Source organism: Oncorhynchus keta, chromosome 14 (genome assembly GCF_023373465.1).
Source record: "Oncorhynchus keta strain PuntledgeMale-10-30-2019 chromosome 14, Oket_V2, whole genome shotgun sequence".
Classification (NCBI taxonomy): Eukaryota; Metazoa; Chordata; class Actinopteri; order Salmoniformes; family Salmonidae; genus Oncorhynchus; species Oncorhynchus keta.
Window position 1 is genome coordinate 18223465 of NC_068434.1, and position 144179 is coordinate 18367643.

Genomic DNA, 144179 nt, shown 5'->3' on the forward strand with positions numbered 1-144179 from the left:
CAGCCGCACCAATGTGTCAGAGGAAACACTGTGCACCTGGCAACCTTGGTTAGCGCGCACTGCGCCCGGCACACCACAGGAGTCGCTGGTGCGCGATTTTATTTATTTATTTTATTTTAATTAATTTTTTACCTTTATTTAACCAGGCAAGTCAGGGCAGAACGACAGATTTGTACCTTGTCAGCTCGGGGGTTTGAATTTGCAACCTTCCAGTTACTAGTCCAACCTTCTAACCACTAGGCTACCCTGCCGCGATGAGACAATTGGCCTAGCGTCGTCCTAACCCGGACGACGCTAGGCCAATTGTGCCGCCCCACGGACCTCCCGGTTACGGCCGATTACGGCCGATTACGACAGAGCCTGGGCACAAACCTAGAGTCTCTGGTGGCATTGCAGTACAGCGCCCTTAACCACTGCGCCACCCGGGAGGCCCTCTTTGAGTCTTAACTCCTACCCTACCATAACGATGTTATAACCGGTTAAATTGCCCAGTGAGGGAATTTCATAGTTATTACAGGCCTACCTGAAAACTACAGATGTTTTTGAGCCAGTCTCCTACAGCAGGAAAATAATCCTGCAGCAACAGGAAGTGTGAATCATTATGTGGATTATAATGAATTTACATTTTTGTAGGTGTTGACAAAAAGTTTCGTAAGGGAAAATAAAGTCTGAAATTTAAAAGTAGAAATTAAAAACTTTAGAAGCCTTTTTAAACCTCAAATATACTGCAAGTTTTAAATTCCCTTTGTTGCAGTAACGTTCTCCTGCTACAGGGTGATCAAATGAAGATACATCTGTTGTGCACTGACATGAACTTTGTGGGTTCAATGTAAGGCAGACTGTACTGTGTTTGTTTCTGTTTCCTGCTGGGAGACCCCCTGAGTCTTACTGTATAACGCCAGGGACACTGCAGCTGGGCTGCTTTCACGTCCTCAGACATGCCACGGGGAGCGTGCAGTGTGTGTGTGTATACTGTGTGTGTATATGGTTGGATAGGAGGAGCTCACTGAGTTGTTTTTCTTAAACCATATAAACAACTACAGTACATACATATACAGTATATATAATGACATAGTATGCACTTGGCCTATATATCAATACCTTTAAATCATCAGGTAAAGTAGGCCTATATCATAATATATCTAAATCATTAGTACCTCTAATAAAGCTGATTCTAACTATTATTACCCCACACAGCTTCAACATATCCTCCCGGAATCACCATCGGCAATTTGCTTTCAAATTCAGTCCAAACCTGACAGAGGAAAGACTTAGTGAGTTCTGTGTGGGTTTTCCCTGCTAATTTGCATGTGTGTGTATTTGTATGTGTATGTGTGTGTGAGCAGCTGTGTGCCTCTGGTAGCAACTGCCTACGGCGAGAGCACGGGATGCTAATCTTGTATCTGCCTCCCGGTGTCTTGGCAGATGTGGGGGAACCTTTCAACCCTTGTAGTGTGCCGTGGGGCACAAACACTTGCCCGCCCGCACTGCTACCGTGGTCATGTTCTACAGTTCCTCCATACTATAACCTATTAGCTTTCATCTGTGTCAGTCTTACTGTAGAGGGTGTCCATGAGGTAGCTTTCAATTGGCAGCAATGAGAGGTGGCGTAAGGGGAGAAAATAGCCTTTGACTGCCATTAGGGTTGAGCATGCATACGTCTACAAATGTACATCAATGTCTAGGTTGAAGATAATTCTTTCTCTATTATCTGCTTCATGTATTTGTTCATCATGACAGGCACTTGGTTATAGAATGGATTAAGCAAAACAAAACAGACACTACATTTCCAAAAGTATGTGGACACCCCTTCAAATGAGTGGATAAACATTTCATTTCAACAGTCTGGTCCCATTCATCTGAGGTCGGTGTCTGGCAAAGACAAGGTCTTAAGCCTTTGGTTTCATGACCACCAGCCCTGGGCCTCTGAAGTGTTTATTAAGGGGTCTGCTGAGGGGGAGTGGTGGGGTGACAGGTGGTCAATAAATACTCCTATCCACCTCAACAACAGAGGGGTGGCCATAGAGCAAACAGCTGACCAGTCACTACCACAATCCATCTGTGAGTACAGGAGGTCTTTACACTGTATGGTCTGTAACAATTGACTGGTATAACATTTGGACTTCTTCTGGCTACGCCTCTTTCCTTTGACTGCATCACAGCTGTGGCAATAATCCTATTAACACACCCCCTCTTCTGCTTTATTAGATGTAGGACATTCACCATGGAACCAGCGGGCCACCAAGACTCCCTCTCCTCAGTGGTTTCTGTAGCATCAGCTAATCACAGTTATTAGCTCATTTGGAGGGCTAGAATGAGGAACGTCTCTCTTGCTGTGGTGTTGTTTGACCTCCCTGGCCCTCCCACCTCTGACCACCCTCTCTCTGAGAATGTGCTCGTTAGGAGAGACCCAGTTCCCCCCTGCCGTATTACAGCACAGTCGTCCGCATCATTAGAGACAGGTAGAGACAGAGGTAAAGGACTGCCATGGCTACAATGCCACTGCTCATGGCTAGGAGATGTGCTGGAGAGTTTCAGACCAGCAGTCTTGAAGACAATTATGAACCGGACAGGTCCTAACCTACCCACCCGCCCATAGACAAGGTTGTTCCAAAGCAAACGCCAATCAGCTCAGAGCTATGGTGCCACTATGGCACTGAGCTAGTATCAAGTATGTCTGGGCACAGTACTCTGTGGGGGCTGGGGGAAGGTTGAGTGGGTAAAGGCGATTCCACTATCCTGCTTGTGAAAACAGGGCAGAGAGGTATATGGCTGTGATGGTGTTTTGACCAGCTAGAGAGCGGGGTAGTACCATGGGTCCCAGACACAGCCCTCGTACATTGATCAATGAAGCATTGATCTGCAGCTTCTCTGCTACAGGAAGGGTGAATAGAACAAGGAGGGATTATTATACTGTCAGACCAATAACTGTTTGTTCATAGTCTTCTGCTTTGCTCTTTGAGCGTAGAGATGATAGAAAGTTTAGCTGAAAACGTCACCCTTCCAATTCACACACAATTAAAGCCATTACAGACAATTGCTTAAAATTATAGTGGATTCAATACACTCAATCCATAACATTCACCACATATTACAATTTCTCACTATGCTTAGACCTTTCAATTTCAAGTAGAAATACTATGTGGCATGGGAAGCCTACCACATTTTCATCTCTCAAAAGCTTTATTGTACAGGAGCTCCTCACAGAAACCCCATTAGAATGTCTCCTGCCCAAGGTAACTATGATGGCATGAAATTACTGTAGTCTCAGAAGACTCTCTCTCTCTTTCTCTGCGTCGCGTCCATCTCTCTCTTCCCCCTCTCTTTCTCTCTGCCGTTCTCCTTTACCCCCCATTCAAACAGAATGTGTAACTGAATTTGAAATGCAGTGCCACGTCTTTCAAGGGCACCAGCTAATGAGAAGTTTTGCTCTGAATGGGGCGACCCTGTTGGGAAGAGCCTGAAGATGGAATCTGGGACAGGTACACCTGTCCAAATCCCCATGAGAGAGAGAGAGAGAGAGAGAGAGAGAGAGAGAGAGAGAGAGAGAGAGAGAGAGAGAGAGAGAGAGAGAGAGTCAGCCAGCCGATCCTTGGTATGATCATCTTAAAGCAATTCCATTGAGCTTCGTAGAACCCCCCCCCCCCCCTCATCCCCTCCCCAGCAGAGACAGGTCTTAGACAGTTTAGTGCCCACAAAAAAGGGAGTTAAATACACTTGAAGTCGGAAGCATACATGTACTTAGGCTGGAGTCATTAAAACTCGTTTTCCAACCACTCCACAAATTTCTTGTTAACAAACTATGGTTTTGGCAAGTCGGTTAGGACATCTACTTTGTGCATGACACAAGTCATTTTTCCAAGAGTTGTTACAGACAGATTATTTCACTTATAATTCACTGTATCACAATTCCAGTGGGTCAGAAGTTTACATACACTAAGTTGACTGTGCCTTTAAACAGCTTGGAAAATTCCAGAAAATTATGTCATGGCTTTAGAAGCTTCTGATAGGCTAATTGACATAATGTGAGTCATTTGGAGGTGTAACTGTGGATGTATTTCAAGGCCTACCTTCAAACTCAGTGCCTCTTTGCTTGACATCATGGGAAAATCAAAAAAACAAAAATTGTAGACCTGCACAAGTCTGGTTCATCCTTGGGAGCAATTTCCAAATGCCTGGAGGTACCACGTTCATCTGTACAAGCAATAGTACGCAAGTATAAACACCATGGGACCACGCAGTCGTCATAGCGCTCAGAAAAGAGCGGAAAAAGGGTGCGAAAAGTGTAAATCCATCCCAGAATAACAGCAAAGGACCTTGTGAAGATGTTGGAGGAAACAGGTACAAAATAATCTATATCCACAGTAAAGCAAGTCCTATATTGACATATCCTGAACGATAAACAATTCATGAACATGCACCTGTGGAACAGTCGTTAAGACACCAACAGCTTACAGACGGTAGGCAATTAAGGTCACAGTTATGGAAACTTAGGACACTAAAGAGGCCTTTCTACTAACTCTGAAATACACAAAAAGAAAGATGCCCAGGGTCCCTGCTCATCTGCGTGAATGTGCCTTAGGCATGCTGCAAGGAGGCATGAGGACTGCGGATGTGGCTAGGGCAATAAATTGCAATGTCCGTACTGTGAGATGCTTAAGACAGCTCTACAGGGAGACAGGACGAAGAGCTGATCGTCCTCGTAGTGGCAGACCACGTGTAACAACACCTGCACAGGATCGGTACCTCTGAACATCACACCTGCGGGCCAGGTACAGGATGGCAACAACAACTGCCCGAGTTACACCAGGAACGCACAATCCCTCCATCAGTGCTCAGACTGTCCACAATAGGCTGAGAGAGGCTGGACTGAGGGCTTGTAGGCCTGTTGTAAGGCAGGTCCTCACCAGACATCACTGGCAACAATGTCGCCTATGGGCACAAACCCATCGTTGCTGGACCAGACAGGACTGGCAAAAAGAGCTCTTCACTGACGAGTCACAGTTTTGTCTCACCAGTGGTGATGGTTGGATTCGCGTTTATCGTCGAAGGAATGAGCATTACACCGAGGCCTGTACTCTGGAGTGGGATCGATTTGGAGGTGGAGGGTCTATCATGGTCTGGGGCTGTGTGTCACAGCATCATCGGACTGAGCTTGTTGTCATTGCAGGCAATCTCAACGCTGTGCATTACAGGGAAGACATCCTCCTCCCTCATGTGGTACCCTTCCTGCAGGCTCCTCCTGACTCCAGCATGACAATGCCACCAGCCATACTGCTCATTCTGTGCATGATTTCCTGCAAGACAGGAATGTCAGTGTTCTGCCATGGCCAGAGTAGAGCCCGGATCTCAATCCCAGTGAGGGCTAGGGCCATTCCCCCCAGAAATGTCTGGGAACTTGCAGGTGCCTTGGTGGAAGAGTGGGGTAACATCTCACAGCAAGAACAGGCAAATCTGGTGCAGTCCATGAGGAGGAGATGCACTGCAGTACTTAAGGCAGCTGATGGCCACACCAGATACTGACTGTTGCTTTTGATTTTGACTTTGTTTGCTGAAAATAAACGCAGTTGACAGTGAGAGGACGTCTTAAAGGGGTCGTAAAATTCCAAATAAAATAGCTAAGTGATCCGTATTATGAACTTCTTAAAACAATTAAAACATTTCTTAAAACAATTATTGGTAGACCTCCCCCCACACCCCCCCCACGTGTAATCACGCAGGCCCAGGACCTCCACATCCAGCTTCTTCACCTGTGGGATTGTCTGACACCCGGACAGCTAATGAAACTTTGGATTTGCACAACCAAAGAATTTCTGCAGAAAATGTCAGAAACCATCTCAGGGAAGCTCACCTGCTTGCTCATCATCCTCAACAGGGTCTTGGCCTGACTGCAGTTCAGCATTGTGACTGACTGTGATTGACTTCAGTGGGCAAATATTCCCCTTTCGATGGCCACTGGCACGCTGGAGAAGTGTGCTCTTCATGGATGAACCCCGGTTTAAACTGTACTGGGCAGATGGCAGACAGTGTGCAACGGGGTTATGGTATGGGCAGGCAGAAGCTACAGACAACGAACACATTTTCATTTTATCAATGGCAATTTCAATGCACAGAGATACTGTGACAAGATACTGAGGCCCATTGTCGTTCCATTCATCTTCTGCCATCACCTCATTTTTCAGCATGATATTGTCGCAAGGATCTGTACACAATTCCTGAAAGCTGAAAATGTCCCAGTTCTTCCATGGACTGCATAATCATCAGACATGTCACCTATTGAGCATGTTTGGGATGCTCTGAATTGATGTGTACAACAGCGTGTTCCAGTTTTCGCCAATATCCAGCAACTTTGCACAGCCATTGAAGAGGATCGGACAACATTCCACAGGCCACAATCAATAGCTGAGCCTAATAGTGGCCACACCAGATACTGACTGGTTTTCTGATCAATGCCCCTACCTTAAAAAAAAAACGTATCTCTTACCAACAGATGCATATCTATATTCCCAGTCATGTAAAATCTGTAGATTAGGGCCTAATTTATTTATTTCAATGTACTGATTTCCTTATATGAAATGTAACTCAGTAAAATCTTTGAAATTGTTGGATATTGCATTTATATTTTTGTTCGGTGTACATTAGGGTTTAAGTTGAAAATAAAAACCACAAGGGTCTAGTGGGGAATATAAAGTGCCAATTATATTGAGCAGGAGGTGGTGGGCTGGATTAGACTGGCGTGAGGTGAGAGGCATGGAGACTGGAGAGGACAGAGATGGGATGGGGGTGGAGCCCGTGGAAACAGGTACACTTGACAGTTGGCGGTCCGGTCAAGGGATCATCTGAGGGTCAGAGATGTTGAAAGGAGTCGAACGGTTTGTGTCCGAGGGGTTCTCCTTTTAATCAGGGGCACTGAGGAGAGAGCACTGCAGCCTGTGGGCCTTCAGCCGCTGTTAACCACTGTCAGACGAATGGTAAGGGGCTCTGGGTTTGAATAAATGGAGCTAGCTTGTTACCAGAGTGCTAATTAATGTATGCGGCAGGGGTGTGAGGGGTTCTGCATTTTAATGAGGGATATGAGAGTGTGTGTGTATGTGGGAGGTGAAAGGGTTTTGAAGCATGGGGCTGAGTGGGATGAGAGGATTGGGTAGGGAATAGAGGCCCAAGTGCACAGGGTGATAAACCAATATTTCTGTCTGATGTGACAGTTGTTTGTGTAATTGTTGACAAGCCGAGACACAACTTGCCACCAAAAACAGAACTTTTGACCATCTCTCCTTTCTTCTCTTCTCCTCTCCTTTTTTTCTCCTCACCAGGCTGTTATGTCTGGGTCTCTGAAAGATTCCCCCTTGAGCTCTGAGCTAGGCCTCACCCTACACGACCTGGTCTGGCTGCTCCCTGTTCCCACTGACCTTTGGGCAGAGGACACATCTCTGGCTGCAAGCACAGCATATGGTCCGTAGGCCACAACATTGTCTGAGCCAGTCGTGTTAGGTTTGTGGAGTGGAGAGACAGCATTGTTGCATGTGTCTTCAAGACTAGACGTGTGTCAAAGTAAAGAGATGACCAATGGGGGGCGGGACCTTCCAAACTTCTGTAGCTCAGTTGGTAGAGCATGGCGCTTGTAACCCCCAGGGTAGTGGGTTCGATCCCCGGGACCACCCATACGTAGAATGTATGCACACATGACTGTAAGTCGCTTTGGATAAAAGCGTCTGCTATAAATGGCATATATTATTATTATTATTAAACTGCCCAAGCTCTCTCCCACATACCTCTGTGTCACCTGTAAATGCCCACTCCACAAATACATGAGTGTTTTTATCTATAGAATTTACAGGTATTATTGTTTCATATATATTTTTTACAAAGCTTGATATTGATCTCATTATCATGGTTATCAAGTAAGTGTAAATAGTGTCCATAAACATTGTTCAAATATAGGTAGAATTACTTGGGCTAAATGCTTTGGTTCTTTGGTCTGTCATGGGACATTTTGTTTGAAATTTCAAATTGCTGACTTTGATCAATGGAAATTATTTTTAAAGGTTGAAACTCTTCCATATCAAAATTATTATCTCTCAGAGACTTACCCAGTGTACTGATGTTCTGTGCTAACTAATTATGTTCCTCTTCTGCAGTCCATACCTGGGAACTGTTGCAATCTATTTAGAAAAACTGACTTGTGCCTATTGTGTCACGAATTTAGACTGAACAACCATACCATAAAAATATACCTGGTAGAGCTCTCTGCATAATTAACTAAACACTACTTCTAGTTTTGACATCACCTACAGTAACAGTCAAAAGTTTGGACACACCTACTGTACTCTTTCAAGGGTTATTCTTTATTTTTACTATCTTCTACATTGTAGAATAATAATATTTCAAAACTATGAAATAACACATACATTCATGTAGTACGGTAATCAAAAAAGTGTTAAACAAACCTAAATATTTGTATATTTGAGATTCCTCAAAGTAGTCACCCTTTGCCTTGATGACAGATTTGCACACTATTGGTATACTCTCAACCAGCTTCATGAGGTAGTCACCTGGAATGCATTTCAATTAACAGGTGTGTCACGACTTCTGCCGAAGTCGATGCCTTTCCTTGTTCGGGTGGTGCTCGGCGGTCGACGTCACCGGTCTTCTAGCCATCATTGATCCATTTTTCATTTTCCATTGGTTTTGTCTTTTCTTCCTACACACCTGGTTTCAATCCCATTCATTACCTGTTGTGTATTTTACCCTCTGTTTCCCATCATGTCTTTGTCAGAGATTGTTTTATGTTCAGTTTCGTGTTGTTTGTATTTGGTGCGTGACGGGTCCTTGTACCCAATTTGTTTCTTTTGTATTTATGGTTTTGGAGTTATGTTTTTTTGTATTTTTAATTACTCCATTTTACCAAGTTTAATTCTCCTGCGCCTGACTTCCCTGCCATATATACACACGATTGTGACAAGGTGTGCCTTGTTAAAAGTTACATTTCTGGAATTTCTTTCCTTCTTAATACGTTTGATCCAATCAGTTGTGTTGTGACAAGGTAGAGGTGGTATACAGAAGATATCCCTATTTGGTAAAAGACCAAGTCCATATTATGTCAAGAACAGCTCAAATAAACAAAGAGAAACGACAGTCCATCATTACTTTAAGACATGAAGGTCAATCAATCTGGAAAATTTCAAGAACTATGAACATTTATTCAAGTGCAGTCACAAAAACCATCAAGTGCTATGATGAAACTGGCTCTCATGAGGACCACAACAGGAAAGGAAGACCCAGAGTTACCTCTACTACAGAGGATAAGTTCATTAGAGTTACTATCCTCAGAAATTGCAGCCCAAATAAATGCTTCACAGAGTTCAAGTAACAGACACAACTCAACATCAACTTTTCAGAGGAGAGTGCGTGAATCAGGCCTTCATAGTCAAATTGCTGCAAAGCAGCCAACAAATGCTCAGCATATATTCTTCAAGAATGTTGGATAAGTATTCCAGGTAGAGTTGGTTGAGGGAATGCCTAAAGTCTGCAAAGCTGTCAATATCTCTCATCATTACTCAATGCCTAGGTTTACCTCCAATGTACTCACATCCTACCATACCCCTGTCTGTACATTATGCCTTGAATCTATTCTCTCACACCCAGACCTGCTCCTTTTACTCTCTGCTCTGAACGCACTAAACGACCAGTCCTGATAGCCTTTAGCCGTACCCTCATCCTACTCCTCCTCTGTTCCTCTGGTGATGTAGAGGTTAATCCAGGCCCTGCAGTGCCTAGCTCCACCCCTACTCCCCAGGTGCTCTCATTTGTTGACTTCTGTAACCATAAAAGCCTTGCTTTCATGCATGTTAACATCAGAAGCCTCCTCCCTAAGCTTGTTTTAGTCACTGCATTAGCACACTCTGCCAACCCGGATGTCCTAGCCGTGTCTGAATCCTGGCTTAGGAAGTCCACCAAAAACCCTGATATTTCCATCCCTAACTATAACATTTTCCGACAAGATAGAACTGCCAAATGGGGCGGTGTTGCAATCTACTGCAGAGATAGCCTGCAGAGTTCTGTCTTACAATCAAGGTCTGTACCCAAACAATTTGAACTTCTACTTTTAAAAATCCATCTTTCCAGAAACAAGTCTCTCACTGTTGCCGCTTGCTATAGACCACCCTCTGCCCCAAGCTGTGCCCTGGACACCATATGTGAATTGATTGCCCCCCATCTATCTTCAGAGGTCGTGCTGCTAGGTGACCAAAACTGTGACATGCTTAACACCCCGGCCATCCTACAATCTAAGCTTGATGCCCTCAATCTCACACAAATTATCAATGAACCCACCAGGTACAACCCCAAATCCGTAAACACGGGCACCCTCATAGATATCATCCTGACCAACTTGCCCTCCAAATACACCTCTGCTGTTTTCAACGAAGATCTCAGCGATCACTGCCACATTGCCTGCATCCGTAATGGGTCTGCAGTCAAATGACCTCCACTCATCACTGTCAAACGCTCCATAAAACACTTCAGCGAGCAGGCCTTTCTTATCGACCTGGCCCGGGTATCCTGGAAGGACATTGACCTCATCCCGTCAGTAGAGGATGCCTGGTTATTCTTTAAAAGTGCCTTCCTCACCATCTTAAATAAGCATTCCTCATTCAAAAAATGTAGAACCAGGAACAGATATAGCCCTTGGTTCTTTCCAGACCTGACTGCCCTTGACCAGCGGCCCTTGACCTGTGGCGTTTTGCAATAGCATTGAACAGCCCCCGCGATATGCAACTTTTCAGGGAAGTTAGGACGTTAGGAAATATACACAGACAGTTAGGAAAGCTAAGGCTAGCTTTTTTCAAACAGAAATTTGAATCCTGTAGCACAAACTCAATAAAGTTCTGGGACACTGTAAAGTCCATGGAGAATAAGAGCAGCTGCCCTCTCAGCTGCCCACTGCACTGAGGCTAGGAAACACTGTCACCACCGATAAATCCACTATAATTGAGAATTTCAATAAAACATTTCTACGGCTGGCCATGCTTTCCACCTGGCTACCCATACCCCAGTCAACAGCCCTGCGCTCCCCACAGCCACACGCCCAAACCTCCCCCACTTTTCCTTCACCCAAATCCAGATAGCTGATGTTCTGAAAAGCTGCAAAATCTGGATCCCTACAAATCAGCCGGGCTAGAAAATCTGGACCCTCTCTTTCTAAAATCATCTGCCAAAATTGTTGCAATATTACTAGCCTGTTCAACCTCTCTTTCGTATCGTCTGAGATTCCCATAGATTGGAAAGCTGCCGTGGTCATCCCCCTCTTCAAAGGGGGAGACACTCTAGAACCAAACTGCTACAGACCTATATCTATTCTACCCTGCCTTTGTAAGGTCTTCGAAAGCCAAGTTAACAAACAGATCTCTGACCATTTCGAACCCCACTGTACCTTCTCCGCTATGCAATCTGGTTTCAGAGCTGGTCATGGGTGCACCTCAGCCACGCTCAAGGTCCTAAACGACATCATAACTTCCATCGATAAGAGACATTACTGTGCAGCCGTATTCTTCGACCTGGCTAAGGCTTTCAACTCTGTCAATCACCGCCTGTTCGCCTGGTGTCGCCTGGTCTACCAACTACTTCTCTGATAGAGTTCAGTATGTCAAATCGGAGGGCCTGTTGTCTGGACAGTCTCTATGGGTGTGCCACAGGGTTCAATTCTTGGGCCGACTCTCTTCTCTGTATACATCAATGATGTCGCTCTGGCTGTGGGTGATTCTTTGATCCACCTCTATGCAGACGACACCATTCTGTATACCTCTGGTCATTCTTTGGACACTGTGTTAACTAACCTCCAGATGAGCTTCAATGCCATACAACTCTCCTTCCGTGGCCTCCAACTGCTCTTAAATGCAAATAAAACTAAATGCATGCTCTTCAACCGATCGATCACCTGCCCGCTCGTCCAGCATCACTACTCTGGAAGGTTCTGACCTAGGTGTCTGGTTAGACTGTAAACTCTCCTTCCAGACTCACATTAAACATCTCCAATTCAAGATTAAATCTAGATTATGCTTCCTATTTCGCACAAAGCATCTTTCACTCATGCTGCCAAACATACCTTCGTAAAACTGACCATCCTACCGATCCTCAACTTCGGTGATGTCATTTACAAAATAGCCCCCAACACTCGACTCAACAAATTGGATGCAGTCTATCACAGTGCCATCCGTTTTGTCACCAAAGCCCCATACCTGCATACTACCCACCACTGCGACCTGTACGTTCTCGTTGGCTGGCCCTCACTTTATACTCATCGCCAAACCCACTGGCTCCAGGTCATCTACAAGTCTCTGCTAGGTAAAGCCCCACCTTATCTCAGCTCACTGGTCACCATAGCAGCACCCACCCATAGCACACTCTCCAGCAGGTATAGCTCACTGGTCACTCCCAATGCCAATTCTTCCTTTGGCCGCCTCTCCTTCCAGTTCTCTGCTGCCAATGACTGTAACGAACTGCAAAAATCACTAAAGCTGGAGACTCTTACCTCCCTCACTAGCTTTAAGCACCAGCTGTCAGAGCAGCTCACAGATCACTGCACCTGTACATAGCTCATCTGTAAATAGCCCATCCAATCTACCTCATCCCCTTACTGTATTTATTTATTTATTTATCTTGCTCCTTTGCACCCCAGTAACGCTACTTGAACATTCATCTTCTGCACATTCTACCATTCCAGTGTTTAATTGCTATATTGTAATTACTTCTCCACTACGGCCTATTTATTGCCTTATCTCTCTTATCTCACCTCATTTGCACATGTTCTACATATATTTTTCGACTGTATTATTGATTGTATGTTTGTTTATTCCATGTGTAACTCTGTGTTGTTGTATGTGTCGAACTGCTTTGCTTTATCTCGGCCAGGTCGCAGTTGCAAATGAGAACTTGTTTTCAACTAGCCTACCTGGTTAAATAAAGGTGAAATCAAATCTAATAAAAAAGTATCCCGAGTGGCGCAGCAGTCTATGGCTCTGCATCTCAGTGTTTGAGGCATCACTACATACACCCTGGTTTGAATCCAGGCTGTATCACAACCGGCTGTGATTGGTGGTACTATAGGGCGGCACACAATTGGCCCAGCGTCGTCCGGGTTTGGCCGGTGTAGGACGTCATCGTAAATAAGAATTTGTTCTTAACTGACTTGCCTAGTTAAATAAAGTTTACATAAAAAAAAAACATTTACAAAAATGTAATGACTTATTTTATAGTTTTGATGTCTTCACTATCATTCTACAATGTAGAAAATAGTCAAAATAAAGAAAAACCCTGGAATGAGTGAGTGTGCCCAAACTTTTGACTGGTACTGTAATCATCCACCCCCTTCTCCCTTCTTGGACCACAGAGATTTTTATGTCAATGTTTTATTTGCCATTCAATACAGACACACATCAGATGTATCACAAATACATTTCCCCATAGTCTTAAATGGTCTAAGTATTACCCATGTAGTTGTGTCCATGGTCATACAGGCTAGGGGTAGCTTTTTCCACCTACTGTACATGTTGTCCATGTACCTTAAGGGCAAGTCAGTGCCCCCTGTATTCCCAACAACAAAAATACAAAATAGCAAGGGTAAAATGCAAAATAGCAAGTATAAAATACAAAATAGCATAACCTATCACAGGTGTCTGTTCTGGACCCATTTTGAGGAACTTAAATGTTGTTCTTGCTCGTCCTCCAATATAAAGTGCCATTATAAAATGTTAAGGGCTTTTCCCTCTTTCATGTCAAAACCACATGCCGTTATGCCAAATGGTTTTGTGAACATAAACTCTGGTGAAGGATTAACATATTTAACCGGTGATGACATGCATTGTGGCCATGGTGATACAATGATACTAACCAGACATGCGTATAGCAAATACAGCCGTCCATACATGTATGAAATACAGTGAGTGCTGTGCATTTGCTTTCAAAGCTCAAAACACTCAATTCACATCAAATTTGGTCATCATCAATGTTCAATATGTATTGTAGTATTTGGGGGAAAATAAGACACACATCCTCAATATATATAAAATCGTAATATGTGACGTTACATTATCATGACCTACTATAATTATTTACACTGTGACACAACAAAGGACAAATGCCAAAAACATTTCACATGACATTTGCCTTGATGTTGCGTATTTTAATGCATTTATTTTTCAAATCAATTGAATTGTGTATTTGTAATGTGTGTCAAAATAGCAATAGTATATTGGTGTGTAATTCTAATGACAAAGGTCAACAATAATAATCTATGATACTATTTTGATATTTTCAAATCAATTGAAAGCCTACATGTATTATGATGCTCTGAGGGAAAGAACTCAAATGTTACCTCAGAACAGATTTTCTACACATCTGTAATGAGTGTTTTATTGCGTAATTAATGAATGTGTGTGTGTGTGTGATTGTGTTTGTCTGTGCTCGCTTATGTGTTTGTGTGTGCGTGATTGTGTGTGTGTACGTGATTGCGTGTGTATGTGTGCAGAATGTGTGTGTGTGTGTGTGTGTGTGTGTGTGTGTGTGTGTGTGTGTGTGTGTGTGTGTGTGTGTGTGTGTGTGTGTGTGTGTGTGTGTGTGTGTGTGTGTGTGTGTGTGTGTGTGTGTGTGTGTGAATCAGAGAGAGTGAGAATGTCAATGGTAATCAATAAACAAAAATCGCTACACAATTACAAAGCATGTTCATTGTCCTTACTGTACAATTATACAAGCAACCAGAGACAAGCAGTATATATGTCATACACAAGTCAGAGCCATGTCTTCCCTGCTTTTTGAATATGCTTCACTTTAACAGGATGTTCATCCATTGATACCAGCTCTCGGAAATATCACACTAAATAGACGTGTCCTTGCATGGACTCAACCTCTGAATTTGGTTTTTAAAAGATTTCCACAGAGCATACTAGATATAAAAGTATTACGTAGCTTTATCCCTTACAATTCTTAAACTCTCTCCGTTTTCATTGGCCTGAAGTGTCTGTGTTTGAATCAAAATGTCTGAATAGGTTTTGAGGTAAAATAGGAAGCAGGGTGAGTGTGGGAGGAGGTGAGAGTGGGAAACACAGTAAGAGGGAAGATTAGACTGTGGAGAAGGTAGAAGGTAGGCGTGAACCTGGAGAGCAGGTCAACCCCATAATATACCAATTTGGAGGGAGCATCATTAGAGCCATTTACCATGACTTTTCCCTACACCCTAGTAATCACACTGTAGGTTCCTCTCAAGTGCTTCGAAGAAAATGGTGGAAATCCTACAAAAGCACACTTACAATACAGTACTTTCAGAGAGAAAGCCTGGGCTGTTATTACATCACTATGGAATGCATAGGCGTCTCCATTATATCAGTAGGCTCTATGGGCTCTGTAGAGAAGAAGGGAAAAGATGGAGATGTTCACATTGGCAGCCCTGAGCCACATTTTGCCCCATTGTTTTATTTCTCTGAATAGAAGTGGTGGATGCTGTTTGAATGACATCACGGGCGATGAACGGCGATGTGAGGACCTGCTTTACATTTCTACTTTTTGCTCCGCCTTACTCGAGCCTGGGACATTTGTAGAAGGTGGTGAATGGCCTTTTTTTAGGGTCAAGTGAGACGGCACAGCGAGAGAGAGAAAGAGAGATAGAGGTAAAAGAGGATGGGTAGGTGCCTCATTGCTCTTGATATACGCAAGTAAAGGAAAGAGAGGTGAAGGCCTTGTTTGTAGTTCTCTGTGGCTCAAAGTCCTACACACACCTTTAAAGCCTCCTGCACCACTAATGTGCTGTTGGTGTGGGTATGACATCATCTGCATTCAATCAGATAGGCCTGTCAATGACGCAAGTATAGAGAGATGGTGGAAGAAGACGAACTGTGGCCATGTTAGAATGGCAAAGGTAAAACAAAGCAACAAAGAAGGCAGGGAATATGAACGGCATTATACAGTTGCAGACGTGTCACGATTTTGATTCACGTTGTGATGAAAAGCCCTGAGATTGGAGGAAATCCTGGGCTTGGAAGAAAAAAAAGCCCTATCCTTGCTGATGCTATTTTAATTAAATAGTTGCTAGGTTACACAGAGCAAGACGGCAGGGGTGTGTGGTGGCAGAGGCACATGGCGAGGGGGGTGGTAGTGGTGGGGGATGGGGAGGGGTTTGTTTGAGGAGGGGACTTGTCCCCAAACAATGAACGCACATCCCTTTTTACAAACCCAATCTATAATAATAATTTCAAATGAGACGTATTGACATGTAATACAGTGCTCTCTTTCTCTCCCTCCTTCCACCCTTTCTCTCTTTCCCCATCTCACTCATTCCCATATCTCTCTCTCTCTCTCCCACTCTCACCCTCTTTCCCATCTCTCTCTCTCTCACCCTCCATCTCTCTCTCTCTTTCATTTCTCTCAGAGATCAGAGGGTGGGCAAGTCCCCTTTTATCTTGGTGACACCGCTTTTCACCTCCATTGGTGACTTACTAGGGGCCGGTGCTCCTGTTGCACCCTGGGATACCAGACGATGGAGGATGCCTCTAGCCCAGGTACCCTGGCAACCGTTCATGGAGCCTACAGCTCCACTCTCCAAACCTCCACCCCCTAACCCCTTCACTCCCCCAGCCCTCAACCCTCCATCCCTTCACCCAGCGTCCCCAGTCCAGGGCTCTGGCCACACATAAACCCCAGAAAGACCTCTGATGGATGGGGCTGGAGAGAGAAGAGAAGCCCTTGATGTTGGAAATAAATCTGACAGGCCCTACTGGAAGGGGCCTAATCTTTCCCAGACTAAGGATTTTTCCTTTTCTTATTTTTTTTTATATCCTTCTCTCTTTATTTCCACCCCCACTCTCTTCTCTTCATCCATGTCTACAGAGATAATGCTGTAATTTACAGCCAAGCATTATGGAAGATGAATGATAGTTGCATTTAGACTTAATACACATTAGTCTTTAACAGATAATAGCCTACTGGTAAGAGGAAAACAAAGAAATACCTTCAAAAGGAATTTGTTATTTGGTCATATTCTTCCCCTAATGTTCTAGTTATATAATTCCTGTTATTTCATAAGATTCAAAGTTGCTACTGATCAAAGTACACTGATCAATCTTCTTTTCAAAGGTACCTTGCTTTTATTTTTCATATTCATGGATAAAGTATGGTTAAGAATAGAGTAATGCTTTTCCCATTTTTGTGACTGTTTGTGTTTCTCCTGAGTGTATACATGTGTGAAACTGGCTGTAAGGACACACTGTGGATATAATTTGAAACACACACACACACACACACACACACACACACACACACACACACACACACACACACACACACACACACACACACACACACACACACACACACACACACACACACACACACACACACACACACACACAGGTCAACAGCAGATCCACAGTCACTCAATTAGCTAACCATTTTTAGATTGGTAAGTTAGTCTAGCCAGTTATCTAAACTTGTAATAGTCATGGCCAAATAGGGACCGGGCACGCAAGGCACGTGCTCAGGGACCCTGACCTCCAAGGGGCCACCACTGATTTTGTTAGTCACTCTCACTCAGGTATAATTAACATGGCAAAATGTGTAGAATTGTAGGAAATTTGCTTTAAATCTGCTAAGATTTCTCTTCACCCCATGGCAAAATGGGTATAACTGCAACAAAAACTTTTCTCTAACCCATGGCAAAATGTGTGGAATTGGAAATGAACTTTAAACGTACATTCTTATCTCCCCAGTCAAAACGTGGGCCACTAAAAATGTTTGCTCGCTTATTTAGGGCCTCCAAAATGCAAGAGTGGTTTGGTTCTGCATGCATCCGCCAGCTCCGCGCTATAGCAGGGGATCAGCCTTGCGGACAGTGGAGTGTGCAGTGCAGGAATGGCCAGTCTCCACAGTCTCCCCTGTGAACCTCCATTGACTCTTCTGAATGGCCCTAATGACCTGAGCTGCTCCCAGGCCGCCGGCCAACGCTCTAACAGGTGGCATGGCATGCAGGGGTGAAAGATCAAGTCAATGTGTGTGTCAATATGTTACCAAACACAATCAAAGCAGTAAATGGACTCTAAAACACAACCTTATTCATTTTTGTCAAACAGGCTAATTTCAAGTTGTATTTTCAATTACATGAATTACCTCTGCAGAAATTACATTCATATGTGTTTATTTTGGTTGGTTAGGTCAAGTCAACCTTATTGAAAATGAATGGATAAAACCAAACAAATACAGAAATCAGAATAAGAGCTCAACCATGCTGTACACGGAGATGAGATTTGGACCCCACATGTTTTTTTACACTATGGTGAAAGCCTAGATTTAATCAGATCAGGCGGTAGCTGAAGATACCCGACACCCGCATAGCTGATGTTTAGGTGGTGTCGGAGGTGGAAATGCATTGGAGTTGAGCAGCTGCTCTTGGGATCATTGTCATGCAGCCACACCCGTCTCACTCGCGTTAGAAGTTCAGAACGAGAAAGTGTATCCTATATAGAAATAATGACGCTCAAATTTAAAATCCTTAAACAAAAGAATGATGATTTCGATCAGCCTAATGGAGGTGTAGATTACATCTATCAGCCTAATGGAAGTGTAGATTACATCTATCAGCCTAATGGAGGTGTAGATTACATCTATCAGCCAAATGGAGGTGTAGATTACATCTATCAGCCTAATGGAGGTGTAGATTACATCTATCAGCCTAATGGAGGTGTAGATTACATCTATCAGCCTAATGGAGGTGTAGATTACATCTATCAGCCTAATGGAGGTGTAGATTACATCTATCAGCCTAATGGAGGTGTAGATTACATCTATCAGCCTAATGGAGGTGTAGATTACATCTATCAGCCTAATGGAGGTGTAGATTACATCTATCAGCCTAATGGAGGTGTAGATTACATCTATCAGCCTAATGGAGGTGTAGATTACATATATCAGCCTAATGGAGGTGTAGATTACATCTATCAGCCTAATGGAGGTGTAGATTACATCTCACATCCCAGTGTTCCAATTTGTAAACAAGGCTGCATTGGATTTCTCTTTTTGTGAATCCGTGCAACCAATGGCAATACTCGCTTTAGGTATAATGCCAGGAGCCGTTTGTGCATTTGACAGCTCTAACACAGTTCCCCCTCCGACACTGTCAAAACAACCGCTATGTGGATGTCGGCTAAAGCGGATCTGCTTGAATAGATCTATAAATATGGACACATACTGTAATAATTCTGTGTGTTCAGCATATTTGCCCAGATTAATAACGAAACATGAAAGAGTTGATGTGTGTATACTATCCTCTGTATGATGACATTCTATTGATCTCACTCTAATCAGAATTGAAATGACATTTCCTGAATGTATAGTAGAGTGTTAAATTGCCGTCACGAGGAACATAGGTTGATCTTCAGGAACGGTGTGAAAGGACTGGACATGTAGCACTCCAGGTATGTATTGTTCATTGTGATGAAATACAGTGCTGCAAATTAACTCTTATTAGAATTAAGGCATGCAGGAAACATACTCTGTAGCACAATATTGCAGGCATCGGTCGGCTGTGTGTGTGTGTGTGTGTGTGTGTGTGTGTGTGTGTGTGTGTGTGTGTGTGTGTGTGTGTGTGTGTGTGTGTGTGTGTGTGTGGAGGAGGAGGGAATGCACAGGGTTCTGGATGTTCAAGTATTGGTGTTACACACTATATCAATTTATGACAGTCTAAATCCTATCCAACCAAAATGCAATCCACAAACCGATATTTAATTGAAGGACAGATTACTCATTGGGTAGACTTTTTTCCCCCCACTCTCTTCGATGCAATGTAATGATAGCACACAATAGGCTTATGGATGAGGACAACACCACTATTTCCGTGATCACAATAACAATCTGTCAATCATCCTGCTGTTCCATGTGGGACACTAATATCTCATGACAAATACACCCTCATTGCCCATCCTTAAATAGCTGAATTTCAGGGTATTCAAAACGTTCTTGTTATTATCATGACTGGATCTTGAAAGAAATAGAAGTGCCCTACCATTGCCAAGGAGAAACCTTGATCTTATTCTTAGGCTGAAAAAAATATGTATTTCCATTCTTCACCTGGTTCCATTGGATATGCACACTTTAATAAGATACTTTCTCATTGGACATTCTGAAGGTTGAGGATTCTGCTGCTGATTTTCAGGCTTACAGTGCAGTTCTGCCCAAAGACCACTAGGGGGAAGTCAACCCTGTTTATTCACCTCAGTGAGCCGATCCCTAGAAGTGATCAAATCTAAATGTATATAAAAAAAACATCTATTTAAAATGATCAGTTGATTGGCATTTACTTTGATGGTGTTTTCCGACATGTTGTAACAATTCAAATACATTTCACGATTTGTTCCTTTTCAGTGTAGAAGTCTCATGAAAGCCCTATTTTTGCCCTTCTGTGCTTCAATTATTTTTAGAATATGTCCTACAGGTCAACTACCAAATCTAACAGCTATTGTGTTTTCACTTAAAATCACATTTACTGTAGTTCTGTTTTATAAACTACTATGAATGATCATTATATTACTTACACACACACGGGCGTGCACACACACACACACACACACACACACACACACACACACACACACACACACACACACACACACACACACACACACACACACACACACACACACACACACACACACACACACACACACACACACACACAGCTCAGACTATCAGAAAGCTTCTAATTAAAGGCCACGCTAGAATGCACCGTAGAGATCCCAGAGGAGCCATGTTCATCTCAATGTGAATGAATGTAAGAGTACTGGTGATTACGAGGAGGGCAGCAAGACATTTCATATGGCTATGAGGAGCAAGCACACCCCAATTTGTCCATGAATAGATGTTACTATGAGCACTGTTCAAGATCATGTTTGGGCTCCCTAGTGGTGCAGCGGTCCAAGGCACTGCATCTCTGTGTTAGAGGTGTCACTACAGACACCCTGGTTTGAGTCCAGGCTGTATCACAACTGGCTGTGATTGGGAGGCCCATAGAGCAGTGCACAATTGGCCCAGTGTCGTCTGGATTTGGCCGGTGTAGGCCGTCATTGTAAATAAGAATTTGTTCTTAAAACTGACTTGCCTAAGTTTAAAAAAAAATGTTTATCATGACTTGTTGTAAGTACTGATGTTGCCATAGCTGCAGACTGTAGTATTCATATTTCCATATTTAATCATACAACATTTTTTAGGAATCTTTTCTGAAGCACTGTAAATATTCTGGCCAAAATATTTTGTCTATATTTATTAAAATGTGATTGACTGAAATATTAAAGGTTGTACAAATACAATGTGGGTCCCTTTGCTGTACAGAACTTAGGTAAGATGAGATGGTGCGGTACATTTATGTCGACCAATGATATCATGAACATTTGGTAGAGAAACACTGGCACTAACTAAAACTTCGTTTTCTTGTTCATTCATAACAATAAAATGCTTAAATGTCTCCGTTGTCATAATCAATGAAATGTCTCAATATTCAGCCACAATGGGGGGTTCTTGACTGGAGATGTTCATAAACCAGGTAAAAACTTCTGACATGTTCTGACAGTGATGATGAAGGAACGGCAAATGGTGGCATAGCTGGAAGGTTGGGATAGCCAGAACGTTGGAATGCTGTGAACTGTGAGGTTGTGAGTTCAAATCCCAGGTGCAGACATGTTGAATACTAATAACTGTGGAAATGAACATGCCCAATGTCATCAAGTATGTTAGTGTGTGAAAAGGTTGAAAACATAGTATGATAAAAGCACTGTGTGTGAAAAGGTTGAAAACATAGTATGATAAAAGCACTGTGTGTGAAAAGGTTGAAAACATAGTATGATAAAAGCACTGTGTGTGAAAAGGTTGAAAACATAGTATGATAAAAGGTTGAAAACATAGTATGATAAAAGCACTGTGAGTGAAAAGGTTGAAAACATAGTATGATAAAAGGTTGAAAACATAGTATGATAAAAGCACTGTGTGTGAAAAGGTTGAAAACATAGTATGATAAAAGCACTGTGTGTGAAAAGGTTGAAAACATAATATGATAAAAGCACTGTGTGTGAAAAGGTTGAAAACATAGTATGATAAAAGCACTGTGTGTGAAAAGGTTGAAAACATAGTATGATAAAAGGTTGAAAACATAGTATGATAAAAGCACTGTGTGTGAAAAGGTTGAAAACATAGTATGATAAAAGGTTGAAAACATAGTATGATAAAAGCACTGTGTGTGAAAAGGTTGAAAACATAGTATGATAAAAGCACTGTGTGTGAAAAGGTTGAAAACATAATATGATAAAAGCACTGTGTGTGAAAAGGTTGAAAACATAGTATGATAAAAGCACTGTGTGTGAAAAGGTTGAAAACATAATATGATAAAAGCACTGTGTGTGAAAAGGTTGAAAACATAATATGATAAAAGCACTGTGTGTGAAAAGGTTGAAAACATAGTATGATAAAAGCACTGTGTGTGAAAAGGTTGAAAACATAATATGATAAAAGCACTGTGTGTGAAAAGGTTGAAAACATAGTATGATAAAAGCACTGTGTGTGAAAAGGTTGAAAACATAATATGATAAAAGCACTGTGTGTGAAAAGGTTGAAAACATAGTATGATAAAAGCACTGTGTGTGAAAAGGTTGAAAACATAGTATGATAAAAGCACTGTGTGTGAAAAGGTTGAAAACATAATATGATAAAAGCACTGTGTGTGAAAAGGTTGAAAACATAGTATGATAAAAGCACTGTGTGTGAAAAGGTTGAAAACATAGTATGATAAAAGGTTGAAAACATAGTATGATAAAAGGTTGAAAACATAGTATGATAAAAGCACTGTGTGTGAAAAGGTTGAAAACATAGTATGATAAAAGCACTGTGTGTGAAAAGGTTGAAAACATAGTATGATAAAAGCACTGTGTGTGAAAAGGTTGAAAACATAGTATGATAAAAGCACTGTGTGTGAAAAGGTTGAAAACATAGTATGATAAAAGCACTGTGTGTGAAAAGGTTGAAAACATAATATGATAAAAGCACTGTGTGTGAAAAGGTTGAAAACATAGTATGATAAAAGCACTGTGTGTGAAAAGGTTGAAAACATAGTATGATAAAAGGTTGAAAACATAGTATGATAAAAGGTTGAAAACATAGTATGATAAAAGCACTGTGTGTGAAAAGGTTGAAAACATAGTATGATAAAAGGTTGAAAACATAGTATGATAAAAGGTTGAAAACATAGTATGATAAAAGCACTGTGTGTGAAAAGGTTGAAAACATAGTATGATAAAAGCACTGTGTGTGAAAAGGTTGAAAACATAGTATGATAAAAGCACTGTGTGTGAAAAGGTTGAAAACATAGTATGATAAAAGCACTGTGTGTGAAAAGGTTGAAAACATAGTATGATAAAAGCACTGTGTGTGAAAAGGTTGAAAACATAGTATGATAAAAGCACTGTGTGTGAAAAGGTTGAAAACATAGTATGATAAAAGCACTGTGTGAGAAAAGGTTGAAAACATAGTATGATAAAAGCACTGTGTGTGAAAAGGTTGAAAACATAGTATGATAAAAGCACTGTGTGTGAAAAGGTTGAAAACATAATATGATAAAAGCACTGTGTGTGAAAAGGTTGAAAACATAATATGATAAAAGCACTGTGTGTGAAAAGGTTGAAAACATAGTATGATAAAAGGTTGAAAACATAGTATGATAAAAGCACTGTGTGTGAAAAGGTTGAAAACATAGTATGATAAAAGCACTGTGTGTGAAAAGGTTGAAAACATAGTATGATAAAAGCACTGTGAGTGAAAAGGTTGAAAACATAGTATGATAAAAGCACTGTGAGTGAAAAGGTTGAAAACATAGTATGATAAAAGCACTGTGTGTGAAAAGGTTGAAAACATAGTATGATAAAAGGTTGAAAACATAGTATGATAAAAGCACTGTGAGTGAAAAGGTTGAAAACATAGTATGATAAAAGCACTGTGTGTGAAAAGGTTGAAAACATAGTATGATAAAAGGTTGAAAACATAGTATGATAAAAGCACTGTGTGTGAAAAGGTTGAAAACATAGTATGATAAAAGGTTGAAAACATAGTATGATAAAAGCACTGTGAGTGAAAAGGTTGAAAACATAGTATGATAAAAGCACTGTGTGTGAAAAGGTTGAAAACATAGTATGATAAAAGGTTGAAAACATAGTATGATAAAAGCACTGTGAGTGAAAAGGTTGAAAACATAGTATGATAAAAGGTTGAAAACATAGTATGATAAAAGGTTGAAAACATAGTATGATAAAAGGTTGAAAACATAGTATGATAAAAGCACTGTGTGTGAAAAGGTTGAAAACATAGTATGATAAAAGGTTGAAAACATAGTATGATAAAAGCACTGTGAGTGAAAAGGTTGAAAACATAGTATGATAAAAGCACTGTGTGTGAAAAGGTTGAAAACATAGTATGATAAAAGGTTGAAAACATAGTATGATAAAAGGTTGAAAACATAGTATGATAAAAGCACTGTGTGTGAAAAGGTTGAAAACATAGTATGATAAAAGCACTGTGTGTGAAAAGGTTGAAAACATAGTATGATAAAAGCACTGTGTGTGAAAAGGTTGAAAACATAGTATGATAAAAGCACTGTGAGTGAAAAGGTTGAAAACATAGTATGATAAAAGCACTGTGTGTGAAAAGGTTGAAAACATAGTATGATAAAAGGTTGAAAACATAGTATGATAAAAGGTTGAAAACATAGTATGATAAAAGCACTGTGTGTGAAAAGGTTGAAAACATAGTATGATAAAAGGTTGAAAACATAGTATGATAAAAGCACTGTGTGTGAAAAGGTTGAAAACATAGTATGATAAAAGCACTGTGTGTGAAAAGGTTGAAAACATAGTATGATAAAAGGTTGAAAACATAGTATGATAAAAGGTTGAAAACATAGTATGATAAAAGGTTGAAAACATAGTATGATAAAAGGTTGAAAACATAGTATGATAAAAGGTTGAAAACATAGTATGATAAAAGGTTGAAAACATAGTATGATAAAAGGTTGAAAACATAGTATGATAAAAGGTTGAAAACATAGTATGATAAAAGCACTGTGAGTGAAAAGGTTGAAAACATAGTATGATAAAAGCACTGTGTGTGAAAAGGTTGAAAACATAGTATGATAAAAGGTTGAAAACATAGTATGATAAAAGGTTGAAAACATAGTATGATAAAAGCACTGTGTGTGAAAAGGTTGAAAACATAGTATGATAAAAGGTTGAAAACATAGTATGATAAAAGCACTGTGTGTGAAAAGGTTGAAAACATAGTATGATAAAAGGTTGAAAACATAGTATGATAAAAGGTTGAAAACATAGTATGATAAAAGGTTGAAAACATAGTATGATAAAAGGTTGAAAACATAGTATGATAAAAGGTTGAAAACATAGTATGATAAAAGGTTGAAAACATAGTATGATAAAAGGTTGAAAACATAGTATGATAAAAGGTTGAAAACATAGTATGATAAAAGGTTGAAAACATAGTATGATAAAAGGTTGAAAACATAGTATGATAAAAGCACTGTGTGTGAAAAGGTTGAAAACATAGTATGATAAAAGGTTGAAAACATAGTATGATAAAAGCACTGTGAGTGAAAAGGTTGAAAACATAGTATGATAAAAGGTTGAAAACATAGTATGATAAAAGCACTGTGAGTGAAAAGGTTGAAAACATAGTATGATAAAAGGTTGAAAACATAGTATGATAAAAGCACTGTGTGTGAAAAGGTTGAAAACATAGTATGATAAAAGGTTGAAAACATAGTATGATAAAAGCACTGTGTGTGAAAAGGTTGAAAACATAGTATGATAAAAGCACTGTGTGATAAAAGGTTGAAAACATAGTATGATAAAAGCACTGTGTGTGAAAAGGTTGAAAACATAGTATGATAAAAGCACTGTGTGTGAAAAGGTTGAAAACATAGTATGATAAAAGCACTGTGTGTGAAAAGGTTGAAAACATAGTATGATAAAAGGTTGAAAACATAGTATGATAAAAGCACTGTGAGTGAAAAGGTTGAAAACATAGTATGATAAAAGCACTGTGTGTGAAAAGGTTGAAAACATAGTATGATAAAAGCACTGTGTGTGCGAATAACTAGTTCCGTAGACTTGTTTTGCTGTCAAATTGAGCAAATACATCATTTTACGTTGATTTAATTTTTGCCAACGTTTTCTCGTGTTGGAGCTAAGTTTTGTGACCAACAAAAAATGTAAACTTCAGGTAGCACTTTGATCGAAAAGTTGAGTAACACAAAAAAAGGCTGTGGAACCAGTTACGTAATTATATTTAGTTGAAAAAAAAAAAAAAAAGTAATTTTTTTACAGTTTACCCTTGTTCAACTGATAAAGATTTTGAAAATAGATTTCATGTTTGAGGAAAAAACCTATTACTGGACTACAGCTATTGGAATGGTGCATACGATTTACTGTTTTTTTCTCTCAAAAGTACACTACCAGTCAAAAGTTTTTAGAACATCTACTCATTCAATGTTTTTTCTTTCTTTTTAATATTTTCTACATTGTAGAATAATAGTGAAGACATCAACACTATGAAATAACACATGTAGTAACCAAAGAAGTGACAAATCTAAATATATTTATATTTGAGATGATTGAAATAGTCACCCTTAGCCTTGATGACAGCTTTGCACACTCTTGGCATTCTCTCAACAGGTGTGCCTTCTTAAAAGTTCATCTGTGGAATTTCTTTCCTTCTTAATTAATGTGTTTGAGCCAATCAGTTGTGCTGTGACAAGGTAGGGGTGGTATACCGAAGATGGTAAAATATTTGGTTAAAGACCAAGACAATATTATAGCAATAACAGCTCAAATAAGCAAAGAGAAACGAGAGTCCATCATTACTTTAAGCTCATTCAATACGGAAAAATTCAAGAAATTTTAGAGTTTCTTTAAGTGCAGTCGCAAAAACCATCAAGTGCTATGATACAACTGTCTCTCATGAGGACCGCCACAGGAAAAGAAGACCCAGAGTTACCACTGCTGCAGAGGGTAAGTTCATTAGAGTTAACTGCAACTCAGATTGCAGCCCAAATAAATGCTTCACAGAGTTCAAATAACAGACACATCTCAACATCAACTTATCATAGGACTCTGCGTGAATCAAGCCTTCATGGTCGAATTGCTGAAAAGAAACCACTACTAAAGGGCACCAATAATAATGAGAGACTTGCTGGGGCCAAGAAACACGACCAATGGACATTAGGATATGGATATATGCAATGGATATTTCATAGTTTTGATGTCTTCACTATTATTGTACAATGTGGAAAATAGTCCAAATAGAGATAAACCCTTGAATGAGTAGGTGTGTCAAAACTTTTACATTTACATTACATTTAAGTCATTTAGCAGACGCTCTTATCCAGAGCGACTTACAAATTGGTGCATTCACCTTATGACATCCAGTGGAACAGTCACTTTACAATAGTGCATCTAAATCTTAAAAGGGGGGTGAGAAGGATTACTTATCCTATCCTAGGTATTCCTTAAAGAGGTGGGGTTTCAGGTGTCTCCGGAAGGTGGTGATTGACTCCGCTGTCCTGGCGTCGTGAGGGAGTTTGTTCCACCATTGGGGGCCAGAGCAGCGAACAGTTTTGACTGGGCTGAGCGGGAACTGTACTTCCTCAGTGGTAGGGAGGCGAGCAGGCCAGAGGTGGATGAACGCAGTGCCCTTGTTTGGGTGTAGGGCCTGATCAGAGCCTGGAGGTACTGAGGTGCCGTTCCCCTCACAGCTCCGTAGGCAAGCACCATGGTCTTGTAGCGGATGCGAGCTTCAACTGGAAGCCAGTGGAGAGAGCGGAGGAGCGGGGTGACGTGAGAGAACTTGGGAAGGTTGAACACCAGACGGGCTGCGGCGTTCTGGATGAGTTGTAGGGGTTTAATGGCACAGGCAGGGAGCCCAGCCAACAGCGAGTTGCAGTAATCCAGACGGGAGATGACAAGTGCCTGGATTAGGACCTGCGCCGCTTCCTGTGTGAGGCAGGGTCGTACTCTGCGGATGTTGTAGAGCATGAACCTACAGGAACGGGCCACCGCCTTGATGTTAGTTGAGAACGACAGGGTGTTGTCCAGGATCACGCCAAGGTTCTTAGCGCTCTGGGAGGAGGACACAATGGAGTTGTCAACCGTGATGGCGAGATCATGGAACGGGCAGTCCTTCCCCTGGAGGAAGAGCAGCTCCGTCTTGCCGAGGTTCAGCTTGAGGTGGTGATCCGTCATCCACACTGATATGTCTGCCAGACATGCAGAGATGCGATTCGCCACCTGGTCATCAGAAGGGGGAAAGGAGAAGATTAATTGTGTGTCGTCTGCATAGCAATGATAGGAGAGACCATGTGAGGTTATGACAGAGCCAAGTGACTTGGTGTATAGCGAGAATAGGATAGGGCCTAGAACAGAGCCCTGGGGGACACCAGTGGTGAGAGCGCGTGGTGAGGAGACAGATTCTCGCCACGCCACCTGGTAGGAGCGACCTGTCAGGTAGGACGCAATCCAAGCGTGGGCCGCGCCGGAGATGCCCAACTCGGAGAGGGTGGAGAGGAGGATCTGATGGTTCACAGTATCGAAGGCAGCCGCTAGGTCTAGAAGGATGAGAGCAGAGGAGAGAGAGTTAGCTTTAGCGGTGCGGAGCGCCTCCGTGATACAGAGAAGAGCAGTCTCAGTTGAATGACTAGTCTTGAAACCTGACTGATTTGGATCAAGAAGGTCATTCTGAGAGAGATAGCGGGAGAGCTGGCCAAGGACGGCACGTTCAAGAGTTTTGGAGAGAAAAGAAAGAAGGGATACTGTAGTTGTTGACATCGGAGGGATCGAGTGTAGGTTTTTCCAGAAGGGGTGCAACTCTCGCTCTCTTGAAGATGGAAGGGACGTAGCCAGCGGTCAGGGATGCGTTGATGAGCGAGGTGAGGTAAGGGAGAAGGTCTCCGGAAATGGTCTGGAGAAGAGAGGAGGGGATAGGGTCAAGCGGGCAGGTTGTTGGGCGGCCGGCCGTCACAAGACGCGAGATTTCATCAGGAGAGAGAGGGGAGAAAGAGGTCAGAGCACAGGGTAGGGCAGTGTGAGCAGAACCAGCGGTGCCGTTTGACTTAGCAAACGAGGATCGGATGTCGTCGACCTTCTTTTCAAAATGGTTGACGAAGTCATCTGCAGAGAGGGAGGGGGGAGGAGGATTCAGGAGGGAGGAGAAGGTGGCAAAGAGCTTCCTAGGGTTAGAGGCAGAAGCTTGGAATTTAGAGTCGTAGAAAGTGGCTTCAGCAGCAGAGACAGAAGAGGAAAATGTAGAGAGGAGGGAGCGAAAGGATGCCAGGTCCGCAGGGAGGCGAGTTTTCCTCCATTTCCGCTCGGCTGCCCGGAGCCCTGTTCTGTGAGCTCGCAATGAGTCGTCGAGCCACGGAGCGGGAGGTTTGGACCGAGCCGGCCTGGAGGATAGGGGGCATAGAGAGTCAAAGGATGCAGAAAGGGAGGAGAGGAGGGTTGAGGAGGCAGAATCAGGAGATAGGTTGGAGAAGGTTTGAGCAGAGGGAAGAGATGATAGGATGGAAGAGGAGAGAGTAGCGGGGGAGAGAGAGCGAAGGTTGGGACGGCGCGATACCATCCGAGTAGGGGCAGTGTGGGAAGTGTTGGATGAGAGCGAGAGGGAAAAGGATACAAGATAGTGGTCGGAGACTTGGAGGGGAGTTGCAATGAGGTTAGTGGAAGAACAGCATCTAGTAAAGATGAGGTCGAACGTATTGCCTGCCTTGTGAGTAGGGGGGGAGGGTGAGGTCAAAAGAGGAGAGGAGTGGAAAGAAGGAGGCAGAGAGGAATGAGTCAAAGGTAGACGTGGGGAGGTTAAAGTCGCCCAGAACTGTGAGAGGTGAGCCGTCCTCAGGAAAGGAGCTTATCAAGGCATCAAGCTCATTGATGAACTCTCCGAGGGAACCTGGAGGGCGATAAATGATAAGGATGTTAAGCTTGAAAGGGCTGGTAACTGTGACAGCATGGAATTCAAAGGAGGCAATAGACAGATGGGTAAGGGGAGAAAGAGAGAATGACCACTTGGGAGAGATGAGGATCCCGGTGCCACCACCCCGCTGACCAGAAGCTCTCGGGGTGTGCGAGAACACGTGGGCGGACGAAGAGAGAGTAGGAGTGGCAGTGTTATCTGTGGTGATCCATGTTTCCGTCAGTGCCAAGAAGTCGAGGGACTGGAGGGAGGCATAGGCTGAGATGAACTCTGCCTTGTTGGCCGCAGATCGGCAGTTCCAGAGGCTACCGGAGACCTGGAACTCCACGTGGGTCGTGCGCGCTGGGACCACCAGATTAGGGTGGTCGCGGCCACGCGGTGTGGAGCGTTTGTATGGTCTGTGCAGAGAGGAGAGAACAGGGATAGACAGACACATAGTTGACAGGCTACAGAAGAGGCTACGCTAATGCAAAGGAGATTGAATGACAAGTGGACTACACGTCTCGAATGTTCAGAAAGTTAAGCTTACGTAGCAAGAATCTTATTGACTAAAATTATTAAAATGATACAGTACTGCTGAAGTAGGCTAGCTGGCAGTGGCTGCGTTGTTGACTTTGTAGGCTAGCTGGCAGTGGCTGCGTTGTTGACACTACACTAATCAAGTCGTTCCGTTGAGTGTAATAGTTTCTACAGTGCTGCTATTCGGGGCTAGCTGGCTAGCTAGCAGTGTTGATTACGTTACGTTGCGTTAAAAGAACGACAATAGCTGGCTAGCTAACCTAGAAAATCGCTCTAGACTACACAATTATCTTTGATACAAAGACGGCTATGTAGCTAGCTACGATCAAACAGATCAAACCGTTGTACTTTAATGAAATTAAATGAAAATGTGATACTACCTGTGGAGCGAAGCGGAATGCGACCGGGTTGTTGAGTTCTATTCGGAAGACGTTGGCTAGCTGTTGGCTAGCTAGCAGTGTCTCCTAGGTTAAGGACGACAAATAGCTGGCTAGCTAACCTCGGTAAATTAAGATAATCACTCTAAGACTACACAATTATCTTGGATACGAAGACAGCAAAGACAGCTATGTAGCTAGCTAACACTACACTAATCAAGTCGTTCAGTTGAGTGTAATAGTTTCTACAGTGCTGCTAATCGGTGGATGTTTGCTAGCTGGCTAGCTGCTGGGCAGAGCAGTTAAGACTACGTTAGGACGACGAAATACGATAATTACGCAATTATCTTTGATACAAAGACGGCTATGTAGCTAGCTAAGAAGAAATTGCTAAGATTAGACAAATCAAACCGTTGTACTATAATGAAATGTAATGAAAAAGTTATACTACCTGCGGAGCGAAATGCGGATGCGACCGCTCGCTCCAACCCGGAAGTACAATTTTGACTGGTATTGTATATATTTGGCATTAATGATTGTAGAGGATGTCTTCATTAATCACAGCTTTCATTACGCATTGGATATATATTATGGAAATGATAGATTTTCTGTATATTTTGTTGGGTAATGTCACATTTTTCTGCCTAATGTGAAAACTGAGTAATGTACTGTAATTTACAGTACTGTAGCATATTACTTTTAGCACTTCTAAAGGAGATTTGAAACACACATCTTGCATTGTTTACTATTTGCTTGACTGGTAGTTAAAATGACTTAATTAAAAACATGTATGTTGTGCTTTGGTGATTAAACCAATGTTCTCATTACATTTCACAAACTTAGATCATGAATAAATGGTTGTGTGGTGAAACACACAACAATGAATACACAGTGACAGGTTTTGAATGAAAGGCATTACAAGTGTGACCAGTTTGTAGTTTTGTACTAAGAGTTGTGAAAATGTACCACATACTTGCAGTATGTGAGTAAAATCACTTGGGAAGCAAAGCCCCCCAAAAAAAAAAAAATCCATATTACAACATACTGCGTTGTTTGCTCGATAACCTGTTAGTTCATATGCCTTGTCACCGTGATATATAGACTGAAGGCAGAGACAATAAGAAGACACAGTGGCAGAATAAATTCAACGACACCTTGTTTTTATCACCAAACCGGATAGCAACCTCTGTCCAGTGAATTCCACAAAGCATATTGCATGTACAGTTACATGACCTACAGCATGGTAAAAGCAAGTTAATGTTTCCGACATTTTCAGATCACTAAACATTATTCATTTAGAAGTTGCCAAGACAACAGAAGCTGCCTCCGCTATTCCACCACCTTTTCAACTTCAACATCATCAAATCACCTCTACTTAGTCTAATACAGTTCAAACTAAAAGATACCAAAAACAATTTAGTCCAATCAACATAAGCTAAATATGATGTGGCTGTCCATGGTTCTGATTTCTGTGTGTGTGCGCATTCGTGCAAGTAGAAAAACGTGTTGGCTCACACTACTTGTAGAGAAATGTCAGTGCCATCCTCCCCTCTTTCATGTTGACGAATCAGTCTATGACTCTGTCATACAGTACAAGCTTTAAGTTTTTGTTGTCATAGGCTACCTTGCTAAAATGCTTGCGCACAATCCTAACTTCCATTCATGGGCCACGTTAGCTAGTTAATATTAGACTTTTACATATAGCTACATATTGGACTTCCATCCTCTCAGGCCTGGGGTACAAAAATGTATGAATTAATGGTTGGATTAGAATTGCCGTTACAATCATTGGCCAGTACAGAGAATTAAGTAAAACCACAAGTCCATCCATGGCTGATTTAGGAAAGGGCCACTTTTAGCTAGCTGGCTAGCTAGCCACCTGAAGACAACAACAATTCCAAGATGCAACACTTCAAGTTTTTCTGTCAACGACTATATGCTCTCAATGGGATTTGATAGGAGTGACTCCAAATCCAAGCTGGCTTCCCTTGACACTTTTTTTTGGTGCGCCAGGACCATTCACAGTTGAGCTCGCAAAGTATAGCTCAACACGGATTGGCTAATACATGTTTTTGTCAAGGAAGGCCAAATATTGCTGGCTTCCCTTGCCTTCAATGCTACGGGCGGCAACCATGTCATACTCATTTGGACCAGACAGCATCAGATAGATGGCCTACACAGAGACAGAGGGGCGCTGTTTCACTCGCTCGGATGCTTTCTCCTGTGAGATACATTTATCCTCTTGTGAATTTAAGGAAAATTATGAAACTCAGAGAGATGAAAGAAAAAATGTATGTTTTTCAAATGTTTTATTGGTCCATTTTTGGGGGAAGCCTGGCTTCCCTTGGCATCCACGAATACACGGCACCGCATACTTGAGAAAATAATACCAAAGCAGGCCACGTTTTTCCTTTTTTCAAATCTGAAGTAGAATTGCAAAAATGATCTACATGTATAAAAACAGGTCAGAGGTGTCCAGGAGAACCGAAGTGTCCTCTTTTGAGCCATTCATTCTACAAGGTCAGGTCATTCAGGGAGCAGCTCCTCTTTATTGCTACTTCTCCCAGTTCCAATAACACAATGGTTGAATTCCTATTCTCCCTCAGAGACCTCGTGATTAAAGGGACACCTCTCCAGAAGATTCCATCATTCTTAATGTGAGATGGGGGTCTGGAGGGGTACGCCAACCCCCCAAAGGGGTGCTCTGTTGCCCTCTGTGGTGAACAGACTGATCTGAATGGGCCCCTTTCAAGGGAAAGAAAAGAGCCTCACCAGAGGTTGGTTTTGGGATCTGTCTCATTGATCCAGCTGCCTTTGAAATGAATGTATTGGCCCAGTTTCCCCTGTTCATATGGAGTATGGACAATGGCACTCAGCCTTTATTATAGCGCTGTACTATTCAAGGAATGCCTCATAATGCCTGAGTTTGAGTATGACTCCCCTGTCGTACAACTCATCACCTCACTCCAACATACAAGGACATCAGAGGACAGGCAAAGCAAATCAATAGAGAATGGCTAAATTAATTTCAGTTGGTACAAGGACTTCCATTTAGTCTAAAGTGTCACTCGAGGCTAAATGAAAAGATATGACGACCAAACAATATTGAACGCTATCTTGAGACTGGTTTACAATGAATCCGAAAATGTGTCCTCAAAAGTAACTCGATGGAGGCCTTGGAAAGCCAAAATGAACACAAGTAATTTACAGTGAAGGGCTTATCAGAGCATTTTCATTATCAGTCTAGTTGACAGGCTGATGCTAAGCCTCACCCTGTTAGGAGCACAACCAGGACAGAGCCAAATGTGAGGAAGACATCAGGGATGAAAAGGCCAGTTACTAAAGTTCATTTCTTTATTTGTTTCTGTTTAACTTTGGAACTGTAAAATGCTGTTGCCTGCAGCCAGTTTACACATGCTACTGTAACTCCTGAAATCAATCAAAGCAGTGGTGTAGTGTCATAATGTAAACAAACAACAATGCTATGTATAACATTCAAGCAGCACTTTTCACTGAGGTCTTAACACTCATAATTGCATGGGGTTAATTCATCCCATCCACTGACAATATGTAACATCCACCTGGGTGATGCACGGCAGCCATTTTGGATTGTAAATAACATGGTGGGCTTTTCAACACATGGGTCGTGTTCCCCTGCTCAGACGTTACATGCGTCAACCAATGATTGCGTGCCACATCATCAACTGTGCCGTCGGGGACCAGATTGCTATAACACGATGTGGTTAGCTGATACGTAAAATACCTATCCAGGTGTTGTAAGATCTGGCATGCATCAGTATGACTGACTGACTGTCATCAGATTCCTGCTTACCATATCAGAGGGAGTCTAACTTTCCTCCACATTAAACCAAATAAGTTAAACATAGGTCATAATAAGACATGAAAGAAAATTACAAAACAAATGCCACTTTATTTAAATGCAAGACTCAAATTCAGACAATTTGAGTCTTGAATTTAAATGTAAATTCAGACAATGTATAAAATCAGTCAGTTTTTCCACTGAGTAAAAATAAGTAATTACTTGCCTGTTATAGTCTACAGAGAACTGTTAAATCATTGGGAATAATTTCACTATACACACACAGTGTGCCAAACAGTATAAACATGATGAAGTGACACTTGGTTTCTTACAAGTCGAAAATCTTGAAAACTTTACTGCTGACATGCAAAACACTTTGGGACTGTATCAACAGTAGAGTAAGGAAAAAAAGAGCAAATGATAGTTTTTGAGTGTAGTTTTCCTTTAACCCATGCAACATCTGAGCAGGGTAACTCAGCCCTTTACACAGGGAGTCTTTGGCAAGGCATCACTTCTGTCCATTTGTTTTGTAATGAACACACGTATCAGACAATACTGAAACACTAGGAAATAATTCAAATTGAAGCTAATGTTTTTCACTGGTAACATATGGATTAATATGAGTCTGGACACTATTGTCACGTGGCCTAACTCTTTCTAATCATCCTCCAACAGCTGCCTGAAGGTATGATCAATTTAGTTCTAAAGTCAAATACTACAACAGATGCCATCATAATAATAATGCTGATAATGGATTGGATTTATATAGAGCCTTTCTACCGAGGTACTGAAAGCACTTTACATAGTAAGTGGGAAACTCACCTCATCCACAACCAATGATGACTCACAGAAACTGGCAACATTTTCAGAGCTTTCAAGAAGAGGTACATTCATGTATGCCATGCCTCTAGTGGCACTCTTCATTCCGTCCTACAGTGGGTCATTCCTGCAGCGGGTCATCCCTGCAGTGGTTCCCTCCTACAGTGGGTCCCTCCCACAGTGGGTCATCCCTACAGTGGGTCCTTCCTGCAGTGTCCACGACTCTGGCGCATAGAGCTCAAGTGATCAGTGGTCTAAAGGTCCTCGATAATATTTCAGAGCAAACCGGTTAAAAAATACAAATGTTTTAGATAATATAGTCTTGAATGTAACCTCTCATGCAGTTTAAGTGTAATGGTTACTCAATCATGCCACTGCTGGCCTAGCCTGGCCACTGGGATAGGAACCCTCTGAGACAAAACATTTGCTTTTCCTTGTGCTTTGCTTCAACTTGGTCAATTAGCATCCAGTTAGTCAGTAAATGGAAATGATTGAGATTGAAAACAACTTAAAAAAAAAAAAATAATATATATTTTAATTTAAAGACAAACTAAACCAGAAGTAATAAACACATTGAGATGTAGAAATACTGTTGAACCCAAATAAAGAAATAAAAAAAATATTTAAAAAATCGCAAATGGTGACAGACGAGACAAACCATTCCTTTTTGACCAATGCATTGTAAACGTATCTCAGCTTCTCCTCGATTGACAAATTAAAGATACAATTTGCAATTGATTTGTCTTGAACACATTTCTGAACTGAAACATTGTACAGTGCAATAACACATTGTTTGGTGTTAAGATTAGACATGATTAGATACAGGCCCTCAAATACTGTATATACTGAACAGAAATATAAACACAACATGCAACAATTTCAGTGAGTTTACAGAGTTACAGTTCATATGAGGAAATCAGTCAATTGAAATAAATGAATTAGGCCCAGCCATTGGGGGAGACAGCTTTTCCCCACAAAAGGGCTTTATTACAGACAGGCATACACCTCAGTTTTATCAGCTGTCTGGGTGGCTGGCCTCAGACGATCCCACAGGTGAAAATGCCAGACGTGGAGGTCCTGGGCTGGTGTGGTTAAAAGTGGTCTGCGGTCGTGAGGCCGGTTGGACGTACTGCCAAATTCTCTAAAACGTCATTGGAGGCGGTTTATGGTATAGAAATTGACTTTAAATTCTCTGGCAACAGCTTTGGTGGACATTCCTGCAGTCTACATGCCAATTGCATGCTCCCTCAAAACTTGAGACATCTGTGGAATTGTGTTTTGTGACAAAACCGCACATTTTAGAGTGGCCTTTTATTATCCCCAGCACAAGGTGCACCTGTGTAATGATCATGCTGTTTAATCAGCTTCTTGTTATGGCAGACCTGTCTGGTGGATGGATTATCTTGGCAAAGGAGAAATGCTCACTAACATGGATGTAAACAAATGTGTGCATATGGAACATTCCTGGGATTTGTTTTATTTCAGCTCATGAAACATGGGATCAACGCTTCACATGTTGCATTTATATTTTTGTTCAGTACACAATAAATAAAAAATGATTTAACTTAAAACGTGGTGTTCGTAGAGGTTCAATAAATCTTCTGTTGAACTAGTCACGAGGCATATGGCTGGTAATAAGAGCCATGTGCAGCCCTTAACCGTTGATGGTAACAATTTAAATCACAGACGCCAAACACTTTCATCATAAGAACAAGCTGAAATTAGGCAGGATGGATACATTCAGTGTGCACACTCCCCACCTTTCAAGAGAGGAACAAGTTAAGGTAAGACTGACAGAAAGCCTTCACAGGAAACAAAACAATGATTTTGTCATCCGATATAATGCTGTGTGAACATGTTATAGGTTGACTCAGTGAAATGACGTTGCCACGAGCAGCACAGCATATATTGAGACGAGCGAGATGCAAGACTTCACTCTCACACAGTATCTGTGCATGTGCACGGGTTCGCTTCACGCTGTTCACAGCTTGGTAGCCAGGGCACCAAAACAGCGGAGAAGTTGAGCTTCGCGCTTCAATGCTCTTAGTTGTTGTGGAAATTGACCAACTATGCGGTTTACTTTCTGCATCTACGTCACATCGCTGAATCTACATATCAATACGGAGTTAGTGTTACGATAACCATTGACCAAAACAAAGCTCTCTCTGAACTCTGATGAGTATACTGCAATGATCAAGGGGGCTCCCGAGTGGTGCAGCAGTCTAAGGCACTGCATCTCAGTGCTAGAGGCGTCACTACAGACACCCTGGTTCGAATCCAGGCTGTATCATAACCAGCCGTAATTGGGAGTCCCATAGGGCGTCGCACAATTGGCCCAGCGACGTCTGGGTTTGGCCGGCGTAGGCAAAACCCGTCAAGTAGACATAGGCCTACAATCAGAGTAGTGTCCAGACACAACTGTCTTTTATTCCTGAACGGGCTGGACAATCATCCCTGTGTTTAAGCACATGACTGTGTGTGTGTGTGTGTGTGTGTGTGTGTGTGTGCGCGCGCATGCATGTCAGTAAGCCTGTGAAAGTTGCTGCACATAAGAGATATGCACAAGCGTATGAGTACACACTTGTGCTCTATTGATTCCTCATTAGGACTCTGAAGACAGAAGGCCGCAGAGTTGCTGTATGTTCAAAACTAGCAGACATCAAATCCAAAGCCCACTGGAAGGGTCAGTCTAACTTGGCATCTCTTTCAAAAAAATATTCCTACATTCACAGAAAATCATAGTTTCTCTACTGGCTCTACAATGGGTGGAGGAGGGGAGAAGAGAGTGGAGGAGGGGAGAAGAGAGTTGAGGAGGGTGGAGGAGGGGAGATTGGAGGAGGGGAGAGTGCAAGATGGCCGAGGAGAGTAGAGGGTCGAGGGTGGAGGATGGGAGGGGAGGGTGGAGGAAAAGAGTCTGTGGCTTATAAGTGGTAGTTGACTTAACTCTTCTCCTCTTGATCAAAATGCCCTTTTAGTTTTTAACCGCTAGGCTACCTGCTGCCCACGGGCATAATGTATGCCAACATGACAGCAGGGATCTTACTCACATTCACATAGATACATACACATGACACATACACACATGCCAATCTTAGTTAACCCAGAACTAAAGTATTGTATAATTGGTAAAATGCTCATTTAAAGTTCTGGTTCCACACGTTAAGAGAAGATATCGAAAAAGGATCAGACCCGGAACGAAGACCTCCACCTTCTCTCTCTCTGCAGGTTACGGCATGTCTATGGGTCAAATGTCCCCTCTCCTTCCGAAACACCTGCGAAATCGTGATTTGTCCAAAGTACCGGAACTAATACCGCTCGTTATCTCACGCATCCCATTGCATCATTACAGATCTACAATACAATTTCTGTTTACTTTAGTCTGCACACACAAGTATTAATCTACAGGGCACACCTGTAAAAGAGACATTGGTGTGATTTCCCTGTCAAACTAAAAGATTAAATAAAACATCTACAGATGCTATTCCCTTGAACATGCCCTGTGTGCTGCCCTACCTGACTGCTGTCACAGCTTGTCAGAAGGGGCACAAGTTTCTCTCAGCTCTTTCAGTATGGCACAGTTTGTACCAGGGTCAGGTAATATATACACCACAAACCATAAGAACACATTGCACAGTTTCAAGTGATGGGATCTCAGCAAGGAATGTCCCAGTGAGGTTCCTCTCCTCCTCATCCAGCAGGAATAGCATCACTTCCAGCTGTCCCTTCTCAAACCGTGACTTGCGAGCAGTGGTTTAGCTCTCATGTCCCATCACACCATCCACAGGTCCCAAGCCCCCACCACAGCATGCAGAGACAAGGTCGTTTCTGCTGCTCTGTTTAAGACTGTACGCACATTGAGTGTACAAAATATTATGAACACCTGCTCTTTCCATGACAGACTGACCAAGGAAATCCAGGTGAAAGCTACTGAATGATCCCTTATTGATGACACTTGTTCAATCCACTTCAAATTCTGTGTAGATGAAGGAGGGACAACAGGGTAAAGGACTTGTAAGCTTTCAGACATGGTGTGTGTGTGTGTGCCATTCAGAGGGTGGATGGGCAAGACAAATATTTAAGTGCCTTTGAAAGGGGTATGGTAGTAGGTGCCAGGCGCACTGGTTTGAGTGTCAAGAACTGCAACACTGCTGGGTTTTTCATGCGCAACAGTTTTCCGTCTGTATCAAGAATGGTCCACCCCCCAAAGGACATCCAGCCAACTTGATATAACTTTGGGAAGCACTGGACTCAACATGGGCCAGCATCCCTGTGGAACACTATCGACACCATGCCCCGACGAATTGAGGCAACTCAATATTAGGAAGGTGTAGGGCTGTGGTGGTCATGAAATTTTGTCAGCCGGTGAAAATAACTGCCGGTGTCACTGTAATTGACCGTCAATTAATATAAACATATTTAGCATCTCCTGGCTTCCACGCAGCCTACAAGCCACTGATGTAGAACTTTGGAACATCTACATTTTAAAAAGTCTAATAAATCAATGTAATATAGCCTACACCATCACGATAAATCAATGTAATATAGCCTACACCATCACGATAAATCAATGTAATATAGCCTACACCATCACGATAAATCCATTACAGGTCTAAAGAAACATGATATGAAGAATAGGTAGCCTATTTCAGAAGAGCAGAATCTGGCTATGCCATATGGCTCTGGGCGCAGACAAAATTTGCTTAGAATTCCGGGGTATTATTTTACACTATAAAGAAAATATTTTTGAACATATAGTGGGGCAAAAAAGTATTTAGTCAGTCACCAATTGTGCAGGTTCTCCCACTTAAAAAGATGAGAGGCCTGTAATTTTCATCATGACAGACAATTAGATAAAAAAATTACAGAAAATCACATTGTAGGATTTCTTATGAATTTATTTGCAAATTATGGCGGAAAATAAGTATTTGGTCAATAACAAAAGTTTCTCAATACTTTGTTATATACCCTTTGTTGGCAATGACAGAGGTCAAACACTTTTGGTCTCAGCTCTCTGCAGGTCATTCACTAGGTCCCCCCGTGTGGTTCTGGGATTTTTGCTCACCGTTCTTGTGATCATTTTGACCTCACGGGGTGAGATCTTGCGTGGAGCCCCAGACCGAGGGAGATTATCAGTGGTCTTGTATGTCTTCCATTTCCTAATAATTTCTCCCACAGTTGATTTCTTCAAACCAAGCTGCTTACCTATTGCAGATTCAGTCTTCCCAGCCTGGTGCAGGTCTACAATTTTGTTTCTGGTGTCCTTTGACAGCTCTTTGGGTCTTGGCCATAGCGGAGTTTGGAGTGTGACTGTTTGAGGTTGTGGACAGGTGTCTTTTATACTGATAACAAGTTCAAACAGGTGCCATTAATACAGGTAACGAGTGGAGGACAGAGGAGCCTCTTAAAGAAGAAGTTACAGGTCTGTGAGAGCCAGAAATCTTGCTTGTTTGTAGGTGACCAAATACTTATTTTCCACCATAATTTGCAAATAAATTCATGAAAAATCCTACAATGTGATTTTCTGGATTTTTCCCCCTCATTTTGTCTGTCATAGTTGAAGTGTACCTATGATGAAAATTACAGGCCTCTTTCATTTTTAAGTGAGGGGGCATGCACAATTGGTGGCTGATGAAATACTTTTTTGCCCCACTATAGCTGAATAAAACACAAAGGTCTTTTTTCAAACGATTTCTGTGGAAGAGCGCACACATAGCTATTCTGTGTTAGGTTAACAAAGAAACAAGTTCTCCTATATGCTTAATTTAGAGTTATTTCTGCAACATTAGTTGTGATAAACGTTGGGCTATATGTTTAGATTTTTAATACATTCTAAGCCTGCATAATGCGACTGAGGATTTGAAAAAAATTGCATGAAAGGCATGACCTCTGCTTTGTTTCTTGTGCAGGCTGCACACACTTCATCAGTAACGCCCCCTAAAAAACCCATGCCTTTTGCAGCCAAAGTGGACATTATGCCCTTGGGCTGAACATAATCATTATAATTCCCTTCTCCCGGCTGCCAATCGCCTTGCTCCAAAGCACCTCTCACTCACATGGCTCTCTCAGATATCTCAATTATTTTTAACCAATGCCCGTCATGTGATCGTGTCCTTCTTACAGGCATCTCAGCTAAGTAGGCTACAAGTGAAGACAGACACACGCAACTGCGCTTGTCCCTCTTATCGAATTCCGAGGCGCATACTGAAGATGTTAGAAGAACAGTCCACATTTACATTGTCAGCCAACAAGATGAGTGAAGGGCAAACGAAGGGCAAAAACACTAGCCTATGTCAAGCTGCTATCCACCGTACCACAAAAGTTTACCTATTACCTATGGTCAACTTGCCCTTCTGTGCAAGAAATAAATATTCTAAACATAGTCTGAGACAGTTATGAGATGCGATAGATCCCAAATGAATACAACCACTCACATCAAAATTAATTTTAAAAGCAATGAGGCTGATGCAACAGATCAGCACGTTTAACTTAAATCCTAATTTATCAAGATTTTTTCTTTATATTATAAGCTGAGGAATGTGCATACGGCAGTAGGGAAAACACTAATTTTAATGGTAGGTTTATTTGAACAGTGAGAGACAGAATAACAACAAAAAAATGCAGAAACCGCATGTCAAAAATGTTATAAATTGATTTGCATTTTAATGAGGGTAATAAGTATTTGACCCCCTCTCAATCAGAAAGATTTCTGGCTTCCAGGTGTCTTTTATACAGGTAACGAGCTGAGATTAGGAGCACCCTCTTAAAGGGAGTGCTCCTAATCTCAGCTTGTTACCTGTATAAAAGACACAGAAGCAATCCATCAATCAGATTCCAAACTCTCCACCATGGCCAAGACCAAAGAGCTCTCCAAGGATGTCAGGGACAAGATTGTAGACCTACACAAGGCTGGAATGGGCTATAAGACCATCGCCAAGCAGCTTGGTGAGAAGGTGACAACAAATTCGCAAATGGAAGAAACATAAAAGAACTGCCAATCTCCCTCAGCCTGGGGCTCCATGCAAGATCTCACATCGTGGAGTTGCAATGATCATGAGAACGGTGAGGAATCAGCCCAGAACTACACGGGAGGATCTTGTCAATGATCTCAAGGCAGCTGGGACCATAGTCACCAAGAAAACAATTGGTAACACACTTCGCTGTGAAGAACTGAAATCCTGAAGACCCCACAAGGTCTCTCTGCTCAAGAAAACACATATACATCCCCGTCTGAAGTTTGCAAATGAACATCTGAATGATTCAGAGGACAACTGGGTAAAAGTGTTGTGGTCAGATGAGACCAAAATGAAGCTCTTTCGGCATCAACTCAACTCACCGTGTTTGGAGGAGGAGGAATGCTGCCTATGGCCCCAAGAACACCATCCCCACAGTCAAACATGGAGGTGGAAACATTATGCTTTGGGGGTGTTTTTCTGCTAAGGGGACAGGACAACTTCACCGCATCAAAGGGATGATGAACGGGGCCATGTACTGTCAAATCTTGGGTGAGAACCTCCTTCCCTCAGCCAGGGCATTGAAAATGGGTCGTGGATGGATATTCCAGCATGAATATGACCCAAAACACACGGCCAAGGCAACAAAGGAGTGGCTCAAGAAGAAGCACAATAAGGTCCTGGAGTGGCCTAGCCAGTCTCCAGACCTTAATCCCATAGAAAATCTGTGGGGGGAGCTGAAGGTTCGAGTTGCCAAACGTCAGCCTCGAAACCTTAATGACTTGGAGAAGATCTGCAAAGAGGCGTGGGACAAAATCCCTTCTGAGATGTGTGCAAACCTGGTGGCCAATTACAAGAAACGTCTGACCTCTGATTGCCAACAAGGGTTTTGCCACCAAGTACTAAGTCATGTTTTGCAGAGGGGTCAAATACTTCCCTCATTAAAATGCAAATCAATTTATAACATTTTTGTGGATTTTGTTGTTGTTATTCTCTCTCACTGTTCAAATAAACCGACCATTAAAATTATAGACTGATAATTTCTTTGTCAGTGGGCAAACGTACAAAATCAGCAGGGGATCATACTTCTTCCCCTCAATGTACATAGCTGATGACCCCTGGACTGTTTCAATAACACGGTACCTCATTTTGTTTACCTGTCGGCCCCAGCCTCAAACTCAGGTCCTGTATGTACCTAACTGACCTGCTCTGCCAATTCATCGTCATTTACCGGTTGTTGTCTTAGCTCTCCTGATCAACACCTGTGTTTGCTTTATGCATCTCTCTAAAGTCAGTATGGCTTGTCTACTGCTGTATTGGCTAGTTTTTATATCACTGGAGAGCCCTCAGTCCCGCTCAAAATGCCTTAGATAGCTCTTTTGTTCCACCCCACACACATGCAGCGACCTCACCTGGCTTAACTGGTGCCTCCAGAGACGAAACCTCTCATCACTCAACGCCTAGGTTTACCTCCACGGTACTCACATCCTACCATAGTCTGTACATTATGCCCTGAATCTATTCTACTATGCCCGAAAATCTGCTCCTTCTATTCTCTGTCCCCAAAGCACTAGACTACCAGTTCTTATAGCCTTTAGCAATGCCCTTATCCTACTCCTCCTCTTCTTCTGGTGATGTTGAGGTTAACCCAGGCCATGTAGCCCTCAGTTCCATTCCTTTTCCCCAGGCGCTATCATTTGTTGACTTTTGTAACCGTAAAAGCCATGGTTTCATGCATGTTAACATCAGAAGCCTCCTCCCTAAGTGTGTTTTATTCATTGCTTTAGCGCAGTCCTCCAACCCTGATGTCCTAGCCGTGTCTGAATCCTGGCTTAGGAAAGCAACCAAAAATTTCCATCCCCAACTACAACATTTTCCACCAAGATAGAACTGCCAAAGGGGGTGGAGTTGCAATCTACTGCAGAGATAGCCTGCAGAGGTCTGTCATGCTATCCAGGTCTGTGCCCAAACAGTTCGAGCTTCTACTTTTAAAAATCCACCTTTCCAGAAATAAGTCTCTCACTGTTGTTATTCACCCCCCTCAGCCCCCAGCGGTGCCCTGGACACCATATGTGAATTAACTGCCCCCCATTTATCTTCAGAGTTTGTACTGTTAGGTGACCTAAACTGGGATATGCTTAACACCCCAGCTGTCCTACAATCTAAGCTAGATGCCCTCAATCTCACACAAATTAGCAAGGAACCTATCAGGTACAACCCCAAATCCGTAAACACGGGCACCTTCATAGATATCATCCTGACCAACCTGCCCTCTAAATACACCTCTGCTATCTTCAACTAGGATCTCAGCGATCACTGCCTGCATCCATAATGGGTCCGCGGTCAAACGACCACCCCTCATCACTGTCAAACGCTCCCTAAAACACTTCAGCGAGCAGGCCTTTCTTCTATCGACCTGGCCCGGGTATCCTGGAAGGATATTGACCTCATTCTGTCAGTTGAGGATGCCTGGTTATTCTTTAAAAGTGCCTTCCTCACCATCTTAAATAAGCATGCCCTATTCAGAAAAAAATTAGAACTAAGAACAGATAAAGCCCCTGGTTCACTCCAGACTTGACTGCCCTTGAGCAGCACAAAAACATCCTGTGGCGTACTGCATTAGCATCGAATAGCCAAAATCTAACATGTACAAATCAGCTGGGCTAGACAATCTAGACACTCTTTCTAAAATTATCCGCTACAAACAGTTGCAACCCCTATTACTAGCCTGTTCAACCTCTTTCATATTGTCTGAGATCCCTAAATATTGGAAAACTTCCGCGTTCATCCCCCTCTTCAAATGGGGAGACACTCTAGACCCAAACAGTTAAGGGCCTATATCTATTCTACCCTGCCTTTCTAGAGTCTTCGAAAGCCAAGTTAACAAACAGATCACCAACCATTTTGAATCCCACCGTACCTACTCCGCTCTGCAATCTGGTTTCCGAGCTGGTCATGGGTGCACCTCAGCCCCGCTCAAGGTCCTAAACAATATCATAACCGCCATCAATAAAAGACAGTACTGTGCAGCCGTCTTCATCAACCTGGCCAAGGCTTTCGACTCTGTCAATCACCACATACTTATCGGGAGAATCCACAGCCTTGGTTTCTCAAATGACTGCTTCGCTGGTTCACCAACTACTTCTCAGATATACATTACTGTTTCAAATCGGAGGGCCTGTTGTCCGGACCTCTGGCAGTCTCTACGGGGGTGCCACAAGGTTCAATTCTCGGGCCGACTCTTTTCTCTGTATACATCAATGATGTCGCTATTGCTGCTGTTATTTCTCTGATCCACCTCTACGCCAGACGACACCATTCTGGATACTTCTGGCCCTTCTTTGGACCCTGTGTTAACAAATATCCAGACAAGCTTCAATGCCATGCAACACTCCTTCCGTGGCCTCAGACTGCTCTTAAATGCAAGTAAAACTAAATGCATGCTCTTCAACCGATTGCTGCCCGCAACCGCCCACCTGTATAGCATCACGACACTGGACAGTTCTGACTTAGAATATGTGGACAACTACAAATACCTAGGTGTCTGGTTATACTGCAAACTCTCCCTCCAGACTCACATTAAGCATCTCCAATCCAAAATTACATCTAGAATCGGCATCCTATTTCACAACAAAGCATCCTTCCCTCATGCTATCCTACCGATCCATGACTTCGGCGATGTCATTTACAAAATAGCCCCCGACACTACTCAGCAAACTGGATGTAGTCTATCACAGTGCCATTCGTCTTGTCACCAAAGCCCCATATACTACCCACCACTGCAACTTGTATGCGCTCATTGGCTGGCCCTGGCTTCATATTTGTCGCCAAACCCACTGGTTCCAGGTCATCTATAAGTCTTGCTAGGTAAAGCCCCACCTTATCTCAGCTCACTGGTCACCACAGCAGCACCCACCCGTAGCACATGCTCCACCAAGTATATTTCACTGGTCATCCCCAAAGCCAACTCCTCCTTTGGCCACCTTTCCTTCCAGTTCTCTGCTGCCAATGACTGGAATTAATTGCAAAAATCTCTACTTGCACATTTCATCTTCTGCACATCTATCAGTCCAGTGTTAATGCTAAATTGTAATTACTTCACCGCTATGGTCTACTTATTGCCTTATACCTCCCTAATCTTACTACATTTGCACACACTGTATATTGATTTTTCTATTGTGCTTTTGACTGTATGTTTGTTAATCCCATGTTGTTTGTGTCGCACTGCTTTGCTCCATCTTGGCCTGCTCGCATTTGTAAATGAGAAGTTGTTCTCAACTGGCCTACCTGGTTAAATAAAGGTGAAATAAAACATAAAAATAGAGGCCATCAAAACACTTTTCTCACGCAATTGCATAGCCTATAGAAATGTTGCACATGAGCTCATGGGCTCACATGGAGTGTTTGATTTTAAATTTCTTTGCATTGATGTCAGAGTGACAATAGTGTGCTGGGTACCAGGCAGTAAGCAGGTTTGGTAGTCTACTAATGACCATCAGCAGCAGAGCTTGGAGAAGCCAAGTTACCGTAACTAAATGGTCACATGGAATTTGACTGCTGTCATGAACGCCAGTGTGGCGGTAATACGGTCACCATAACAGCCCCTAGGAAGGTGTTCTTAATGTTTTGTACACTCAGTGTATATTATCACTACCCTCATTTAAATTAGTCTCATGGTAAGGATTTGTGAATCCTGCTCTCAAAAATAAGGTTGTAAAAAAAAAGGTTTAGAGTCATCCATGGAGGAAGCATTAGGGCACCTAATGACAACTCAGTCACTTCTGAACGGGCCTGGAACAGAGCCTTGTGGGACACCACACTGACCCTGGGGCAATGCTGCTATGCCGCCATAAGATACTGATGATAGAAGAGGCCGAATATTGATGTGGAGAAGAGGCAGGCAGCGATCCACCAGGTGAAGAAGGAGAGGAGGCCGCGGAAAAGCAGGGGGGTGAACACTGTCCGCAAGCCCCCGAGAGCCACTGACAGGTGGGCCTCCACCTCCGGCCCTGGAGCTGCAGTTGGTGCGCCCACCATGGCAGGGTCAGAGTCCAGCAGACAGGGGAAGTCTTCCTCAGGGTATACACCCCAGGAGTGTCCACCTATAACACAGAGAGTAGGGGGGTACGTTAGCAGAGTGGTGGCTAAAGACTGCTGTTAAAACGTTCAATATACTGTACAGACAATAATTTCTGATGATGGTACCAAACTCACCTAAGGTTTTTAGCAGCAAGGTTGTATGCAGCAACATCACCAAGGGTGCCACATACTGCAGTGCGATTACACATAGGTAGTAGAAAATACGGGCCACCTGGAAAGCACAAGAAAAGAGTAAAGACAGTCTTCAAACCCAGCGATTTTGTGCCATTGAAATCCTTGGGCGGGACTCTTAAGCTCTCTAGGGTAGGTGAGACGCTAACGTCCCACCAGGCCAACATCCGGTGAAACTGCAGAGAGCTAACATTCTAAATACACCATTTGTTATATTAAACATTCTTGTAAATGCATGTATCTTACATAATTTAAAAAATGAACGTCTTATTAATCCAGGCGCTGTGTCAGATTTCAAAAAGGTTTACTGCGAAAGCAAACATGCGATTTTCTGAGGACGGCGCCCCACACACACAATTATTACTTGCATGTTCCAACCAAGCATTAGGGTCACGAAAGTCGGAAATAACAATAAAATAAATTGCTTACCATTGAAGATCTTCCTCTGGTGGCAATGCCAAGTGTCCTAACTATACAGTGAATGTTAGTTTTGTTTGATAAAATCTATTTTTATATAAACATTTGTAAACCGCTTGCGTCGTGATTTCCGTCTCATTCAACTTTGGACGAAGCGTTCGTGGTAATTACACACACTAAACAAATGTTTATCCAGACATGGTTGGTTTCGTTGCAATCCTCTGGTTGTTACTAACATAACCATAGTTGATTGTTCTTTTACCGGGACGTATTGACCGAAACAAACCGATTTGAAGACACCAATCAATGACCTCATTGCGCACCAATGGTAGGACCGGTCTATCGTTGATTGACTGTATTTTGGCCCAATGACCACTGATCATCTTGAAATCTAGCTTGGAAGATAGTCAATGAGCTGAGGTAAACAGCAATATCTAATGGTTATACGTTCGAAGACCAGCCTTTGTCATAAACTCGGGCGTAAAAGAGGTTCATTCGCCATTGCAAATCCTACTTGACCGAGCCACGAGTGTTACGCATAGCAGTACATATTAAATAGCATTTTCAACAAGTTTAAATATTTAAATTATGGCGAATAAATCAGGAAGAGCTAAAACAAAGTCTAGGTATACAGATTTAACCCAAATTATAGAGGAAAAAGCTAGAGACAGCGAGACCGAGTTGCTTCAGGAAGATTAATCTTTCAGCAAAGCTAGTTTTGACTCCCAGGCGGAAGACATGTTTCTGCAATCCATGCTGGATTGGTCAATTCTAATAATGTCATTGTTTGAAATAAATAATATCAAATATTATTAATTTGAGATTTTTTGTTGTTGATTTGAAAAACTGAGTTTAAATGTATTTGGCTAAGGTGTATGAAAACCTCCGACTTCAACTGTACACTACCGTTCAAACGTTTGGGGTCAATTAGAAATGTAATTGTTTATGAAAGCATTTTTTTTGTCCATTAAAATAACATCAAATTGATCAGGAAAAAAACTGCAGTTTCCAGCTACAATAGTCATTTACAACATTAACAATGTATTTCAGATCAATTTGATGTTATTTTAATGGACAAAAAAATGTGATTTTCTTTAAAAAAACAAGGACATTTTTAAGTGACCTCAAACCTTTGAATGGTACTGTATATAAAATCGCAGGAAATTGGCTTAAAAATTCAAAAAACATTTTTTTTTTACAGAAATTCAACTGCGCCCATTACCACACCACTTAAGCCCCTTTTAGATCCAGAAAAACAATGGGGTTTTAGAGTTCTCATACTCTGCCCATCTGTCAAGGCCAAATTATTGTCAGATTCAAGGCGCTAGGCTTGGGACGATAAACCGTAAATTACAGACAGACATTGCCTCCCTTGTTACCGAAGCATTTTTCTTACACCTGTAATTTTGCTACATAACATTCCTGTAGATTGTTCTACAACCATTATTTGGTCAACATTAATAGCCTATGCACAAAGATGTCGGCATTTCTCTGAAGAGCCAAAAATAAATCTGATCATTCTGGATCCTGTTTTGACAGGTTGCACATTGAAATCATACATTTCCTGGATATGTTAGATGAAATAGTCTATGAGTCAAAAAGTAAACTACCATCTCAGTTGTCTTACTTGGCACTGGGAAAAAATTGTCTAGAGCCCTGCCGCTAATGTAAAGTAACTGTCCATAAAATGTTGTGTGTTATTGGGCCAAATAGTTACATTTATCATGATATAACTTTTTGTCGATATTGCCCAAATGTAACAATTTCCCCCCAAAAAACGTTAGTATAATGTATCGCTGATTTATTGTTTCCGAAAAACATTGGCCAATTTATTGCGATATGGATTTTTTTTTCTCCATATTGCTCAGATCTCCAACGTGTCACTCACCATCTTCTGCAGGTCGACGGTGCTGATGCGTCCCGCCTCCTTCTTCATCTGCTCCACGCCCTTCTGGGCCAGGCTGAGGTAGGCCTGGAGGTGGTGCCTCATCATAGCCAGGCGCAGCACACACAGCAGCAGGATGGTCCATAAACGCAACGTATCGTACGTCTCCTCAGTCATCCTGGTGGAGAGACAGAGAGAGTCAATGTGTGAGAGAGAAAGAAAGAGTGTGCGAGTCAGTGTGAGGAAAAATGATTGGCCAACCCAAGTCAATAGCGTGAGAGAAGGTGAGGGCAGGAAAGAAGAGAAGTTGGATGACAGGGAGAGGTGGAAAGAGAGGAGATGGGAAGCTGTTTTACATGATGCAACTTACTACAAATATTTCAAACATTGGAAAGGCCTGGCTCTTTGACCTTGGGTGTGCCGTGTCATCACCATACATGTGGTTGAAAAGCACTGGGAAAACATGAAATGACAAATGAAACAACTCAGAAGTGAACTTACAAAGGCACACTCTCCTTCCCCAGGGTAGGGTTCAGGATGTAGTCCTTGGTTATGGGCTTGACCCACAACAATACCATAATAAGAGGGGCCAGGAAGTTGATATGAAGCAAGGTCCTGGGAGACAGGAATAACATAAATAGGTCACACATTTTAGTCAGCAAAAGCCTTGGCCTATCCAAGAGTCCTTGAGAAAAGTGAATGAGTCCTCATAGGATGTCTCCCCACTCCAATGTGTGTTAACTGCACAGATCTGAAAACAACATAACACTCACACAACTACCACAGCAAACTCATAGAGGAATGGAAAAACAGCAGCTGTTGAACTGTGGTCTGGTTGAGGAAGGAAGGAAGACTGAAAGGAAGAGAGGAACTCACTGTGTGACTTTAGCTGTAGTCAGGTTGAGGGCGTCCAGGTGCATTTGGGCCAATCGTAGGCCGGGGAAGGTGAGAAATGCACCAATCAGAGAGCAGAGCAGGGCCAGGATCAGCTTAAAGGTGAGTTTAGATATGGGACCCCTACAGAAAAGAACAGAGACACAGTCATACTGGTTTAAAGTCTACTTTACATTCATGTGTCAAAACACACAGTCCAGGAGTCATTTAGATTAATGACACCATGCATACTGATAGAATAAGCTCGTACTTACTGGGAATCCAACCCCTGGTTCTCTAAAAAATGTGTGGCACTTTCGGAGAAATTTGCAAAACCTAGGAGGAAATTTAAAACATCTCTATATTTTAATTTGTCCTACAAATACCAGAAAAACAACAATTACAGTATATTAGAAAAATGGATTCAACTATGGTCCTGGGGAACCACAGGGTTTGCATGCTATTCTATCCTATCACTAACACACCTAGCTTGGGGAGTTGAATTGTATGTGTTAGCACTGGGCTGGAACAACAGCCAGACCAGCCTGTGAATCCTAAGGGTTATATTCATATGGAAGCAAAGTTTTGCACTAATGAATAGGTTCCAGGCGCAGGACTGAAGAAGTGCTATCTAGCCGTAATGACAGATGGTTCCACTCACCTGTCTCCAGGCCGAACTCCAGGTAGTTCTCGGTGACGATGAGGATGGCCATGGCTTTGACGAAGAAGAAGAAAGCGAAGGTGATGCAGAGCGAGCGCTCACCGCCCTCCTCCAGCTTGAAGTAGAAGGCCGTCAGGGAGAACAGAGTCTTACTGTGGGGCACGGGAATTAAGGAACACACCAGCAGAAACACACAACTCATGAAATATAGCCTACAAATCATACTGCTGAGCGCCAAGGCTGTGGAGAGATCAAAAATCAATCAAATTGTCACATGTGCTGAATACAACATGTGTAAACCTTACTGTGATATGCTCACTTACAAGCCCTTAACCAACAGTGCAGTTCAAGAAAGAGTTAAGAAAATATTTACCAAATAAAAGCAAGTAAACAATTATAAAAAGTAACAAAATAAAACAACAACGAGGCTAAATACAGGGGGTACTGGAACCGAGTCAGTGTGCGGGGATACAGGTTAGTCGATGTCATTTGTATGTGTAGGTAGGGGTGAAGTGACTACGCATCTGGAGTAATGGTGTAATATACCAGATGTATCAGAAGCACTACTGCATTGTGACCGGCAACAAACACACACAGTCTAGCATCTGTCTCCCTCCTCAACAGTAGCTGTCATACATTACCCTGGGGTTCAATGTGCCAGGCTTCCTCAGACCTAGAATGGTATTTTTTTGACCATGTCTCTCGAGCTGGCCTGGCTCTCCACGGAGAGGGAGCTCAGCCTTTAATTCACAAACCAATGTCTCAGTGCATTCTGAATGGGGGAATCCAATGGACTTTTTCTGTGGGGTCACAAACGGGATACTAAAGGCTGCATTTTAAAAAGTTACTTGACAACTTCGAGCTAGCCTCTCAAAAGAGCAATGCAGATTGACAGAACTGTCAGTGAGGCTGCTGCTAACGTACCCCTAAACACTATCTGGGAAGCAGCCACAGAAAGTAAGGTGCAAATATTGCAGCAGCATTTCTGTAAGAGTATCTTTTGCCCATTCCAGTTATACCATCACTGATTGTCTTGATAAGTCTAGGCTAACCGACGTCTAATTGATGTGTATTAGTTTGGGTATTCAACGTCATCAACATTTATAGAAACTCAGAGCTCAGGAACAATCATGAGTTCTAATACTGAGCCACTGCAACCTGTGTTTTTCCTAACTTGCACGAAAACATTTTTATCTGCTAAATACATTCAAACTTAGCAGTTTTAAGATTCCATTCCATGGCTTAGATGCGTCAAGTCGAGGTTAACACAGCAGGTGCCTGGCTGCAGCCTCTGGCTCTTTACCACCCCGAGAGGGTTGCTGGAGATGGGAATCTGAAATCAAGTGTGGCATTAACACACAGACCATCGCATGCCCATCATCATCATCTTCATCATCCATCCAGCCGTGCTCCCCCCTCCTCCTCCTCCCACCACCTCAAAGTCTCTTCTTTTCCCAGGCAAATCAGTCTGGTGGGCTGTGAAAATTGAGCATCCAATCTTCCTCAGCAGGTAGGCAGGAAATGACATGCCTTCCGACCGCACTCAGCCAGTTCCCGACAGGGAGTGTGGGAAAGATTGACTGTGGCGAAGGATAACGCGTTGAATATAGTGACGTGTCGGTGGAAGAAAGTAACAGGTAGGGGGAGACAGGTGGTGGCAGGCAGTGGTTGGAGCCATGTCTGTCAGTTTATGGCCACTAACTGCCTGCTCTCCTGATGATCTCCTGATGCTCCCTGACTACTGAAATGGAGCCTGGAAACAATCAAGGCTCTCGCTCAGGTTTTTTTCTGTTAACCAGCAACAGAAGGGATGATTCTCAGTGTGTGTGTGTGGGATACTGCTGAAACTCTTTTACTAGGTCTTTAACCCAACATTTTGGGATTTGGCTTGACGGTGCTACTAGGTGAGATCAAATTGAACCTTCAACATCCTCTCGACAAATGTCAGATTGATTTGATATAAAAAAAGAGTGATTGAAAGAGAGAAGGATGTATTGACTGAAGGATACATGACAAAGGCAAGGACCAGCAGGCACCACACCACGCTGATGTTCATCTCTCCTGAGGGCTGGGCCACAGTGTAGTATAGCTCTGTGATCAGATACACCACTGTGGCTGCCACCGTGAAGTCCACCAGCCACTGGAACTCTGGGAAGTAGTGCAATGCTGCAGAGACCAGGAGAGGTGGGAAGAGGAGGAGCAACGGGAAGAGGAGGGGCAGCGGGGAGAGGAAGGGCAGCGGGGAGAGGAAGGGCAGCGGGAAGAGGAAGGGCAGCGGGAAGAGGAAGGGCAGCGGGAAGAGGAGGGGCAGCGGGAAGAGGAGGGGCAGCGGGGAGAGGAGGGGCAGCGGGGAGAGGAGGGGCAGCGGGGAGAGGAAGGGCAGCGGGGAGAGGAAGGGCAGCGGGGAGAGGAGGGGCAGCGGGAAGAGGAGGGGCAGCGGGAAGAGGAGGGGCAGCGGGGAGAGGAAGGGCAGCGGGGAGAGGAAGGGCAGCGGGGAGAGGAAGGGCAGCGGGGAGAGGAAGGGCAGCGGGGAGAGGAGGGGCAGCGGGGAGAGGAGGGGCAGCGGGAAGAGGAGGGGCAGCGGGGAGAGGAGGGGCAGCGGGGAGAGGAAGGGCAGCGGGAAGAGGAGGGGCAGCGGGAAGAGGAGGGGCAGCGGGAAGAGGAGGGGCAGCGGGAAGAGGAGGGGCAGCGGGGAGAGGAGGGGCAGCGGGAAGAGGAGGGGCAGCGGGAAGAGGAGGGGCAGCAGGGAGAGGAGGGGCAGCGGGAAGGAAGAGGAGGGGCAGCGGGGAGAGGAGGGGCAGCGGGGAGAGGAGGGGCAGCGGGGAGAGGAGGGGCAGCGGGGAGAGGAGGGGCAGCGGGAAGAGGAGGGGCAGCGGGGAGAGGAGGGGCAGCGGGAAGAGGAGGGGCAGCGGGAAGAGGAGGGGCAGCGGGAAAAGGAGGGGCAGCGGGGAGAGGAGGGGCAGCGGGGAGAGGAGGGGCAGCGGGGAGAGGAGGGGCAGCGGGGAGAGGAGGGGCAGCGGGGAGAGGAGGGGCAGCGGGGAGAGGAGGGGCAGCGGGGAGAGGAGGGGCAGCGGGGAGAGGAAGGTCAGCGGGGAGAGGAAGGTCAGCGGGGAGAGGAGGAGCAGCGGGGAGAGGAAGGGCAGCGGGAAGAGGAGGGGCAGCGGGGAGAGGAGGGGCAGCGGGGGAGAGGAGGGGCAGCGGGGAGAGGAGGGGCAGCGGGGAGAGGAAGGGCAGCGGGGAGAGGAGGGGCAGCGGGGAGAGGAAGGGCAGCGGGGAGAGGAAGGGCAGCGGGGAGAGGAAGGGCAGCGGGGAGAGGAAGGGCAGCGGGGAGAGGAGGGGCAGCGGGGAGAGGAGGGGCAGCGGGGAGAGGAAGGGCAGCGGGGAGAGGAAGGGCAGCGGGGAGAGGAGGGGCAGCGGGGAGAGGAGGGGCAGCGGGAAGAGGAAGGGCAGCGGGAAGAGGAGGGGCAGCGGGGAGAGGAGGGGCAGCGGGAAGAGGAGGGGCAGCGGGGAGAGGAGGGGCAGCGGGGAGAGGAGGGGCAGCGGGAAGAGGAGGGGCAGCGGGGAGAGGAGGGGCAGCGGGAAGAGGAGGGGCAGCGGGAAGAGGAGGGGCAGCGGAAGGGCAGCGGGAAGAGGAGGAGCAGAGGGTAGAGGAGGAGCAGCGGGTAGAGGAGGAGCAGCGGGTAGAGGAGGGGCAGCGGGGAGAGGAGGGGCAGCGGGAAGAGGAGGGGCAGCGGGGAGAGGAAGGGCAGCGGGGAGAGGAGGGGCAGCGGGAAGAGGAAGGGCAGCGGGGAGAGGAGGGGCAGCGGGGAGAGGAAGGGCAGCGGGGAGAGGAAGGGCAGCGGGGAGAGGAGGGGCAGCGGGGAGAGGAAGGGCAGCGGGGAGAGGAAGGGCAGCGGGGAGAGGAGGGGCAGCGGGGAGAGGAGGGGCAGCGGGGAGAGGAGGGGCAGCGGGAAGAGGAGGAGCAGCGGGTAGAGGAGGGGCAGCGGGGAGAGGGGCAGCGGGAAGAGGAGGGGCAGCGGGGAGAGGAGGGGCAGCGGGAAGAGGAGGAGCAGCGGGTAGAGGAGGAGCAGCGGGTAGAGGAGGAGCAGCGGGTAGAGGAGGAGCAGCGGGTAGAGGAGGAGCAGCGGGTAGAGGAGGGGCAGCGGGGAGAGGAAGGGCAGCGGTAAGAGGAGGAGCAGAGGGTAGAGGAGGATCAGCGGGTAGAGGAGGATCAGCGGGTAGAGGAGGAGCAGCGGGTAGAGGAGGAGCAGCGGGTAGAGGGGCAGCGGGAAGAGGATTAGTTTGTTAATTTATGACAGTAGTTCTGGATGGGGATGTTGATATTTCGGGGAAAATGTAGATGTGCACAAATACTGAATTATGACGATTTGTTGAGGTTCAAGGGACAAAACAAAGGTCATAAAGATAAGATGATAATTGAATAGTGTTTGTAGATATGGCCTCATACCTAACGTATCCACTTCTGTGATGCACTTGGTCTCCAGCTGCAGGTCTATGTCCTTGGGAATGGTCAGAGGCTTGTAATCTATGTGGCCATTGTTCCTCCTGGGACAAAAGACAGTGCCAAATCATTACCAGACAGACATGTCCCATGTTGCAGGCAGGTGTACTCATGTTTTTCGCGGTCATTGTTCCACCTCTAATCAAGTGCACAGCAAAGATTGCTTAATACAAATATACTGCTATCATGTCCAATTACTTGCTGCCCTAAAGAACAATACATTAAACCCTGGACTAAATCAAACTTGATTTGTGTACAAGGTAGTGATGGGGTTTGAAATAATTCCACTATTCAAATAGTATAATTTTGCCAGATATCGGGATATTCGAAATACATGTATTTAACCTGAGCACTGCTGCATGATATCATCTAGCGACTTCCAGCGACAAATGGATCAACCAACAGATAACGGTACTTTCCTTGAAAAATAGTTGGGCAACACTGAGCAGATGGAGGGAGAGAGATGCCAAGGCAACTCGGCTACAGCCAAGACTAGATAACTTGTAACAGCCACGTTATTTATCATCCCATAACGTTAACAGTGCTTGTCTTGACTGGAGTAGCCTAGTAGTAGAGAAGATAGCTATAATAGTTAGCTAAGCTAGCCAGCTATAGCTATTTGAGTCCACATGCTGTGTGCTTTCTGCCTAACCCCATTCAAATAAAAAAACAGCCTACCTGTTGGTTGCTCGTTGTAGCCTACTCCTCAATTCACACTTTTAATTACGTAATTTATTCCATCTGGCATTGCATTAGTGAACTCTCACTCCACTTGCAATACATTGAGCCTCTTTGCACGTGAATGTCATTAAAAAAAATACATTGACAATTTTGTTTTATTAAATTAATCATTTGAAATGTCATGGTATATTCTTGTATGTAACAATGTCACATGGATATTTTAATTTAGAAAAAGCCTTTTCAACGTTATAATAGGCCTATATACATTTTAACTCATTAACGAATACTCACAAGTATTGAAATACTAATGTCCGTTCAGATAATCAAATAACTGCACATCCCAAGTACAAGTTCATTTGGGCATCTGCTAGCATCAAACTGGCTAGCGTCATCAAACTGGCTAGTCTTCCTTAACTTAGTCTCTATTGTCAACCTAACCAAGGGGTGCTGAGCACTGATGCTTTCTCTTTTGTAGTGCGGATTAGGGCCCATATAATTCATAAATCCAATATTTTGTCATAGGGCTAAAGGGGGCGAAGTGCAGGACAGGCTGCAAGAGCAGCACACGGCAGAGATTGGGCCAGCTGTTCCTGGGACCAACTGACCTTTCTAGTGGGCCTTCGGGACACAGGGCAGTGTTTGCTCAGCTCTGTGTGTGCTGGATTCAGAAGACAATACCTCGGCAAGACACTGGAGCCAAACATGCCCTGGACACATTTCAATTCTGTGGCACCTGACTGGAGAAAAGGGCTTCACAACAAAAGGAATGGACATGTGTGGCACAAGCAGGCAAAAGGACAGTGATCAGTCTTTTGAAGCATGAGCAAATGTGTGGCGTTGAGCTACGACCTGCCTCATGGAAGCTTAAGGAATGGTCTACGACTAACTCATGGCTCCCAGCGTGAATCAAGATAGCGTCAACTTCATACACTTCAACTCTCAAATGTTCCAGAACATTTCACATTGCCACACCTTGCTTTCTGTGAGGCTAAAGGCAGTAACACAGAATGTAGATATGGAATATGATCATTTATCACTGACGGCCATACAGATTAGAAATAAAGACATTACATGGCAGGCCTACTTTCAGAACTCGTCATAGCATCGCCATGACCCCTGACGTGTGGGGTTACAGCTTGTTTTGTTGGAGTCTGAAAAAACTTCTGTTCATATACTACTGAGTTGATTGGTGAATTCAGGAAGCAGAGGAGGCAACATGCCCCAATCCACATTTGTAGTAGAGAGTCACAAGTTAAGTTCCTCTGTGTCCATGCTAGTAGATAACCATAGACTTCCTGTCAACACTAGTTAGCATTGGCTCGCAAAAATACCTCTAAAAATGTGTATTTTTCCATATATAGACATATCATATGTGTTTAAATCAAATCAACTATATGCACTGAGCTTGTCTGATGCTTTAAGCGAACTGTTGGATTAAATAATTAAGACAAATGACTAGGAATCCGACACAATTGATTTCATTGTGCTGGGCCTGGCTCAGATTTGATGCGCTGTGTTAAAAAAATAAAACAGAGGGACTGTGTGACTAGCACCAGTTGTCTCTCTCCTCCCTCCTGCAGCGGCCACCACAGAACATCAACAGTGTACATCGCGCTGTCCGTGTTGCTGAAGCGGCAACATACAGTGTAATTCAAAAGTTTGGACACACCTACTCATTCAAGAATTTTTCTTTATTTTTTACATTGTAGAATAATAGTGAAGACATCAAAACAATGGAAGAACACATATGGAATCAGGTAGTAAGCAAAACATCTATTTTATATCTGAGATTCTTCAAAGTAGCCACCCTTTGCCTTGATGACAGCTTTGCACACTCTTGGCATTCTCTCAACCAGCTTTATGAGGTAGTCACCTCGAATGCATTTCAATTTCAAGTGTGCCTTGTTAAAAGTTAATTTGTGTAATTTCTGTCCATCTTAATCTGTTTGAGCCAATCAGTTATGTTGTGACGAGGTAGGGGTGGTAAACAGAAGAAATCCCTATTTGGTAAAAGACCAAGTCCATAATATGGGAAAAACAGCTCAAATAAGCAAAGAGAAATGACAGTCCATCCTTAATTTAAGGTTAGTCAATCCGGAACATTTCAAGAACTTTGAATGTTTCTTCAAGTGCAGTCGCAAAAACCATCAAGCACTATGATGAAACTGGCTCTCATGAGGACCGCCACAGGAAAGGAAGACCCAGAGTTACCTCTGCAGCAGAGGATAAGTTCATTAGAGTCAGTAGCCTAAGAAATTGCAGTCCAAATAAATGCTTCACAGAGTTCAAGTAACAGACACAGCTCAACATCAACTGTTCAGAGACTGTGTAAATCAGGCTTTAAAATGGTTGAATTGCTGCAAAGAAACCACTACTGAAGGACACCAACAAGAAGAAGAGACTTACTTGGGCCAAGAAACACGAGCAATTGACATTAGACTGGTGGAAATCTGTCCTTTGGTCTGATGAGTCCAAATTTGAGATTTTTGGTTTCAACCGCCATGTCTTTGTGAGATTCCCACCGTGAAAGATGGAGGAGGAGGTGTGATGATATGGGGATGCATTGCTGAATTTAAATACCTTAACCAACATGGCTACCACAGCATTCTGCAATGACAAGCCATCCCATCTGGTTTGCACTTAGTGGGACTATCATTTGTTTTTCAACAGGACAATGACCCAACACACCTCCAGGTTGAAGGAGGAGAGTAATGGAGTGCTGCATCAGATGACCTGGCCTCCACAATCACCCGACCTCAACCCAATTGAGATAGTTTGGGATGACTTGGACCGCAGAGTGAAGGAAAAGCAGCCAACAAGTGCTCAGCATATGTGGGAACTCCTTCAAGACTGTTGCATTCCAGGTGAAGTTGGTTGAGAGAATTCCTAGAGTGTGCAAAGCTGGCTACTTTGAAGAATCTCAAATATATTTTCAGTTGTTTAACAATTTATTTGCTGTAGGTTGCCGCTTCAGCAACACTGACAGCGAGATACACACTGTTGATGCTCTGTGGTGGTCGCTGGAGGAGGGAGGAGAGAGACAACGGGTGCTAGTCACACAGTCACTCAGTTTGTTTTTTTAAACAGTGAAAGTAAAGAAAAACCCTGGAATGAGTAGGTGTGTTCAAACCTTTGACTGTTACTGAATATGGTTGAATAATAAAGCTAGGCACATTTAACAGTTAGGCTATTGATTATAGACCTAATTAATTTGGGGTTTCCTCTCTCCTCACTTTTATTTGACAATTAAGGCAAGGGCTGTTTTCTCGTCTCCTAACTCCACTGCATTGTTCTCAACACCAATACGCTGGTTAACTTTGCTATTATGTACATAGAAACATGGTCTAGGAAGGCGACAATTCAACAGCGCATTGATGTGTTTCAGAACCACAGACAGCGACCACTATGCAACGCGGGAGAAAGCGCATCTGTTATAAAATATAAAATATTTTTCTTCTTACATAATATAACCATATACAATTTCAGTAGCAACTGTCTTAGACTGACGGAATGTGCCATCCCCACAACCTCCACAATGGATTAGTGCACTCAGAAGAATCAGACAGGTGTTTCCTACTGCTCGACTAAAGAAATCTCGGTCGACCATCAGCTTATTGACCAAACAATCGACCAGTCGACTAAATGGGGTCAACCCTAACAGAGACATAAAAATGGTATCTACGAGTTCATCGGACTCTGGGGAAGTAGATAAAATCCTGCCAAAAATCCTGAAGTATCCCTTTAACTCACTACCACAAGATAGTCAGAGCCCATTCTAATAAGCAAAGGCTAGCTTTGCTCACGGACAAAAACTAACAACAAAAATACTTCAGGCCTTAAACAAGCTTCCGAAACACATCTGCTACATCTCTCCGTTGTTGCACCTGTGTTCTCCACCCTTCTCAAGCATCTGCCACTCCTCTTTAAATTCCTGCCTGATCCAAAAGGTACCATTCACTCCCCTTTGTGTCACTGCCGTCCTCACCCCTACCATCCCCACCCCTACCCTCCCCACCCTCCCCTACCATCCCCACCCCTACCCTCCCTCCCCACCCTCCCCTACCATCCCCACCCCTACCCTCACCACCCTCCCCACCTCTACCCTCTTCACCCCTACCCTCCCCTCCTCACCCCTCCCCACCCCACCCTCCCCTACCATCCCCACCCTCCCCTACCCTCCTCACCCCTACCCCCCTACCCTCCCCTACCCTCCCTCCTCACCTCCCCTCCCCTCCTCACCCCTACCCTCCCCTCCTCACCCCTACCCATCCCACCCTCCCCTACACTCCCCTCCTCACCCCTACCCACCCCTACCATCCCCACCCCTACCCTCACCTACCCTCCTCACCCCTACACTCCCCTACCCTCCCCACCTCTACCCTCCCCACCTCACCCCTACCCTCCTCACCTCTACCCTCCCCTACCCTCCTCACCCCACCCTCCCCTCCCCTACCCTCCTCACCCACCCCTACACTCCCCTCCTCACCCCTACCCACCCCACCCTCCCCTCCTCACCCCACCCTCCCCTCCTCACCCCTATGCACCCCACCCTCCCCTCCTCACCCCTACCCACCCCACCCTCCCCTACCCTCCTCACCCCACCCCTCCCCCACCCTCACCTACACTCCCCTCCTCACCCCTACCCACCCCACCCTCCCCTCCTCACCCCTCCCCTCCTCACCCCTACCCACCCTCCCCACTCCTACCCTCCCCCTACCCACCCCACCCTCCCCTACCCTCCTCACCCCACCCTCCCCTCCCCTACCCTCCTCACCCCTACCCACCCTCCCCTACCCTCCCCACCCCTACACTCCCCTCCTCACCCCTACCCTCCTCAGTCTGCCTTCTTACCGGTCCTTCTTGCTCTTTGTTTTTTGTTGTTTTCCAGCAAGGCTCCTCAACTCATCTTCCGTAGGGTGCTGGTACCACCGAAGACTGGGGAAGGAGAAAGGAGACAGGAAGGAAGGAGACAAGTGAGTAATCTAGGTAGCTTTAGAACTACACCTGTGGTCCCCAGTCCTGGTTCAGGGGGGATACAGGGTAGGCAGGCGTTTACTCTGAAGCCTAGCAAGGAAACACCTCAATCTATTAACCAATTAATAGCAGAGAGTGCTACATTTAGATTTTTTATCCCAGCCCCCATCCCCGCAGGAGGCATTTTGCCTCTCGGTAGGCCGTTATTGTAAATAAGAATCTGTTCTTAATTGACTTAATACCCTAGTTAAATAAAGGTTAAATTAAATAATCATCAATGACAGTAGTAATGTGGATTGGAGGTTTTAGTGCTGTGCAATAACAATATAGGCGATTCTACATAGGCTGTGACCCTCCAGGACCCAGTATTGGTGACATAATCCATCATCATACTTAAAAAAAGGAAAATGCCTTCAAAAAGTAGGCGTTTATGATTTATAGGACAATAGTTCCAGGCCTACATGATTGAACATGAATAGGACAATCACTTAGCAAATGAGCTGGATTTGAGATCCTTTACCTAACAAAATACACACATAGGACAAAGAAACCCCTCAAATCATCTTAACATATTCAAATCAACTAATACACTCCTGACAGCAAAGAGGCTAGTTTTTGTGTTCCTTGAGGACCGGACTTAAAAATAAAAGAGCCAATTTAAGCGCAGCCTTTTGAAGACTAAGATTTCACACAACCTCTAACTTTGTTTAGAAACCCACTTGTCACAAGCTCTGAGAGGCATAAGGGAAGGAGGGGTGGAGGGCTCGGATTTAATTTTGTGTACTTACTGTGGATCCGTCTCCCCGTATGTACATCCGTCCATCCATTTGTCTGTCCGTTCATTCATAAGTTAGATATATCAAACACCACTGTCCTGATTTTCAGAAAACTTGGTGATTTTTTTTATTTAACCTTTATTTATCTAGGCAAGTCAGTTAATTAAGACCAAATTCTTATTTACAATGCCGGCCTACCCCGGCCAAACCCTAACAATGCTGGGCCAATTGTGCGCCACCCTATGGGAGTCCCAATCACGGCTAATTGGGTTACAGCCTGGAATCGAACCAGAGTCTGTAGCGATGCCTCTAGCACTGTGATGCAGTGCCTTAGACCGCTGCACCACTCAGGAGCCCTAATGATGCATCTTGCCATAGAGATCAGGCATTTATAAAATTACACGGATTGGCCCAAGGCAAGAGCTATAGTGATTAACTGAAATTTGCGAGTCACACCAGAGAGGAAGAGGCGAAGATGGAGAGGGATAACTGGGCCCAAAATATGTCTTATCCAGCACGGAGCGTTTTTCCACACACACAGATCAATGAAAGTGGCGAATTTGGCTAACAAAACATTGAATGGATTATTTCCTACGTGTGGTTTATTTGATCAAAGAGAAGTTTCGTAGTACTTACGTTGTTACGAGTGTACTGATAAGTAAGACATCACATCCCGGGAACTTTTGGAAAAAAATGTGTTAAATCAGAGATGCCTGTTGTTCACACGCGTATCTGCCCCTCATTGGCTAGAATGGTCCTACCTGATCTTGCCTCCTCCCAGTCTCTTTTGCTAACATTCCAGTCCTTGTCACTGCCGAAATCTCAACGTTTAATATGCACTGGATTTATGGTGGAGTTGCTCATTGGTTGTTGGAAATAACATATTTTCCATGACAACATGTGGAGACTTGAAAATTGAATTGGAATTTATAACAAAAGTCAAAAAGGCTAAATGTATTAAAACTAGTCTTAAAACTAAGACATGTTGTGGTTGGAATTGCAGGATGTATTTACTTTAAAAATGAAGACTTGAGCTAGCAACTTTTGACAGACTAGTGTTATCTGGACAAACAAAAGAATGGTTGCAACCACATACAACTGTGTTCTGTGGAGAAAGTGATGACTTCCAATATTTGCATAATTGTTGTGATTGAAAGGGTAGCTGTGAAGGTGATCGAATCAGGATCAAAGCCTCTGTTCTCCCAGAGCACAGTGTTGATATTTGAAGATGGCAGAAAGGCCAGTCTCTTTGGCACATGGCGTAAAGGGAGAGGATTAGCTAAAGCGACTTGTACCAAGGCTAACTGCCTTCCATTTTTGGAGACATTTATTTTCATTGTTAGAGTGGCCACTTGAGTATCTGGTCAAAATAATGGATAATCTGTGGTTACACACGATAACTGACATGTTTTAGTCACACAGGATACCTCAATTGGCCCAAGGGGGTTCTGCATCATTTGTGGGGCACAACATGTTTACTGCTGCCTTGTTTATTATGGGAAACTTCATTGCGGATCTCTCTGGAGCGACACTATGGGCCTCCAGCTTGCGGCAAAGTGTTTTTTTTTTTTTTTGCTTCAAAAGCCCCCTGAAAAAAGCACTGATTAATTATTAAGTGTTCTGAGGAGCTGTTTACTCAAAAACACATCTGGCGCTAATTATAGGAAACGAGACGGGCGCTTTATTTTAATTCCCTGTCCTCTTGGGTCGTCCCAATAGCTGATGATGCCCTTTGGTCTATGCAATACGACTAATTATGTGTTTTTTTTATGCTTTTTGTGTTTTCAGAAAATTTGCTTTCAGCAGACAACTTGTAAACAGAGAGACTGCTTACAAGTTGAGCAATCACTCTGTTCCACATTGTTAAGCATCCTTTGAAATGAATTAGTCTGAAGGGTAAACCAGTGAGGAGATTAAATCATGGCTCTTACAGACACCATCAGAAACAAAAACAGCAGGTACAGACTTCTACATTACCCTCCACTGCAGAGCAGCCATCTTGCGAAAGAATAATGAGGTATGATCTTCTGAATGACACTGGCCATTACCATGGTAACCACCAGCTGCACACCAATCACACCCTAAGGGAGGGAAAACAGATCAAGTTATATTCTAATATGTACAAAACATTAGGAACACCTGCTCTTTCCATGACAGACTGACTAGGTTAATCCAGGTGAAAGCCATGATCCATTATTGATGGCACCTGTTAAATCCACTTCAGTGTAGATGAAGGAGACAGGTTAAAGAAGGACTTTTAAGCCTTGAGACAATTGGGACATGGATTGTGTATGTGTGCAATTAAGAGGGTGAATGGGCAAGACAAAATATTTAAGTGCCTTTGAAAGGAGTATGGTAGAAGGTGCCAGGCGCACCAGTTTGAGTGTGTCAAGAACTCCAACACCGCTGGGTTTTTCATGCTCAACAGTTTCCTGTGTGCATCAAGAATGGTCCACCACCCAAAGGACATCCAGCCAATATGACAACTGTGGGAAGCATTGGAGTCAACATGTGCCAGCATCCCTTTGGAAAGCTTTCAACACCTTGTAGAGTCCATGTCCCAACGATATGAGGCTGTTCTGAGGGTAAAAGGGGTGCAACTCAATATTAGGACGGTGTTCCTCATGTTTGATATACTCAGTGTATAGCACACATATACACTCTTCCAAATGGAAACGAGTCATTAAATCATGGTGTTTCATCCTCTTTGGAAAAAGTTAAATGTATGTAACACAGAAATCCATCACTCAAATTTTCAGTGATCAAGTGACAGCTAAATTGAGAATAACTTTGTACAATTGAGAGCGGCAAAATACAGTATTATTGGAATTTATTCCACCGTTTCTAAAATGATTCACCTAAAGGGCGTTATGGGTTTTTGGTGAAGGGCGTTGTGTTTTTTTGCAGAAAAAGCAGTAGTCTCTAACAGCATAGGAACATAAGGGGATAATATAATAATAATAATATATGCCATTTAGCAGACGCTTTTATCCAAAGCGACTTACAGTCATGTGTGCATACATTCTACGTATGGGTGGTCCCGGGGATCGAACCCACTACCCTGGCGTTACAAGCGCCATGCTCTACCAACTGAGCTACAGGACCACGGATAGATGGATGGTGTAGTCAAACTATTCGAACATAAGACGTGGACAATCCTTATGCGACGTGCTTAGCTAGACACTGATAATACACCAACCCAGACCACACCTCAACACTTCAACCAGAGAGTATCCGCATGCAGCTCCGAAAGACTGTGTGGGGGGGATTCTGAATGGTCCACCTCTTTTCAGTCATGATTGGAACGTGTCTGGGAATGCAGCGGGTGGCAAGGTTGGGGCGTTCAAATTAGAGGTTGACCGATTAATCGGAATGGCCGATTAATTAGGGCCGATTTCAAGTTATCATAACAATCAGTAAATCTGCATTTTTGGACACTGATTATGGCCGATTACATTGCACTCCATGAGGAGACTACGTGGCAGGCTGACTACCTGTTACGCGAGTGCAGCAAGAAGCCATGGTAAGTTGCTAGCTAGCATTAAACTTACCTTATAAAAAACAATCAATCTTAACATAATCACTAGTTAACTACACATGGTTGATGATATTACTAGTTTATCTAGCTTGTCCTGCGTTGCATATAATCGATGCGGTGCCTGTTAATTTCTCATTGAATCACAGCCTACTTCGCCAAACGGGTGATGATTTAACAAGCGCATTCGCAAAAAAAGCACTGTCGTTGCACCAATGTACCTAACCATAAACATCCATGGCTTTCTTTAAAATCTATACACAAGTATATATATTTTAAACCTGCATATTTTGTTAATATTGTCTGCTAACACAAATTTATTTTAACTAGGGAAATTGTGTCACTTCTCTTGCGTTCAGTGCAAGCAGAGTCAGGGTATTTGCAGCAGTTTGGGCCGCCTGGCTCGTTGTGAACTGTGTGAAGACCATTTATTCCTAACAAAAACTAATTAATTTGCCAGAATTGTACATAATTATGACATAACATTGAAGGTTGTGCAATGTAACAGCAATATTTAGACTTAGGGATGCCACCCGTTAGATAAAATACGGAACGGTTCCGTATTTCACATTTCAATAAACGTTTTGTTTTCTAAATGATAATTTCCGGATTTGACCATGTTAATGACCTACGGCTCGTATTTCTGTGTGTAATTAAGTTTATAATTTTATAATTATAATTAAGTCTATGATTTGATATTCGATAGAAAAGTCTGACTGAGTGGTGGTAGGCAGCAGCAGGCTCATAAGCATTCATTCAAACAGCATGTTTGTGCGTTTGCCAGCAGCTCTTCGCTGTGCTTCAAGCATTGAGCTGTTAATGACTTCAAGCCTTTCAACTCCCGAGATTAGGCTGCTGTAACCGATGTGAAATGGCTATCTAGTTAGCGGGGTGGGCGCTAAGTGTTTAAATCGGTGACGTCACTCGCTCTGAGACCTTGAAGTAGTTGTTCCCCTTGCTCTGCAAGGGCCGCGGCTTGTGGAGAGATGAGTAACGATGCTTCGAGCGTAGCTGTTGTCGATGTGTTCCTGGTTCGAGGAGAGGGATGGAAGCTATACTGTTACACTGGCTATACTAAAGTGCCTATAAGAACATCCAATAATCAAAGGTATATGAAATACAAGTGGTATAGAGAAAAATAGTCCTATAATTCCTATAATAACTACAACCTAAAACTTCTTACCTGGGAATATTGAAGACTCATGTTAAAAGGAACCACCAGCTTTCATATGTTCTCATGTTCTGAGGAAGGAACTGAAACGTTAGCTTTTTTACATCGCACATATTGCACTTTTACTTTCTTCTCCAACACTTTGTTTTTGCATTATTTAAACCAAATTGATCATGTTTCATTATGTATTTGAGGCTAAATTGATTTTATTGATGTATTGTATTAAGTTAAAATAAAAGTCTTCATTCAGTATTGTTTTAATTGTCATTATTACAAATTAATTAATAAAAATAAATAAAACTATCGGTATAGGCTTTTTTTTGGTCCTCCAATAATCGGTATTGGCATTGAAAAATCATAATTGGTCAACCTCTAGTTCAAATGATCCATCTCAAATTGCACACCAGCCTCCATATAGAAGTCTCTAAGAAGCAATGCAAACGAAGGGGACCTAACAACAGCGCTGGCAAGACGTCACAGAAGACAGGATTGTTTCAAAACCAAGAGAAACACACAGGCTAAATCGATGGCTCCATGTTTACATGAAAATACCTTACGGAATTAGAGGGCTGAGAGGTGCTGTCAGTCATCAACTCCTTAACAATATCCCTGCTCTTAACAGTCACTGACAGTCACAGCCATTTAGACCATGAGTATGAGATCCAACCTGTGGCCTTCTCTTCTGATGAGCGCATAATTCACTTGGCTTAGTATGCATGTTCTCTTCCAGTATTGGCACAGCATGGACGATTTGGGCTTAATTATAGCCTAGCCAAATCTATACAGGATGGAAGTGGTGGGCTTAAGTAGGCCTACATGGAATAATACCCTCTTTGCAGTGTACCATTAACAAACAGGGTGGTACTACTGGTCCTAGAGTTCCCACAATTTGGAGATAGTGGTGTGGCTGTTCATATTAAACACAAGAGCCTTTTATTCTTCTGTAACATGCAATGTCTGATTAAAACAGTGTTCACTGCAAAGCAAAGAATGGGAATACGTCATTTGTTGACCTTTTGATTAGATTATATCAATTTGGGAAGGGTAGGCCGACTTCTACAGTGACCTTCAATTGAGTTGACACAGGGACAGGGAAAGAGTGCTAGCAAGGTTACTTGTTCATCTGAATGTCAATTCACCTTCCTCATCCTCACAACATGACAGTAAAGGTAAGATTTTTTCCCTAAAAACCCAGGTATTGTAGTTCATAATGTTGCACTTTCTGCTATGTATTGTGGAGGAGAGTTGTTGAACATTTCAAAAGGCTTTGGTAATTGTGCTTTGAGAGTATTCACTTAATCTATTGCCAGGACAGAGAAGAGCTTGAACTGGGCTGAGTGGGAGCTGCCCTCCTGTAGGGGTCGGAGGGCCAAAAGACCAGTATGTGGCAGAACGGAGTGCTCGGGTTGGGGTGAAGGGTTTGAGCATAGCCTGAAGGTGGGGGGGGGGCAGTTCCTCTTACTGCTCTGTAGGCAACATGGTCTTGAAGTGGATGTGAGCTTCAACTGGAAGTCAGTGGAAAGGGCAGAGGCTGCAGTGTTCTGGATAAATTGCAGAGGTTTGATGGCACAAGTGGGGAGCCCAGCCAACAGTGAGATGCAGTAGTCCAGATGGGAGATTACAAATTCCTGGATTAGGACCTGCACCGCTTTCTGTGTGAGGTAGGGTCGTACTCTACGGATGTTGCAGAGCATGAAACTGCACGAGCGAGTCACTGCTTTGAGGTTTGCAGAGAACAACAGCGTGTTATCCTGGGTCATGCCAAGGTTCTTTGCACTCTGGGAGGGCAACACTGTGGAGTTGTCAACTGTGATGAAGAGGTCTTTGAGCAGGCAGGCCTTCCCCGGGAGGAAGAGCAGCTCTATCTTGTCGAGGTTGAGTTTGAGGTGGTGGGCAGACATCCAAGCTGAGATACAGTGGCAAGAAAAAGTATGTGAATCCTTTGGAATTAGCTGGATTTCTGCATAAATTAGTCTTCACATTTGATCTGATCATCTAAGTCACAGTAATTGACAAACATAGTTTAAGCACACAAATAATTGTATTTTTCTTATCTATATTGAATTCATAATTGTACACTTTCACAGTGTAGGTTGGACAAAGCATGTGAACCCCTAGACCCCAGCTAACCTGGGGTCCAATCAATGAGACAAGATTGGAGATGTTGGTTAGAGCTGCCTTGCCGTATAAAAGACACTCACAAAATATGAGTTTGCTATTCACAAGAAGCATTGCCTGATGTGAACCATGCCTCGAACAAATGAGATCTCAGAAGACCTACGATTAAGAATCGTTGACTTGCATAAAGCTGGAAAGAGTTACAAAAGTATCTCTAAAAGCCTTGATGTTCATTAGTCCACAGTAAGATAAATTGTCTAGAAATGGAGAAAGTTCAGCAATGTCGTTACTCTCCCTAGGAGTGGCTGTCCTGCAAAGATGACTGCAAGAGCACAGCGCAGAATGCTCAATAAGGTTAAGAAGAAGCCTAATGTCAGCTAAAGACATACAGAAATCTCTGGAACATGCCAACATCTCGATTGACGAGTCTACGATATGTACAACACTAAACAAGAATGGTGTTCATGGGAGGACACCACGGAAGAAGCCACTGCTGTCCAAAAAAAACATTGCTGCACGTCTGAAGTTTGCAAAAGGGCACCTGGATGTTCCACAGCGCTACTGGCAAAATATTCTGTAGACAGATGAAACTACAGTTGATTTGTTTAGAAAGAACACACAACACTATGTGTGGAGAAAGAAAAAGGCACAGCACACCAACATCAACACCTCATCCCAACTGTAAACTATGGTGGACGGAGCATCATGGTTTGGGGCTGCTTTGCTGCCTCAGGGCCTGGACAGCTTGCTATCAGACGGAAAAATCAATTCCCATGTTTATCAAAACATTTTGCAGGAGAATGATAGGCTATCGGTCTGCCAATTGAAGCTCAACAGAAATTGGGTGATGCAACAGGACAATGACCCAAAACACAGAAGTAAATCAACAACAGAATGGCTTCAACAGAAGAGTCCTGACCTCAACCCGATTGAGATGCTGTTGCATGACCTCAAGAGAGCAGTTCACACCAGACATCCCAAGAATATTGCTGAACTGAAACAGTTTTGTAAAGACGAATGGTCCAAAATTCCTCCTGACCGTTGTGCAAGTCTGATCCGCAACTACAGAACATGCTTGGTTGAGGTTATTGCTGCCAAAGTAGGGTCAAACTGTTATTAAATCCAAGGGTTCACATACTTTTCCCAACCTGAACTGTGAATATTTGTCTATTTCTGTGACCTTTCTGTGACCTAGATGAAGATTAATCAAATTTTATGACCAATTTATGCAGAAATCCAGGTATTCATTGATTATTATTAGGCTATTATCCATATTATTATTTAGCCAAATAGTTTATCTAAATGTCCAATGTGAAAAGCCTAGGCATCATAAGACAAATTGCATTAGAAATGGTCTCCATGACAATCTCTGTTATAAACCTCTTATAACTGGCATATAAACCACCAAATTTAGTGAGTGAGTGACTGAACAGGTTTCCTATATCTCACACCTGTGCTTCCATTACACAAAAACACGAGTGCTTTCCTCCAAGTCCCTTTTTTAAATTGCCATGAATTACTTGCCTGCTAAATGGCATATATTACTAACGACGCCACGCCCACGGGCGTTAGTTTCTTCTCTGCAATGAGTCTGGATCGGAGTTCATCCCCGACAATTTTTTTTTAAAAATTTTATTTTACCTTTATTCAAGTCAGTTAAGAACATATTCTTATTTTCAATGACAGCCTGGGAACAGTGGGTTAACTGCCTGTTCAGGGGCAGAACGACAGATTTGTACCTTGTCAGCTCGGGGGTTTGAACTCGCAACCTTCCGGTTACTAGTCCAACGCTCTAACCACTAGGCTACGCTGCCGCCCCGTTTCTAGAACGCAAACACATTCTAACCATTCGGATTGATCCAGAAATCGATGGGTTGGGCCAGAACACATATGGGCGAAGCAGCATTTAGAAAATATGTCATTGGCTTTGATATTCTGATTGGTTAGAAATTATCCAATCACTTGTGTTATACAACAATGCTCATTTTGACATTATCACAAACAACTTCAATGATCAGTAGCAAATCGTAGAGCAGCAGAAGAATTCCGCTTGAGTCGTCAGGCAAGTTAATTACAGTCATTTCTGTAAAACATGAGGCCGCTTTGGTGTAGCCTACTAAATTAGGAATCTAATCTCTTTCAGCAAACCTGGGCCTATAGTCTAGGAGACCTTATGATAACACACAATTCACCTAAACATTAAATGGACATCAAGAGTCCATTTACATTTAAACCAGAGAGGGTAGGCCCATCTTCCCCTTCAAAATGTTTTAAATTGTACTGTTTTGATCTTTGGTAGTGAATTTGACTTTTATAACATGCCAAGTGATGCTATGGCATCTGCTCCTGCTTTTATGTTGCATCTTTTGAACATCCAGTGCCAAAAGTTCTTCTTAACCGGTTGCCCTGGCGAATTCGGGACAGTGTATGGCTCATCAAAAAGCAGTTTTACAGTGTATACATTTTGCTCTGAATAGGTAGAAAATAACCCTAAAGCATACCACCTCACGGAAGGAAATCTGAGGTCAAAACGAGTCGTCTGGATGTGAGAAAAACACCTTTCCCTACTTGAACGTCCTCAGGGAGCGACATAAACAACGTGAAGCTAGCAAAACAGCAAGTATCTATTTGCTGCGCATCACGAGCGCCAAATTAGCAATCTAAGCAGTTGTCAGAAAACGATGGATAAAAACATTGATTAGTGATATTAGATAATTTGCTTTACTACCTGTCGGTAGCTACCCACAGTAGCTAACGTTAGCTAGTTAACGTTAGCTACTAACTAGCAAGGGAGATGCCAAGCTAACGTTCGCTAACTTAGCTAACACAGAGGGACTGCACATTTAGCTAATATTACAACTGGTTGTGAAACACTATTAGCATGTTCTACCTATATCAAGATGCGAACCATTGCTGAAGTGCAGCTGTATTAGTTCTGATGTCAAGCTAACGGCTAATAGCTAGCTACTGCAGCCATAGCAGGATTTACTCACCATGTTGATGCAGTGGTGCTGAAAAGGACTCCAACGCTGACACCTGTCACATTAAGCTCCCCGAGTCGAAAATCGAGCGTCGCGGAGCACATAAAGCCTGTTCTAAAGTTAGTAATGTTTAAGAGTAATGAATTTGTAAATCAAACTGCTTCCCGGTTGCTGCAATTATATTTAAATGATCCATTCATTCAACCTCGGTTGCCGAGTGTTTTGAACGGTCGTCACTAAGTGACACGGCCACAAAGTCATAAACCCCGACTATTTCTACAATTTATCTTCTTAAAATGTGATCTTAACCCTTACCAGACTGCTAATCTCAAGCCTAACCCTAAAATTCTAACCAAAAAGCAAATGGTTGTTTTCATACATTTTTACGATAAAGCCAATTTAGATTTTGTGGCTGGGGTAACTAGTGGAAACCGTTTTCAACTGGAGTAGAGGTCATGCTAATAGGCGTCACTGGATATGCCAGTTTACAGTATGACTGATGTGAGCGTTATTTTCCTTTACCAAACACTTGCGAACTGTATTTAAACCCGTATTCAAGAACAGTGAGATATTGCATACGTTCTACGGTATTATATTGATTTTATTACGGCATTATGGACCCTAAAACGGAAAACTTAAAGGTACACGTGACTTTTATTTTAGAGCTGGGAGATGGTGTTGCCAATTTAGCAACTTTGTCGCTAGATTTAGCGATTTTTTCAGACGCCTCCATCTAATTGTATTGGTTAAAGTCTATAGCGGCAAATGTATAAGCCTGCCCCAGTGACGTTTGCTTGATTTAACGACTTCCCTGTTTGTGTATGTGCCTGCTCTGCTGTGCTGCTCGCTACTCCGCCGGCTGCTGCTGAATGTGTGTGTGCATTCGTCACTTGCGCGCATTTCCCCCGCCTCTCGGTCTTCTATGGAATCAATATCATGCCAAATGTAAATCACTTTCCACAAATGCAAATCACCAATTCTGAAAAGATTTGACATTGGTCCCTAGATCCTCAAAAGGTTCTACAGCTGCACCACCGAGAGCACCCTGACCAGTTGCATCACTGCCTGGTATGGCAACTTCCCGGCATCTGTAGTGTGAACGGCCCAGTACATCACTGGGGCCAAGCTTCCTGCCATCCAGGACCTCAGAGGAAAGCCCATAAAATTGTCAGAGACTCCAGTCAACCAAGTTATAGACTGTTTTCTTTGCTACCACACGGCAAGAGGTACCGGAGAGCCAAGTCTAGGACCAAGAGGCTCCTCAACAGCTTCTACCCCCAAGCCATAAGAGCCACCGGACAATTTACATTGACCACCCCTCCCCTCCCTTTTGTACACTGCTGCTACTCACTGTTTATTATCTATGCATAGTCACTTCACCCCCACCTACATGTACAAATGATTCAACTAACCTGTACCTCCACACACTGACTCGGTACTGGTGCCCCCTGTATATAACCTCATTGAAATTCTTATTGTGTTACTTTTTTATTATAATGTTTTATTATAGTCTACTTGGTAAATATTTTCTTAACTCTTCTTGAACTGCACTCTTGGTTATGTGTTTGTAAGTATGCATTTCAAGGAAAAGTCTACACTTGTTGTTGTATTCAGAGCATGTGACAAATAAAGTTCGATTTGAATCCACAAATGTAAAACACTTTCCACAAATGTCAATTACCAATCCACAAATGTAAATCGCCAATCCACAAATGTAAATCACTTTTCACAAATGTAAATCACCAATCCACAAATGTAAATCACCAATCCACAAATGTAAATCACCAATCCACCAATTAAATCACCAATCCACAAATGTAAATCACCAATCCACAAATGTAAATCACCAATCCACCAATGTAAATCACCAATCCACAAATGTAAATCACCAATCCACAAATGTAAATCACTTTTCACAAATGTAAATCACCAATCCACAAATGTAAATCGCTATCCGCAAATGCAATTCACTATCCACAAACAAACACCTTTTGATTTGCATTTTCAAATTGATATATTGCATTATTAAAAAATTATAACTGCAGATATGCGGGTCATTTCCAAGGGCCTTAAGTAAAATGACTGCCATACAGATTTGCACGTAGGAGAGATATGCGCAAACATGACAGATATGGCAGACCTGCAACTCCATATTTGGAAGCGCTTAGGTCACCTGACTTTTGACAGGGATTTGAGGACAAGAAATAGACAAGAAGTTATCACGCATAGAAAGTGATTTGTATTCATAGAAAAAAGGTTTCTACCCATAGAAAGCGATTTATATAAATCGCTGGCAGCCTCTCGTTTGGTCATGTTGATGCCTGCCTTTCAACACTGCAGAAATTATAGTATGGTAACCATAATATGTTAACCATATGTGTAACCAACGTAAATAATCGAAACCCTAGCCCTAGATTACTCCATATTTCTCCACACAATGAGCATTAAGATAAATATTCCTGAGGGGGCTCTAACCGTTTTCCCAGGAGAGGCATGCAAAAGGTAGAAGGAAGATGTAGGGGATATGGGATCAGACTTTGTAACAGTATTTCTTCCACCCTTCTCCTCACTCCAACCTTGGCTTGAATCAGGGATTCTCTGCACACATTGACAACAGTCACCCTTGAAGCATTGTTACCCATCGCTCCACAAAAGCCACAGCCCTTGCAGTGCAAGGGAAACAACTACTTCAAGGGCTTAGAGATTGTGATGTCACCGATTTAAACGCTATTAGCGGTTAGCAGTGATCCAGGTAAACAACACCATCAATGGGACAACGTTTTTTCTACGACTACAAATTGCTTTCTATGCGTGAGAACTTTTTTGTCTTTATGGCAGTCATTTTACTTAAGGCCCTTGGAAATTACCTGCATATCTGCAGTTATATTTTTTTAATATCGATTTACAACTACAAATCAAAAGGTGTTTGTTTGTGGATAGTGAATTGCATTTGTGGAAAGTGACTTACATGTGTGGATTGGTGATTTACGTGTGTGGAAAGTGATTTACCTTTGTGCATTGGTGATTTACAATTGTGAATACATTTAACATGATACTGATCCCACGTTCTCCCTACAGCTGCAGCAGCAAATGAAGTGCATTTATTAAATCAGTTCCTTGTTGTTAAATGACACCACAGCTTTCCAAGGCATAAATATGAATAATAATACTCTGTTTTGTCTTTTCTGTTACATTTTTCAAAATGTTTTGTTCTCCTTCAAACATGCTATTTAGTTTTGCTTTGGGGAATTTATCTTTCATCATGGAGTTGAAATGGGAAACTGGGATGCTAGCAAAGCCAGGAGAAGATTAGTTCTGGGACATGGATATGGGAAGTTGGATTTCAGAGAGGGAAGGATGAAAAAGAGGAGGAAGGGGAAGAAGAGAGTGAGGAAAGCAGAGGTTGAGTTTGAATCTGGTGGTGATGACGATAGAGGGGGAGCTGGTGTGTCGAACAAGAATGAGGTTACGTACAAACATAGAGAGCCGTGTGCCAGACCCGAGTTCTGGAGGTGAAATGGAATTGAATGAGGGACATTTAAGTGAGGTGGAAGGTGTGGTGAGGAGCTTGGAGCCCGAGCCTTGCATCGATAGACATGGTTATGATAAAGATGAGTTTGGTCCAGTGGGAATGAGATTTTTGGAGAAAGTGGGTCCAGACCTTTTGGCTGATCCATATGTGGCATCAGGTTGGGTGGAAAAGATGTTGGGCGCTGTTGAGTCGGTGAAGGTAACCCGAAGTGGACTTGTGATGTTAGTTTGTGTTTCCTCTGTCCAGAGGGAGTGGGCACTCTGTGACGCAACTTGATCTGTATCTTGCTTTTAGGAACAGTGCACCATTGAAGGGAGTGATTTCTGGGCTAGCGTTAAGTGTGGAGGTGGAGCAATTAAAGATTAAGATTCCTGGTATTTGTGAAGGTTGTGGGGAGCGTGGTGAAACAGAAGTGACACAGGCTGTTCTTTGGAGCATTGAATCAGTCTTTACCCAACAAAGTCATGTTAGGATATTTGAGTTATGCTGTTAAAGCTTTCGTGCTGAAACCACTGCGGTGTTACAGGTGCCACATTTATGGTCATGTCACAGCAGTGTGTAGGAGGGAGATTTCAGAATGTGGGAAATGTGCAGGAGGACAGAGGGACAGAGGAATGTGTAGTTTCGGGGGAAAAAGTTATGTGTGTCAACTGTTGGGGTTCCCATGTTGCTGGGGATCGGAGGTGTCCGGTGCAGGAGAGGGAGGTTGAGGTGACAAGAAGTTGTCGGATGCTGAAGCAGTGAAGAAAGTAGAGAAGGATGGATGAAAGGGGAGGGATTCTAATATGATCCCTGTGAGTAGTAGATCTATGAGGAGGGATAGGCCAACTAGTGATATATGCTTCAGTAAGGTCGGCTTGTTAGCGTTCATAGCAATGGTTACCAAATGTTGTGGTCAATGTGGTGGCAGCTGCAGCAAAGTCCTTTTTTCCCTTTTTGTATCAAAGTGTAATTGATTTATACTATAGTTGCTTTTATTTTATTTTCACCTTTGTTTAATCAGGTAGGCCAGTTGAGAACAAGTTCTCATTTACAACTGCAACCTGGCCAAGATAAAGCAAAGCAGTGCGACAAAAACAACAGAGTTGCACATAAACAAACGTACAGTCAATAACACAAGATAAAAGAAAAAAGGAAAAATCTATGTACAGTGTGTGCAAATGTAGAAGAGTAGGGAGGTTGGCAATAAATAGGCCCTTGAGGCAAAAATAATTCTAATTTAGCATTAATACTGGAGTGGTAGATGTGCAGATGATGTCGTTTAAGTAGAAACACTGGGGTGCAAAAGAGCACGAGGGTAATAATAAGTAATAATAGGGGGATAAGGTAGTCGCTGTGCTATTTACAGATTGGCTGTGTACTACAGGTACAGTGATTGGTGAACTGCTCAGACAGCTGATGCCTAAAGTTAGAGAGGGAGTTATAAGACTCTAGCTTCATAGATTTTTGAAATTTGTTCCATTCATTGGCAGAACTGGAGAGCTGGAAGGTAAGGTGGCCAAAAGAGGTGTTGGCTTTGGGGATGACCAGTGCAATAACCTGCTGGAGCGTGTGCTAAGGGTGGGTGTTTGTCAAGAAAATCCCAATGATAATAACTAACAATCAATTTAAAAAATAAAAAAAATTCACCTTTATTTAACCAGGTAGGCTAGTTGAGAACAAGTTCTCATTTGCAACTGCGACCTGGCCAAGATAAAGCATAGCAGTGTGAACAGACAACACAGAGTTACACATGGAGTAAACAATTAACAAGTCAATAACACAGTAGAAAAAAGGGGGAGTCTATATACAATGTTTGCAAAAGGCATGAGGAGGTAGGCGAATAATTACAATTTTGCAGATTAACACTGGAGTTATAAATGATCAGATGATCATGTACAGGTAGAGATATTGGTGTGCAAAAGAGCAGAAAAGTAAATAAATAAAAACTGTGGGGATGAGGTAGGTGAAAATGGGTGGGCTATTTACCAATAGACTATGTACAGCTGCAGCGATCGGTTAGCTGCTCAGATAGCTGATGTTTGAAGTTGGTGAGGGAGATAAGTCTCCAACTTCAGCGATTAGGGATGATCAGTGAGATACACCTGCTGGAGCGCGTGCTACAGATGGGTGTTGCCATCGTGACCAGTGAACTGAGATAAGGCGGAGCTTTACCTAGCAATAAACGTTGACTAATTCCTGAGGTTGAACCATGGGTTTAAGAATAATTAGGCAAAGACTCAGCTTATGCACAAGGTTAGTACAGTTTATTCAGAGAACTTTCCAAAATCCAAAATGCAAACAGTCTTTATAACACACAAACAAGTTCAAATCTTAATCTATGCCTTGCTCAGACAGTCAGTGTTTTTCCACTACACAGATACATTGTTTCTTTAATCTGCAACATGTTTCATAATTTTCTGCAAGCCTAACAGTCTCACCCCTCCACGGGTGGAGACAGAATGTCCTGTAAGGAACACAGTAGTACAACTCGTCTGTCGATAGCTCCTCTTATCATTTGTTTCCCACTTGCACCCTGCTTACATACTAAAAAGGAACAAAAGTTCCTTGTTCTAATTCTGACTAAAACTACACACATCAGATTATAGTTTTATGATTCTAATACATTTCATACAATTATATGGTTTCAGAGTGGAATTACTTAATCATTATCTTTAAACATATAAATTATTTTATCAATCCACCCCTAATGACTAAATAATACACACTGATATATCAAACACTATATGGAAACATAAATGTTATACAAGAATAAACCAAACCAATACCGGTATTTACATCCGATACTCATCAATGACTGTTCTAGGCCTACATCCAATTACAACTCTTCCTGTTAGGATTTTCATCATCATTTTCATGAAAGGAACAGTCTGTCGAAACATTGAAGATAGTCTCATCTAACATTGGCTCCTCGTGGTTAAAAGAAACAGAGCCATCTCCTAGGCCTGGAGGCCTGTATTCGTCATCCCACTGGTCGGAGCTTGGAATCGGTCCGTATCTCACCATCTGTTGCGTCATCGACCTCTCTAGAGTTCTGGTGATCAAACCTCTCACACATGGGACCAAACAGCATCCACACAAAACCAACACTCATACAGGTGAAAGCAGCCCACAATACAGTACGTACAATATTTTTCTATTTCCCAAACATGCTATCGAACCACCCTGTCAGGGAAGTACCCACCCCAGAGCTAATGTGGTCAAACCTGCCAGGGCCTTGGTCACTGATCCGTCTGGAGCTGTGTTATTTAAAAAATAAACGTACAGCAATGAACCCGAATCATTCTACATACCCCGCCCTTTTCTGCCAATAACATATCGAGACTCAGTCTATTTTACCAGGTCATGAGGGAGGTGGCGGATAATTGGTCAGAGAACCACTTTACTGCATCCCCAGTATCATTCACGAATCGCTGTTGATTATAATAGATGTCATTAATCCAATCCACATTTTTATTTATTGTCAACCACCAAAATAATGTAGTGGTAAAGCCTTCACATATTTGATTCATAGCTTTGTATTCATCTGGAATTTCCCTGAGGATGCCAATAGCATCCATCTAGACAAAGCTACTCTCATCCTGGTCAAAACTCCTCCTGTGCCTACTTTATCCTCCTATAACTGGCCTCTGATGACTAACTTGAACTGGTTGGACCAATAACCCCGTGGTGTAATTTTCTAACCACCTTTTTTGGTAGTTTATTTCATATGCATCTTTATTACTACGGGGCTATTCTTAAACAATGTTTTAGCAACCACATTGTCCACTCCACATTGTGTCTACCTTTCACCACTTTATGTGTTGTGTTGAGTTGTGCATAGCTATGGTGAGTCTTTCCATTGTCCCTTGGTTGTGAAGGATATACGTAGATGCTAATTGGTCTATAAACAGTTGGACAGGTTGAAAGCCCCTCCCTCTGTTTATATGATACTGTATCAAATCAAATTGTATTTGTCACATGTGCTGAATACAACAGGTGTAGACCTTACAATGAAATAAATGCTTACTTACAAGCCATTAACCAACAATCCAGTTAAGAAAAATACAATAAAATAAGAAATAAAGTAACAAATAATTAAAGAGCAGCAGTAAAATAACAATAGCAGTTGCTATATACAAGGGGTACCGGTACAGAGTCAATGTGCGGGGGCACCGGTCAGTCTGGGTAATTGAGGTAATATATACATGTAGGTAGAGTTGTTAAAGTGACTTATGCATAGATAATAACAGAGAGTAGCAGCAGCATAAAAGAGGAGGGGGGCAATGCAAGTAGTCTGGGTATCCATTTGATTAGATGTTCAGTAGTCTTATGGCTTGGAGTAGAAGCTGTTTAGAAGCCTCTTGGACTTAGACTTGGTATTCTGGTACCGCTTGCCGTGCGATAGCAGAGAGAACAGTCTATGACATTTTTTTAGTGCATTCCTCTGACACTGTGTGGTATAGAGGTCCTGGATGGCAGGAAGCTTGGCCCCAGTGATGTACTGGGTTGTACGCACTACCCTCTGTAGTGCCTTGCAGTCGGAGGCCGAGTAGTTTCCATACCAGGAAGTGATGCAACCAGTCAAGATGCTCTCGATGTTGCAGCTGTAGAACCTTTTGAGGATCTGAGGACCTAAGCCAAAACTTTTTCAGTCTCCTGAGGGGGAATAGGTTTTGTCGTGCCCTCTCACAACTGTCTTAGTGTGTTTGGAGCATGTTAGTTTGTTGGTGATGTGGACACCAAGGAACTTGAAGCTTTCAACCTGCTCCACTAGCACCGTCGATGAGAATGGGGGCGTGCTCAGTCCTATTTTTCCTGTAGTCCACAATCATCTCCTTAGTCTTGATCACGTTGAGGGAGAGGTTGTTGTCCTGGCACCACACGGCCAGTTCTCTGAACTCCTCCCTATATGCTGTCTCATTGTTGTTGGTGATCAGGCCTGTTGTATCATCGGGTAACTTAATGATGGCGTTGGAGTTGTGCCAGTCATGAGTGAACAGGGAGTACAAGAGTGGACTGAGGGGCCCCTGAGGGGCCCCCATGTTAAGGATCAGCGTGGCGGATGTGTTGTTACCTTCCCTTCCGTCAGGAAGTCTAGGATCCAGTTGCAGAGGGAGGTGTTTAGTCTGCAGTAGTTTATGTGTCTGGGGGCTAGGGTAGTCTGTTATATCTGGAGTATTTCTCCTGTCTTATCCAGTGTCCTGTGTGAATTTAAGTATGCTCTCTCTAATTCTCTCTCTCTCGGAGGACCTGAGCCCTAGGACCATGCCTCAGGACTATCTGGCATGATGAGTCCTTGCCGTCCCCAGTCCACCTGGCCGTGCTGCTGCTCCAGTTTCAACTGCGGCTATGGAACCCTGACCAGTTCACCGGACGTGCTACCTGTCCCAGACCTGCAGTTTTCAACTCTAGAGACAGCAGGAGCGATAGAGATACTCTCAATGATTGGCTATGAAAAGCCAACTGACATTTACTCCTGAGGTGCTGACTTGTTGCACCCTCGACAACTACTGTGATTATTATTATTTGACCATGCTGGTCATTTATGAACATTTGAACATCTTGGCAATGTTCTGTTATAATCTCCACCCAGCACAGCCAGAAGAGGACTGGCCACCCCACATAGCCTGGTTCCTCTCTAGGTTTCTTCCTAGGTTTTGGCCTTTCTAGGGAGTTTTTCCTAGCCACCGTGATTCTACACCTGCATTTCTTGCTGTTTAGGATTTTAGGCTGGGTTTCTGTACAGCACTTTGATATATCAGCTGATGTAAGAAGGGCTATATAAATACATTTGATTTGATTTTGATTTGATTTGATTAGTCCCAGGGTCCTTAGGTTAGTATTGAGCTTTGAGGGAACTATGTTGTTGAATGCTGAGCTGTAGTCAATGAATAGCATTCTCACACAGGTGTTCCTTTTGTCCAGGTGTGAAAGGGCAGTGTGAAGTGCAATAGAGATTGCATCATCTGTGGATCTGTTGTGGCGGTATGCCAATTGGAGTGGGTCTAGGGTTTCTTGGATAATGGTGTTGATGTGTGATATGACCAGCCTTTCAAAGACCTTCATGGCTACAGATGTGAGTGCTACGGGTCGGTAGTCATTTAGACAGGTTACCTTAGTTTTCTTGGGCACATGGACTATGGTGGTCTGCTTGAAACATGTTGGCATTACGGACTCAGTCTGGTAGAGGTGCTATATATACAAAAGTATGTGTACAACCCTTCAAATTAGTATATTCGGCTATTTCGGCCACACCCGTTGCTGACAGGTATATACAATCGAGCACACAGTCATGCAATCTCCATGGACAAACATTGTCAGTAGAATGGCCTTATTGAAAAGCTTAGTCACTTTCAGCGTGGTCCCATCATAGGTTGTCAACTTTCCAACAAGACAGTTTGTCAAATTTTTGCTCTGCTAAAGCTGCCCCGGTCAACTGTAAGGGCTGTTATTATGAAGTGTAAATGTCTAGGAGTAACAATGGCTCAGCCACAAAGTGGTAGGCCACACAAGCTCACAGAATGGGACCGGCACGCGTCAGCACAGGACCTGTTCGTCGGGAGCTTTGTGAAAGAGGTTTCCATGGCTGAGTAGCCGACACACAAACCTAAGATCACCATGCGCAATGCCAAGCGTCGGCTGGAGTGGTGTAAATCTCGCCGCCATTGGACATGAATCACACTTCACCATCTAGCAGTCCAACGGACTAATCTGGGTTTGACGGATGCCAGGAGAACTCTACCTGCCTGAATGCATAGTACCAAGTGTAAAGTTTGGTGGATGGGGAATAATGGTCTGGGGCTGTTTTTCATGGTTCAGGCGAGGCCTCACTAATGCTCTTGTGACTGATTGGAAGAAAGTCCCTGCAGCAATGTTCCAACATCTAGTGGAAAGCTTTCCCTGAAGAGTGGAGGCTTTTATAGCAGCAAAGGGGGGACCAACTCCATGTTAATGCCCATGATTTTGGTATGAGATGTTCGACAAACAGGTGTCCACATACTTTTGGTCATGTAGTGTACATCAGAGATTGGCCTAGTGTTGGAAGTATCCATTAGGGTAAATTGTGTTTTTGTATTTCTGAATTGTAGTACATTTTACTTAGAAATAGCCTTCATCAACAGTGTAAATAGGACAACAATAGACTATGGTCAATTAACATATGTATGCTACACAGTGTTCAAGATAACAACAAGAAGTATTCAAATCTTACCATAGGAGTTCAAAGTGCTGCTGGTTTTCTGTTTTACCTGATTATGTAACGGGTGTCGTCGTTTGAAGAAGAGGAATCGGACAAAAGCGCAGCGTGGTAAATGTTCATGCTTTTTATTTAAACTGAACACTATAACAAAATAACAAAGAGAATAAACTAAACCGAAACAGTCCTGTCAGGTGCAGAAAACTCTAAACAGAAAGTAACTACCCACAAAGTATAGGTGGGAAAAATCTACCGAAGTATGGTTCCCAATCAGAGACAACGATAGTCAGCTGTCCCTGATTGAGAACCATACCCGGCCAAAACAAAGAAATACGGAACATAGAAAAAGGAACATAGAATGCCCAACCAAATCACACACTGACCAAATCAACATAGAGACATAAAAAGCCCACGCGGTGTCCCAGGTCTAGATCCGTCGCAACACAAATACAATACTGCATGTTTCCACCAGACCAGAGGATTTATTTCAGATATGTAGTAGAGGAAGACAGGATACAACCTAGTACAAGACGATACTTAGTCTGATTAATCAGGCTGTAATACACAATTAATTGGTATATACAGCATGAAACGAACAAATTCATAATCATGTAAATGTTCTGTACAAACCAGAATGTTGAATACAATTACATTTGAACTTACTCTAACGGTTGTCTGTGGTGTTGGTCCTTCAGATGGTTGAAATTTGAGACAAAATAACCACGCAAAGGTATTGCCTGACTTTTTAGAGCACCTGTACTGGAGTTGTTTCTACCCCTGGCACATGTGCAAAACCCTGTAAACACCTGCTCACCTCAGTTATTATGCATGCATTGTGTGCATACCCATGCCAACACATGATCGAAGGCACGTGCACAAGACGAAGTACACAATTGTGCATGTGCCAGGGGATAGAAATATCAAACGGTAAATAGTAATTTTATTCAACATTCTGGCTTGTAAAGAACATTTACACAATTTTGCATTCATTTGTTTCAGGCTGTATATACCAACTAATTGTGTATTGCAGCCTGATTAATCAGAAAAGGCGATACGGTAAGTTAGCCTAAACAATCTGGCATCCTGTCGCTAAAATATGGATTGATACACTGTGGCCTACAGTCATTGCGTATTGAGTTATCGACAAGTCTACACTTGTTTCTAAACTTCGCAATCTAAAAGCAATCTAAATATCTGTAGTGATTAATTGTAGGCCGCCTCTGCAGTCACAAGAATGACTTGTGTCACGCTTACCATTGATGTGACATGGTGGGGGATGGGGAGGAAGCATTGTGTGTGAGAATGTGCATCTGCATGGGTGTGTGCAGCCAGCTTGAGGGCACGCGCACGCCTGTATTTACTTGCACATGCGCATGTGTCCATTCGCCAGTCCAGAGCCCTCCTCTCTCATTGCAGAGATCCCTACCCACATGATGCATCACTCCAGCCCCCAGTGGCATACAGATGTAAGTGCTCATACACAAACACACACACACAGGAGGAGTGCGTTTCTCTTCTCTCAATCTGAAACATCGCTCATCCCCCCGTGTTGGCTTCAGGCCTGAAGTGAGCTCACAGAGAAAGCAATTCATTGTGGAAATATTGTGATATGCATTCACCACAAGTGCTGTGTACATATTTCATTTATACGGTAGGGCATGGTTATTCAAAATGTAATACTTTTCTGACAGTACAGATGTAGGATCGTAATTTGATCGCTCTTTTGTTACTGATGATCTTCTTGCTCTGCAGGAAATGCGGATGAACTCAAAACCCACACTAACACATGGTTATAATAACAGTGTTGCACTTTTCATGTAGCCTACTTTTGGCCAGCTAATAGCCTAACCGCTAATCAAGCAACATTATGGAATAAATGTTAAAATCCTGTTGCAGGATTATTTTTCTGTGACAATATAGGTCAAATTAAAATCCTACATCTGTATATACTGTGACATGGTGACTCCATACATTTCAAAAACATTTTACATTCGTAATAAAAAGCCATGCTCTGTATTGTATTGTGTCCATATTGTAAATGCCCATACATGCTCTATCATTGTTATAAACATCCAGTGTGTCAGCATCCAGTGTGTGCTGTTGAGTTTTACCCATGATTCTAATCCATGCGTCATCCCCTCAGTGTCTCCTGCTCTGTTGAGGTCCCCCTCATGAGCCCTGCCAGATAAATAAAGATAATAGAAATATTACAGTAGAACCTCTGCATATTCAATCCAACACACACATTGCACAATGTCACACTTCATTTTTAATGGCAGGGCTTTTTTCGTTAATCAAATAACAGTTTGAAATGCACTCTATTGATCTCAGCAATATACTAGCTTGGAGTTGAAGGAAATCGAACAAAAAAAACCTGTCACCGACGGCACTGAAAACGGTTTGTCTGGTGTAGCGCCTCCTTCCCCATTCAATCTAATCTACAAGAATGCAAATGACATGCAAATGAAAAATTCTGAATAATTTATGCATTGTGTTGCTTAACGCAAACCAAGAGCTTTTGACTTAAACAGAATAATATAGTAGTGCTGCATACATTTGATTTGCCATAGCAGTGCAGCACACACACACACACACACACGGTTCTGCTTGACAATATGGCACAAGCTGCACATGCAGAAATTTACTCTACTTGTATTTTAGTAAGAAAGTAAATACATCCTTCTAAATCATATTATTGTGTGACAGGCTGGGTTGTTTCTGTGCTGTGATCAACCAGACCTCCACCTCGACCACACCTGAATGTTAGTAGGACTACTGTAGTCTATACCAGTGAGCTCATATACAGGCCCTTCGTCTCTTTACTTTTCTTGCTGAACATTTAACTGTATTTCAAATCCATTGTCGTTACTTGGAGATGGATGGAATGTTGCTGGGTTGTTGTTTTGACTGTTATGTACCAAATGATTTCTCACAAATGTTTTGTGAAATTTGCTGAAGCTATAGGTTACATCATTAGCTAATTGTAGCAATTGAAACATGTGGGTTATTTTGATATTATGAGCTGCTACTATTACTGTTGTTATTTTGATATTATGAGCTGCTACTATTACTGTTGTTATTTTGATATTATGAGCTCCTACTATTACTGTTGTTATTTTGTTTTTATATATTAGTTCATTTTCTTACTTTTTAACCTCACTGTTGGGAAAGGGCTTGTAAGTCAGCATTTCACAGTAAAGTCTACACTTGTTGTATTCGGCACATGTGACAAATATCATTTTATTTTATTTTGATTTGCTGCTATTTTAATATGTGAACATTACCCCTGTTGACTTTAGATCATACAACACAGCAACATGGACCTTCCAATGCCCTTCCTTGGACCATATGTGATTCTCAATTGGATACATCTGTCCACTCCTCGACTCCTCTGTCCTCCATTTCCTCCATGAGTTAACTGATAAATGGTCGCCACAAGTTAGTAGGAGAACGGAGGAGTTTGCTACTCTCCTCGATAGCCTCCTCCGATGGGGGATGCACAAGTGTATCCTAGCGCAGAAGAGATTTGAAATCAGCTGGATTGTTGCTGGATTGTTTTTAGTTTTTTTGGGGTGGTGATTCTGTAAGACTCCTTTTAATATGACTGAATTCTTTCAACGAGTGCTTTGAGGGGCCATCCGAAAGGGCCTGAAAAGGGGGGGGGGCTAGGCCTGAGTGGGCTCTATGAGGGGTCCATTGGGTCAGAGCGACCCCATGCTAGGATACACCCACACCTTTCACTCCCCTCACCTCCCCTCTCTCCTGCAGAACCACCTTCTAAAGTATCTGTCTAATGGAAGGGGAGGTGCCAGTGTGTTTGGAGCGAGGTCAGCCACCCTGTGTCCCGCTTTGACTGTGCAGGGTAAGAATGTGCAGGGTAAAACAACAATGGCTCGCTTTTTACCAAGCAACATTTTCTAAAGATAAATAGTTGTGAAATTAGCAGCCCAGACTCTAGAGTGCAGCCAACAGTCATTTTATGCTATTTTGAAGACAGAATTCTACAATAATATAAATATAGCTTAATATAGGTACGCCCTAATTGTACTAATTGTAGTGACTATGATTGGTGTGCTTGTGATTGACAGAGAAAGAGATGGAGGGGGTGGAGGGGGGCAAAAGGTTGGGAGGGAGACAGACTTCATTATAATCAGCTAATTACGGCAGTGGAATTAGAAGTGTCCTTATTTTCTCAGGCGGCAGTCAGAGTGTGGGGACGTTGAAGTGATTCTTAAACCATGGATAGAGCAGACTCTCTATGGGCTGACTATGGGGAGCGGGTGTAGCTTGTTGTAAAACAACAGCATTTGGAGGTGAAAGCCTGTCCCCTCAGCGACCTGCGAGCGCTGGGTCGCAGGGTTCCCCAGGTTCTGGGCACTCATTTGCATTGATGAGGATTTTCTTTATGCTTTAGCTCGGCACATCCACAACCAGCGAGACAGGCATCCCTCTCATCAAATCCTCTGGCCTCACTTGTTGGAATTTAAGCTGCGTTTATACAGGTAGCCCAATCCTGATTTTTTTTCCCTCCCAATTCTGATCTTTTAACCCAAAATATCAGAATTGGGCTGCCTGTGTAAATGCAGCCTTACACAACCACCCAAATGCCATCTAATTCCATATTTATTTCTACAATTTCATGATTTTTTAAATCCAATATAATAGTATAACCTCTGTGCTGTTTTGTAAATAGAAACAACATTTATGTACAGTGTCCATATGTCTTACATGTACGAATAGGCCTATTCAAATATAGTAAACTATGAATTGTGTTATTAATGGATTTATGATAATACCTGCCAACTTAATTCACTTCACTTGGCACTGATTGTATAAGGAGGAGTAAGTGCATGAGATGTGTGTCTGGTGTATGTCTGGTGTATGTCTGGTGTGTGTCTGGCATGTGTGTGTGTGTGTGTGTGTGTGTGTGTGTGTGTGTGTGTGTGTGTGTGTGTGTGTGTGTGTGTGTGTGTGTGTGTGTGTGTGTGTGTGTGTGTGTGGTGTGTGTCTGGTGTGTACATTTGTCAAGTGTCTTGCCAGTCAAATGAATTAGTTAAATTTAAATTATAGATTACATTTATGGGCTGCCTTAAAGTAGGTTATTCATTTTAGATAGGCTATTTTATCAAGATAAATGTTTCATAATGTCAATGTGAAAAGACGCTCAGTTTTGCGTTAGGCTTAAATAATTAGGGGCATTTGGTCTTCCACAACAGTCAATATTTCCATTGCCCTCAATGAAAACAAATAATAAGCAATATGATATGTTTTTAAAAAAAACACCCATATATATATATATATATATATATATATAGAGAGAGAGAGAGAGAGAGAGACTTATTTATTGTATAGGCTAATTATGGAATAGACTAAATGTTTCATGTATTTGAATAAATGTGATGCACTTTTGCATTTGATAGTCTATAGCAACCTAATACGAAAGTTATTTCAAACGGCAGTTTATTGAGACCCGAATCGATTGTAACAATATGTTTCTGTCTTAAAGACATTGACCTTGGGGTTAAGGGTGTTTGACCATCATTTGACATTTGACCTTGAATATGTTACCTTATCAACCCCTGCTTGTTAACTGCTATTGATCACCTCTCCCCGGAGACATAACGGTACGGAAATATAAAGAAAATAAATCAATATGATAGGCCTAAATGTTACTCTTGACTCGTGTCTCTTTCAAATAAGATCCTACAATGATTTCCTCAGTACTTGAATATTCACTGGATATTTACATTTTTTTAAAGGTAAGAAATATCTAGCATATTGTTTCTATTCCACAACAAAAATTAAATATTTAATTGTATAAATTAATACTCCCTCTCCCCTCTCTTCTCGTCCCATGGTAAGCATTTTTTTATTCAGTCAACAGCAGGCCAAATCTACCTGGAACAATAATTAAATATTGATTTACAGTATTTTGTATTCACTATGTATGTAAATTATTGTGCTTTGTTGCTCACGCGATTTGGGAAATGTGATAATTTAAAAACAAGTTTTGAGGTATAGGATGTCAATCATTTGTAGATATATGACAGGATATATTACAGGACCATGCAGTACATCTTAGAGTGTATAAACTAATGAAAAATTAGACTTCAAATCCTCATCAATAGTGACACATGTTTTTGGACATGATGGAACAAATGACTATACTCTACACTTTAAAATCAAATGTAAAATTCACGAAAATATGTCATTAAGCTGATAATGTATGCACAGTATCATAAACTTCATTAAGCTGATAATGTATGCACAGTATCATAAACTTCATTAAGCTGATAATGTATGCACAGCATCATAAACTTCATTAAGCTGATAATGTATGCACAGTATCATAAACTTCATTAAGCTGATAATGTATGCACAGTATCATAAACTTCATTAAGCTGATAATGTATGCACAGTATCATAAACTTCATTAAGCTGATAATGTATGCACAGTATCATAAACTTCATTAAGCTGATAATGTATGCACAGTATCATAAACTTCATAAAGCTGATAATGTATGCACAGTATCATAAACTTCATAAAGCTGATAATGTATGCACAGTATCATAAACTTCATTAAGCTGATAATGTATGCACAGCATCAGAATCTTTGACAATAAATGAGGATGATGCTGACTGAAGCACGCACAATAACAGGCTTATATTGCAGGCTATATATTGATGCACTGAGGCACAGTTTTAGAAGAAGAAGAACAGTAAAGCGGGGATAAAAGTGTATTATGTAATAACATAGTAACAATGATTTATTATTATGCTATATTTCTCCAGTTGTAAGATGATAAGATAGTGATCATTTGATGCATCTGCTCATCAATTTGGCAAATGAACACACACACACACATGACCGCACACATCCATAAAAAATAAAATGTTCACATTTGTGCAGGGGAGAGGAGGGGGAAAGGCACACAGTGGAATGATGACTCCAGAAAGTTCTCAGGGAAGTGCTTGTGTCTGGCCGTGAAGCAGACGACTGATTTGGGATTGGGCGTTAGCATAACAAAGGGCCAGACCCTGTGAACTTGGGGCACCTTTCGACCCTGGTGCTGTTGGGATGAATAGCCCCCAGGCCTCCCCATAGAGCGCCCCTACGGCTCGCCTGTTCCTGGCTAAATTGTTAATCAGGGTAATTTAATATAGTTTTCAATATGCCTCATCTCTCATCGGGAAAGCATTCACAGGTCCCTCGCACTCCTGCCGCAAAAAAAATCCCCCCCTATTCACCCGAGCAAGACGGGCAGCTGCAGGACTTCTAGCCCCCTGAATTTAAATGTTAAAACATCAACAACACGGAGGCCTGAGAGCCTGTATGTATGTGTGCGTGTTCCTGTGTGTGTGTGTGTGGTGAGGAGGAACTGGTCCTCTGTCTGTCCTCTGTCTGTCCTCCAAACTTGAACGTGAACAGCCATTCATCCATGTCTAAACAAACACATACAGCCTTAACTTGCCCGAGGATAAATGGCAGTGGCAATAGTAGCTGAAATGATTTGTGAAAATGTTTGCTTATGAAATTTACTTTTTGAGATTAGATTGTGTGCCATACAAAATCAAAGTCAGCAACAAAGTCAGCAATTTGGTGGAGAATGTCGCTTTAGTAAATACAATACCAATTGTCACACAAATATTTTAACTGAGTAATTATTGTCACTTTATCGTTGTGTAACATAAACATAATAAATGCAATGCTTTTATCAATGGGACCATTATCATATAGTATTTCTTCAGTCTATAGTTCAAGTAAAGTTCTGCCTTCTGCATTAGTCTCGGTTTTACTGTGCCAAATCAGGTAAACTGCACGTGATGATTCCAATGCATAAACTACCAATTAATAGTCCTTAATCTGAATTACTGTTCATCGCCTTCCCTGTGTGTTCAGAGTCTGTGCTCGGGAGGAAATCACTTCAACCCTGCTGTGGCAGAACCTCCATGATAGGTTGGGGCTGAACCCTTCTCCTCTTCATCTGCAGCAGATGAGGCATCGCCATGGCTGTCTGCACTGACATGACACATACTGTAATCCCAGGCCGTAGTTCAGCCTGGCCCAGAGTGATGTCATCTCTCTGCGCAATAACTCTGTGTGTCGTCCGGGTGATGTCACCGCTGGGTTGATGTGTTTTGTGACTATGGTGAGTCACTGGACTCCTGGCTACTGCGTTTGACTGACTGCGATGAGGGGAGAGACCCAGGGCCCGCTCTTGACTCTGGCTTCTATAAATACTACTGTAATCATGGATGACTCAAGCCCTTCCTTGACTCTGTTTGTGTGGAGGAAGGGAAATGGATGGCGTAAGACTGTGACACGACACAGGCTCTTTTCTGACTAGATAGGTTTATGTGTGTGTGTGTGCGTGTGTGTGTCATGTTCAATTATAATTTACATTAGCTTTAGACATTAGTTTTAGAGTGGTGTGTCCACTCTTTCTGCACCTGGCTGTCACAGTCAGGTATCCAAGTCTCCATGACTTCCACCCTCCCTCTATACCACAACCTTCTGACAAGAACACATACTCCTCTCTACAATAAGTCTGAATATGTTGGCCAGGTGCATTTTGTAAATGTTTCTGCCATTGCTTTGGTTCCCAGCAGATGTAGAAAACAGACATGTTTGGTGTGGCTATGGGTGCATTAGCTAGATGTCCACTTTCTTCAACAGCCGTGCCAGAACTTCCCACCACAAACGGACCAAGCAGCGTGGTAAGGAGGAATGGATGTGGGAGAACATTTTGAATGGCAAGGGATCCTGGACGTGGGAGGAGATCCTGGCTGGGAAGGATTGCCTGCCCTGGGAGCAGGTAGAAGCAGAGAGGAAGGCGAAGGCAGCAGCTAAAGCAGAGCGGCAGCGTTATGAGGGAACATGGCGAGCAAGGAAGCCCGAGAGGCAGCCCCCCCAAAAATTGCGCACGGTGTCTCCAGTGAGCATTCACAGGCCGGTGTGCTCTGTGCCAGCGTCCCGCATTTGCCGGGTGGAAGCGGGCATCCAGCCAGAATGGGTTGTGCCAGCTCTGCGCTTGAGACCGCCTGTGCGCCTTCTCGGCCCAGTGTATCCGGTGCCTCTGCCAAGAACTACGCCTCCTGTATGTCTCCCCATCCTGGTGAGTCCTGTGCCTACGTCTAGAACTAAGCCTCTTGTATATCTCCCCAGCCTGCTGAGTGGTGTGCCTGCTCCCAGAGCCAGGCCTCCTGTGTGTTTCTCCACTCCAGTGATGATCCATGGCACGAAGCCTCCAGTGATGATCCATGGCAACAAGCCTCCAGTGATGATCCATGGCAACAAGCCTCCAGTGATGATCCATGGCACGAAGCCTCCAGTGATGATCCATGGCACGAAGCCTCCAGTTATGATCCATGGCAAGAAGCCTCCAGTGATGATCTATGGCACGAAGCCTCCAGTGATGATCCATGGCAAGAAGCCTCCAGTGATGATCCATGGCACAAAGCCTCCAGTGATGATCCATGGCACAAAGCCTCCAGTGATGATCCATGGCACAAAGCCTCCAGTGATGATCCATGGCACGAAGCATCCAGTGATGATCCATGGCAACAAGCCTCCAATGATGATCCATGGCACGAAGCCTCCAGTGATGATCCATGGCACGAAGCCTCCAGTTATGATCCATGGCAAGAAGCCTCCAGTGATGATCCATGGCACAAAGCCTCCAGTGATGATCCATGGCACGAAGCCTCCAGTGATGATCTATGGCAAGAAGCCTCCAGTGATGATCCATGGCACAAAGCCTCCAGTGATGATCCATGGCACGAAGCCTCCAGTGAGGATCCATGGCACGAAGCCTCCAGTGATGATCTATGGCACGAAGCCTCCAGTTATGATCCATGGCAAGAAGCCTCCAGTGATGATCCATGGCACAAAGCCTCCAGTGATGATCCATGGCACGAAGCCTCCAGTGATGATCCATGGCAAGAAGCCTCCAGTGATGATCCATGGCACAAAGCCTCCAGTGATGATCCATGGCACGAAGCCTCCAGTGATGATCCATGGCACGAAGCCTCCAGTGAGGATCCATGGCACGAAGCCTCCAGCGAAGTCCTTCAGTCCGGAGCCTCCAGCGACGTCCTTCAGTCCGGAGCCTCCAGAGATGGTCTCCAGTCCGGAGCCTCTAGCGACGGTCTCCAGTCCGGAGCCTCCAGAGACGGTCTCCAGTCCGGGGCCCGCAACGAGGGTGCCCAGTCTGGGGCCCGCAGAAAGGGTGCCCAGTCCGGGGCCCACAGCGAGGGTGACCAGTCCGGGGCCCGCAGCAAGGGTGCCCAGTCCGGGGCCCGCAGCAAGGGTGCCCAGTCCGGGGTCCGCAGCGAGGGTGCCCAGTCCGGGGCCCGCGATGAGGGGCCGCAGTCCGGGGTCGGCGACGAGTGTTCCCGCACCAGAGGTGCCACTAAAGTGGAGTGAGCCAGTGGTGGAGTGTGGTCTGCGTCCCGCACCTGAGCCGCCACCGCGGATAGATGCCCAGCCAGACCCTCCCCTATAGGTTTAGGTTTTGCGGCCGGAGTCCACACCTTTGGGGGGTACTGTCATGCCGTGGTCCTTCTGTAGCTCAGTTGGTAGAGCATGGCGCTTGTAACGCCAGGGTAGTGGGTTCGATTCCCGGGACCACCCATACGTAGAATGTATGCACACATGACTGTAAGTCGCTTTGGATAAAAGCATCTGCTAAATGGCATATATTATTATTATTATATTATGCCCTGACCTTAGAGATCCTGTTTATGTCTCTATTTTGGTTTGGTCGGGGTGTGAGTTGGGGTGGGTATTCTATACTCTATTATTTCTATTTCTATGTTTTGGCCGGGTACGGTACTGAATCAGGGACAGCTGTCGTTGTCTCTGATTGAGAACCATACTTAGGTAGCCCTTTTTCCCACCTGTCTTTGTGGGAAGTTGACTTTTGTTGATGGCACATAGCCTGTAGCTTCACGGTTTGTTTTTGTAGTGTTTATTGTTTTGTTGGCGTCATTTTTTATAATAAAAGAAAATGTACGCTCACCACACTGCAGGGTACTCAAACACCTCTTCCTAGTGTTGGTTACCCGGCCAAACTGAGCAATCGGGGGAGAAGGGCCTTGGTCACGGATGTGACCAAGAACCCAATGGTCACGCTGACAGGGTTCTAGAGTTCTTCTGTGGAGAAGGGAGAACCTTCCAGAAGGACAACCATCTCTGCAGCGCTCCACCAATCAGGCCTTTATGGTAGAGTGGCCAGACGTAAGCCACTCCTCAGTAAAAGGCACATGACAGCTCGCTTGGAGTTTGCCAAAAGGCATCTAAAGACTCTCAGACCATGAGAAACAAGATTCTCTGGTCTGATAAAACCAAGATTGAACTCTTTGGCCTGAATGCGAAGCGTCACATCTGGAGGAAACCTGGCACCATCCCTACGGTGAAGCATGGTGGTGGCAGCATTATGCTGTGGGGATGTTTTTCATTGTCTAGTCAGGATCAAGGCAATAGATGAATGGATTAAACTTCAAGAAAACCTGTTCTATAGCTCTCAGGACCTCAGACTGGGGCGAAGGTTCATCTCCCAACAGAACAACGACCCTAAGCACACAGCCATGACAACGCAGGAGTCTCTGAATGTCCTTGAGTGGCCCATCCAGAGCGCTGACTACCCGATCAAACATCTCTGGAGAGACCTGAAAATAGCTGTGCAGCAACTCTCCCCATCCAGCAATTTAATCAAGTTTAGAGTAGATTAAATGTAATCAACTCCTAGAATAAGGCTGTAACTAAACAAAATGTGGAAAAAGTCAAGGGGTCTGAATCAGATATCAACTTATTATTGTCTAGTTTTAATATTTAAAAATGATTAAGGCCTCTGCACATGCTATTTCCTCCTATGCAAAACCTCCAGACAGTGATGGGATTTTCATACTGTACTAGTCAGCCATGCAGAGGGGCCTGTAGGATAGCACAGACACTAGAAGGAGAACATTGAAAAGAAGTGGCCTGCTCTTGTCTCATCTATTAATGCCTGTCCAACGCCTCTGTCCCAAGCCTGTCTGAGGCTGTATGCTAATCTATTATGCTGCAGATGATTTCCTGTCCCTAAATCATTGCACCCCCAACCCTAACGCCAGACACACATACAAGCTAGCACCCAATACCAATCCATTGTCAACGTATACATACTCTTATAATACCCCTACCATACTCCGATCCCAGACACATCCCCACCCCCACCTCTAGACACACCAGGCAGGCACCCTACCCAACCACAGCAAACCTTAACAACAGTCACCAACAAAATCTTAAAATTCATATCATAATTAGAATTCTAAACGTTTTGAACACCAACCAAATGCTTTTCAGTTTAAATCTACAATTTTAACTGTTCTAGTGAATTTGGAAATAACTGAATGCAATAGGCATGACAGTAATATTATGTTGAAAATTCATATATTTGCCAATATTCTGGGTCCTTTGTAATACTTCTTATTTCTCCTATGACACATGCCCGGAGTCCAAGTTTAAAAGCATCCTGAAGTTAGGAAGTAACTGTGTTTGTCATGGTGTCAGTCAGGCACGAAATAGTATATGTAAATAAGAGGACAATAGTCTTTTGGGCCCTTGGGGCCCGGGGTCTAAATCTGGGGTCAGGATCGTGGGACGACGTCTAGACGCTTTGCCTTTGTGCCTGGTCTCAACCCCCATGTCCTCCTCTCTGAAAGGAAGAGCCTGACCTGTGCCTAGTCACCATGGGATACTGGGGTAGGAGAGAGGGAGAGAGAGAGCAAGAGAGCGAGAGGCAGAGAGAGTGAGAGAAGAAAAGAGAGAGAGGGGGAGAGAGAGGCAGAGAGAGAGGAAGAGGCAGAGAGAGAGAAAGAGGCAGAGAGAGAAAAACAGAGAGAGAGTGAGAAGCAGAGAGAGAAAGACAGAGAGAGAGCAGAGAGAGTATAGTAAATACACAGGAGGTAGTGCATGTTTTTATTTCTCTCTCAATTTGAATGGCCAACAGATAAACCGCTGGACAATGATACAGTTACGATGAACATGTTTTCCATTTTACTATCTGCTAAGTTGATATTGGCCTCATTCATTTAAATGTTTCATGTGTATTATGATAAGAGGCTTCAAAGATTCAACCAAGCTAATTTTACAAAGTATGTCATACTGTTATTTGACCTTTTACTTCCAACAATAACATTCTTCCACAGTTGAAAACTGACCATCTGGATAACTGTAACCTCACAGGTACAAGCAACCCACTGCTGATGTCATTGGTCAGTGAACAACTCAGTGAGATCATGTTTGCTTACAAGGACCTGAAACCCCAAGAGAGCAAAGCACAGCACCAACAAACGGATCCCTTTCTCTCTCTCGCCCTCTTTCTTGCTCTATGCAGCGAGACAGTGTCGGTGGGGGCCGCGGGGTGCGGTTTAATTGAAAGGCAGAAAAGAACCGTTCTTGTTTAAACCAACCAGCAGGCCACAGGGGCATGATGGGAAAACAAAGCGGGCCCCAGGGGCTGGTGACGTGACACCAAGCAGCAAGAAACATAGCCTCTGTTTTGTTCCCATCATCCTAGCGACAACTATCAGGTCAGAGCGCACAACAGCACAACATTCAGCTATTTAGTTGGCATGGTCTCAGTCTTGGTTTATTTGCTCAAAGTAGTCCATCAGGATAAATATGCTTCACTTCAAATACATTTTTTAAAATATATATATTGAGTCATTTAGCAGACACTTTTATCCAGAGCGACTTACATAAGCAATTAGGGTTTCACCTAGTCTTCTCTGGGATTCAAACCAGCAATCTTTCAGGTATTGGCCCAATGCTCTTAACCACTAGTCTACCTGCAGCCCAAATCAAAGATGATTGGTTGCATACAGCAGTTGGTACAGAGAGTGCAGTGAAATCCTTATGTTACTAGCTGCTATCAATGCAATAAAATGTCAAACAGGTACACAAATAAATTATCATAAAAAAAAAGATCATAAATAAAGATCATCAAGAAATGTTGGAAAAAATATATTTAATAATATATCCACATGATAAAGAGGCAGCATGCGATTTAGGCACAAATTGGTATCACTGAATTAAAATAACCTGAATTGACCCAAATACACATGGTGACGATTCATACTGGATTTTGCTGGATTTCACAGAATGTCTGTGATGATATGTTACTGAATATGTTCTGGGTCTCTCCTTCTGGGTCTCTCCTGATTTACTCAGGTGTTTTTCTCCTGGTGATAAAGGGAGAAAAGGGAATCCATGATTGGCTGAAGAAGATGGGTCTAATTCTATTGTTACATCACAAAGAATTGACTAGTATTGTTACTGGACTTACCCCTCATTGCACAATTACAAGTTCCTTCATACTGTTTGCAGAGACCTACAAATGGTATCCATGAGTTCATCTGACTCTGGGAAGGCCTTCATTACCAAAAGCCTGAAAAAAAAACCTTTAAACATGTGTTTAATGATGCTTAAAAAGGATTAATAGACCAAAAAGCGATTGTGATTGTGTTGAAATGTGTTTGGGAAATAAAGATAGACCTGGTTTTAAAAGGTAGTAGTAATATTTAATTCATTACAGAAATGTGTATTCGGCTTATTAACTTTGGCCCGCTGCTCAGCTTATCCCATACCCTGTGTAAGCCAAGAGACCACTTTTTTTGGACAAGTTATGTTTTCAAAACTGTAATGTTTACATTCATTCTGATTATTTCCAGGGATACACAACATCCTGAACTATATGTAGATGATATCTTCGCCAGAAAAAATACTATACTTCCCTTGACGGAGTAATGCTGAATGTAAAAAATGGCTCAACTTACCCCACTCTCGCCTATGCTTCATACTGTTTTCTTACCTCTCTACCGTTCTACAGAATGCCAAGTGTGTGCAAACCTGTCATCAAGGCAAAGGGCTCAATTTACCCCACTCTCGCCTATGCTTCATACTGTTTTCTTACCTCTCTACCGTTCTACAGAATGCCAAGTGTGTGCAAACCTGTCATCAAGGCAAAGGGCTCAACTTACCCCACTCTCGCCTATGCTTCATACTGTTTTCTTACCTCTCTACCGTTCTACAGAATGCCAAGTGTGTGCAAACCTGTCATCAAGGCAAAGGGCTCAACTTACCCCACTCTCGCCTATGCTTCATACTGTTTTCTTACCTCTCTACCGTTCTACAGAATGCCAAGTGTGTGCAAACCTGTCATCAAGGCAAAGGGCTCAACTTACCCCACTCTCGCCTATGCTTCATACTGTTTTCTTATCTCTCTACCGTTCTACAGAATGCCAAGTGTGTGCAAACCTGTCATCAAGGCAAAGGGCTCAACTTACCCCACTCTCGCCTATGCTTCATACTGTTTTCTTACCTCTCTACCGTTCTACAGAATGCCAAGTGTGTGCAAACCTGTCATCAAGGCAAAGGGCTCAACTTACCCCACTCTCGCCTATGCTTCATACTGTTTTCTTATCTCTCTACCGTTCTACAGAATGCCAAGTGTGTGCAAACCTGTCATCAAGGCAAAGGGCTCAACTTACCCCACTCTCGCCTATGCTTCATACTGTTTTCTTATCTCTCTACCGTTCTACAGAATATGCCAAGTGTGTGCAAACCTGTCATCAAGGCAAAGGGCTCAACTTACCCCACTCTCGCCTATGCTTCATACTGTTTTCTTACCTCTCTACCGTTCTACAGAATATGCCAAGTGTGTGCAAACCTGTCATCAAGGCAAAGGGCTCAACTTACCCCACTCTCGCCTATGCTTCATACTGTTTTCTTATCTCTCTACCGTTCTACAGAATATGCCAAGTGTGTGCAAACCTGTCATCAAGGCAAAGAAGAATTTCAAATATAAAATATATTTTTATTTGTGTAACACTTGTTTGGTTACTACATGATTCCATAAGTGCTATTTTATAGTTTTGATGTCTTCACAATTATTCTACAATGTAGAAACTTGTACAAATAAAGAAAACCCCTTGAATGAGTAGGTGTGTCAAAACTTTTGACTGGTACTGTAGCCTAGTGGTTAGAGTGTGTGACTAGTAACTGGTAGGTTGTGAGTTCAACCCCCCGAGCTGACAAGATACAAATTTGTTGTTCTGCCCCTGAACAGGCAGTTAACCCACTGTTCCCAGGCTGTCATTGAAAATAAGAATGTGTTCTTGCCTGGTTAAATAAAGGTAAAATTTAAAAAATATATATATACACTAAATGACCAGAATTATGTGGAAACCTGCTCGTTGAACATCTCATTCCAAAATCATTGGCATTAATATGGAGTTGATCCCCCATTTGGCTGCTATAACAGCCTCCACTCTTCTGGGAAGGCTTTCCGCTAGATGTTGGAACATTGCTGCAGGGACTTGCTTCCATTCAGCCACAAGAGCATTAGTGAGGTCGGGCACTGATGTTGGGTGATTAGGCCTGGCTCGCAGTCAGCGTTCCAATTCATCCCAAAGGTGTTCGATGGGGTTGAGGTTAGGGCACTGTGCAGGCCAGTCATGTTCTTCCACACTGATCTCAACAAACCATTTCTCTATGGTCCTCGTTTTGTGCACGGGGGCATTGTTATGCTAAAACAGGAAAGGGCCGTCACCAACCTGTTTCCACAAAGTTGGAAGCACAGAAGTGTCTCGAATGTAATTGTATGCTGCAGCATTAAGATTTCCCTTCCCTGGAACGAAGGGTCCTAGCCCCAACCATGACAAACAGCCCCAGAACCATTATTCCTCCTCCACCAAACTTTACAGTTGGCGCTATGCAATCGGGGCAGGTAGCTTTCTCCTGGCATCCACCAAATCCATATTTGTCCGTCAGACTGCCAGATGGTGAAGCATGATTCATCACTCCAGAGAACCCGTAACCACTGAGTCCAATGGCGACAAGCTTTACAACACTCCAGTCGACGCTTGGCATTGTGCATGGTGATCGTAGGCTTGTGTGCGGCTGCTCGGCCATGGAAACCCATTTCATGAAGCTCCCGACTAACAGTTCTTGTGCTGACATTGCTTCCAGAGGCAGTTTGGAACTCGGTAGAGAGTGCATCTTAGACTGTGAATGTGTCATATCTGTACACACACAAAGAAACAGACTATATAGAATAAGCATCTGAACAAACATAACCCCCACAATCTTTAAGATCCTGAGCTGAGAAGAGTGTTTAAAAACAGAGTGTGACACTAGCTTGCAGGGCATCCTATGTCTTTTCACAGAACCAGTGAAAGATGAAACAAATTATATTGGAAAAACTCAGATTCCTCACTCACCTGTCATGCTCTTACAATCACACCAACTGCACTTTATGTCAATACTGAAGGTGTTACATTGTTCAGGGTATAACACAAAGATCCCATGTCTCCCCTATTAAGTGCATCTGACCACTCCAGGTGTGTATGCGTATTTCTGTGTGTGTGCGTGCATGTGTGTATGTGTGTGATGATAGCTTATGCCAGGTCCCCTTTAGCGGGGTTAGCGTGGTTAGTACACACTATTGTGTGTGCATAAATGTGTGTGTGTGTGTGTGTGTGTGTGTGTGTGTGTGTGTGTGTGTGTGTGTGTGTGTGTGTGTGTGTGTGTGTGTGTGTGTGTGTGTGTGTGTGTAAGGAAAAGATCGAGGCCATCTTTCATCTTCTACAGCGTCCAGGCACTCTACACAATATGATGATACAGGCCCAATTAAGGGATAGTGCTGTGTGAAAAATGTGATGACAGGGTGAATGGAAGACTAGACTCTGATCTGACATCTGAGAAAGAGTGAAAAGAGGGGAAGGAGGGAGAGAGAGAGAAAGAAAGAGAGGAAGGGTTGGTAAGGGAAATGAACATGGGGAGAGGGTGACAGAGGGAGGGAGGGAGGGAGGGAGGGAGGGAGGGAGGGAGGGAGGGAGGGAGGGAGGGAGGGAGGGAGGGAGGGAGGGAGGGAGGGAAAGGTTTATTGGGATTGAGAAGGAGAGAGAAAAAGTAGAGAGTGGAGGAGGAGGATATATGATGAGTGAGACAGAGGGAAGAGAGAAAAGTGAGAAGAGAAACATTTTGTCAGGAGAAGAAGTGAGACAGGCCAGTAACAGAGGAAGTGGGGGTTGGGAGACAGGTGAGGAGAGATATTATTTGTCAGGAGAAGGAAAGAGACAGGCCAGTAACAGAGGAAGTGGGGGTTGGGAGACAGGTGAGGAGAGATATTATTTGTCAGGAGAAGGAAAGAGACAGGCAGGTAACAGAGGAAGTGGGGGTTGGGAGACAGGTGAGGAGAGATATTATTTTTCAGGAGAAGGAAAGAGACAGGCAGGTAACAGAGGAAGTGGGGGTTGGGAGACAGGTGAGGAGAGATATTATTTGTCAGGAGAAGGAAAGAGACAGGCAGGTAACAGAGAAAGTGGGGGTTGGGAGACAGGTGAGGAGAGATATTATTTGTCAGGAGAAGGAAAGAGACAGGCAGGTAACAGAGGAAGTGGGGGTTGGGAGACAGGTGAGGAGATATATTATTTGTCAGGAGAAGGAAAGAGACAGGCAGGTAACAGAGGAAGTGGGGGTTGGGAGACAGGTGAGGAGAGATATTATTTGTCAGGAGAAGTGGGAATGAAAACTTTGAACCTTCTTCACGTAGAACAAAACAACAAAATTAAGGCAAACATTGTGACAGAGAAGGGAAAAAGTAGAATATGCATTCTGCTAGCAAACACAAATGCAAAATATGTAGAAGGCTACACAGCTTGCCCTGGTTGTCATGGTGCTTCAGGTAGTAAGCATAGCTAGTATCTTTTCCATTTTAGATTTTACAGTTGTATCTAATTTGACATAATATGGTAACACATTTACAAGGTAAATGTAACATGTACATTTACATTTACATTTAAGTCATTTAGCAGACGCTCTTATCCAGAGTATGTAGTTTATTTGTACTGTATGCAAACTGTATGTTTCATTCTCACCAATGTCAGGGTCAATCAGGAACTGCTACAGCCATGTCAGCCATGTTGTTTTATTTTGATCAGCACCCATTCCACATTGATCAGAGGATCTAGTCATGTCAAAGGTATATACAGTAGGCCTACTGTAGACATACTGTAAAAAACTCAGAAACAAGATATTCTTGAATATATTTTATTCTGTTCATTGAGAAAATAAAGTGATTTGAGAAAGTACAAAAATATTCCCTTTGATGTTTACTTTTTCTATAAATTCAGTCAATGTCAGATAAAGACAATGTGTCCTGCGGGTTCCCTTCAGATGTTATGCTGTATTCTAAGGACAGGTTAATTCCAAATCCAATACACCAATACAGACTTTTACAATTCAGAATAAATAATGTTGTACTTCTACATCCTAGTGACTAGACATATGGTAAACAGTTTTAGAACTTACAGATTTAAATCACAATGATACAAAAAACGGACTTGATTCAAAGGATGTTAGTGTGTATTTGGTGGTTTCTGTGTATCTAGAACAGATGTATGCATGCTGATTATAAATAGTAGAGTTCTGTATCTGTCTTCTCAGCGTACTGTATCTTGATGGTTGTGCATGTTGATGTTCAGGTGGTGATCGAAGCCCCTTGTCTCGAGCCCCACTAGAGACAACAGGTATGGGTCACGCAGATAGATGCTCCATCTGGAAGAGACAAGCAGAGACTATTGGTTAAACAATATAATCTCTGTCCAAATGATGATGCTGTACATGTTCAACTATTGTGTCTTGGGTGAACTTGGAACTTTGAACTTGGAGGGGCATTGTTGTCACACCCAAGGCTATGAATTTCCTTTCCTTTTGTTCTCTAGCAGTCAGCTTGTGTGTATTATACAATACAGTTTATATTGTGTTTCAAACCGACTGTTACAAAACAGTTTATATTATGTTTCAAACCGACTGTTACAATACAGTTTACAGCGTTGTGGACTCGAGTCACATGACTTGGACTCGAGTCAGACTCAAGTCACAAATATGATGACTTGCAACTTGACTTTGACTTTAACATCAATGACTCGTGACTTAACTTGGACTTGAGCCTTTTGACTCAACCTAACTTGATAAGCCCAAATATGAAAAACAATGTTTTTTTTTAAAGTGTGCAGCACATAACTCTTAATTTAATAACAGATTACAGTTTGAATCAGACAGCAGCCAATCAAATTGTGCCAGCTGAGAAAAAGTTGTTAGTGGAGGAACATCGGTGGATGAATTCAGATGGAGCCCTTGGAAAAATTATACCCAAATGTATTATTTTCGGATATGAAGACGATGCCGTATCAACAAAAAACAGATTGCAACTTGCAAAACATGCGGAAAGAAAATTACAGACGGAGGCGCAACAATTTACAACTTTGTTCGACATTTGAAGCTGCACAAAGAACGGTATGTCATGGCTAATATAGCCGACAGCTATAAAATGTATAACTTTGCTAGTAGCATGTAGACTAACGTAATGTTAAATCAATGAGCCTCCACACAGTCAGTCAGTGTGGGAATGTGATCATTGCAGCCAAGATTGAGCTACAACTGGCCAAGCAGTTGGTAGCCTAAATCCTGAGAGAGAGAGAGAGAGAGAGAGAGAGAGAGAGAGAGAGAGAGAGAGAGAGAGAGAGAGAGAGAGAGAGAGAGTGTGTGTGTGTGTGTGTGTAAGGTTGGGCAATTGTGTACAAGCCTAGATCGCCCGATTGCGCCCCATAGCGATCCTCGATAGTCGATCACTATTGGGTGGGGGGTCTTTCTCATGGCTACCCATGTATTTCCATGGAAATATCAAGTTTACTTGGAAAGTAATAAATATGTAGATATTATTAAAAGCATTCATGATTTGTGTTAATGTAATATACTAACTATTACTCTTGTTAAAAATATGAAATGGAATTACATTCGGATAAGAGCACATTATGACTTGTTTAGGACTCAAAACTCAAAGTTTAAGACTTGAGACTTGACTTGATACTTGTCGGTCTTGATATTATGTTTCAAACCGACTGTTACAATACAGTTTATATTGTGTTTCAAAATGACTGTTACAATACAGTTTATATTGTGTTTCAAAATGACTGTTACAATACAGTTTAGATTGTGTTTCAAAATGACTGTTACAATACAGTTTATATTGTGTTTCAAAATGACTGTTACAATACAGTTTATATTATGTATCAAACCGACTGTTACAATACAGTTTATATTATGTATCAAACCGACTGTTACAATACAGTTTATATTATGTATCAAACCGACTGTTACAATACAGTTTATATTATGTATCAAACCGACTGTTACAATACAGTTTATAGTATGTATCAAACTGACTGTTACAATACAGTTTATATTATGTATCAAACCGACTGTTACAATACAGTTTATATTATGTATCAAACCGACTGTTACAATACAGTTTATATTATGTATCAAACCGACTGTTACAATACAGTTTATATTATGTATCAAACCGACTGTTACAATACAGTTTATATTATGTATCAAACCGACTGTTACAATACAGTTTATATTATGTATCAAACCGACTGTTACAATACAGTTTATATTGTGTATCAAACCGACTGTTACAATACAGTTTATATTATGTATCAAACCGACTGTTACAATACAGTTTATATTGTGTATCAAACCGACTGTTACAATACAGTTTAAATTGTGTTTCATCCAACTGTAACTATACCGTTTACATTGTGTTTCAAACCGACTGTTCAACCAAATATAATTTTCAAGAACAGCACAACAAACACATAAAGCTACCGTCAAAAACATGGTACTTTTCTATACATTATGCATACATTTCACTACATACAAACTCCAGGCTTGCAGATCAAAAGAGGGCTCTGAGTTCTAAGTTCCCAATGTACTAGATAACAACAAAGGGCCACAACAATGCCCCCTGACATGAGTCCCCGTCATATCACACTGAGCTTTCCACGCATTGTTCCCCTCACCTTCTCACATGTATTGTCTTACATTTTATCCTTAGAAGCCTATAAGACAGCCAGGTTTTGTGCTCTGGACACTAGGCCTGGGAGAGTCTATGTGTTACAGCCACTTATTATTCTCTCATAGGGTGATGATGAGGTGATGGAGCTGGGTCACGCCTTATTTGATCCCCCTTACACCCAGCCCAACCTGGGTTCAGATCGCTCGTACATCACCACCCTCTTACCCGACAATCCCTTTCTCCCACAAGGTATTATGCTATCACGTTTCCTGAAACTATAGAGGCTGCTGACAAGCATCGGAGACTCTGTTAGCTTTGTGGGGCCATAGATGAAAGTATGTACCATGTTGCTATAGCAGCTGAGGCTACTGGAGGTTCAACAGAGATACAACTGAATATTGTGTTTTCTATATATATATTTTTTTTAATTGAACCTTTATTTAACTAGGCAAGTCAGTTAACAAAATTTTGCAGTAGCTTGGTGGTAGTTGAAGTAAATTCAAATCTTGGGAGTGTTTTCAGTAGTTAAGTCTTTACTGAAGACTCATCTCTTCAGTAGTCTGACCCAGGGGTGTGAAGGTGTCTCTGCCTAGCCAGCTCCCCTCTCCACTGGTATTCTCTGCGTCTGACCCTATTACCGGGGCTGAGTTGAGGGAGAGGTTCTTGTTTCCCCACCATATGTGTCAATGGCTTGCCCCCGCATCATGTATTGCCAGACCTTTTTTTGCTATACTTGACTTGAGTGGGTTGACACGTTATCTTCCTGTCCGGTCTTGCGCCCCCTCAGGATTGTGTGGTGGGGAAGATCTTCGTTGTCTCAGGGTAGTAAGTTGGTGTCTGTTGATATCCCTCTGGTGTGGGGGCTATGCTTTGACAAAGTGGGTGGGGCCTGGTTGGCCCTGCCCTATCGTCCCCCGACCCCACCGTCGCAGTCCCCAGTGTCTATGCTATATATGTACCGGGGGCTAGGGCTGCGTTTCTCCTGCCTTATCCTAATTATCCCATCTCTCTCTCTCCAGATAGTTGGCCGGCCAGATTGGACCAGTCAGACAGCTGGCGAGATAATACCAGTTGGCCGGATGGCCAGATAGTTGGCTGACCAGACAGGAGTAGTCGGACAGCCGGCGAGATAGGACCTAGATCTAAACTATTTATCATCTAGTAGGCTTTGATTACATTTCCAATATCCTCGCCCACGTGGAAATTCTGTAACAGTAATATATATGCCAATTATGTGATGATCGGACCACATTCTGTCCCCTATCAACACTTTTTCAACTTTTGGTGCTAGACAGAATGACATAAGAAAGTAATCAAGACGACTAGCTTGATTAAGCCTCCGCCATGTATATCTCACTTGGTCAGGGTATTTAAGTCTCCATATATCCACTAATTCCAATATATCCATGACATTCATGATTTCCTTAAGTGCCTGAGGGTGATAGTTTGTAGTGTGATTTCCTTTCCGGTCCATAGAGGTATTTAAGACCGTATTAAAATCTCCCACCATAATAATAGAGTAAGGGTTGCTTGTAGAGTTGATAAATTCTTATAAATATTTTCATAATTCGGACCGTATAGGTTAATAAGCCATATCTGTTTATTGTCCAATAACATATTTAAAATAATCCACCTACCTTGAGGATCTGTTTGGACAATTTGTACATTTGGATTAAAATTACTGTTAATTAAAACCATCACCCCTTTTGAATTTCTTTGCCCATGGGAGAAATATATTTCGCCCCCCCCCTCTAAAATTGTTGGATGGGTTTCCTGTAAACAATATATATTATATTCCTTCTCTTTTAGCCAGGTAAATACTAATCGTCTTTTCTTATTATCTGCTAGGCCATTACAATTGTAACTGGCTATACTTATTTCACCGCTTACCATAATGAGACACAACTTTCAATTCTATTTATCAAAATATATGTTTGTAAACGCACCATTAAAAGGTACCATAGTGATTGAGTGTCCATTTAGCTGTACCATGATATTTGCATTGCTACTAAGTAAACCTCCAATTGGTCCCCACTATTCCACCTGCTAAAACCCCTCCTCATCCCGAGTTGGGTTGTCATCCCAATGCCCGGCAGACCACCTCCGACCCCCCGCATCCAATAGCCCTGAACAGACTGGGATCCATCCTTCGAAAAGAGCACACAGTGCCATTTACCAAATTGAAGTAGATCAACTGCCAAATGCATTTCCATTGCCCTCACCTCGATTTGTATTATATATAGCTGTGGATCATCCTCTATTGTCCCTAACATCTATTACTCCTTCGCAACAGTTGTGGGATACACACATACACCCACCCACACACATTCAACCATTTCCCCTCACACATCCATAAACTCACATTCTCAACAGCTGCACCATCCCAGAGCCCAACTCAAGAAAGGTCCTGATTTACAAATGCACTTACTGTTGCAGCTGCATGAGAAGGTCTGCAAGACCGCGCAAAAACATTGAGAAATTGAGAGATTTTATGAACCATTGTCGCATCCTAGATGATGGAGGTAAAATGTACACCTTTTCCCTGAAACACCCACAATATAGTCATCCGTATTGACCATATTCCCAAGCATCTCCATGCAGTCAGACTTTTGATTTTGTGCCGCCAGGGTCACAATAATATACAGGAAGCAGGATGCCTGTATCTTTGTAGTGACTGGGTGTATCCAAAGTGTAATTAATAACTTCACCATGCTCAAAGCTATCAATGTCTGTTTAAAAATACAGTGGGAGAACAAGTATTTGATACACTGCAGATTCTTCAGGTTTTCCTACTTACAAAGCATGTAGAGGTCTGTCATTTTTTATCATAGGTACACTTCAACTGTGAGAGACGGAATCTAAAACAAAAATCCAGAAAATCCCATTGTATGATTTTAAAGTAATTAATTTGCATTGTATTGCATGACATAAGTATTTGATACATCAGAAAAGCAGAACTTAACATTTGGTACAGAAACCTTTGTTTGCAATTACAGAGATCATATGTTTCCTGTAGTTCTTGACCAGGATTGCACACACTTCAGCAGGGATTTTGGCCCACTCCTCCATACAGACCTTCTCCAGATCCTTCAGGTTTCGGGGCTATCGCTGGGCAATACGGACGTTCAGCTCCCTCCAAAGATTTTCTATTGGGTTCAGGTCTATTGGGAGAACTTGCACAATTGGTGGCTGACTAAATACTTTTTTGCCCCACTGTATATTGTGAGGTAGGGTATAGCTAACTACTGGAACTACACAAAAACTAAAAACCCTCCCTCCCTCCCTATCTCCCTCCTTATCTCCCTGCCTCCATCCCCCCCTGCCTGGCTGTTTGTGGCTGATCTGAGTTGCCCCCCTACATCCTCCCTACATCCTCCTCCTCTATCATTATTCCAAAGGTGCTTCAACAAAAGAAAAGACTCCTCATGGTAGTGTGTGTGTGTGTGTGTGTGTGTGTGTGTGTGTGCGCGCGTGCGCGTGCGCGTGCGCGTGCGTGTGTGTGTGTGTGCGTGTGTGCGTGTATGTGTGCTTGTGTGTGTGTCTGTGTCTATATCCCTCCACATCTGTATCCCCCACTGAGTGACTGGGCGTTGTTTTTATCTATCTCAGAGTTCTCAGTTAACTTGGATGAGCGCTGTGGCTTTTTATGGTGGTACAGGTGAACTCAGTGACACAGCCAGATGGAGGGAACTAATGTTAGACTACACACACACACACACACACACACACACACACACACACACACACACACACACACACACACACACACACACACACACACACACACACACACACACACACACACACACACACACACACACACACACACACACACACACACAGCTTTGTTCATTTTCCTGGAATGAATCCATTTAAGCAGAACCTTTGCCCTCCAGAAGGATTTAAAAGCAAGGTCCAGTAGATTACACAATATTTTGGCCAGATTTTGCAGTGTAAACCCGTACAGAATGTCAGTAGAACATGATGCAATAATTTAATAAGAAATTAATAGCTGTTGGTCAAGCGGCTTTCCTTTACTCAAACCACTCAATCCTACAGTAACAGAATTTGAATACCATGCCCGACAGAAATAGATGACTACAGTGCTTTCCAGAACAATGGCATTTATGGGAAGAAATTGGAAATCTCAACATCTTGGATGTTTCCCCTGCTTCAAAAAACAAAACAAAATAAGATTCTATGTAAAGCTTGGATACACTCTGGAGACTGACACTGGCAGAAAGTGGGTCTACAGTTGCCCCAAGTCAGACTCTGGTGTAGATGAGTCCTCACCACCACCTACTCCCACAGGACTGCACTGTTCTCTATGGGGAAGGATCAACCACTGCTAGAGCAGAGACTGATGTTGAGCCACAGACAAGGGAACTGTATGAAGCCAATCCGATAATGACAGACAGAGGACATACACAGTCAGGAACATGAGCCACATGCACCACACGGACACAAACACACACACACACACACACACACACACACACACACACACACACACACACACACACACACACACACACACACACACACACACACACACACACACACACACACACACACACACACACACACACACACACACACACACACACACACACACACACACACACACACACACATCACCTACGGAGACACACCACCTAGGGCTATGAAAACCTTAAGGAGACATATACTTCTGCACCTGTCAGGTTGGATGGAAAAATACATAATGAAAACGCACAACGAAAGGTTTTCCACCAGAGGAGGCTCTATGATTTTTATGCTTGAAACATTGCATTGCGTGCATGTGCATTATCTCCTTCAATGTCTACGAGTCAGAGCAGTAAATAATGTATAGCCTCCTTCACTGTGAAAAAGTATTTTTACCTCAGGGACCATCCTAGGTTTACCTGTATAAATGGCCTTTCAGTGTCTTCAGAGAAATGGATAGCACCACAGAATGTGGGTCAGACCATTTCATTTGCACAGCGTTTCTCTTTGTCTCATTCAATCAATGTTTGACAGATGCAATGTCACTCATAATGTCTTAGGGACATCTGGGGCCAACATTTTTTCAGGCTATGAATTGGTTGAGGTAACGATTCTTTGATCCATGATGAGAGGTTCTTGAGATATTGCCCAGCTAACGAGAACACGAAAACACCCCAATGGGAAATGACAGATCTCTTGTTCACCTCTGTGATCTGTGGGTGATCCTTAACACATTGACACAGCCGTTATCCTGGTACTCTCTGTCCGGCTCCCGATGACTCCTCTCTCACCTGAAACAGAATAACACAATGGGACGTTAGAAGTGTTTCATGAGCACACCGAAGTGACACAGACTTGACTTCCATTGATGTTACTTTGGGATTTTTGACCTATTTTTCTGCTATTGTTTGTGCCTCCTGTAGAAGCATTTGACAGTAGAGTCATGACTAAAATCTGACTATTGTGACATCACGACATAATTGTACCTCCCCTCCCCCTCTTCCCCACCAGTCGGAGGTACATCTAAAGAGTTTCAGAAAGTCTGAATTATTTACTTGGTTTTCTGTTCACCCCTTTAACCCCTCAGCAAATGCACAGGGTGCAAGGTTTAAAATATCCCCCCTGAGGATCTGAGAATGTGTGTGTATGTGTGTGTGTATGTGTGCAAGATTGTATTTGTGGCATAACACACTCACGTGCAAACACACACACACACACTCACGAGCACAAGGGAACTCATCAGAGCATCTTTATGAGGGTACTGCCATGCAGTCCCAGATGGGATTCTCTGTGTGTGTGTGAGTGTGTGTGTGTGTGTGTGTGTGTGTGTGTGTGTGTGTGTGTGTGTGTGTGTGTGTGTGTGTGTGTGTGTGTGTGTGTGTGTGTGTGTGTGTGTGTGTGTGTGTGTGCGTGCGTGTGTGTGCGTGTGAGCGTGTGTGAGCGTGTGTGTGTGTGTGTGTGTGTGTATGTGTGTGTATGTGTGTGTGTGTGTGTGTGTGTGTGTGTGTGTGTGTGTGTGTGTGAGCGTGTGTGAGCGTGTGTGTGTGTGTGTTGGAGAGAAAAATACTTAGTCTTATTCTAAAATGGATTAAATAAAACATTTTCCTCATCAATCTACACACAACACCCCATAACGACAAAGTGGAAACAGGTTTTTAGAAATTGTTGCGAATTTATTAAATATAAAAACAGAAATACCTTATTTACATGAGTATTCAGACCTTTTGCTATGAGACTCGAAATTGAGCTCAGGTGCATCCTGTTTACATTGATCATCCTTGGGATGGTTCTATAACTTGATTGGAGTTCAACTGTGGTAAATTCAATTGATTGGACATGATTTGGAAAGGCACACACCCGTCTATATAAGGTCCCACAGTTAACAGTGCATGTCAGAGAAGAAACCAAGCCATGATGTCGAAGGAATTGTTCGTAGCTCAGTCACAGGATTGTGGCACAGTCCTGGGAAGTTTACCAAAAATGTTTTGCAGCATTAAAGATCCCCTAGAACGCAGTGGCCTCCATCATTCTTAAATGGAAGACGTTTGGAACCACCAAGACTCTTCCTAGAGCTGGCCGCATTGCCAAACTGAGCAATCTGGGGAGAAGGGACGTGACCAAGAATCCGATGGTCATTCTGACATAGCTCCAGAGTTCCTCTGTGGATATGGGAGAAACTTAGAGAAGGACAACCATCTCTGCAGCACTCCACCAATCAGCCCTTTATGGTAGAGTGGCCAGACGGAAGCCACTCCTCAGTAAAAGGCAGATGAGAGCCTGCTTGGAGTTTGCCAAGAGGCACCCAAAGGACTCTGACCATGTGAAACAAGATTCTGTGCTCTTATGAAACCAAGATTGAGGTCTTGGCCTTGCTTCACATTTGGAGGAAACCTAGCACCATCCCTACGGTGAAGCATGGTGGTGGCAGCATCATGCTGTGGGGATGTTTTTCATCGGCAGGGACTGGGAGACTAGTCAGGATCGAGGGAAATATGAACGGATTTTCCTTGATGAAAATCTGCTCCAGAGTGCTCGGGACCTCAGATTGGGGTGAAGGCTCACCTTCCAACTGGACAACGACCCTAAGCATACAGCCAAGACATTATATCCTTCCTGTTTGGCCCTGTCCGGGGGTGTCCTCGGATGGGGCCACAGTGTCTCCTGACCCCTCCTGTCTCAGCCTCCAGTATTTATGCTGCAGTAGTTTATGTGTCAGGGGGCTAGGGTCAGTTTGTTATATCTGGAGTACTTCTCCTGTCCTATTTGGTGTCCTGTGTGAATTTAAGTGTGCTCTCTCTAATTCTCTCTTTCTCTCTTTCTTTCTCTCTCTCGGAGAAAGGCTATGTGGCCACCCCACATAGCCTGGTTCCTCTCTAGGTTTCTTCCAAGGTTTTGGCCTTTCTTGGGAGTTTTTCCTAGCCACCGTGCTTCTACACCTGCATTGCTTGCTGTTTGGGTTTTTCGGCTGGGTTTCTGTACAGCACTTTGAGATATCAGCTGATGTACGAAGGGCTATATAAATACATTTGATTTGATTTGACATTGCAGGAGTGGCTTCGGGACAAGTCTCTGAATGTCCTTGAGTGGCCCAGCAAGAGCCCGGACTTGATCCTGATCTAACATCTCTGGAGAGACCTGAAAATAGCTGTGCAGCAACACTCCCCATCCAACCAGACAGAGCTTGAGAGGATCTGCAGAGAAGAATGGGAGAAACTCCCCAAATACAGGTGTGCCAAGCTTGTAGTGTCATAACCAAGAAGACTCAAAGCTGCCAAAGATGCTTCAACACTGAGTAAAGGGTCTGAATACTTTTTCTTGCTAACATTTCTAAAAACCTGTTTTTGCTTTGTCATTATGTGGTATTGTGTGTAGATTTATGGGGCGGGGGTAATAAGGCTGTAACGTAAGAAAATGTGGATATATTCAAGGGGTCTGAATAGTTTCTGAAGGCACTGTAAGTTGGTCACCCATAAGTCTTCACCTACCCTAACATGTGCTCTGAGTGAATGGGAGTGTACTCTTTGACCTGTCTGAGTGTGTCTATCTGAGAATATTTTTAATTTTTTAATTGAACCTTTATTTAACTAGGCAAGTCAGTTAAGAACAAAATCTTATTACAATGACGGCCTACCCCGGCCAAATCCAGACGATGCTGGGCAATTGTGCACGGCCCTATGGGACTCCCAATCACAGCCGGTTGTGATACAGCCTGGAATCAAACCAGGGTGTGTGTAGTGACGCCTCAAGCACTGAGATGCAGTGCCTTATAGACCGCTGCGCCACTTGGGAGCCCAAGTAAATTATGTTGTTTGTGCAGTCACAAAGCTTTGCTGAGAAAGCCATTATCAGCAACCATAAAACCCCTAAACACAAATTAACACCTATAGTTCATGTACCCCTCATCCCACACACACACACACACACACACACACACACACACACACACACACACACACACACACACACACACACACACACACACACACACACACACACACACACACACACACACACACACACACACACACACACACACACACACACACACACACACACACACACACACACCACCATAAGATGGCATTAATCTCAAAATAGGAGCTAAACAAAGATGGTGTTGTAGCAACATTCTGGGTGAGTTGAGAATAAATTGGACCAAAGATGTTGAGCTGATGATTCAAAGAGCATTGTGGCAGATGAAAGGTGAGTGTAATTGATATCTGTCTGTCTACAGCTAACTGGCTTCAGTCTGTGTGAGTGAATATTAATGTCACAGAGATATGTGGTTCATAATGGATCTCTATGCTTCCCCCCTCTCCCTCCACTTCCCCCCTCTCCCTCCACTTTCCCCCTCTGCCCTTGGCCATGTCGCTGTGGTATCTCCCTGGCATGCTGAAGGGTTGTCATGGATACCACCAGACACATCCGCCATGAGCGGAGGGATGCTGAGCGCTTCAGTGGGGCCGGCGCCAACATTGTCCCCCTTCCATATCCCTGCCCCCATCCCCCCGCCAACACCCACCCTTTCCCCCTTCACCTACCACCCCCCCCTCCCACCCCCATTCTATACGGCTCTTCCTCCCCTTTTTGGCTGGCTCGGCCTGAGACTAAACAGCAGCTATCCCAACCCCATACCAGGGTCCTGTCTGCCTTTCAGAGGAGTGATAATGAATTCATGGCAGAGTAGGAGGTACAGGAGACACAGACATGGCTGAACCAGGAGTAACGCAATACAACAACACACCAACAAACCTAAACAGATTTATCTCCAGGGCTATATCCTTGAATGAGCTGAATGAGACAATAAAATGTACTCTACTTGTGCGTATTTGTGTGTGTGTAGTTGGCTGAAGCCCAAGATGCTTGTGGTTCATCCCGTATGTATTTGAACCATCTGATCCCTCTTTGCTTAACAACACTTGTTCCCTACGAGCTGTGCACTTTTCTATTGAGGGGAACAGAGGTATGTTAATTCTTGTACACACTCAAGTTATGCACTTCATCATAGATGCATACAGTATTAGAACACAGAAAATATTCTGCAGAAAATCCTGACTCGCAAAGAGAAGAAGTGAAGTGGTTAATATTTGATGATTACATCCCTCCTCCTCTATGTAGCCCTCCCTTTAATAGGTTTTACAATATGGCAGCGCTCTCTTCTTGCACGTATGCTCAGGAAAAATAATCCTCTGTTATTGGAAGGCTAATTTGAAGTGTCAATTATTCTTATGCAAATGCATGTACAGTTTCTCACGTCTGAAAAGGCTGGGTGCACAGATGGGTGCACCCACAACTCTCACAGTGCCTCCCCCTCTGTAGCTCCAAGAGAATAAAGCTGCCAGACAAAGACAGCTTGCATAATGGCACTGTGATATTTGCATGCTTATTGTCCATGCTGAGCACCAAAAAAATTGCAAATGGGCAATACAATACTAGAGCACTAAGCGTGGCCTCGATGGGCCATTCTACGTCAAAACAGTAAAGATATTGTAGGGTATGCAATACTCTTTTTTTTTACATCTTTTTTTGTTATTTGTTATTTCACTTTATTTAACCAGGTAGGCCAGTTGAGAACAAATTCTCATTTACAACTGTGACCTGGCCAAGATAAAGCAAAGCAGTGCGACAAAAACAACAACACAGAGTTACACATGGGATAAACAAACATACAGTCAATTATTTTTATTTTACCTTTATTAAACCAGGCAAGTCAGTTAAGAACAAATTCTTATTTTCAATGACGGCCTAGGAACAGTGGGTTAACTGCCTGTTCAGGGGCAAAATGACAGATTTGTACCTTGTCAGCTCGGGGGTTTGAACTTGCAACCTTCCGGTTACTAGTCTAACACTCTAACCACTAGGCTACCCTGTACAGTTCAAATGTAAGAAATAGGCCATAGTGTCAAAATAATTACAATTTAGCATGAACACTGGAGTGATAGATGTGCAGATGATGATATGCAAGTAGAGATACTGGGGTGCCAAAAATAAAAAATAATAAAAAAATAACAAGATGGGGATTGTTTACTTACCTATTGTTCACCTAACACCTTTTTTGCACTCGGTTAGATTTGATTTGATTATCTCTACTTGCACATACATCTTCTGCACATCAGTAACTCCAGTGTCTAATTGGTATATTGTAATTACTTCGCCACCATGGCCTATTTATTGCCTTACCTCCCTTATCTTACCTTATTTGCACACACTGTATACAGATTTTCTTCAACTGTGTTGTTGACTGTATGTTGTTTTTACTCCATGTGTAACTCTGTGTTGTTGTATGTGTCGAACTGCTTTGCTTTATCTTGGCCAGGTCACAGTTGTAAATGAGAACTTGTTCTCAACAAGAAAAAGAGAGAGACAGATCGGGACAGAGAGAGAGACATAGAGAGAGAGAGACATAGCGAGAGAAAGATAGGGACAGAGAGACATAGAGAGAGACAGATAGGGACAGAGAGAGACAGAGAGACAGAGAGAGACATAGCAAGAGAAAGATAGGGACAGAGAGAGACAGAGAGAGACAGATAGGGACAGAAATAGACATAGAGAGACAAAGAGAGAGACAGATAGGGACAGAGAGTGACAGAGAGAGAGAGAGAGAGAGAGAGAGAGAGAGAGACATAGAGAGAAAAAAAGAGAGAGACAGAAAGAGGTACAGAGAGAGACAGAGAGAGAGACAGATAAGGACAGAGAGAGACAGATAGGGACAGAAATAGACATAGAGAGACAAAGAGAGAGACAGATAGGGACATCGAGAGACAGAGAGAGAGAGACATAGAGAGAGACAGATAGGGACAGAGAGAGAGAGACATAGAGAGAGACAGATAGGGACAGAGAGAGAGAGAGAGAGAGAGAGAGAGAGAGAGAGAGAGAGAGAGAGAGAGAGAGAGACATAGAGAGAGACAGATAGGGACAGAGAGAGACAGAGAGAGAGAGAGAGACATAGAGAGAGAAAAAGAGAGAGACAGATCGGGACAGAGTGAGACAGAGAGAGACATAGCGAGAGAAAGATAGGGACAGAGAGACATAGAGAGAGACAGATAGGGACAGAGAGAGATAGAGATAGACATAGAGAGAGACAGATAGGGACAGAGAGAGACAGTGAGAGACATAGAGAGAGACAGAGAGAGACACAGAGAGAGACAGATAGGGACAGAGAGAGACAGAGAGAGGTACAGAGAGAGACAGAGAGAGAGAGACAGAGAGAGACAGATAGGGACATCGAGAGACAGAGAGAGAGAGACATAGAGAGAGACAGATAGGGACAGAGAGAGAGACCGAGAGAGACAGATAGGGACAGAGAGAGACAGAGAGAGAGAGAGACATAGAGAGAGAAAAAGAGAGACAGATCGGGACAGAGAGAGAGACAGAGAGAGACAGATAGGGACAGAGAGAGACAGAGAGAGAGAGACATAGAGAGAGACAGATAGGGACAGAGAGAGAGACCGAGAGAGACAGATAGGGACAGAGAGAGACAGAGAGAGAGAGAGACATAGAGAGAGAAAAAGAGAGAGACAGATCGGGACAGAGAGAGAGACAGAGAGAGACAGATAGGGACAGAGAGAGAGAAAAAGAGAGAGACAGATCGGGACAGAGAGAGACAGAGAGAGAGAGAGCGAAAGAGACATAGAGAGAGACAGATAGGGACAAAGAGAGACAGAGAGAGACATAGAGAGACATAGAGAGAGACAGATAGGGACAGAGATAGATAGAGAGAGACATAGAGAGAGACAGATAGGGACAGAGAGAGACAGTGAGAGACATAGAGAGAGAGACAGATAGGGACAGAGAGTGACAGAGAGAGAGAGAGAGAGAGAGAGAGAGAGAGAGAGAGAGACAGAGAGAGAAAAAAAGAGAGAGACAGAAAGAGGTACAGAGAGAGACAGAGAGAGAGACAGATAAGAGGAGAGAGAGACAGATAGGGACAGAAATAGACATAGAGAGACAGATAGGGACATCGAGAGACAGAGAGAGAGAGACATAGAGAGAGACAGATAGGGACAGAGAGAGAGAGAGAGAGACATAGAGAGAGACAGATAGACAGGACAGAGAGAGAGAGAGAGAGACATAGAGAGAGACAGATAGGGACAGAGAGAGACATAGAGAGAGAAAAAGAGAGAGACAGATCGGGACAGAGTGAGACAGAGAGAGACATAGCGAGAGAAAGATAGGGACAGAGAGACATAGAGAGAGACAGATAGGGACAGAGAGAGATAGAGATAGACATAGAGAGAGACAGATAGGGACAGAGAGAGACAGTGAGAGACATAGAGAGAGACAGAGAGAGACATAGAGAGAGACAGATAGGGACAGAGAGAGACAGAGAGAGGTACAGAGAGAGACAGAGAGAGAGACAGAGAGAGACAGATAGGGACATCGAGAGACAGAGAGAGAGAGAGAGAGAGAGAGAGAGAGAGAGAGGAGAGACAGAGAGAGAGAGAGACCGAGAGAGACAGATAGGGACAGAGAGAGACAGAGAGAGAGAGAGACATAGAGAGAGAAAAAGAGAGAGACAGATCGGGACAGAGAGAGAGACAGAGAGAGACAGATAGGGACAGAGAGAGACAGAGAGAGAGAGAGACATAGAGAGAGAAAAAGAGAGAGACAGATCGGGACAGAGAGAGAGACAGAGAGAGACAGATAGGGACAGAGAGAGAGAGAGAGAGAGAGAGAGAGACATAGAGAGAGAAAACGAGAGAGACAGATTGGGACAGAGAGAGAGACATAGAGAGAGACAGATAGGGACAGAGAGAGAGAGAGAGACATAGAGAGAAAAAGAGAGAGACAGATCAGAGAGACAGAGAGAGAGACAGAGAGAGAGAGCAGAGAGAGAAGAGACATAGAGAGAGACAGATAGGGACAGAGAGAGACAGAGAGAGACAGAGAGAGACAGAGAGAGAGACAGAGAGAGAGACAGAGAGAGACATAGAGAGAGACAGATAGGGACAGAGAGAGAGAGAGAGACAGAGAGAGACAGATAGGGACAGAGAGAGACAGAGAGAGAGAGACAAATAGAGGACAGAGAGAGACAGAGAGAGACAGATAGGGACAGAGAGAGAGAGAAGACATAGAGAGAGACAGATAGGGACAGAGAGAGAGACATAGAGAGAGACAGATAGGGACAGAGAGAGAGACAGAGAGAGACAGATAGGGACAGAGAGAGACAGAGAGAGAGAGAGACATAGAGAGAGAAGAAGAGAGAGACAGATCGGGACAGAGAGAGAGACAGAGAGGGACAGAGAGAGACAGAGAGAGAGAGAGACATAGAGAGAGAACAAGAGAGAGACAGATCGGGACAGAGAGAGAGACAGAGAGAGACAGAGAGAGACAGAGAGAGACAGAGAGAGAGAGAGACATAGAGAGAGAAAACGAGAGAGACAGATCGGGACAGAGAGAGAGACATAGAGAGAGACAGATAGGGACAGAGAGAGATAGAGAGAGAAAAAGAGAGAGACAGATCGGGACAGAGAGAGACAGAGAGAGAGAGCGAAAGAGACATAGAGAGAGACAGATAGGGACAGAGAGAGACAGAGAGAGACATAGAGAGACATAGAGAGAGACAGATAGGGACAGAGATAGATAGAGAGAGACATAGAGAGAGACAGATAGGGACAGAGAGACAGTGAGAGACATAGAGAGACAGAGAGAGACAGAGAGAGACAGATAGAGAGAGAGACAGAGAGGGACAGAGAGAGACAGAGAGAGACAGAGACAGAGAGAGACAGAGAGAGACAGAGGGACAGAGAGACAGAGACAGAGAGAGACATAGAGAGACAAAGAGAGAGACAGATAGGGACAGAGAGACAGAGAGAAAAGAGAGAGACAGAAGAGAGGAGAGAGAGAGACAGAGAGAGAGACAGAGAGAGACAAGAGAGAGACAGATAGGGACAGAAAGAGACAGAGAGAGAGACAAAGAGAGAGACAGATAGGGACAGAGAGACAGAGAGAGAGAGAGAGAGACAGATAGGGACAGAGAGACACAGAGAGAGAGAGACAGATAGGGACAGAGAGAGACAGAGAGAGAGAGAGACATAGAGAGAGACAGATAGGACAGAGAGAGAGAGAGAGAGAGACATAGAGAGAGACAGACAGGGACAGAGAGAGACAGAGAGAGACAGATAGGGACAGAGAGAGACAGACATAGAGAGAGAAAAGAGACAGATAGACAGAGAGAGACAGAGAGAGAGACATAGGAGACAGAGAGAGACAGAGAGAGACAGAGAGAGAGACAGATAGGAGAGAGACAGATAGGGACATAGAGAGAGAACAAGAGAGAGAGAGACAGAGAGAGAGAGAGACAGATAGAGAGAGACAGAGAGAGACAGAGAGAGAGAGAGAGACAGAGAGACATAGAGAGAGACAGATAGGGACAGAGAGAGACAGTGAGAGACATAGAGAGAGACAGAGAGAGACATAGAGAGAGACAGATAGGACAGAGAGAGACAGAGAGGGACAGAGAGAGACAGAGAGAGAGACAGATAGGGACAGAGAGAGAGACAGAGAGAGACAGATAGAGACAGAGAGAGACAGATAGACAGAGAGAGACATAGAGAGACAGAGAGAGAGACAGAGAGAGAGACAGAGAGAGACACAGAGAGAGAGACAGAGAGAGACAGATAGGGACAGAGAGAGACAGAGAGAGAGAGAGACATAGACAGAGAGAGAGAAAGAGAGAGACAGATAGGGACAGAGAGAGACAGAGAGAGAGAGAGACAGACAGAGAGAGACAGAGAGAGAGAGAGAGACAGAGAGAGAGAGAGAGAGACATAGAGAGAAAAGAGAGAGACAGATCGGGACAGAGAGAGAGACAGAGAGAGACAGATAGAGAGACAGAGAGAGACAGAGAGAGAGAGAGAGACATAGAGAGAGAAAAAGAGAGAGACAGATGGGACAGAGAGAGAGAGAGAGACATAGAGAGAGACAGATAGGGACAGAGAGAGATAGAGAGAGAAAGAGAGAGACAGATAGGGACAGAGAGAGACAGAGAGAGAGAGAAAGAGACATAGAGAGAGACAGAGAGAGAGACAGAGAGAGAAAGAGACATAGAGAGAGACAGATAGGGACAGAGAGAGACAGAGAGAGACAGAGAGAGACAGAGAGAGACATAGAGAGAGACAGATAGGACAGAGAGAGACAGAGAGAGACAGAGATAGATAGAGAGACAGAGAGAGACAGATAGACAGAGAGAGAGAGAGAGACAAAGAGAGAGACAGAGGACAGAGAGAGAGAGAGACATAGAGAGACAGAGAGAGACAGATAGGGACAGAGAGAGACAGAGAGAGAGACAGAGAGAGACATAGAGAGACAGAGAGAGACAGAGAGAGAGAGACAGATAGAGACAGAGAGAGAGACAGAGAGAGAGACAGATAGGGACAGAGAGAGAGAGACAGATAGAGACAGATCGGGACAGAGAGAGAGACAGAGAGAGAGAGACATAGAGAGAGACAGATAGACAGGACAGAGAGAGACATAGAGAGAGATAGAGAGAGACAGGAGAGACAGAGACAGAGAGAGACATAGAGAGAGACAGAGAGAGACAGATAGGGACAGAGAGAGAGACATAGAGAGAGACAGATAGACAGAGAGAGACAGAGAGAGACATAGAGAGAGAGAGACAGAGAGAGACAGAGAGAGACAGAGAGAGAGATAGAGAGAGACAGATAGGGACAGAGAGAGACAGATAGGGACAGAAATAGAGAGACATAGAGAGACAGATAGAGAGAGACAGATAGGGACAGAGAGAGACAGAGGGAGAGAGAGAGACAGAGAGAGAGAGAAAAAGAGAGAGAGACATAGAGAGACAGATAGGGACAGAGAGAGACAGAGAGACAGAGAGAGACAGAGAGAGAGACAGAGAGACAGAGAGAGACAGAGAGAGACAGAGGGACAGAGAGACAGAGAGAGAGAGAGAGAGAGAGAGACAGATAGGGACAGAGAGAGAGAGAGAGAGAGAGAGAAGAGAGAGAGAGAGACAGAGGGACAGAGAGAGATAGAGAGAGAGAGAGAGACAGAGACAGAGAGAGAGAGAGAGAGAGAGAGAGAGAGAGGACAGAGGGACATAGAGACAGAGAAGAAGAGAGAGAGAGACAGATAGGGACAGATAGATAGAGAGAGACATAGAGAGAGACAGATAGGGACAGAGAGAGACAGACATAGAGAGAGACAGAGAGAGGACAGAGAGAGAGACAGAGAGAGAGACAGAGAGAGACATATCGAGAGACAGATAGGGACAGATAGAGACAGACAGAGAGAGACAGATAGAGACAGAGAGACAGATAGGGACAGAGAGAGAGACAGAAAGAGACAGAGAGACAGAGACAGAGAGAGAGAGAGAGAGAGAGACAGATAGGGACAAAGAGAGACATAGAGAGAGACAGAGGGACAGAGAGAGACAGAGAGAGACAGAGAGAGATAGAGAGAGAAAAAGAGAGAGACAGATAGAGACAGAGAGAGAGAGAGAGAGAGAGAGACATAGAGAGAGACAGATAGGGACAGAGAGAGACAGAGAGAGACAGAGAGAGAGACATAGAGAGAGACAGATAGGGACATAGAGAGACATAGAGAGAGACAGAAAAAAGAGACAGAGAGAGAGACAGAGAGAGAGACAGATAGGGACAAAGAGATACAGAGAGAGAGAGACAGATAGGGACAGAGAGAGACATAGAGAGACATAGAGAGAGACAGATAGAGACAGAGAGAGGCATAGAGAGAGACAGATAGGGACAGAGAGAGACATAGAGAGACAAAAGAGAGAGACAGATATAGACAGAGAGAGGCATAGAGAGAGAGACAGATAGGACAGAGAGAGACAGATAGGGACAGAAAGAGACATAGAGAGACATAGGGACAGAGAGAGATAGAGAGAGAGAGACAGAGAGGGTCAGCAAGAGACAGAGAGAGACAGAGAGGGTCAGAAAGAGACATAGAGAGAGGCAGATAGGGACAGAGAGAGACAGAGAGAGAGACAGATAGACAGAGACAGAGAGAGATAGAGAGAGAGAAAAAAGAGAGAGACAGATCGAGACAGAGAGAGAGAGCAGAGAGAGAGAGAGAAAGAGGATAAGGACAGAGAGAGACAGAGAGAGACAGATAGGGACATAGAGAGACACATAGAGAGAGACAGATAGGGAGAGACAGAGACAGAGAGACAGAGAGAGACACAGAGAGAGACAGGGACATAGAGAGACATAGAGAGGGACAGAGAGAGACAGAGAGAGAGAGAGACATAGAGAGAGAACAAGAGAGAGACAGATCGGGACAGAGAGAGAGACAGAGAGAGACAGAGAGAGACAGAGAGAGAGAGAGACATAGAGAGAGAAAACGAGAGAGACAGATCGGGACAGAGAGAGAGACATAGAGAGAGACAGATAGGGACAGAGAGAGATAGAGAGAGAAAAAGAGAGAGACAGATCGGGACAGAGAGAGACAGAGAGAGAGAGCGAAAGAGACATAGAGAGAGACAGATAGGGACAGAGAGAGACAGAGAGAGACAGAGAGAGACATAGAGAGACATAGAGAGAGACAGATAGGGACAGAGATAGATAGAGAGACATAGAGAGACATAGAGAGAGACAGATAGGGACGTAGAGAGACATAGAGAGAGACATAGAGAGACATAGAGAGACAGATAGGGACGTAGAGAGACATAGAGAGACAGAGAGAGACATAGAGAGAGAGAGACAGAGAGAGAGAGACAGATAGGGACAAAGAGATACATAGAGAGACAGATAGGGACAGAGAGAGACAGATATAGACAGAGAGAGGCATAGAGAGAGACAGATAGGGACAGAGAGAGACATAGAGAGACATAGAGAGAGACAGGTATAGACAGAGAGAGGCATAGAGAGAGACAGATAGGGACAGAGAGAGACAGATAGGGACAGAAAGAGACATAGAGAGACATAGAGAGAGACAGAGAGGGTCAGAAAGAGAGACAGATAGGGACAGAGAGAGACAGATAGGGACAGAAATAGACATAGAGAGACAAAAGAGAGAGACAGATAGGGACAGAGAGTGACAGAGAGAGACAGAGAGACATAGAGAGAGACATAGAGACATAGAGACAGAGAGACATAGAGAGACAGATAGGGAGAGAGACAGAGAGAGAGAGAGAGAGAGAGAGAGAGAGAGAGATAGAGAGAGAGAGAGAGAGAGAGAGAGAGAGAGAGATAGAGAGAGAGAGAGAGAGAGAGAGAGAGAGAGAGATATAGAGAGAGAGAGATAGAGAGAGACAGATAGGGACAGAGAGAGACAGAGAGAGAGAGAGAGAGAGAGACATAGAGAGAGAAAAAGAGAGAGAGACAGATCGGGACAGAGTGAGAGAGACATAGAGAGAGACAGATAGGGACAGAGAGAGACAGAGAGAGAGACAGATAGGGACAGAGAGAGACAGAGAGAGGTACAGAGAGAGACATAGCGAGAGACAGATAGGGACAGAGAGAGACAGAGAGAGAGACAGATAGGGACATAGAGAGACATAGAGAGAGACAGAAAGAGACATAGAGAGAGACAGAGAGAGAGACAGATAGGGACAAAGAGATACATAGAGAGAGACAGATAGGGACAGAGAGAGACAGAGAGAGATAGAGAGAGAAAAAGGGAGAGACAGATCGAGACAGAGAGAGAGAGAGAGAGCGAAAGAGAGAGAGACAGATAAGGACAGAGAGAGACAGAGAGAGAGAGCGACATAGAGAGAGACAGATAAAGACAGAGAGAGACATAGAGAGAGACAGATAGGGACAGAGAGAGACAGAGAGAGACAGAGAGAGACATAGAGAGAGACAGATAGGGACAGAGAGAGACATAGAGAGACATAGAGAGAGACAGATATAGACAGAGAGAGGCATAGAGAGAGACAGATAGGGACAGAGAGAGACATAGAGAGAGACAGATATAGACAGAGAGAGGCATAGAGAGAGACAGATAGGGACAGAGAGAGACAGATAGGGACAGAAAGAGACATAGAGAGACATAGAGAGAGATAGAGAGAGACAGAGAGGGTCAGAAAGAGACAGAGAGAGACAGAGAGGGTCAGAAAGAGACATAGAGAGAGGCAGATAGGGACAGAGAGAGACAGAGAGAGAGAGACAGATAGGTACAGAGAGAGATAGAGAGAGAAAAAGAGAGAGACAGATCGAGACAGAGAGAGAGAGCGAAAGAGAGAGAGAAAGATAAGGACAGAGAGAGACAGAGAGAGACAGCGACATAGAGAGACATAGAGAGAGACAGATAGGGACAGAGAGAGACAGAGAGAGACAGAGAGAGACACAGAGAGAGACAGATAGGGACATAGAGAGACATAGAGAGAGACAGAGAGAGACAGAGAGAGAGAGAGACATAGAGAGAGAACAAGAGAGAGACAGATCGGGACAGAGAGAGAGACAGAGAGAGACAGAGAGAGACAGAGAGAGACAGAGAGAGAGAGAGAGACATAGAGAGAGAAAACATAGAGAGAGACAGATCGGGACAGAGAGAGAGACATAGAGAGAGACAGATAGGGACAGAGAGAGATAGAGAGAGAAAAAGAGAGAGACAGATCGGGACAGAGAGAGACAGAGAGAGAGAGAAAGAGACATAGAGAGAGACAGATAGGGACAGAGACAGATAGGGACAGAGAGAGACAGAGAGAGACAGAGAGAGACATAGAGAGACATAGAGAGAGACAGATAGGGACAGAGATAGATAGAGAGACATAGAGAGACATAGAGAGAGACAGATAGGGACGTAGAGAGACATAGAGAGAGACATAGAGAGACATAGAGAGACAGATAGGGACGTAGAGAGACATAGAGAGAGACAGAGAGAGACATAGAGAGACAGAGAGAGACAGAGAGAGAGAGACAGATAGGGACAAAGAGATACATAGAGAGACAGATAGGGACAGAGAGAGACAGATATAGACAGAGAGAGGCATAGAGAGAGACAGATAGGGACAGAGAGAGACATAGAGAGACATAGAGAGAGACAGATATAGACAGAGAGAGGCATAGAGAGAGACAGATAGGGACAGAGAGAGACAGATAGGGACAGAAAGAGACATAGAGAGACATAGAGAGAGACAGAGAGGGTCAGAAAGAGACAGAGAGAGACAGATAGGGACAGAAATAGACATAGAGAGACAAAGAGAGAGACAGATAGGGACAGAGAGTGACAGAGAGAGAGAGAGACATAGAGAGAGAAAAAGAGAGAGACATAGAGAGACAGATAGGGACATCGAGAGACAGAGAGAGAGAGAGAGAGAGAGAGAGAGAGAGAGAGAGAGAGAGAGAGAGAGAGAGAGAGAGAGAGAGAGAGAGAGAGAGAGAGAGAGAGAGAGAGAGAGAGAGAGAGAGAGAGAGAGAGAGAGAGAGAGAGAGAGAGAGAGAGAGAGAGAGAGAGAGAGAGAGAGAGAGAGATAGAGAGAGACAGATAGGGACAGAGAGAGACAGAGAGAAGAGAGAGAGAGACATAGAGAGAGAAAAAGAGAGAGAGACAGACAGAGTGAGAGAGACATAGAGAGAGACAGATAGGGACAGAGAGAGACAGAGAGAGAGACAGATAGGGACAGAGAGAGACAGAGAGAGGTACAGAGAGAGACATAGCGAGAGACAGATAGGGACAGAGAGAGACAGAGAGAGAGACAGATAGGGACATAGAGAGACATAGAGAGAGACAGAAAGAGACATAGAGAGAGACAGAGAGAGAGACAGATAGGGACAAAGAGATACATAGAGAGAGACAGATAGGGACAGAGAGAGACAGAGAGAGATAGAGAGAGAAAAAGGGAGAGACAGATCGAGACAGAGAGAGAGAGAGAGCGAAAGAGAGAGAGACAGATAAGGACAGAGAGAGACAGAGAGAGACAGAGAGAGACATAGAGAGAGACAGATAGGGACATAGAGAGACATAGAGAGAGACAGAAAGAGACATAGAGAGAGACAGAGAGAGAGACAGATAGGGACAAAGAGATACATAGAGAGCGACAGATAGGGACAGAGAGAGACATAGAGAGACATAGCGAGAGACAGATATAGACAGAGAGAGGCATAGAGAGAGACAGATAGGGACAGAGAGAGACATAGAGAGACATAGAGAGAGACAGATATAGACAGAGAGAGGCATAGAGAGAGACAGATAGGGACAGAGAGAGACAGATAGGGACAGAAAGAGACATAGAGAGACATAGAGAGAGATAGAGAGAGACAGAGAGGGTCAGAAAGAGACAGAGAGAGACAGAGAGGGTCAGAAAGAGACATAGAGAGAGGCAGATAGGGACAGAGAGAGACAGAGAGAGAGAGACAGATAGGTACAGAGAGAGATAGAGAGAGAAAAAGAGAGAGACAGATCGAGACAGAGAGAGAGAGCGAAAGAGAGAGAGAAAGATAAGGACAGAGAGAGACAGAGAGAGACAGCGACATAGAGAGACATAGAGAGAGACAGATAGGGACAGAGAGAGACAGAGAGAGACAGAGAGAGACACAGAGAGAGACAGATAGGGACATAGAGAGACATAGAGAGAGACAGAGAGAGACATAGAGAGACATAGAGAGAGACAGAGAGAGAGACAGATAGGGACAAAGATATACATAGAGAGAGACAGATAGGGACAGAGAGAGACATAGAGAGACATAGAGAGAGACAGATATAGACAGAGGGAGACATAGAGAGAGACAGATCGGGACAGAGAGTGACAGATAGGGACAGAAAGAGACATAGAGAGACATAGAGAGAGACAGAGAGGGTCAGAAAGAGACATAGAGAGAGACAGATAGGGACAGAGAGAGACAGAGAGAGAGACAGATAGAGACAGAGAGAGACATAGCGAGAGAAAGATAGGGACAGAGAGACGTAGAGAGAGACAGATAGGGACAGAGAGAGACATAGAGAGACATAGAGAGAGACAGATATAGACAGAGAGAGGCATAGAGAGAGACAGATAGGGACAGAGAGAGACATAGAGAGACATAGAGAGAGACAGATATAGACAGAGAGAGGCATAGAGAGAGACAGATAGGGACAGAGAGAGACAGATAGGGACAGAAAGAGACAGAGAGATATAGAGAGAGATAGAGAGAGACAGAGAGGGTCAGAAAGAGACAGAGAGAGACAGAGAGGGTCAGAAAGAGACATAGAGAGAGGCAGATAGGGACAGAGAGAGACAGAGAGAGAGAGACAGATAGGTACAGAGAGAGATAGAGAGAGAAAAAGAGAGAGACAGATCGAGACAGAGAGAGAGAGAGCGAAAGAGAGAGAGAAAGATAAGGACAGAGAGAGACAGAGAGAGACAGCGACATAGAGAGACATAGAGAGAGACAGATAGGGACAGAGAGAGACAGAGAGAGACAGAGAGAGACACAGAGAGAGACAGATAGGGACATAGAGAGACATAGAGAGAGACAGAGAGAGACATAGAGAGACATAGAGAGAGACAGAGAGAGAGACAGATAGGGACAAAGATATACATAGAGAGAGACAGATAGGGACAGAGAGAGACATAGAGAGACATAGAGAGAGACAGATATAGACAGAGGGAGACATAGAGAGAGACAGATCGGGACAGAGAGTGACAGATAGGGACAGAAAGAGACATAGAGAGACATAGAGAGAGACAGAGAGGGTCAGAAAGAGACATAGAGAGAGACAGATAGGGACAGAGAGAGACAGAGAGAGAGACAGATAGAGACAGAGAGAGACATAGCGAGAGAAAGATAGGGACAGAGAGACGTAGAGAGAGACAGATAGAGACAGAGAGAAACATAGAGAAAGACAGATAGGGACAGAGAGAGACAGAGAGAGGTACAGAGAGAGACAGAGAGAGAGAGACAGATAGGGACAAAGATATACATAGAGAGAGACAGATAGGGACAGAGAGAGACATAGAGAGACATAGAGAGAGACAGATATAGACAGAGGGAGACATAGAGAGAGACAGATCGGGACAGAGAGTGACAGATAGGGACAGAAAGAGACATAGAGAGACATAGAGAGAGACAGAGAGGGTCAGAAAGAGACATAGAGAGAGACAGATAGGGACAGAGAGAGACAGAGAGAGACAGAGAGAGGTACAGAGAGAGAGAGACAGATAAGGACAGAGAGAGACAGAGAGAGACAGATAGGGACATCGAGAGACAGAGAGAGAGAGACATAGAGAGAGACAGATAGGGACAGAGAGAGAGACAGATAGGGACAGAGAGAGACAGAGAGAGAGAGAGACATAGAGAGAGAGAAAAAGAGAGAGACAGATCGGGACAGAGAGAGAGACAGAGAGAGACAGATAGGGACAGATAGAGACAGAGAGAGAGAGAGACATAGAGAGAGACAGATAGGGACAGAGAGAGACAGAGAGAGAGACAGATAGGGACAGAGAGAGACAGAGAGAGACATAGCGAGAGAAAGATAGGGACAGAGAGACATAGAGAGAGACAGATAGGGACAGAGAGAGACAGAGAGAGACATAGAGAGAGACAGATAGGGACAGAGAGAGACAGAGAGAGGTACAGAGAGAGACAGAGAGAGAGACAAATAAGGACAGAGAGAGACAGAGAGAGACAGATAGGGACATCGAGAGACAGAGAGAGAGAGACATAGAGAGAGACAGATAGGGACAGAGAGAGAGACAGAGAGAGACAGATAGGGACAGAGAGAGACAGAGAGAGAGAGAGACATAGAGAGAGAACAAGAAAGCGACAGATCGGGACAGAGAGAGAGAGACAGAGAGAGACAGATAGGGACAGATAGAGACAGAGAGAGAGAGAGAGAGACATAGAGAGAGAAAAAAGAGAGAGACAGATCGGGACAGAGAGAGAGAGACATAGAGAGAGACAGATAGGGACAGAAAGAGACATAGAGAGACATAGAGAGAGACAGATAGGGACAGAGAGAGACAGAGAGAGGTACAGAGAGAGACATAGAGAGAGACAGATAGGGACAGAGAGAGACAGAGAGAGAGACAGATAGGTACAGAGAGAGATAGAGAGAGAAAAAGAGAGAGACAGATCGAGACAGAGAGAGAGAGAGAGAAAAGAGAGAGAGACAGATAAGGACAGAGAGAGACAGAGAGAGAGAGCGACATAGAGAGACATAGAGAGAGACAGAGAGGGTCAGAAAGAGACATAGAGAGAGACAGATAGGGACAGAGAGAGACAGAGAGAGACAGAGAGAGACATAGAGAGATACAGATAGGGACAGAGAGAGACAGAGAGAGACAGAGAGAGACATAGAGAGAGACAGATAGGGACATCGAGAGACAGACAGAGAGAGACATAGAGAGAGACAGATAGGGACAGAGAGAGACAGAGAGAGACAGAGAGAGACATAGAGAGAGACAGATAGGGACATCGAGAGACAGAGAGAGAGAGACATAGAGAGAGACAGATAGGGACAGAGAGAGAGAGACAGAGAGAGACAGATAGGGACAGAGAGAGACAGAGAGAGAGAGAGACATAGAGAGAGAAAAAGAGAGAGACAGATCGGGACAGAGAGAGAGACAGAGAGAGACAGATAGGGACAGAGAGAGACAGAGAGAGAGAGAGACATAGAGAGAGAAAAAGAGAGAGACAGATCGGGACAGAGAGAGAGACATAGAGAGAGACAGATAGAGACAGAGAGAGATAGAGAGAGAAAAAGAGAGAGACAGATCGGGACAGAGAGAGACAGAGAGAGAGAGCGAAAGAGACATAGAGAGAGACAGATAGGGACAGAGAGAGACAGTGAGAGACAGAGAGAGAGACAGAGAGAGACATAGAGAGAGACAGATAGGGACAGAGAGAGACAGAGAGAGGTACAGAGAGAGACAGAGAGAGAGAGACAAATAAGGACAGAGAGAGACAGAGAGAGACAGATAGGGACATCGAGAGACAGAGAGAGAGAGACATAGAGAGAGACAGATAGGGACAGAGAGAGAGACAGAGAGAGACAGATAGGGACAGAGAGAGACAGAGAGAGAGAGAGACATAGAGAGAGAACTAGAGAGAGACAGATCGGGACAGAGAGAGAGACAGAGAGAGACAGATAGGGACAGATAGAGACAGAGAGAGAGAGAGAGACATAGAGAGAGAAAAAGAGAGAGACAGATCGGGACAGAGAGAGAGAAATAGAGAGAGAGACAGATAGGGACAGAAAGAGACATAGAGAGACATAGAGAGAGACAGAGAGGGTCAGAAAGAGACATAGAGAGAGACAGATAGGGACAGAGAGAGACAGAGAGAGGTACAGAGAGAGACATAGAGAGAGACAGATAGGGACAGAGAGAGACAGAGAGAGAGACAGATAGGTACAGAGAGAGATAGAGAGAGAAAAAGAGAGAGACAGATCGAGACAGAGAGAGAGAGAGAGCGAAAGAGAGAGAGACAGATAAGGACAGAGAGAGACAGAGAGAGAGAGCGACATAGAGAGACATAGAGAGAGACAGAGAGGGTCAGAAAGAGACATAGAGAGAGACAGATAGGGACAGAGAGAGACAGAGAGAGACATAGAGAGACATAGAGAGAGACAGATAGGGACAGAGAGAGACAGAGAGAGACAGAGAGAGACATAGAGAGAGACAGATAGGGACATCGAGAGACAGAGAGAGAGAGACATAGAGAGAGACAGATAGGGACAGAGAGAGAGACAGAGAGAGACAGATAGGGACAGAGAGAGACAGAGAGAGAGAGAGATATAGAGAGAGAAAAAGAGAGAGACAGATAGGGACAGAGAGAGACAGAGAGAGACAGAGAGAGACATAGAGAGAGACAGATAGGGACATCGAGAGACAGAGAGAGAGAGACATAGAGAGAGACAGATAGGGACAGAGAGAGAGACAGAGAGAGACAGATAGGGACAGAGAGAGACAGAGAGAGAGAGAGATATAGAGAGAGAAAAAGAGAGAGACAGATAGAGACAGAGAGAGAGAGACATAGAGAGAGAAAAAGAGAGAAACAGATCGGGACAGAGAGAGAGACATAGAGAGAGACAGATAGGGACAGAGAGAGATAGAGAGAGAAAAAGAGAGAGACAGATCGGGACAGAGAGAGAGAGCGAAAGAGACATAGAGAGAGACAGATAGGGACAGAGAGAGACAGAGAGAGACAGAGAGAGACAGAGAGAGACATAGAGAGAGACAGATAGGGACAGAGATAGATAGAGAGACATAGAGAGACATAGAGAGAGACAGATAGGGACGTAGAGAGACATAGAGAGAGACATAGAGAGACATAGAGAGAGACAGATAGGGACATGGAGAGACATAGAGAGAGACAGAGAGAGACATAGAGAGACATAGAGAGAGACAGAGAGAGAGACAGATAGGGACAAATAGATACATAGAGAGAGACAGATATAGACAGAGAGAGGCATAGAGAGAGACAGATAGGGACAGAGAGAGACAGATAGGGACAGAAAGAGACAGAGAGATATAGAGAGAGATAGAGAGAGACAGAGAGGGTCAGAAAGAGACAGATAGGGACAGAGAGAGATGGAGAGAGAGACAGATAGGGACAGAGAGAGACAGAGAGAGACATAGAGAGAGACAGATAGGGACAGAGAGAGACAGATAGGCACAGATAGAGACAGAGAGAGACAGATAGGGACAGATAGAGACAGAGAGAGAGAGAGACATAGAGAGAGAAAAAGAGAGAAACAGATCGGGACAGAGAGAGAGACATAGAGAGAGACAGATCGGGACAGAGAGAGACAGAGAGAGAGAGCGAAAGAGACATAGAGCGAGACAGATAGGGACAGAGAGAGACAGAGAGAGACAGATAGGGACAGATAGAGACAGAGAGAGAGAGACATAGAGATAGAAAAAGAGAGAAACAGATCGGGACAGAGAGAGAGACATAGAGAGAGACAGATCGGGACAGAGAGAGACAGAGAGAGAGAGCGAAAGAGACATAGAGAGAGACAGATAGGGACAGAGAGAGACAGAGAGAGACAGAGAGAGACATAGAGAGACATAGAGAGAGACAGATAGGGACAGAGATAGATAGAGAGACATAGAGAGACAGATAGGGACGTAGAGAGACATAGAGAGAGACAGAGAGAGACAGAGAGACATAGAGAGAGACAGATAGGGACATGGAGAGACATAGAGAGAGACAGAGAGAGACAGAGAGAGAGACACAGAGAGACATAGAGAGAGACAGAGAGAGAGACAGATAGGGACAAAGAGATACATAGAGAGAGACAGATATAGACAGAGAGAGGCATAGAGAGAGACAGATAGGGACAGAGAGAGACAGATAGGGACAGAAAGAGACATAGAGAGACATAGAGAGAGATAGAGAGAGACAGAGAGGGTCAGAAAGAGACATCGAGAGAGACAGAGAGGGTCAGAAAGAGACATAGAGAGAGACAGATAGGGACAGAGAGAGATAGAGAGAGAGACAGATAGGGACAGAGAGAGACAGAGAGAGACATAGAGAGAGACAGATAGGGACAGAGAGAGACAGAGAGAGAGACAGATAGGGACAGAGAGAGACAGAGGGAGACATAGCGAGAGAAAGATAGGGACAGAGATACATAGAGAGAGACAGATAGGGACAGAGAGAGACAGAGAGAGACAGAGAGAGACAAATAGAGACAGAGAGAGAGTGAGATTGTGCGAGACAGGCAGACCGACAGACAGACGGACAGACAGAGGGACAGAGGGACAGAGGGACAGAGATCCGGCAGGGGAAAGTGAGACAGGTGGGGATAGAGTCCTGTTCCCTGACCCTCTCAGCTGATGTGACAGTTTAAAAAAAGCCTTTTCAGGCCCGAAACCGAATCAAACAACCTGCTGCAGAGTCTGGTTACACGACAACAATGGACTCCATTCACCTTCTGTCTCAACACAGCAGCTTTTTCCACAAGTTCCTTTTCTGTATTATTTGCTCAAAGGGTGTAGAGAGTGGGGTGGGGTGGGGGTGGGGGTGTGGAGATATTTTAGACGATAATGGTGTTTCACAGATGATATGGTATCAGTGAGACATGTTTGTTTTGAGCTGTCTGCCTCTCCCTCCAGCCAGTGAAAAATGGCTAGAGCCTCACTCACACCCTGGACCCTCAGAAAACACGAGAGAAACTTAGTTAAAGCCCTCAGATAGCTGAAGATGCCAATATGATGAACTTTTGAAGAGGGGACAGATTAATTCATGTCTACATAAAGTATTCAATATTCTCAAATTTGTGAAAATTGGATGAGTATGCTTAGATGAGTGTGCTTTTCAGTGTATGCATGGTTACTAAAACTCTCTTATAAAAAAGGATACCAAAAGGGTTCTTTGGCTGTCCCCGTAGGAAAACTCTTTTTTGTTCCAGTTAGAACCATTTTGGATTCCATGTAGAACTGTCTGTGGAAATGGATTTACATGGAACCCAAAAGGATTCTACCTGGAACCAAAATGGTTCTACCTGGAACCAAAAAGGGTTCTTCAAAGGGAAACGCTATGGGGACAGCTGAAGAACCCATTTAGGTTCTAGATAGCACCTTTTTTTCTAAGAGTGTGTGTGATATTGGGTATCAATTTTGATAGGGTTCTGATTGGTTTGTTATTGGGGATCATATAGTTGTCTTCACATTGACATGCTCAGTGTGCCCTGGCATTCAACATGTTAGCCAACTACACCAGGCCCTATAAGCCTCTCTGTCAACAACAGAACATCCGATTAACAACCGCCTGACAAAAGACAACAAACACCAAACCCTCAGAAGCACTTGGCAAATTAAATAATTATACACTGTAAGGTATTAGAGAAGGTTGTCAGGGAAGTTAGAGAAACCTGGTCTGACCTATTAGGTGGGTCTAAAATCATGACAAAGGGCAAACAAAATGTCCACTCATATCCCATCGCAAACAGTTGTTCAACAACACAGACGATAACAGAGAGACGCTTTTTCTCTCTCTTTCTTCTTCTCCCCATTCTCTCTCTTCCCAAAATGTGTGTCATAGATGTCAAAACGGTAAGGGGAGTCCTTTGAGTGGGCAGGCAGCCTGCTGGACCACAGAGCGAATAAACATCCATGTCAGGAGAAAGCGATCCAGGCCCTCTCACACTGAGCCCATGCTCTCCTGGGAAAAACACTGCTCATACAATGGATAGAGAAGGCCTTTTGTTGAGTCCCTGAGAGCTGTGGGGCTCGCTCTGGATCACACACACACATACATGATAGCCCGCGCACACAGGCATTTTACATCTGCCTAAACTCCGGGTGACTGAGTAAAGTTACTTCCTCCTTCACAGTGGCTAAAGGTAGTTCCTAAAGCAGGAAGTGCTAGTGTGTGTGTGTGTGTGTGTGTGTGTGTGTGTGTGTGTGTGTGTGTGTGTGTGTGTGTGTGTGTGTGTGTGTGTGTGTGTGTGTGTGTGTGTGTGTGTGTGTGTGTGTGTGTGTGTGTGTGTGTGTGGAAGTGGAAGTGGAAGTGGAGGCCGCTGAGGGGACGATGGCTCATAATAACGTCTGGAATGGGATGAATGGAATTATATAAAATACATGGTTTTCATGTGTTTGATAACATTCCATTCGCTCCATTACACTCCATTCCAGCCATTGTTATGAGCCGTCCTCCCCTCAGCGGCCTCCAAGAGGGCTGTCATGTGACTTTTACTGAGGAGTGGCTTCTGTCTGGCCACTCTACCATGAAGTCCTGATTGGTGGAGTGCTGCAAAGATGGTTGTCCTTCTGAAAGGTTCTCCCATCTCCACAGAGGAACTCTAGACCCCTGTCAGAGTGACCATCGGGTTCTTGGTCACCTCCCTGACTAAGGCCCTTCTTCCCCGGTTGCACAGTTTGGCCGGATGGCCAGCTCTAGGAAGAGCTTCCATTAAAGAATGGTGGCGGCCATTGTGTTCTTGGGGACCGTCAATGCTGTAGAATTGTTTTGGTACCCTTCCCCAGGTCTGTGACTGGACATAATCCTGTCTCTCTACGGACAATTATTTTGTGACTTGGTTTTTGCTCTGTCAACTGTGGGACCTTTCATAGACAGGTAAATGCCTTTCCAAATCATTTCCAATGAATTGAATATACCTCAGGTAGACTCCAATCAAGTTGTAGAAACATCTCAATAATGATCAATGGAAACAGGATGTACCTGAGCTCAATTTCAAGTCTCATAGCAAAGGGTCTGAATAGTTATGTAAAGAAGGTATTAAAAAATATATATGTAATTCAATCAATTTTAGAATAAGGGTGTAACGCAACAAATGTGGAAAAAGTCAAAGGGTGCATATGTAGGGTCTTTATAGGGGCCATGCTGAATTTCTTTAGCCGCCTGACGTGCCAATGTGGTGAGACCATTTCAGGTCCTCGGTAATGTGCCAAGGAACTTTAAGGTCTTGACCTCATCCATGCCCTGTCGATGTGGACAGGGGAGTGCTCTCTCTGCTGTCTCCTGTAGTCCACGATCAGCTCCTAGTTTTTATTTGACTTGACTCTTCCAGGGCTTTAACCTCCTCCCTGTAGGCTCGTTGTTGTTGTTCATCGGGCTTACCACTGTCGTGTCATCAGCTAACTTGATGATTGAGTTGTAGTCATGCATAGCCACACAGTCGTGGGTGAACACGGAGTACAGGGGGGGCTGAGCACACACCTCTGGAGGGCCCCTCCCCTGTTCGGGATCAGCGTGGCAGAGGTGTTTTTGCCTACCATCACCAGCTGGGGTCGGGCCGTCAGGAAGTCAAGGATTGCACATGGAGAAGTGACAAACTAGTGACAAGCTTGGATGGCACTATAGTGTTGAAAGCATAGCTATAGTCGATTAATAGCATTCTCACATTCCTCTTGTCCAGTTGGGATAGGGCGGTGTACAGTGCAACGGCGATTGCGTCATCCATGGATCTGTTGGGGCAGTATGCAAATTCTAGTGGGTCTAGGGTATCGGCAAGGTGGAGGTGATATGGTCCTTGACTAGCCTCTCAAAGCACTTCACAATGACAGAGGTGAGTGCTATGGGACAGTCATTTAGTTCAGTTACCTTAGCTTGCTTGGATATAGGTACAATGTTGGACATCTTGAAGCAGGTGGGAACAACAGACTGTAATACAGGGAGAGGTTGAATATGTCCGTAAAACACTCAAGCCAGCTGGTCTGAACACTCACTGAGGACGTGGCTTGGTATGCCATCCAGGCCAGCAGCCTTGAAAGGGTTAACACGCTTGAAAGTCCTACTAACGTTGGCTACAACACGGCACAATATGGGGAATATACTAACAATACAGGAACAAGAAAAAACTGCAACCCTTTTTTCCCTCCCAAGAATCTATTAGAATAAATTGACATCCTCACTCCAGGCCAGCCGCCGCTCATGTAGACTCTATGGGAATCCTCGTCCTAAATGAGCTCACACTACTCAGCCTATTCTTCCCCACTCAGAAACTCCGCTTTCTCCGAGACACCCCCTTTTCCAGTCCCCCAAGTTCCCACAGACCCCTTTCTTCCCCCACTCCCTCCCCCAACTCTCCACCCTCTCTACCCCCTCGCTTCAACTCCAATTTGAGCACAATGAAGTTGTTCTGGCTGACAGTTTGGCCAAGAAAATAGGTGCTGTTTGGGCCGGCTGTGTGGCCCTGAAGTGGGTCCATTCTCCCCCCTCGCCAGCTCAGTTACTGAAGGCCTGGCTGCCGGGACACAGATGCCCCCCGTCCCCACACTCCCACCCTGACTCAAACAATTAGCCTCAAACTACAAGGAGGCAAAGAGAGAGTCTCCCTTCCTATTCCTACCAATCAACCAGATCTTCCCACAAACACACCATATAGTCCACCTCACATCCAGCCAGGTCACCAGTGATTACAAGTCAGTTTTAGATATCCATCCATGTCTGAGGATGTTGGGAGATGTCGTGGAAACTGGCCCCTAGGGGATACAGTGAGCACTCTTACCTCCAAGTAAGTTTTGATTTTGCTAGGGTGTTTGGGATGGGGATGTCAGATGGGCGCAAGCATCTGCCTGGTTCAGTTCAAATCCAGCGATAGAAGGGTGTTTTGACATTTTTGTTTTAAGCCTATCCCAAACCCTTACCTTAACCATTGGGAGATTCTCAAACGTCAAATTTCGAACTTGCAACCTCTGATTCCAAAGGTTGCAAGTTTGAATCCAGTGATAGAACATTGTTTTTGAGAAAAAAAACTTTATGCATATCCCAAACCTTAACCCTTACCTTAACCACTCAGAGTTAATGCCAAACCTTCAAACGTCAGAGTTAAATGCCTAAACTTAACCTTACACACTTCCAATTTCGACATTTCCAACAACTTCTAAATTGTACATTTGAGAAACATGGATGAACGTCTAATTCTGACATGAGAGTGTAAGAGCTAGTTGCACACATCACCCAAAATCCCCAAGTGTTTGTGTGTGTGTGTGTGTGTGTGTGTGTGTGTGTGTGTGTGTGTGTGTGTGTGTGTGTGTGTGTGTGTGTGTGTGTGTGTGTGTGTAGTCTAACATTAGCTCCCTCCATCTGGCTGTGTCACTGAGTTCACCTGTACCACCATAGAAAGCCACAGCGCTCATCCAAGTTAACTGAGAATTCTGAGATAGATAACAACAACGCCCAGTCACTCAGTGGGGGATAGAGATGAGGAGGGATATAGACACAGACACAGTGCATGTGTGTATGGGGTAAGCTGACAGTCACTGGACACTTTTTCTTTCTTCACTCATCCAGTCCTAAGGTATAGAAGGAATCTGTAACATTTAAGTAACTTTTATCTTTGTGAAAGCATGTGTCAGATATGATTCTGTCTCAGGAGAATGGTATAGAGACAAAGCATTCAGCTCTCTCTTCTCAGCCCTGTGAGAAGGCTTCGGTCCCTTTTACTGAGCAGCAAGATACACCAATACATCTGGATGCACACATACACCCCCCCCCCCCAATCCCTTACACACTCACACATTCACTCACATATTCTCTCTCTCTCAATTCAATTCAATTCAACTCAAGGGCTTTATTGGCATGGGAAACATGTGTTAACATTGCCAAAGCAAGTGAGGTAGATAATATATAGATAATAGATAATATATAAAGTGAAATCATCTCTCTCTCTCTGTGTGTCTCTCTGTGTGTCTCTCTGTGTGTCTCTCTGTGTCTCTCTGTGTCTCTCTGTGTGTGTCTCTCTCTCACTCACTCACTCACTCACTCACTCACTCACTCACTCACTCACTCACTCACTCACCACTCACTCACACACACACACACACACACACACACACACACACACACACACACACACACACACACACACACACACACACCACACACCACACACACACACACACACACACACACACACACACACACACACACACACACACACACACACACACACACACGGCAAAGTGTACACATGAAAACATGTCTGGGAGAGGTCCTGATGAGGGCTCCATATGTCCAAGCCTTGTATATCACCCTTCCAGCCCCCCAGCACTCCACCAGACCACCATAACTTAGTTTGTCTTCCACACAAAGTTTGGGCCAAGCTTGGCTGGGCTCATTGGGAGGCCTTTCTCTGGGGCCAATGAAGCTTGACAGACCTCCAACAACAGACCTCCAACAATGGAGCTAATCACAGCAACCGCAACCCCTCCACCCTCTCTCTCTACCCTCAGCCTGGGCCAAGACTCAGTGCGGCAAGCGGAGAGGCTAGCTTAGAAAGGCTAGCTCCGAGAGGCTAACTCAAAGAGGCTAGCTCCAAGAGGCTATCTCAAAGAGGCTTGTTAAACGAGCGTAGGTCAAAGAGGCTAGCTCAGAGAGGCTAACTCACAGAGGCAAGCTTAGAGAGGATAGCTCAGAGAGACTAGTTTAGAGAGGCTAGCTCAGAGAGGCTAACTCACAGAGGCAAGCTCAGAGAGGATAGCTCAGAGAGACTAGTTTAGAGAGGCTAGCTCAGAGAGGCTAACTCAAAGAGGGGAGGAGACAGGTTAAAGGACTTTAAAGCCTTGATAATTGAGACATGGATTGTGTATGTGTGCCATTTAGAGGGTTTAATGGTTAAGAAAAATATTTAAGTACGTTTCACCGGTGTGAGTTTGTCAAGAACTGCAACGCTGTTTTTTTTTTACTTAACAGTTTCCCGTGTGTATCAACAATGGTCCACTACCCAAAGGACATTCAGCCAACTTGATATTACTGTGGGAGGCATTAGAGTGGACACGGGCCAGCATCCCTGTGGAACGCTTTCGACACCTTCTAAAGTCCTTTCCCCAACAAACTGAGACTGTTCTGAGGGCAAATGGGGGTGCAACTCAAAATGAAGCTGTTCCTAATGTTTTGTACACTCAGTTTATGTATTGTAAAACAAAGTTAAAATGGTTATATGTGTGTTTAGACAAAGGCATGCAGTAGATTTTATTTATTTAATTTTTATTTCACCTTTATTTAACCAGGTAGACTAGTTGAAAACCAGTGCGAGACAAACAACAACACAGTTACACATGGAATAAACAAACATACAGTCAATAACACAATAGAAAAAAAAGTATTTGTACAGTGTGTGCCAATGAGGTAAGATCAGGGAGGTAAGGCAATAAATAGGCCATAGTGGCAAAATAATAACAATTTAGCAACTTAAACACTGGAGTGATTGATGTGCAGAAGATGAATGTGCAAGTAGAGATACTGGGGTGCAAAGGAGCAAAAATAAATAAATAACAGTATGGAGATGAGGTAGTTGGATGGGCTATTTACAGATGGGCTATGTACAGGTGCAGTGATCTGTGAGCTGCTCAGACAGCTGGTGCTTAAAGTTATTGAGGGAGATATGAGTCTCCAGCTTCAGTAATTTTTGCAATTAGTTCCAGTCATTGACAGCAGAAAACGGGAAGGAAAGACGGCCAAAGGAGGAATTGGCTTTTGGGGTGACCAGTGAAATATACCTGCTGGAGCGTGTGCTACAGGTGGGTGCTGCTATGGTGCTATACTTTAATATTGGAACAATTGATGTAAAAAACGTATCACTAGCCACTTTAAACAATGCCACTTAATATAATGTTTACATACCCTACATTACTCATCTCATATGTATATACTCTACTCTATACCATCTACTGCATCTTGCCATCTTTATGTAATACATGTATCACTAGCCACTTTAAACAATGCCACTTTTATATGTTTACATACCCTACATTACTCATGTCATATGTATATACTGTACTCAATACCATCTACTGCATCTTGCCTATGCCGTTCTGTACAATCACTGATTCATATATCTTTATGTACATATTCTTCATCCCTTTACACTTGTGTGTTGTGAAATTGTTAGGTTAGATTACACGTTGGTTATTACTGCATTGTCGGAACTAGAAGCACAAGCATTTCGCTACACTCGCATTAACATCTGCTAACCATGTGTATGTGACAAATAAAATTGGATTTGATTTGATTTGGTGACCAGTGAGCTGAGATAAGGCCTGGCTTTACCTAGCAAAGACTTATAGATGACCTGGAACCAGTGGGTTTGGTGACGAATATAAAGCGAGGGCCAGCCAACGAGAGAATACAGGTCGCAGTGGTGGGTAGTATATGGGGCTTTGGTGACAAAACGGATGGCACTGTGATAGACGGCATCTAATTTGCTGAGTAGAGTGTTGGAGGCTATTTTGTAAATGACATCGCCAAAGTCAAGGATCGTCAGGATAGTGCATTTTTCGAGGGTATGTTTGACAGCATTAGTGAAGGATGCTTTGTTGCGAAATAGGAAGCCGATTCTAGATTTAATTTTGGATTGGGAATGCTTAATGTGAGTTTGGAAGGAGAGTTTACAGTCCAACTAGAAACCTAGGTAATTGTAGTTGTCCACATATTCTAAGTCAGAACCGTCCAGAGTAATGATGCTGGACGGGCGGGCAGGTGCGGGCAGCAATCGGTTGAAGAGCATGCATTTAGTTTTTCTTACATTTAAGAGCAGTTGGAGGCCACGGAAGGAGAGTTGTATGGCATTGAAGCTCGTCTAGAGGTGAGTAACACAGCTTCCAAAGATGTGCCAGAAGTATACAGAATGGTGTCGTCTGCGTAGAGATGGATCAGAGAATCACCAATATCATTGATGTATACAGAGAAAAGAGTTGGTCTGAGAATTGAAACCTACGGCACCCCCATAGAGACTGCCAGAGGTCCGGACAACAGGCCCTCCGATTTGACACAATGAACTCTGTCTGAGAAGTATTTGGTGAACCAGATGAGGCAGTCATTTGAGAAACCAAGGCTGTTGAGTCTGCCGATAAGAATGCGGTGATTGACAGAGTCGAAAGCCTTGGCCAGGTCAATGAATACAGCTGCACAGTACTGTCTCTTATCGATGGCGGATATGATATCGTTTAGGACCTTGAGCAAGGCTGAGGTGCACCCATGACCAGCTCGGAAACCAGATTGCATAGCGGAGAAGGTACGGTGGTCGGTGATCTATTTATTAACTTGGCTTTCAAAGAAAGGGTAGGGTAGGATAGATATAGGTCTGTAGCAGTTTGGGTCTAGATTGTCTCCTCCTTTGAAGAGGGGGATGACCGCGGCAGCTTTCCAATCTTTGGGGATTTCAGACGATACGAAAGAGAGTTTGAACAGGCTAGTAATATGGGTTGCAACAATTTCGGCTGATGATTTTAGAAAGAAAGGGTCCAGATTGTCTATGCCTGCTGATTTGTAGGGGTCCAGATTTTGCAGCTCTTTCAGAATATCAGCTATCTGGATTTGGGTGTAGGAGAAATTGTGGAGGCTTGGGCAAGTTGCTGTGGTGGGTGCAGGGCTGTTGACCAGGGTAGGGGTGGCCAGGTGGAAAGCATGGCCAGCTGGTGAAAAATGCTTATTGAAATTGACAGTGTTTCTAGTCTTAGTGCAGAGGGCAGCTGAGAGGAGCTGCTCTTATTCTCCATGGACTTTACAGTGTCCCAGAACTATTTGGAGTTTGTGCTGCAGAATGCAAATTTCAGTTTGAAAAAGCTAGCCTTTGCTTTCCAAACTGCCTGCGTATATTGGTTCCTAACTTCCCTGAAAATCTGCATATCGCGGGGGCTATTTGATGCTAATGCCGTACGCCAGAGGATGTTTTTGTGCTGGTCAAGGGCAGTCGGGTCTGGAGTGAACCATGGGCTATATCTGTTCCTGGTTCTACATTGGACATGGACACATAGATATGGACACACTTGTATGCAGGTATATGCAGAATATCAAAAAAAGTTTGGGACACAAATGTACAATACAATATCCATATGCCAATGCCTTATAATCAAACATTTATAAACAGGAAACTAATATTGATAATTAAGTATTACAATCCATCATTATTCTATTGTTGTATGATATACCATATGATGTGTGTAGGCCTATACTCTATGTGTGTATAAATGAGGGTGGATGTAGAGGGTGTTAACACCTTTGTGTGTGTGTGTGTTTGAGGTGTTGTGTTATCACCTGACAGACAGTGTGCTGTTTCTGTTTCGTCTCTCTAGAGAGTGAGAGAGTGAGAGTGCCGTACAGGAGGAGAGGGCTAAATACTAGCATTGAACTTGAACCTTAGTATACTCCATTCTCATGGTTGCACGGATGGTGTGTGTGTGTGTGTGTGTGTGTGTGTGTGTGTGTGTGTGTGTGTGTGTGTGTGTGCGTGCGTGCGTGCGTGCGTGCGTGCGTGTGTGTGTGTGTGTGTGTGTGTGTGTGCCTGTGTGTTTGTGTGTGAGAGAGAGAGAGAGATGGATAGAGAGAGGAAAAAGACAAATAGAGGGATAAACTGTGTTCAAGAGAAAGATTGAGCCTTTATAATGTATCTCTGCATGACATGATCTCAGTATAAACACGACGGGGAGATTCAGTGGGTTTATCACAGACCAGTACAGAATGTCTAAGGACAGAGCTACACTGCCTTCTCATCATTAGCTTCCTGTTCAGACAATCTACACGACACCACATCAGGAGACTGCTGATTGGCGACTGGGACTATTTGTTCACCAGCGATTGACTGGAGCGAGAGGTTTTCCCAGTTTTGCACCATAGCAAGTTTCCTGCTTGGTTACAGGCTAGATAAGAGCTGAACATGGCTGATGTGGACACAGCTAACACACGGCCTGGATAAAGGGGCTGGAGCTGAGGGGGGTTGAGGAGGATCCCATAGGCGAGACAGGGGAGACCTCCAGGACCAGCAGGAGGTGGTAAAGGCCATGTCACAGGGCCCTGCACAGCCATAGTCACAAATATTACCAGCATGGCCACGTACATGTGGACCTATCAGTGTGAGGCCCCGGGACAATCAGGGATGTAATGAGCCAATCAGAACAGACGTAGTCGTCGCACAGACGCAGTGTTAGCCAAATACCTTAGCCAAATACATTTAACCTCTTAAACTGAGTTTTTCACAATTCCTGACATTTAATCCTAGTAAAAATTCCATGTCTTAGGTCAGTTAAGAATCTCACTTTATTTTAAGAATGTGAACTGTCAGAAAAATAGTAGAGAGAAGGATTTATTTCAGCTTGTATTTCTTTCATCACATTCCCAGTGGGTCAGAAGTTTACATACACTCAATTAATATTTGGTAGCATTTCCTTAAAATTGTTTAACTTGGGCAAAACGTTTCGGGTAGCCTTCCACAAGCTTCCCACAATAAGTTGGGTGAATTTTAGCCCATTCCTCCTGACAGAGCTGGTGTAACTGAGTCAGGTTTGTAGGCCTCCTTGATCGCACACGCTTTATCTGTTCTGCCCACACATTTTCTATGGGATTGAGGTCAGGGCTTTGTGATGGCCACTCCAATACCTTGACT

At 43.7% G+C, this 144179-nt stretch overlaps 1 protein-coding gene and 2 long non-coding RNA genes across 3 annotated transcripts; 2 read left to right on the forward strand and 1 right to left on the reverse strand.

Annotated features, from left to right (window-relative positions):
* The first annotated feature begins 17371 nt into the window (after nucleotides 1-17371).
* On the forward strand, nucleotides 17372-20582 carry LOC127907225 (uncharacterized). The gene is made up of 3 exons (XR_008063792.1): nucleotides 17372-18631; nucleotides 18662-18931; nucleotides 18962-20582. It is a non-coding gene; the product is annotated as an uncharacterized LOC127907225 (long non-coding RNA).
* A 15522-nt stretch (nucleotides 20583-36104) lies between these two features.
* LOC118373136 (transmembrane protein 161B-like) lies at nucleotides 36105-72539 on the reverse strand. Its single transcript, XM_052461218.1, has 12 exons — nucleotides 72390-72539; nucleotides 64550-64653; nucleotides 61674-61757; nucleotides 56088-56185; nucleotides 53650-53806; nucleotides 51641-51792; nucleotides 51255-51315; nucleotides 50983-51123; nucleotides 50608-50721; nucleotides 50110-50284; nucleotides 47748-47844; nucleotides 36105-47635 (listed from the first exon to the last, which is right to left on the reverse strand). Exons 1-12 carry the CDS (start codon nucleotides 72390-72392, stop codon nucleotides 47373-47375), a joined length of 1449 nt encoding a protein of 482 aa, XP_052317178.1. The 5' UTR covers nucleotides 72393-72539; the 3' UTR covers nucleotides 36105-47372.
* On the forward strand, nucleotides 72385-75546 carry LOC127907226 (uncharacterized). Its single transcript, XR_008063793.1, has 2 exons — nucleotides 72385-72496; nucleotides 73384-75546. It is a non-coding gene; the product is annotated as an uncharacterized LOC127907226 (long non-coding RNA).
* The last annotated feature ends 68633 nt before the right edge of the window (nucleotides 75547-144179 follow it).

Excerpts from the sequence above, each read along its gene's own strand:
- LOC118373136 (XM_052461218.1), bottom strand. Across the intron at positions 56,186-61,673 it reads ACAAAGAGCAAGAAGGACCG|GAGGAACAATGGCCACATAG; the intron begins GTAAGAAGGCAG and ends CTTTTGTCCCAG. Across the intron at positions 51,793-53,649 it reads CTGGTCCTTGCCTTTGTCAT|TAAGACTCTGTTCTCCCTGA; the intron begins GTATCCTTCAGT and ends CGTGCCCCACAG.